The sequence below is a fragment of the Sceloporus occidentalis genome, unplaced genomic scaffold (assembly GCF_023333645.1).
Source record: "Sceloporus occidentalis isolate IW3139 unplaced genomic scaffold, rSceOcc1.0.p SCAF_26, whole genome shotgun sequence".
Taxonomy (NCBI): domain Eukaryota; kingdom Metazoa; phylum Chordata; class Lepidosauria; order Squamata; family Phrynosomatidae; genus Sceloporus; species Sceloporus occidentalis.
The window spans coordinates 6,585,383-6,729,561 of NW_028317006.1; the positions used below are offsets into that span (position 1 = coordinate 6,585,383).

The following is a 144,179-nucleotide window of genomic DNA, read 5'->3' on the forward strand; positions in this document are numbered from 1 at the left end:
TATACCCTAATGTGCTGTATCGCAGCTGTTCCTCGCACTGCACTGTTAGTACCCAACATGGCATCTAAAATGTCCAGCCAATCCTCGGTGCCGCAAGATGCCTGTAGGCCAAAGAACTGCCAAAGTTTACCTTTCAAAATACTAATACTAAGTGGGAGATTCCCAGGTTTGTCTTTTATCCGATTAAATATGATTAGATTTCTCCTTTTAAAAACATCTGCAATTCTGTATAGGCCTTTTTTTGTTCAGTTTAATACAGATTTTACTTTTTTCTCTAGATTTTTTTTAAGAATCTATAAAACAAACTTCACTGTGTGATATTTTAGTGAAATCAAAGCAGAGACAACTGCTGCTTATTCAATAAACCGCCGGAGACCAGGATATTGAGAGTTCACACATTGTGTTCAGTATGGAACCCAACTGCGACCTGTCCGTTCCATTGGGATACTAGCCTGCCTTTCAAGACCAACAACCTCCAAGATGCAGGGATACATTTGGAAATGTAATAACTTTTAAGGGACACTCCAGCCATCGTATGCCCCTTAATGCATACTATAGTTCTGTGTCACCTTTAAATGTTTGTGATTTTCCTTTTGCAAATTCATTGCTGAATTTTGTAGAATCCCCTCATATGGAATGGCTCCTTACCCCAGCCACCCATCTATTCTGCATTCAGAACATTTTGATACATTCTTACCTAGAAATAGTCTGAGCTCATAGAAAAGAGGGTCATCATGGGAGGAAAGAGGGACAGAGGGCTTTGGTTGTGCTCCTTTTTTGTAGATGATATTTTGATTAGTTTCATTTTGCAATTTGTATAAATATTTTCTTCCAAATGTCTTTATGGTGACGTTATTCGACTGCTCAGCTGCTGGATCCTCAGGCATAAGTTGTTGATTACTTTTGGTTACTTATTTGTATAAATTGATCTATCAGCGTTGCTCTTCTCTCAAGAAAAACCCAAAGGCTAAATTAAAATAACACTCCAGCCATCATATGTATTTTAAATTGTTTATTTCACCCCCTCGTAAAAGCAAGAAGGGTTTATGTGGAATGACCCCCTTTAAATGTAGTTCCCCATTTCCTATGCTGGCATATGAAGCATTCGACCAAGCGTTTTACCTGCTTGCCAGTGCGTGCCCCCAGTCTACTCACCAGCCAATATCTGCAAGCAGCCAAAAGTGGTGCAAAAAGGACCATGGAAGGGATGTTACACTGCAGAAACATCGGTTTCTACGTATTAAATTATGGCTTGCTGTGGTTGATCCCTGTATAGTTATAGTGATATATATTTAGATATAGTAGTAGAAGTATTATCAAACACTCATCTACAGACACCGGACAAGCCAGAAGGCTTGTTTTTCCCTCAGAAATCTCATGGTGCTTTCACAACCACAAAGGATTCTGGGTAGGCACATGCAAATAAGGTTAACAATGATCACCTTTGCCTCTATACCCACTTTATACATGGATCCCTTGAAAGTAATTGCCCGCTGTACAAGACAGCCTTTAGACAAAACTCGGGAAGAGGTGCACTAGCCAGATCACCACTCATGGACAGCTGTTTCGTCCTTCATGGGACTCGTCAGCATAAGGTTGTGATACTGGCTTAATAGTTGAGGCTTGGGGTAGCTAAGAAATACCATTACATAAGTTATGGTGGGTAAAAGGTGATGGAAACCCTTCCACTTAAATTTAAGGGGTAGTAGAAGTATTATTAAACACTCATCTACAGACACCGGACAAGCCAGAAGGCTTGTTTTTCCCTCAGAAATCTCATGGTGCTTTCACAACCACAAGGGATTCTGGGTAGGCACATGCAAAGGTTAAGATTAACAATTATCACCTTTTATAATGATATGTAATAATATTTAGATATATAAATACATATAAATAAATACATACATATATATCTATATATATCCAGCAGAGGGCAACCTATTAGTTTGTTATGCCTTAGCTGTAACTCATGTTTTTAACAAAATTCTAGATATTTCTAATCCCTTGTAGCCTTTTAAGATTTTAAGATTTTTTAGACAAACTTCTCATTTTATCAATAGTGGTCTAAGACATTGTCCAAGTGGAATTGTTTTTTGTCGTTTATTGTAGAAGGGGTTCAAACGGGGTTAACGCAATACACACTACGCAGAAGCTTTGGGGCCAGGATTTTAAAGGTCCGTATGAGCAACTCTATTGGTCGCTGGCAGGGGCCTCCTCTGTGAGCCCCCCTGCTGGTGACCAATAGAGTCGCTCGTACAGACTTTTAAAATCCTGTGCCGAAAGTCGCCCTGGGGAGACCAGCCTGCTCCAGAAGTTAAAGGTCCGTATGAGAGACCCCTTCGTGTTCCTTTTCATGTTTGCCCGAATACGAATGCACAAGTCTAGTAGCAACCATGTCACGGATGCCATAAGAATGAAGGGTTTGCAGTAAAATGGGGTGGTCAGCAGTCTCAAAGGCTAAAGAGAGGTCCATGTAGGATCTGTAGAAAGGTGTCTTTTAGATTAGAGATATTAAAGCATGTTTGAAGGATGATGGGAGAATGCCAGTGGTAAGATAGAGAGAGGTTAAAAGATGGGTAAGGGTAAGTGTAAGGACACTGGATGCAAGGAATAGGTCCAAGTTGGCAGAGAATGAGGTGGGAGGAAAAAAGAACACCAGAAAGTAATTGAAGGTGACATGATTGAAACATCATGAGACATGTTTTTGTGAGAGAGGGAAAAAGATTAGTGAGACAAAGTATGTTTGTTTGACTTGGCATAGAGTACAGGTCTAACAATCGGGCATGAATTTACTGTGCAAAGTTCTTTTGCTGACACCTCTTTTAACAACGGGGTTAAATAAAATTACTAAACGCTGATCTTGCTCAATCAGTACAGTGCATGCTGCTGTCCAGACTCAGATTTAAAATAGAAAAACATATGGCCACAGAGGTCTCTGTCACTATATAAATATGATGTCATGACACTGTCATGCACTTTTGGTGTATGATAAGAACCTAAGCAGACACACAACTTAATCCAATAACCTTACCACATGATAAATCATAGTGTTTAAAGCTATTAAGATGTTTCCAACTCTGTCTCTCCCAGGTGAAGAACAGGTCTGTCTATTGCCTGTGTAAACCTAGACCCTAAACTATGCTGCACTCTGTGCTGTACCTTCCTTTCCCACCACTAACTTAATGGCAGGAAGATGTTTAATACAGTATGTACTTATATATAAAAATGGAATAGTGTCACTTCTTTTGGATGTGTTAATCAATTATATACACTGAGAGGTGGTATATTTTGACAGAAGAAATTGGAGGTTCATTGCATTCCCAAAGTGACACCCAATGGCGTTCTTGTGTGGAAGTTGTGCGACTAACTGATCAAATGCTTCTATGTGAGGCTCATTTTGAACCAGGACAACTTAAAGATTATTGGACTTCAAAGCAATCATCCTTGCAACATTCTGGTTAAAGATTTTGAAAAGAGGAACAATATTCTCTAGTCAAAGTCAATTTCAGTGGAAATAAGACCTTACACCAGCCTTATTAAGTGAACTTCAACATCTGTATTTGCAAGAAGTATGGGTCTTTGGACTTGCTGAGTTCCATAAATAAGCTGCAGCTTAAAGGAATATTTGGAGAAGTCTATATTGGTCTGATAATTTTCACTACCCTTCCACTTTATGTGGCTAAATGTGAAAAAAGCTTCCAGCAATCTATTTAAAAGCATTATTATTATTTCTTGTAGCAACATAAAATACATAAGTGGGATCAAAAAATATTTATGGATGTAGTCACTTTTTAGAATTTTTTGGCCAAACAATTTGAGTAAAGGACTCTTGTTTATTTAAAGTTGGATATTTTATATATATATGTATGTTACAAATCTCTGGTGTACGCTCAGGGCCGGACTGGCCTAACGAGATAGTGGGAAAACTCCCAGTAGGATGTCTCACCTGGAGCCAATCTTGACGCCAGCATTGCGAATATATATATGCATCCGCAAAAGAGTTCTGTGCCGATTGGTGCACGTATGTCTCATACACTGTATATGACTTCTTATATGGGAGGGTGTAATGATGGTCAAGGGCAATTCTACACTTACACATACATAGATACATACATACACAGTCACGCACACACACTAACACTTTATACACGCGGAGTGTAACACCATATACTTGCACATACGTACATACAGTGGAGCAAAAAAGTATTTAGTCAGCCACCAATTGTGCAAGTTCTCCCACTTACAAAGATGAGAGAGGCCTGTAATTTTCACCATAGGTACACTTCAACTATGAGAGACAGAATGGGGGGAAAGAATACAGGAAATCTCATTGTAGGATTTCTAATGAATTCATTGGTAAATTCCTCGGTAAAATAAGTATTTGGTCCCCTACAAACAGGCCCGGACTGGGACAAAAAATAGGCCCGGCCATTTAAGCCCGAGCAGCCCATATTTATTTATTTATTTATTGTTAAAGCCCACCCTTCATGTACCATCTTTGCATTTACTCATTCACACAAATCATTAACACATTCATTAATGCAGTCTCACAAATCATTCAAGCAATTCATCCACACATGAATTCATTAATTGTCATACGCATTCACACAATTCATCCACACATTTATTCATTCATTCCCATACGCATTCAAATACATGGTGGCTGACTAAATACTTTTTTGCCCCACTGTACATACATACAGCCACTCCAACACCATACACTTACACATGCATACATAAAAAAACACTTACATGCCCTCTCCAAATTCTATACACTTTCTTCAATTAAAATTGTAGATCTTGTTAAGGTATTAAAAAAATGTTATGGGCATTTCTTGAGGGCTCTGTGTCTCCGTAACACGTGTGGTTCTCATGTAATCAGCTGCTGCTGTCCTGCTACTATGGGATGCAGTGCACCTGCCTTGACATTCCCCTGCCAGTGGCACACACCACTAAGTGCTGCTTGGTCCAACGGACCCACCTGGACTGATGGTAGGGTCAGCTCTACTTCTGGTCTATATTTTTTTGTGCTTCCCCACCAGACCCCTAGCCCTCCCCTGCTCTCGCTTACATGCGTACGCATATATGCATATTTTACACCTCTGATGTCATCTGGAGCATTGTCTTCAAGCTGGATAACATGAGCAGAGCAGAATCCAACTGGGATGTCAGTGTGGCAATGCCAAGCACCCAGTCAATCACTTTTATCAATCAGGTGCTTTTATTAAATAAACCAAGTATTTAAAAGTTGTACTGGCTCTTGCTTAAGCAAATGGCCCCTTCCTTGCCTCTATTACGGACCTTATCCCATATCCCAGCCAGGGCTCTTGCTGAGGAATGAAAGCAGATTTATGTCTAGGAGGCTATCAGCATGCAAGCTCAGTGCAGTAATAAACCTTTTAAAACGTAAATACATCTTGAACAGACTTACAAATTCCCTTTCCCAACCACATTTGGAGGCTTTAATGCTAATGTCAATAGAGAAAGAAGCCATGATGGAACCAAACCATGACACGATTATTAATCTAATGCCTTCCAAGAGCAGCTTGCTGCAAGGGATGTTACAGGCTTAAAACTACCATATGGCAGTACAACACAATACTTGTTCATCTCCAAAACTATTATGCTGTTTGTTTACGAGGCATTCCTACTTTATGACATGCCAAAGATATTTCCATATTTTAACCTATAAATGTTTTGGACTGTTGCAATACAGCTTAGAAAAAAAAAATATTTTAAGAGTTATTAGGGATGTTATAAAATGAATTATTGGGTAACAAATGTTTTGCACATGTTTTTATTTTTTAGTAATACATATTATTTATCATTCAGACTATACTGGCGCTCAACCAGATGGTCCTAACCCATTACATTATGTCATGGGCCACAGTGGTAAGTAACTACTGTGTGTTTTTTTTATGCATCAAAACTTCTTTACAAATGCATGGTTTGTCCCAGGACCCCATACATGTGCCGTGTGCACAATAATGGCACCATGAAATATAGGGCTGATATTCAGTTATTTCCAGAGCTGTTTATTTTGTATTCTCAGTCTGACCCTGCATACACTTCACATGACACACTAGGCCAAAATGTAAGGTAGAAGCTAGTCAAAGTATCTCAATGCCTTGCACTTGCAACTTTTGTAAGAACACTTCATTTAAAAAAAATATAAAAACATGGGAAGAGCATGGAGTGGGATGGTGGAGGAAGCATGGGGTTGAGTGGTGGGAGAAGGATGGGGTAGGACAGAGCCTGCAGTCCTGTGTTAAGGCTTGTATTGGGCCCCAAGATTTCCTATGCTGACCCTGAAAAGGGGCATCAAAAGAGGATAGAGAAACTCAAGGGTTTTGGTCCCAATAGGACCATCTGCCCTTTGTAAAATCTCCCAAGGGCTGCCACTACTTCAGTACTGTCTCCCAGGAAGAATTCGCTGCTGCCAGGTGTCCCCTGTTTCAGGTTTCTGGGCAACTGTCTGGGATGCCAGGTGATGAAGCTGGCTCTGCAAATATACTTAATTTTAAACAATATGTAGGTAATCTGGTATTGCCCTGTGCTTCTATGCATTGTCACCTCTACAGGGTCACGTGTTATTCCATTTCCTTTTCTTTCTGGAAAGTCCATTTCAGTGGCGCCATGTTGCTGAGTGGAAAAGCTCCCTACATTCTATTAAACTGTCTCATGTCAGCATTGTTTAATAGTCGAGAACCAGATAATCTTATTTAGCTGCATTTACTTAGACAAACAACTCATGATCGGTTTCTTCATGACCCAGAAAGATATTACATTTATCACAACACTGCAAATCCATGGGTTTCCCAGCCCTCTGGCAGTTACTGTATGAAAGTCAGGATCAATAAGACAGTATAATGCTATTTACCCTACATTGTAGTGTTAATGTGAATATTATGGCATTGTCTTTCACAGGATAGCGGTTTTCATAAAATGCTTTTTTTTAGTGCCCTTCTCTTGGAATTCATGCTTTCAGAAGCCTGACTATATATAAGTGACTTATAATTTCGGGTACCCATTGTCTGTTACTTACCGTGAAGGCTCAGGGTACTGCTATATTGTGGCACAATATTGGCATACAATATTAATGCTTCTTAGGTTCTAGGAGTAACTCTGATTCCCACAAACAGGTGTCTATTATTTATATGTGAAGGAAAGGGAAGAGTTGTACAAGTAAGGTACTGAACTGAGATAGGGTACAGCACTCTCCATAAAGCTTTCCATTTTGTTCTTTGGAGGGTATTTTTGAACTCTTCGTTGAAGCTCTGTAGAGTAACATGTTACTCTCCCCATTCTCTTCTGGCTTAGCTGCCACTATCTCTCCAGCTTCACCTTGACTACAGCTATCATCATTCATGGCCAGACTCCATCTGGCTAATACGGTTCCCTAAGAGCAGTGGAAGGGAAGCTAGTTTAAGTCTCAACAGGTCTACTGTCCACAAACCGAGCCAAGAATACTATATTGGCTCTAACTAAGGCACACAATACATTTTTGGTACTATAAGAACATCCACAGCAGCTGTTAATAGATTACAGTAGAAACAAGAAATTTCAAACTATTCAAACTTTATTTTTTTAAGTTTTACATTTCCGTGCTGTATCACATGAAATTAAAGTGCAAAACAAAAAAATAATATTCCATGGTTTTACTTTACGTTTGTCTTATATGTTTTAGGCATTCAGCTATAACGAAAAGATTCTTACATAATAAGAAAAAGAAATCTCTTTCTCAGCCTGACCCACCAAGAAGAATATCCACTTCCAGAAGAATATTGCATAAAAAGGAAAATAAGGAATGGGAAATAAATAAAATGCTATTTACATTTTCAAGTACAATAGTGAAATAGTCTGGAACTTTTGTGTATTCATTTCCCTTAGGGAGAGGTTAGTTAGCCAGAGGAAGCTCTCAAACATGTGTGCACAACTAAATGGATGGACAGAACACATTTCAGATGGATTATTTATTGAAACCATGTCTTTTTGTCGGGTTTCTGGCAGATAGCCATCAGCATGTTTCCTATATCTGACAGACGAGAAAAAACATTTATCTTCTCTACTGTAAATCAAATCTGAACTTTGCACACCAGATTCTATGAACCCCGCATAATGGAAATTGTTTTGCTAATGTATCATAGAGAACATGGGGTAATTTACTTTCCTTTCAAAAATAAGGACATTTTTAAGTGAATTCTTAAACTGATGGAAAACAAGGAATTTCTAAGTGAACCCAAACCTTTGAACAGTAGTGTATATTTTTTTAATTGTTTTTTTTGTATCAGAAACCACCACTCTTGTGTTTCTATGGCATGTTGTGTTAGCTAATCCAGGTTTAAAAGGCTAATTGCTCATCAGAAAACCATTTTGCATTGATGTTACACAGCTAGAAATGTCCTTATTTCCATGAAAGCTAAGCAACCCCAAACATTTGAACGGTAGTCTATGTAATGCACTTAGTTAGGACAACCTCTAATTTTGTATTCATATGATCTGGTGTATATCAACTGGTGTATATCACAAAATAGTAAAAGATTCTAGTGTTCACTGATGTGAGGTATGCTACATGCCACTAAATGTAAAGCACTATAAAGTGCATTTTCTACACATTAACGCACTCTGTTGTTCTTTGGTAATATTATGCTACTGACTTATTTTGAGTAAAAAAACCCAAGTGAAATGAACTCTCTCCCCCGGAACGAACATTGTTGTTAAAATAAAAAGTACAGAGTGCTGAGAAATAGATGATAAAGTAAAAAAACATATTTGAATATTGCGAAGTAATATGAAATAAAATCTGCTGAAGTACACACACAGAGGAAATAGTTAATTCAAGCACGTAACTTGATTGCTTGATACTAAACAAAATATGTGTAAATGAATTAAAGGGTTAATGTGCAGAACAGTTTATTATTATATGTGCTACATGTATATACAGTACAATCTGGTTGTTGAGGAATGCCTAATCCTTTTTAGTTGCTGTACTTCTTTTTAAAAAACATACGGTAGGAGTTTTAAGATATAGTAATTATCCAATGTACTGACACTTTTATTTGTGTTTTTGAGAAGGTATGTGTTAACCTTGTCTTTGTGTTGGCAAAGAAGTTATTCTGCTTGCCTGCCTGGACCTACTACTTGCTCTACTTGCTCTTTGCTGCCGCCCGATTCTGCCACCCTCTCTGGCGACACTTGAAGCAGCCAGACCGTTCCCACGAAATACACTCTGCTGTCCTAGATCCTTCTCCAGACAACTAAAAGTAAGAGCTACACCCACTGTACTCTTCATTACTCTTGAGGAACCATCAGAAGTTCCATCAAAACATCTACCAAGAGCTATCTCCTTGGCTGTTCTAGGGTCTTGGTCCGTGACAGTGTAGATGCCATAGTTATGGCCAAGTGGATCAAGAGGAGCCAGCATTGTGTACTCATTGGTATCATTATTGACTGCCATTGGTAGGTGATTGACAAGGTATTCATGCAGCATGCTGTTTATGGATTCTCTTCGGCAGCTTCCTTGTGGAACAATCTTCACTAGAGTGCGATCCACTCTATCCTGGTCATACAGCATGCCACTACATTTGAACTCAACACATGCTGTGGAGACATTGGGTTCTTCCATGTCTCTTATACTTCGTACATCTCTAATGCCATATAGCTGACCCACTGTTTGCGGGTGAGTACCACCCATATTTCGAGACCTTACAATTATCTCTTGAGGACCAACAATTTTAACTTTCATGTAACAAGCTCGATATTCCATAGGTTTGGGCCACCATGCTAAGTAGTCAGCAGTCCAACTCATAGGGTCATCCTCATCGAAGGACACGGTGTTGTAATCATATCTATCTCCTTCCACTCTGTAAAACCTAAAATGTGCAGCATTGTATGGTGCTTCCTCACACTCCCGTAGTTTGTCATAAGCATAGACAGGACCATTGCTTTCCTCAGCAGCATTTGGATTTGGCTTAGCTACGTTAATGCTAAAAGCTGTCTTTTTGACTTTGGGGTCATCATGATCTGTTCTTCTATAATTTAGTTTGTTTAAGTAGGGCTGCGGAACACCAATTATATTTGGGTTAAATTTAGGAGAAGATTCTACTGCTTCTAGTTCTTCTCCTCCTAAGGTGGCTGTTACAAATGCTGAGTATGCATCTGGGTTTCTATCATCACAAAACGCTGGCAAACATGCACCATTAGGACCTGTTATGGCGCTGTCAAAACGGCCCCAAGCTCTGGGGTTGGATGCAAATCCTGACATGGGTTCCATATTGATCAGGTTCACCACCACACCTTCAGCTTGTTCACTTGGCAGAAACCTTTCACTCCTGTATGCACGTACCTTGACATAGCATCTCCTGGATTCAGGGACATCTAGATTAAACAGCCGTCTTTCTCTGATTTCCATGTTTCCAACAAGGAAGGTTCTCTCCTCTCTTTTTCCACGTCTAACTCCTTTTTTCAAGAAGTCACCTTCTTCCTCCCATAATCCAGTTAATGGGTTCAGGGACCACAGTTTCATTTGTTCAAGGTGTCCAGGCACTTTTACTTGTGTAGAATCAAGAAACACTTTAACTGCACCTGCATTTAGACTTTCTTTGGCATCTTCGTCTGTAAAGTCCACAGAAAACATCCCATAGGAGTGCAGTGGCATGGTGTCTCCTTCATCATTGACAAAGTTCAGGTCACTTTGTGCAGCAGTGGCTGTTGATATGTTCCGTGGGTCCAAAAATGTGACACTTGCCTTCACTTTTCCATTGTAGGCTTCTCCGTTTTGTCTGTAGAAGGAATTTGGTGGAATTTCCAGCTCAGCTATAGGGTCGGTGTTTTCTACTTCACCTAAAGATATCTGATTTGTCTTTGTAGAATCTAGTGTCACTGGTTTTTTCTTCCTGAGAACATGCACATCGTGAAACACAGCACCCCCTTTTTTGTTGAATGGAAGCACTTTGGTTGTGTTTACAAACTTCTGAAGTCGATCAACAAAAGTAAGAACCAGCCTTTCTGTTTCTGCAGGCACTTGGATTGAGAAAGTGCCTTTATAACCAGTCATACTAACTCTTGAATTTCCCATGTAAATGTGACCGAAACGCAATGGCTCGCCGGTATCAGCTGCAATTGCTCTCCCTCTAACAATTATTTTGGTTTCGGTGCACTTTTGGCAACCACATTCCACAGCCACCTTAACAGGAAGTGTATAACCCTGACATGCAATCTCTTTGACTTCTGTTTTTGCAATTCCACAGCAGTAGGGCACTGTGTCTTTGCACCTGAGTCCATTGTCCAGATCCCCAGGGCAAGCACTGGAGGGACACTTGCCCACATTGTAGTAGAAAGAATTAGTAGAAGTTTGGAAACAGTCATGGGGAAGCCGGATTACATGATATTCGGGGTTTGGATTGCAAGGAAGATCTCGATTAGCTGTAAAAGTTGTATAATATGTTAATATTTCAGTATTCACATTATTTTTTCCTCAACCACTTGTAGCTAGACATCCCCCCCAGTCAGTTCCCATATGGAGAGCAAAAGGTATACCTCAATGGCTAAAACTAGGAAGTTCCCAGATCAGAATATAAGGAAACATGATTGAAAAATCTGTTAACAGGGGCAGTTGGTTAGAAAAAATGTTTGGAAACATGAAATGATTTAGTGGGTCAAGATAAAGTTATTTCATCTAAACACTATAACACACATCCACAGGAAATAGACACCTTAAGAATTTAATCATTAAAATCTACAGGGATACTGACAGCATTCTCTTCCTAGTGACAATTGTAAGTGGCAATTAAAAAGATTGCAAAAATATTATTTAAGCCGTCAATGATCAATTAATAAAGCTTCATACAGAGTGTCCAAGTCAGAGACTGCTTACTAGGGTCTGGTTCACGTATATTGTCAGATATCTAAATAATCCACTTCTTTGCTATAGATGTTTTTTTACACAGTATTTAAAAGGAAATGTGTATTTTAAAACGACCTACTGGGATGAAAACTGAAAGAATAATAGGTTTTTAAACATTTGTGCCATACCAAACTTAAAATCCCTCTGTTTATTCAAATTAGAGGATGCCTCTTTGTATAAGAATGCGGTCACTGTTAGGTTAGTTTTTCCACTTACCAATAAGTGTAAGTCTGGCCGGCTGGGATTTCACAAATCCTGCCTCATTCTTAGCTTTGCAGTAGTATTCACCAGCTTGGTTCATCTGCAGCTTCCGTAGGATCAGCTGGTTGCTTTGTTTGAATGTGTTCTGGTTCAGCAAGGTTCCATTATGGTACCTTCAGAACACAAAATGAAATGAACCACTAATCCTCACTACACATTTTGGAATTATTCTAATCTTTAGAGATTATAACACAATAACATGTCAATGTGAAACATGGATTGTTGATATCACTGCAGTTTAGCATTTTACCTATTTTGTTTGATATTCTAAAAGTTTAGGGCTATTTTTCTAGAATTTCTTACAGGCTTAAAATGTGCACATCGGCATATATGGTTAAAAAAAAGGCTGCAAGAGGAAGCAGACAGTAAATTGTCAGCTGTGAAGACTTTACATTTACAATTAGACCATAATAGATGCCTGTGTTATCATTTTTATAAATATTTTTTTATAAATATAATTTTATGTTTAGGATATTTAAGCACAAATAAACGCATGAATATAAATCACAACTCCTGATTTCTTTTCCAGAAAAAATAAGGTTGCAACCCAAGTGTTCTATAGCCCTAAACACCAATAGTGAACCTATAATCAGTCGATAATGTGTCTAAAAAAGGGCTAAACATAATACATTCATCAATCTGTTTCAAAAATATTAATAGTCGCTGAAAAAGTCTTAGTACAGACTTGCCCTTAGCCACACCTATAACAAGGGGGGGTCCACTTTGTATGACTAAAGAAAATAAAGGATAATAATAATGAAAAATAAAATGATAATAATAATAATTTGATACATGGCTTAAATACATTGTGATATAAAATAACAGCAAAAAATACAGAATTTTATATCTTAAGCAAACTGACTACATTGAGAATTTAACAGCAGATGCTTATTGATTAATTGAATATTAAAAAGGCCATAAAACTGCAAAATGTACGTTTGACAATTATAAAGAAAAATCATCTGGTTTTGATTCTCACATAAAAGAAACAAATTAATTAGTGAACTTTGGTGGTGGAATATGAGAGGAAGGGGTTGGTGGTAGAAATGTTTTCACATATTAAAGACATAATGTAATGTTAGATGGGGGACATTTGAGCAAACAGTGAGAAATATATTTTTCATAATGAGGGCATACACATAGCAAGAGCTAATAGCACATAGGTCGGTGAATGGTAAAATGCACATGGAGCCCTGTATAAGAAATACAGTAAAGTCAACGATGGACTTTTGCTCTTTTTAAATGGGACCAGGAAGCACAACCAAAAAATATCTAACCACATAGGTCTATCTTGTTCAGCCAATAATATACTAAGAAATAACCTGCTCATTTTCCAAACAGAAGTATCACTTTTTCTTCACTTAACCTAGACTATACCATCACAGTATGTTAAGGAGGTCATTAGCGCAAACTGACCATCACTGCCACTCACCAGAGGTACTGCTCCGCAGGTGACTCTCCTTCAGCTGTGCAGCAGAATGTCACACTCTGCCCTATTCTTCTCACTTTACTTTCTGGATTCTCCACCATATAAGGTTTTTCTGTAATAGACAAAAATTTTTTTGAATAACCCACTTTCTTGCAATATATAGAAAACCTTAAGTCTTATCAGTGATGGAGATGTATTTTGCTGAATGCAATGAGCGATCTCAACGTTTATTGTGGAAAATAGTAGTTAAAATACATTTGTGTTTGTGATTGAAATATATCTAAAAAATGTTTGTGATCATGCAATCTAGACTGTTGATGTTACAAAAAGCTACATTGAAAATCAATAGAAAACCACTTCACCCAGCCAACTCAATGGGCTTTGCAGAATAAGGTTAACACACGTTAACTGTGTGAGCACCACATTACATTAATTTGTGTTTGAGTATTGTGAGTATTAACACAACTTAAATGGATATATTGTACACATAGATTCTAGACCATAAAAAAAACATAATAACTGTCTAGAAATCTGTAGAAAAAAATTATTTTAGTGCCCAGTAGAAAGCTGGAAAAAACATACAGCACACGTGCATTGAAGTTTATAGACAGATTTAATCTTTTGAATGATATAAGTGCCATATTATTCGTTTAAAACGTATTCTGTTATTGTGGTATTATTTGCAAGAGTATTTTTGTCCATGTTATCGTAAAACATCAGACTTGAAACAGTTCTGGACATTCTGCCAAAGCTTAAAGCAGTCAGTCACTGGCAGGAAGGCTCTCCCTTTGACATTAATGGTAGCACTTTCTGTCTATGCTTGCAAGGAGTCACATTGTTTCAAGGTATTTTACCTTTTCTCTTGAATGATACTTTGATGGATGAAGATGTTCCATTGCTGAGAGGCACTTTTACATTGATCACAGCATACTTTTCCAGTTTCAGTTGCAAGGTGCTGTTCGGACACACTCTCTCTACTTGGAACCTCCCCTGCAGATCAGATACTGCTTCCAGTTTGGGTTTCTTCCCTATGACATAGACTTTGACTTCTGCTGCAGGTGCGCCATCTTGAAGTGTAGCTATGCCGTACAACATGTGATTCTTACACACACAAATACTGCAGTCCGCACTTACTTGACCTATGGGACAGCTGATATCACAGGCTGAAACGCAGAGACAAGAAAATGTAATTTAAGATTAACAATAATAGTCACTATTCGGCAAGAAAAATACACAAAACCCTCGGTGGAACATCTGTAGTGTTTTTTAACACCCATTCTAATGCACATGTTTAGCTTGTTTTAATCTACAAACTCTAGATAATTTTATTTAGTGTAGAAATCTATAAAATGTCAAATGGAAAAATTATTTTAACATGGATCTGCATATTCAGGGTGGTTGAAGATGCAAATTTATTTTTCCCTCTGCCAAACTTAAAAGAAAAGTGTAGCCACTTAAATTAGAACCCCATTTACTTAGTTTTCCCCTCAATGGATTTTTAAAGACTGAAGTAAGAATACTGTAGCTACCACTCTATCATTAATTTCTGTCTAGTCAGAGAGGGGAGCCTAGAATATATTCAGAAGCTACCTCCATTCATAAAGTCAGAGTGCTACTGTTCTATAGATTGACTCTAAAGTCAGCTATAACTTCCAAAATATTAGTAATTATCTGACTGCTTACAAGAAGAGAGCTCTATCTAACTAAATGAAGAATTGCAGACGAGAACAAAATGCCAATTTAAGTATGAGCATCACCCTGTCTGCCTGAAATATCATTAACCTAATAGCTTCCTGTCCTCCAAACTAAGCATATGTCTATCCATATTTAAAATCCAGGCACTCTAAGGCATTTTTACCTTTTTTACACTTATGGATCTCCTTTCTCATCTGTTCCTTAGCAGGTCTTATACAACCTCAGATGAACAACAACACATGACATATTACACTGTGCCATGAATTATTCAACAAAAATAAAGCCAAAATGGAAAAGATGTGTGAAAAACGTAATACTCCCTTACTGCTACCAGAGGTATTAAGTTGTAGACAGGTTCTGCTAATCAAATGCCCTTGACTAATTGATCATCAGCAAGTGTGACTACCTCTATAAAAGCCAAAGATTTAGCAGTTTGGTGGTGTGGAGCATTCCGGTGTGTTAAGGAGGAAAGACATCAGTAATGATCTTAGAGACGTAATGGTTGCTGCCCATAAATCTGTGCATGTAGACGAGCCCTTTTTTCTGCAGAATTGACACCACAGAAATTTAGGGACCTCTCAATTTTTAAGTCAAGTAATGGTATCTCCTTTAAAACACTATGTCCTTTGAAATCTAATCACATTTGTAAGTCACATTAGCATTACCTGCACAGGAGCTCCCAGTACACCTGCGTCCCTCCTCTGTTGGACCATTACAGTGCTCCTGCCAGTTGTCTTCTGCTAGACAGGACCTCCTCCGTGTCTGCATCCCACTCTCTCCACATTTGGCCGAACATTCACTCCACTTTGACCATTCCGACCAAGACTCTTTTATTACGGAGGGTGCTATAACTGATATGGCATATATATAGCATTATAACACATTCATTCATTTATCTTTTTTATATTTATATCCTACTTTATTAAGAGATGATCTAAGGAATGCTCAGCCAAAAAAGGTAGATGGTGATGACATGTTAAAGAAATTCAATATTGAAGAGTAAGGAAATAGAAATATTGTGTTGTTTTCACTACCCACTACATTACATCAATTGTTATAGTAGGCGCTGGTAAAATGTTTGGCCCTTCATATGGTTGTTCTTTCATTGTATGACCCCTTAAATAAAGTTAAATAATTAAAGAGTGATGGGGAATTCAGCTTACCCACAGGGCACAGAAAGCGAACTGAATAGTTGGAGCAGTTCCTGCCCTCCACTTGTTCTTTATTGATGCACCAGAATCCTTTTGTCAGGCTGTAGTGCACCACTTCTCCGGTCTTCCCTGCTGGTACCCATTCTGTAGTGCGCGCTTCCATGCGGAGAGGTTTCTGGCATACTCGATTAGGGTAGTAGAATCTAATAGCATCCAAACGCTCGTAGTCCCCATTGCCTCCTGGGTGATCAATGTTAAACCAGGTGGTCCATTCCTGAAGCTCTAAGTATGAAAAATAATATCATTGGAACTACTGGACAAAATCCTTGCTGATTGATGCAAAAAGGATAAAGACCCTGGGATACTGAAACTCCTCTCTGACCAAAAAAGATATCCCTGCCCACAGATTTAAAATGCTTAATTTTTTATTTTATTTGTTTTATTTTGAAAATAAATAATTTTCTCCTATGAAGCCAGTGGGTCTGTGGCTTATTGTTACATAGGAATAAACAGTTTATATTTATTTGAAGGTGCAGCATTTAAAAGGGATATATCCACACCTAAAAAACATAGAATATCTCATAGACTTCATACATCTACTTTAGTTTTACCCAAGAGTGGTGTAGAGTAGGTTGCAGTATTATACAAAAAGAACTTTTACCCATTTTTGTCATTCTTTTATTTATCTTTGATTTGTTTCAGCCACTAAAATTTATGCCGAAGCTATCATCTGTTACTTCCAGGTAAACCATTTTATACAATAATTTACCACCAATATAAAATAAAAATAAGCGCAGGGGATATTATTTTATAAGTGTGTTAATAACAGGCCATGTTTTATAGATACTCTAGTTAAAGCACTTGAATATTGCAGGGCTTATGGACACTACATAAAAGGTATTAAATAACCTTGTAAAATAAGGGGGGGGGTGCTGCCAGTTCTGGTGTATTTACAGTTTCTGAAAAAGTAGGAAAGAATTGTCTTGATTTTGCAGTTGAGTTTGGTACTATTTAAATGTGATGCTTAGTGGGACATTTTTTTTTATAATTCTGCAGTTGTATTTAGGTGACAAACCTATAAACAGCTTACACTTAGGTTACAAATTAAGCTGGTTTAAGGCAAGCAATGTACCACACGATCTAATGGTAAAAGAACCTTATTAACACTAATTCATTTTTTTTGCTTAGGATTTTATAAGTAGTACTTTTTCTAAAAAAAAAATGTATTCTTAAGAAGCTTAAATACAGTATTGTTTTGTAGACTAAAAGCCTGAGAACCCAATATATTTTATAAGGTTTACAATTAATTCACACAATTACAATGTAACACATTATTAATTATACCATCTGCTTTGATTATTGCCAAAGAGCCAACAGTCTTCTTCCCCACTCTTATTCTTCTTTTAGACTGACTTAACACAGCATCTTGTTTCTGGAAACCTGGAATTCACAACAGGGTAGAGTTGTTAGTTACTCTCAAATTATCTTTTTCTGCACATAACAGATTAAAAAGATTTTGCACAAAACATAATTAATGTGAAAAGCGGATAGGTACATTAGGTTTAATGATGATTTTTTTTTAATGTTCAATAATTGAATAAAATGAAATACGCTGTGCAATGACTTCATGATTGGGCATCCTCTACTTTCTAGCTATATTCTAGAACATTCAGGGTTTTTTAACTATGTATATGTTAATATGTGCTGTAATCTTTTTTAATGTAAAACCAAGATCTTGCATATGTAAATCTGCTGAGATTATTAGGGAAATCTATATTTAGAAGGCAAACGAATCTGTTTGGTTTTTTGATGAAGTGCCAGTTTTCATCAATACCAGATGTATGTTCTTTTTGAACCCTAAAGGTTTGGCTTTAAGCCACAGTGCAGCAAATACTCCTGTCCTACTTACAGTGATATATATGCCTGGCACAAAGACTGCAATGAAACACAGATGAAAAAGAAAGACTGTTACTGTGATGTCACTATAAATATGAGCATGCTTATTGCTGGGTTTTTATCTAAGCTAAGGGAATTCAAGAATTCAAGGAAATTTAATGTATCGATGTACATAGACCCATACTAAATAAATGAAAAGTTATTCAAAATGGCAGAATAAACTGGCCAAATATAAGTATCTTGGCAATATACCTAAAGATTTATAGTCAAGCAGCCATTATCCGCTTTTATATATAATTCTGTGGGTGTATATAACATATTGTGTTTTCATCTACGTGTTTTACAGAGGTTTATTCAATGTAGAGTTGGGCGTTTGGTTTATGCATGTTCAGTTATTTTGAGTTTCCAAGAGCCTTTTCCAAAGCTTGCCTCAGATTCCTTGTGCCCAAAGAAGACAATTCTTCATCTATTATTTGACAGCAAATGAATTTTCAGGCTCCCAAAATACAGCTTAGGAACCTGATCCTAAGCACAAGGGGATCTATAGTTAGTCAGTCTTAAAAAAGCTCTAAGGATACTAAGAATTCAATAGTGAATTCCTTGGGTGGTGGAAATTGCAGGAATATGCTCAACAGCACAGAGAGGCCACTTTAGATTTTTGTGTATGAATTTATATAGGGGGGAAAAATATAAGACCACCCTAAATCTGACAAAAATACCATACATTTATAATAGTAAATCAACAAAAAGTAATCTAGGATCTTCCAAACCGATCACATGATTAGAAATAAGTGCTAATAATAAGCATGTGTGATGCCCTCTAAAGGTTTTGTCATCAAGAATTCTGTTGAACTTAAGGTCTTAATTCCATATCATACCAGTGAGCCCTAAACCTGAGCTCTTTTAACAATGCTTACCATTAACAGTAAAGTGCTAACATCTAAATTGCCACAAGACTTGCACTTGTTTTCATTTTGCTTTTCAGGACTTAAAAGTATTTTGAAAAATTACATTTGAGAATCTGAAAAACGAACCTGTAATTAGGTTTTGGATTTAAAGAGATTTAAGTACAATGTTTACAAAAAATCTTATCACCATAGCAACCATCCATATATAGCCACTATAAGATGTCTGATTTTGCAAAATTATCGCTTTTATCTACATAATACACATTGTATCAGTGAATTTTATTTTTAATTTTATTACTATTTCTGATCCCCTACAGAAAAGATCTTAGACCCAATTTGATACCAACAATTGTGGGGTTCTATGTATACATTATACAGCATCTAAGAGTGTTCATACAAGTATGTACGTTCAATCAGCATCTGTGCATTGAATCAACATCTGTAAATCCATGACAAATTAGAACCTTTTGACAGGCAGCTGAGGAAATATAATGGTGCTTTATTATGTGTCTCCTGCGACACTCACTAAGCCTTAGATTTATCTTCTGTAGTCTTGATTTAGACTGGGCAAATGTGACTCATGTAAATAGTTGAGATTGTAAAAGGATACAAATTTATCCCTGTTTACTTCACGGTATTTGTACTAACCTTGTCCAGATATGCAGACCACCTCCAAGAACAGTAGACAGGCAAGAAGACCAGATTTCATCTTAATCCTGGTGTGTCCTATCTTCAACCACACTCAGTGTGCAGCAGTTAGTACTCGATCTGATCACCTATACAAACATTTTTAGTGTATTGTTAAACACATCTGAAAACTGTAAAGTATTTCCTGTAATCTACAAATGTATAAAATACATAAATGGTACATAGAAATACTGTCCATCAAAATTAAGTTATTTCAGCACTTTACAGATGACACTATGTTACACTGCTATAGTTCAATACTAAAATAAGCTCATGTTGGTTCTACAAGGCAGTGGTCAATGTTACGGAATAAAGTTCTGAGAAATTTCCAAAGGTAGAGAGCATGTTGCACGCTACTTATTTTTTATGATTATCATAAATTCATTAATTTCTAAGACATTTTAAATAGTGGCTTGTACTATTATGTTATGAGAATGTAGAATTTGATGTTAGCTCTGAACCTTTTGTCCCATCTAGTCTGCATATTGTTCCTGGAGTAAAGACTCAAACTGTAATCAGTCCTTGGTCTTAGATTCAGGATAGCCATACAGTATGTTTATATAGTACTATGCACTGTGTTACCCTCTACCATTTCTGCAATTTCTTTCACTGAAGTAATATATACTTGAAGGCAAGCATTTTAACAAAATTCACTGACTTGAAACCATTCATCTAAATCTTATGCAATAAATTGTTTCAATTGAATGGGCTCAAATTAGATTTCAAGAATCCCCTACAAAATCAGGATTTAAGAAAGATATCTCTTATTTTATCATTAGTGTGCACACAGAGGCTTTATTTCTGATTATGAAGACTAACATCATCAATTCAGTGTAGGATACAGAACAGCCAGTATTGGACTGCATGACCCTGAGAATCTACTGAGATTAGGAAAGATCTTGACTAACCTCAAATAAAAGACAAAGAATACATCGGTACCAGTGAAAATAACCACCAAATTAAAGTGTATATATGAGATCACGTCAAAGGTAATTGTGGCACATATTTCTTTGGTTTTTTTCCTTTGCATAAGCAAAAATAAGATAATGTAGTGCATTTTTGCTCACAATAAACAGTCTAAAATGACAAAGCATCTATTGAGAGTTTATTGAGCACAAATGTTTCATTTGAACCATTAGGCTGTATGCGCAGTACATGCCAGACGTAGTGCCAATAGTTTGAAGCCGCCATCTAATTCTGCGGTAGCTTCAAACTACTGGGACTAACATCTATCCTGTACTTGCCAGAATTATGATTGATAATTTATTTCACAGAGGTTGAGGTTTTCTCTGTTCTGCCATAGATCTGAAACTAAAACACTTTCAGGGTCTCGTACGGATCAAGCTATTTGGCAGATGGTTTAAGGTAGCAGTTTCTCAGCAGCCAGACTTCCCCTTCAGCATTCTCTGGACAGATGTACTTGTGGTTATGGGATATACATTTCCACCCCCACATTGCAAATTTAGTCCCCAATGCCAACTATGTTTTACTATGTGTAAGAAAGAAAAGACAAGCTTTAGTAAAAAAAAATAAAAAAAATAAAAATAAATATGCTCATGTAAATGTGAAATGTTTCAGAATTTTATTTATGTTTGGGTTAGCAAGACTTGTGAGATTCACCATGTTATGGGCTAATATTGACCTATATGAATTGGTGGCAACCAAACTGCTGAGAGGCTTTGGTTTGGGAATAGACATTACGTCAGTGGTTAACTGTTTTCAAGTCTACAGAATGAGCCTCTGCAATTTCGCTCTGTTTACATCCATGTCTCACATATTTGGAAAGTCCATAAACTCCTTTTTGTGCCTACGCCTACACAAATATCCAATGGAAGATACATTCAGGACACAATTTGTCCGGAAGATGGAAATCCAAGGGTTTAGAAAATCATTTAGTGCTGGCTCAGGTCTCTCAATTTTAAAGGCCAAGAATCCAGCATAAGCCTTGCTCAAGTGGAAAGTTGATGAAGCAATGTAATATTGCATACAACTAAAGGAGGAAAGCAGCTTCCTAATGAAAATTCTAACTATTTTTGCATATGTATTTCAAAACTATTACTAAATTATATTGTAAGAATGGTTTAGCGTAGGTTATTAACAGATATGAGGTAGGGATTTATCTTAACTAGAAGTAAAACAAACGCATTGAATTAAATCCATCAATTCTCTTCCACTGTTTTACCGACAAAGGACTTAATGCATTTGATGATGTAACACTAAGACAAAGCACAGGTAATATCAAAGGTGACACACAATCATTTCCAAAATATGCATTACATTTTAAATCAGGAAGAGCCGCAATAAGCCACATTTACCCAAAAGACATTTTAAAATGAAAATGACTATTTCTATTCATTCAGAATGACATTTAAAGGTATGTTAATTAAACTCCAAAAAGAGGATTTCTAAAGTGATTCATATAGAAACATGGAATTTGACAGCAGTGCCTAATTCCATTGATGTACAGCCTTCTTTGTTGTCTGCAGGGGCTCAGACCTTGGTAGCATCTCAAACCTGTCAAAATCAGATGAAAACTTTGGACCATTGATGGAGGGTTTACACAATGGATTCAACTCAATGACCCATCTAAAATGTAGCAAAAAAAAGAAAATATTTCAATTCCTTGGTCACTAATTGGAAAAACAAAGATTGCATATGCCAGTAAATGCCAATTCTACCTCTGAATCATTGTGCATGATCAAGGAAAAACTCCTGACTGATGTTATCGCATCTTGCTACCACAGCAGAAGCTCATTACTCACACAGTATTATTTTAGAAGGCTGTAGTTACCATAGCGGTAAGTGTTGTGGCTTCTTTTTATGTAACAACCATCCAAAAAAATGTAATTTCACATTTTTTTTCTGTAAGTTGTATACAGTTTTTGACAAACATTGTTTCCACTTCTTTTCACTAGGGAAACAGAACACTTGTTAAAATATATCTTTTTAAGTCACACTAATAGTCTGGCACCACATTGAATTTCCTTATCAGAAGTTTTTTCTTTTCTATTGATTACAATTAGACTTTTTTTGTTAATGTCACAGTCTAGTAGTCTTTATATCTATATTAGCATTAGTCCGAGATTTAAATTATAAACCATATTTACCAAACCAAATTTTTAAGCACTGTCACTCAGTTAAGTATAAGACAGGTGATTCAATCCAGCAATTATCTGCTAATCTTGTAATAAATAACATTAAGCATATAGTTTTGGATTTCTTGTTTATATTCCTAGAGTTTAATCGGCTGGTTGCTTTGCAAATAGGAAATCTGATTAAGAGTTTTGATACAGACTCAAGCTGGGAAGGAAATATTTAAGTGTGTCTGACAAAATGTCTTGAAATGTGAATCCTCCAGGTTTGCGTCTCCAGCTTAAGTACAATACATTGAGAGAGGCATATGAAGTTAATGTGCTGCCTTTTAACTAGGCTTCTAATCATCAGCCATCCTAACCAGCTTACTGCACGAACATGTGTGACATCATCGTGTAATAAGCTTTGCAATTGTCTAAAGATGTCTTTAGAACATATGCTATTGTTCTACATTTAGTAAGATACTTTTTTGCGGTCTCACATTTAGTTGAGGGTTTTTGCATCTGTTGGAAAAACTCTGTCTTGTAAATCAGATCCAACACAGGAGTCCAGACTAATTATGCAGCTCACCAGCTGATATATATATATATATATATATATATATATATATATATATATATATATATATATATATATATATATATATTTGTTTAACTGAGCAGTTAAACTATTTTTATCTGCAGATTCATTCTGACATTTCTAGTTTAACCCTTTCTGTAGTTGAACATAGTGTATTACTCAGATATGTAACACAACATAGATTGAGGCTATAGTCTAGATGAGCGTATTTTAGATGTAAATGATAACGTGTTCTATGGATTTTTGGTGCTGAATGCCCAATGTGACTTAACATAGCTCCTGGAAATTAAAGGCTACCGACTAAATGACAAATGCCTCTTTTTAGTGACATCATCTTACACATGTGGTTATGGTGAACCACAATAAAGATTATTATTGTTTTCCAAAATAAAAATAAAAAGATTTTAGTAATGTTTACACATGGATATTGCTTTTCCTCATATTTTAAGTTTTAGTGATGTCAGCTATGCGGCTATTCCTATGTCTCCTGGCATATATGTACAATGACACCAGTATGAAACCCTGCTACAGAACCAAGAGAGTCTATGGAGAAGGGGTAGTTAAGCATAATTGTCTACAAAAAGCTGCATAGGATGGCACTGTTTAAAATGTAACGTATATAGAAACTGACCATTTTTATTAAATTAAATAACTTTTGGATACTTTGGATTTGTAAAATAGTGGCATATTTTTTACTGTATGCAATATTTATTTATTTGGAGACTCAGGGAAGGTACAGGACCACTTGATGTTGTTAAGTAGGAAACTTGATGTTGTTAAGCAGCCATGTTTTCCAGGACACATATAATTTGTGACCAGTTCATATAAACTAATGGAAAGGAATTATTTAGTTATACATCTCACATACTACAAGTGAGTTACCTGCACTGGTCTGCACTATATTTCTCGGAATTCATGGCAGATGTGGTCATCCTAAGAAAACCACAAAAATAAATACGGGAGCAAATGACCTGAAACAAGCTTGCGGCTTAAATTCAGGAAGCAAAAATGTGTGTTTTTGACATTGGCTTTGTTCGCTTAGGAAAATGTATTAGGACCACCATGCTTAGACTAAATGCACTGAGATTATTGGTTTAATCTCACCACAATTTTCACATCAGTGAATTCATCCTGAAGAGGAAAGGTGGGAAGGTGGAATGGAATTGCAGGTAGCGATTAATCTACCAGTTAACAGTAAAATACTGATCTGAGTCAGAACATTAATATACTTGTTTATACAGCTATAAATGTCAGGAACTTGACATGCATGTCACATTTACACCCCAACACCTTGTCACAGTTGTTTTTAACTATGAAGAGATGGTCTTGAAACTCTAAACTCTGTGTTCAGAATTTTAGTATTTTTGTAACCATCAAAATTTTCCTAATGGAACAATGTATTTTGTCATTTTTGTTTTTGCCACTTATTATCACATAGCATTAGATGCTTAGCAATTAAAAAAATCAAACCTACTAATACTAAGTTTATGATATTTTATTCTAAATTACTATAACTTCACGTGGGGAGTTTTACAGCCTTAATAATTAAATATGTAAGATGACATCACAAATTCAACAATCTATTAAACAATAAAATATTACCTTGTCATAGGAAATTTAGGGGACTCGGAACCTACCAATATATATATATATAAATTGTTGATTTGATGATTGCTGAATTATATTTATATATATATATATATATATATATATATGTATATGTATATGTATATGTATATATGTATATATATATAGTAGCACTTAAGTAATATTGATGTTGGGTGTCAGTGGGATACAGGTGCTGGAGATGTAAGCTAATTCTGATCTTATTAAACAACCATACGAATATTCAATCAGTCACAGTAACTTCCCAGACCTCATTAGATATGCCATCAATTTACTTAATTCTTACGCTTACAAGTCATAAAATGTTAATATATAATCAGGTGATTCGTTAAGACTAATGGACTCAGGTGCTCATTACATCATAATAATTCCACGATTTATACCCAGCATATTTCATAAGAGATGTTTATCATGATTTGTTATTACATAATTATTTTAGTGTAAAGTTTGAGAACTGATCTTAACATAAGAGAAACAGATTGTGTTCCTGCTGATTGGGCTTTTACATTGGTCCAGTGGTGATGAAATCAGTATTCAAACTTTGCATCATTATCAGATTTTACACTTATAACACAAGACACTCCATGACGATTATTAAATGAATCTGTGTTTATTTATGCTATATGGTGTAGATATGGTGTCATTTACCGGAAGTAAAAATGTGCTTAATAACTACCATAAGGTACCCCCGGACATTGTATAAATGTTTGTATGTATGCATATATCTGTCGATATGAGTGTGTGTTTGTGATCACATCTGGGAAATAGACTCTATTAATTTTATTACATTTTACAAGGACTCTAAGCAGTAACTTACTAATTTTAGTACCTTTGTTATGTAATTTTTTTTGACATTTCTTAACTGGTGCACCTGTATTCAAGCAGGGATTTCAGCTCTGGCATACTAGTAAAAACATGAGCAACAAAGCATGGCCAACCATTATCAGGTCACTGTAAAGTATAAATGGGTCGGACAGTGTAACACTGAGAATGAACTTGTTCAGTCAGAGATTGGAGGAAAACCTTGAAATGTATTATATCTGTCTATCTAGATAAACAGATAATACAGTCAACTCATCTAGTTTGTCCATTCCTGAAATGTATATCTTGATCTTAATTTATGATTTTAGCTCGCACATCTGTATATTGTAGGTATTCTAAATCGCTATTCATGTTTTTACCCCATATCCCAAATTGACAGCAGGGGCCTTCTTTCTGTGCAAATATGCTGTCCTTCTTTATCATATTATAATCTTTCCTACAACATTTGTAAATGATCATTGTATTGTGTATAACGTTCATTGCAGATCAACGTGTTCGCAACCCATTATTTTGTAACATGTTTATATGTATGTATGTATGTTCATATATAAAACAACCTTACAAATTGTTGTTGCTGATATTAAATCATTATTAAAAATGTATACATATTATATATATATTAACTATGTATAATAAACTGTGTAAATGTATAAGCAAGTAGATACTAAAGATGTAGAGCACTGCAGAAAATGCTTGCATCTTACAAATAAGACATTTCTTCATAAATAAATACATAATGGGAAAAATGGCGAAAAATAAGTACAAACAGATTGTATGGCAAATTATGTTATGTATATAAATATATGTGTGTTAAGATATATATTTATATATTTATATATATAAATACATACAGTTTACTTACAATAGTTTACTGCTATGTTAAAGTGACCAGAATATATTTTGCATGACTACTTTTAAATATTTAAAATAACAAATTAAATGTATCTCATGCTTACAAAACACTGATTTATACATATTAAATACCTCACTTTAAATTAAATGAAACTCATTAAGCAAAGCATATATAATGACATACATATTTATAGGTAAACTAATAACTAGTAAAATAAATCTATAAGTCTGCTTTTATAATTTTGGCAGTGATCGGTATTGTAAAGAAGCACACTAGTTACTGTCAGTATACGATGCCAGCAATCTGTTGTTACCCCAGTCATATGCCCAGTCTTACCAATGTAGCGTATGTGTTTCCAACAGTCCCACAGAGCTGTGTTCTCACTGCTGAACTGTGCGGGGGTCTTTTATAGACGCACAGCCTGTAATCCGGGAGTGGCAAGCAGCCACAGGACAGAGGAAACCAGATCTAGGAAAGTAAAACTGCAGTCTGAGAAGGGCTCGCTCGGGACACAGAGCATCTCCACAAGCACTGTCACAATAAAGGGACAGGTGTAGGGGCACTCTGTGTCATGCTTAGTGCGATGTGTTGTTTTTGGAAAGATAAGGGACTTCCCTTATGAGATTTCCCTGTATTTAATCAGTGACACATCGTGATCCATTGTTTCACTGACTCGTATTCTCTATAAATTTAGGTCATTCTTGCTTTTTAGTCTAAGTGGATCTATCACATGTAAGATCTCAATGTCAATCGTTAGATTGTAAAAACTATGTGTGAACAAAAATATGTTCTGCAGTTTTCATTAATGTTCTAACAAGTAAAAGATTTTTGGAGCACATTTAAACACTGTAAAGCTTGTGATGAAAGGCACAGTTGACTAAAGGGGTTTGTATGAGATTCATGACTTTGCAATGCATTATCAAAAACTATCCATGCTGTCTTGGACCTCATGGACCTGCTGTAGGCCTAAACCGAGTCAGCCGATGCTCGAATATGCTACTGTATTCCAATTTTTCTTACAAAAGCCAATTTTCCTGAAGTTTTATGGATGTACTACACATTATATGGGGCCAAACAAAGTCTATTTGTACATACTTTCCAACATTTTAAATGGCCAAAAAGTGACTTTGTGATTGTAACCAAATACGTCATTTGGAAGAATAATAATGTATTTTATTTACACAATTTATTTTTCAATGCATTATTGTATCTTCTAGGGATGTAGAAGGCTGAGATACAATCCAAATATTTTAAGCAGAAAAGAGGGACATCAGGAGAAGAAACAGGGATGGGGGATTTGGGGCCAAAACATGGTTTGTTCCTCCAAAAGAGGGACACTTAAGTATTAGGGGCGCTGTTTAGCACTATTCATATTATCTGATCAATGATTAGTGACATTTTAGCTGACTGATTGTTGATTGGATTCACTGATCAGACTGAAAGCGTCTGCATAACCTCATGTTAAAAGAGAGCTATGCGTGTATATATTACAGAGTGTGTGCATGTTAGCATAAGTTTGTGTAACTATGAGAGGGACTGTGAGTTAGCATAAGTATGCATGTGTAAATGTGTGTTAGCATGATTGTGTGTGTATTAGCATGAGTGTGTATGTGTGAGAGAGATTGTGTGTTAGCATGAGTATGCACTGTTTGTGTAAGTAAAAGAATGAGTATGTGTGTTAGTATGAGTGTGTATGTTAGTATGAGTGTGTGTATTAGCATGGGTGTATATGTCAGTGCTAGCATTACTGCGTATGTGTAAGTATGAGAAGTGTGTGTTGGCATCAGTGTTTATTAGAGTGTGTGTTAGAGTGAATATCTGTAAGTGTGTGTTAGCATGTGCGTACATGTATGTGTTAGTGTGCGCTTGTAGGTGTGACAGTGTGTAGAGTGTAGAGGGGGAGCAAGGTGCCTCTTGGATTTGCCTGCCTCCCAGGCCAAAAGGTGCCAATCATCTGCTGTTAAGCAGAGTGTGACTGCACCAGCATGCAATGGGGTTCTTTTGTGTAGAAGAGGTTGGTGAAGGAGCATAGCAGGTTTTTCGTATGAGGTTCCGTGTAGATGTTTAGTGCAGATCGAGGCCATGCTATAGTCCTTGCAAATATTGAGCATGCAGATTGTCAGAAGGTGTTAGCATATCGGGGAGTTTGAAATTTACATTTTGTGGAGCCACTCGTTTTGGCAGATAGCAAAATAAAGTGCAGTGGTATTGGCTGGCTACCAATGTGTGGTAAAGTCACAAGGAATAAGGATCTATGATGAAGGGCACCAATGTTGCTTTGTATAAGACTATACTGCCTGCCTCTGAAGGAGCAGGCCTGTTGGAGTGATCATAAATCTTCTTCTAGCCGCCTAAAAACAAGGGAGTGAATGGTCTGTTCATACAGATCTGTATCCTGTTCACTTGCGATGCATGCTGGCTACTGATGCTGAGTGCCAGGATATGATGTCCACCACACTGTAAAGGAGCTACAGGAAACATTGTAATAGTGTGAGAATGTGTTAGTGTCAGGGAACCAAGAAAACCAGACAGAAACAGGAGATGCTAATAAAAAACACCTTTTATTAAATAAGAGAAAATTTGCAAAAATAAATGTAAGCACAATCATAGACAAAAGTACAAGTCAGGGGTCAAAGCCAAAACAGGTTGTCAGGCAAGCTGGATCAGGTACACAAAAAGCAGCAGAGTCAGGAACAGAAGCCAGGATCAGAAACCAGGAGAATCAGTAAGCCAGGCCAGGGTCATACACAGGAATCAACAGAATTAAAAGCAGCAACAACAGGAATGCACAACAAGATCTGAAACTACACAAGGGCAGTGAGGTTCTGAATTTAGCAGCTTAAATAGCCGGAACATAGCAAAAAAAGAGGCTGGCTAATTAACAAGTAGAGGTGTGTACCTGTTTACTAAGCAGAAAGCAAGTAGGAGCGGGGGGAAGGGTCAGAACCCTGACAATTAGTACGTGTGTGGGAGAGTGTGAGTGAGTGTGTAATGGGAGTAATGCTGTACCGCCATCAGTGCCTGCCATGGAATAAAGTGATGGGAGTTAAGGTATATCACAATCAGTGCATGGCTCAGCATAAAGTGATGAGGGTTATAGTGTTTCACCATCAGTGCCTGGCTAAATTTATAGTGAGGGGGTTATGCTGTACTATTGTAAATGTCTGTCATACTATATAGTGATGAGATTTATGCTGTACCACCATCAATGTCTAGATTAGTATATAGTGGCTCAAGTTAAGTTATACCACTAGCAGTGCCTGAATATATCCATTTATCTTTTTGCAGAATAGATTGAGTAGTTATTTTGGGCCTTTTTTTTGTTGTTTTTGTTATTATAGAAATATAATGGCTTTTTATTTAATGGCTAATATAATGGGTTTATGTTGCTTTATAACTTCTTTATCAATATTCTTACAGTTATATTTTTTATGCATTAAAATTGTAATGCAACTAAAAGGATTATGAGCATTATATTAAATATTTTAATCTTAAATGCGTTATCTGTTTAAAAAAATGATGATACTTAAAAGTAAGGGAAATTAATGTTAAAAAATAAAAATTGTCATCTCCATTACTACTGTATTGTCCCGATTATAGGCCCCACCTATTTAATTTTTAAAGGGAAAAAAAACATTGGTAGAAGGGTAAAACAGTATTTTCTCACACTTTCTCTCTCTTTCACAGTCTTCTACATTCTCTGTCAATGTCTCCATACCTTCTCTGCTGACTGCTTCCGTGTCCTTGTCTCCTTTTCTGCAGCTTTGCCTCTTCTCTAACCTCGTCTTCTTCCTTCTTGTTCTTCTGCTGTCTTTCTTCATCCGCTTCTCCAGAGTATCAGCTCTTTTGACCAGGCCCCCAGGAGTGCTTCTTCAAAAGGCAGCACCTCTGCACACATCCTTTTCCTTAATTGGAGGAACAGAGGAGAGCCTGTCCCTGTGGTACGTGCCGTGGCCCTCCCTTATGTGGAAGTAACCTCTAAAACATAGAAGTGGTAAAAATGCACTGCTCGCCATTCTGAATATCTAAACACCTATCATAGGCCACACTCCCAATTTAAAGTTTTAAATTGGGGGGGGTGCAGCTTATAATGTGAAAGATTGCCCTGAATAAGGGTTGTCTTTGACTTATTTTAAGCCACCTTAAACAACATTTCCTCTGCTTATAAAAGCTTTACTCAAGCAATCACCACCAAAGGCATATTTGGTACAGTGAAGGAGGGAATCACAACTCACACTCCTTTTCAGGTCACTGGCCAGACCAGCACCATTCATTTTCTATGAGCAGTATTGTGCTTCTCCCTTACCCTGTGCATTTGGCCATGAGGACGTCTCACTTGGAGTCACACTAACATTAGTACTGACAAGAATAGTTTAAAAAAGAAGGCAGCTTTCAAATTAACTATTCAAGTCTATGAACACTACTGGATTCTATGGGGCCTATTCAAGTGGAGGTTCTTTACTTTGCGGGCCACTGGTGCACAGGAGTATGCAAACATGTTTCCCCATGGGCAGCAATCAATTTAATAAGTAAATGGCAAAAGCGACAAAAAGCTCTTTCCTTTAGCGTAGGGGAAAAAGATTACAGCTCACAAAAAAAAGATTCAAACCTTCCGATATGTGCATGTGAACAAGTAAATTAAAATATCTTGATTTTTTTCACTTACAGTAATTGTGTGCAATTTACAGTGAGTAAACAATGCGTTTGTTTCATTTTTAGCTATACTTTAGTTTTTTGCAGTAAATTTACATTATTTATTATTTATGTATGTTTTACAAAGAAAGCACTATTTGTGGACAAATATATACAGTTTGGGTAAGGACTTTAAATGAGAATGAGGAAAATTAATGTTAAACATGGTGAAAATGGTCTCAACGGTAAAAAGCTTGAGCTAAACAGCGATGAGTTTCCCTTTAAGCTTTAACAACTACTGCTGTTATCTTATGAGTTGTCTTTTTCATGTATCTGTTCAGCATACTCTCTGCACTGTAACACACTGTTATTTATATTATTAGGAGCTTTCTTAGATATTGATAGTTTAGTTGAGAGCTAATTAAATTATGCATGATGTTTTTCTCTTATAACCTAATTTAAAGATTTCGTATATAATCAAACAATATTATTACGTGCATGTGCATCAAGTAATCAAATATTCTCAGTTATTAGTTATAAAAGTAATAGAATATTGAAGACCACATTGCACCTTTAACCTCATCAAGCTGTTAGGATACACTAACAATCACCTAGAATGGTCCAGTACTGGTCTAGCATGAATGTACACTATTAAAATATATTGATTTTTTTTTTCACTTTAAAGTAGCTGTGTACAATTTACAGTGAGTAAACAGTGAAACAAATGTGTTTGTTTCATTTCTAGCTGTTGTTTAGTTATTTTTACACTAAATATACATTGATATAGACGGCGAGTCTCTTGCATACCAGGATGAAAATCTGGTATCTTCTCTGATAAGCTTAAAGAAATATACCAAAAAACTGAATAATTACGAAGGTAATATTTTTCACGCAACACTACTTAAAGTGACACATTAATCGTAAATTAATTCATCGTAAATGCACTCCAGAGACAATGATATCCACTGTTTTAAAGAGTTTTGAAGAGTTAAGTCAAGTTCGCTGACCACCAAGACTACCCAGTAGGACTGATAAAGATTTGACATTTTTTACCAAATTAGCATATTCACAATATGAAAGGATATGAGTGGAGTGGTGAGAGGTATTTTTGGCATTGCTTGATGTTTTCATTCAAAATAAAATTATGAATTTGGGTGGCTGGAGCAGCATTTGGGGGAAAACACCCTGACATTTCAACCAATATGCTGTTCCTCCCAATATGTGGTGTTGCTTGAGCATAGCAGAAGATTAAAGGTAATTTTGTGTTCTACATGATCTAGAATTGTTTATATTTTTGGAATAATATTCCTTTCTGCCTTGTACATACAGATGCACATGTTACTGATGTCTAAAAAGATATTGAAGTTTGTGCTTTTGGATGTAAACTCTAGAAATTATGCAAGCACTTGTAGTGACATAGGCATGTTTCCAGCTAGACACTGTGGATACAATCCACAATCTTGTATTTAATGTAGAAAATGTCGTGGAAATCTAACCTATTTATAGTAGATATATCACAGATTCCTGCCTGCCAGCCATGAGGAAAATGAGAATTCCATATTAATGACAAAAAGATATTTTTTTTTGAAACTCAGTAATCAGACTAAGGAATTTGCTCACAGGGGAAGTTGTGACTACGAATTCAAAAAAGGAACTGCTAATGAAATTGGATAGGTTACATGAGGAAAGACAAATTTGTAGTTAGTGAAATCTGTATGTTATGTTTAAGATTTCCAGCCATAACTTCACATTTTTGTTGGTTGAAGCAATTTAAACTGTTCCAGCAGGTTGAGCTGTGTTCGTAAGATTAAAAATGTAGTTAATTTAACTTGTTAGGATATTTTTAATTAGGGAAAATTCATCATAAATTGACATTAAAGAAACTTATTGTTTTAAGGCATATGTGTCACGCACAGCGTAGAATAGAACCTGTAATCAGGTAGAACAGCGTGTGCAAGTCCAATAGACAGATCACAGAAAGTCCGGCACAGAATAGCCAATGAGCAAGCCGAGGTCAGGAAGCCAGAAGTCAGGATCGTTGCAGGATAAGCCGAGGTCAGGAAGCCAGAAGTCAGGGTAGTCGTGAGGGTAGCCAGAGTCAAACGCCAGGAATCGGTAACAGGAACAAGCAGGGTCGGTAACGGGGAATCAACAGGAACGCGTACTGAGCAGACACTATACAAGATAGGTACAACCATCAGAAGGCAAGGTTGGGATGTTTCTGAGGCTCTTATATAGGCCGAGGAAGTCCAGGCATCAATTACCGAATTCCCGCCAAAATTTCAAAGTGCCGTTATGTCACTTCCGGTTCGCGGCCATCTTGGGATTGGCGGATCGTAAAATCCTAAAAGGAGTCGTAGGACCGCGTGCACGCAGCAGGACCGGACCTGGCTCCAGCAGAGGACGACCGACGCGTGGAACTGCGAGGTCTTCCCCTTCCTCGCGGCGGCGGAGGCTGTCTCGGAGAAGCGGGAGGTCTCCCTCTCCTCCGCGGCGGTTGCGGCTCCCGCGGCAAGGCGTGAGGTCTCCCCCTTCTCCGCGGCGGTTGCGGTTGCTGCGGCACGGTGAGAGGTCTCCCTCTTCTCCGTGGCGGCTGCGGTTGCCGCGGCACGGTGGGAGGTCTCCCCCTTCTCCTCGGTGGCTGCCGGTCCGAGGACCCAGAAGCACCGGCAGCCAGGTATGTGACAATATGTATTAACCCTTTGGTATCATTATACATTATAAGGGCAACCTCCAGTGAGATTCTTCTGCAGGAGAAGCATACTGGGGTTGACCCTTGATAATGCAGCATGAACTAGAAGTTGAAGTGTTCAATTCTTCCTCATACCCTGTCTTTACAGAATAGATCTCTGGAGCCTAGTCCTTATTGAAATCAATCTTTAGGGATTTCACTCAGATTTGCTACATAACTAATGCAGAATATGTCATCTCATGGGTGGCCTAAGAAAGTTATGTGTTTAGGTTATATGCTGCCCTAGAAATGACCCTGCAGAAAACAACTGTGCCAGCAGCAGATGAAAGTAATAACAAAAATCAGTTTTCTCTGCTGGCAGCTGAATGTGCAGCCTTAGTCCTTGTCCAGAAAACACTGCAGCATGAGTTGCCCCAAATTTATCCTACAAGAAAGTAGATGTTTTTTATTTATTTCCAAGGCCCAAGGTTCAATGCTCCTAATCATCACTGAAGAAAAGGTGCCAGTGCAAAGGCCCCAGTGGATCCCTTTGGGAATATGCGGCCCCTTCATTCCCTCCATGGCGGAAACCAGTAGGAAAGCAGATCTTCTTTGTCACCCACCAAAGAGAAGAACCACTGAAGTCTTCAAAAAGGGTTCAAAAAGCCAGAGTTCTTTCTCCACCAAAAACTGAGTTTTCCAGTGTAAAAAAACCTCAAGCTCAAACACATTTAAGGTGCACAAAAGCAAAAGTGGAATTTCGGAGCTAAATCAAAAAATATTACATAGTATAATAAGATGTGTATTTGCATTATAACTATTCTACTTTCACTAGCCAGGGCAGGTGAGTGGTGCCAAGTTCTTCTCAACGCATCCAGTGTCTGGAGTAGACATGCAGTGTTCCAAAACCATGGAACTTGCCCAGGTTGGGCCCCTTGACCTTAAGGTCAGAAGATCAAGTTTTCCTTCTTTCAGAGGTACTCATGCGATCTTAGCCAAAAGACAGGGAAAAAGAAATAGATCCTTTTTTGCCTACACCGACTTACAGATGGTAAAGATATTTATTTTTAAGTAAAAATCCTCTTATTGACTTTCTTCCTCTAAGCTATAAAACTTAAGTTATTTAAGTGTCCTGTGCATTTTCTTCTTGCAAAACATATTTTACTTTAGAAACATATGACTTACCTCCAGATCATCATAAAAGCATTTTTTTTACAAGTGGTCTAAGTAGTGATTTATTATATACCAATACATCTTACATTTTCAACTGCTTGTCAAAATTTTGCAATAAACTGTAAGTATTAAGAAATGATTCTCAAGAAGATGTTATCGAAATACTTAACGCTAAAGCAAAAGAATGCATGTAGCTATTTGCGTATGGGAAAAGACCTAGAATCCATGAAAAATATGCATAAAAATGGGGACTAGACTTCTCTTAAATTCTGTAAATTACAGGTTCTGCACTGTTTGTATTGCAGTATAAAAATGCCTGGTGGGCTGCTGGCCAACAGTGCCCAATACCCACCAAAGATTGGGTGCTGCACTGTGCAGCCACAGGCTGGATATGTCCTGTCATGCGCTACATGAGCATAAAAACATAACACGCAGCTTTGTATGTACAGCCAGCGGCAGCACTTATATCATTAGTGGCCATCAGCCCTAAAGGGCCAGCACTGTCTCATCAGCTCCAATCTGGCCCTGAGGTATGTGCATCACATTCAATCACTGATAACATCTTGCTACTGGCTGAAGCAATACAAAATATAAATTAAATATTGAAGTGCTCTCCAATTTTTGCTATAACACGAATGCATTCAATCTTCAGATGATCTGATTTTTTTCTTAAAGATAAGCTATGTTAGTGTGTCAGTGTAACATTACAGGACCAATGCTCGCTCATGGACGTATAAGCAGTAAAGGCACAGTAGCATTGAAAGTCACAGACTAAAATGAGCTACCAGTCACTGCTACTAATAGGTTTCTCCTGTTAGATGAAGTTTACATGTTTCCTGAAGCCTACAGTGAGTGTACATTGCCAAGAAAAACATGTACTGAATTCAGTAGTAAGGCATTATGTTTATATGCATTTTATGATGACCTGGACATTCTTATGGGTATCAAGTAGTGAGCATGATAACTACGAGACGCCTGTCAGCACCATATAGAGGAACAGGGATATGCAGGGCTCTTAGTACTGACTTCCAGGTACATGGTTCTTGCCATTAGCTATCAGTGTGCTAATCATTTTTAGCCATTGCTTTATTCTAGCCTTTAGAATGCTCATCTACCTTATGTACTATTCTTAAGTATCACATAGACAATTCTAGGGATCTATAAATAGTTGCTCTAGTTCCTAAATCTAGACTTTTAATAGAAAACAAGACTTTATACTTGTTTTCTTTCTTCTGCATTTATAATACCGGTAATTACAGAATTCATACTCATACTTGGCATATTTCAACTCAACCTTTACTTTGTGTCTTACAAAAAAATACATCACAGTCTTTCTTTCTAAACAAATAGTCCTCTTTTTTTTTGGTCACTTTGAGGTTGGCTTCTATATTATAGGCCCCTTTGCAGTAGGGGGATGTGTCTATGTATTGGCCTCACATTTTAGGTTCACTGGCTGATTTATTCTCTGTATATAATATTGGATTGGGTTACCACCTTACTAAGGATAGCAGCAAGTGCAGAAACCCCACAATCCCTTAGTTAGATATTTATGATATATTTATGCATATGATGTCATTTTTAGAGCTCTGCTTCACTGGGTGATGCAGAGACCATGAGGTGTGAGGGCATGGGTAGATCTAGGAGGGGGCAATTGCACCTACGAGAAAGACAGCAGCATACTCCAGTCATACTGATAAAGAGGTAAATCGCTTTCTTCCCTTAATTTCAAGGGGGAGGCAGGATTGAGTGGGGTCACAGTAGTAGTGTGGCAGTTTGCACTATGACAGGCTTAGGCTTCATTGTGGTTAGTGAGCTGTGTGTGATTATGTGTTTAGGTATGTTAGTTTGTGTGTATGCTAATGTGTGTGTCTGTGTTTGGTACCTTAGCGTTATGTATTTATGAATTAATCATATGAATACACCAAGTTGCTAATGCCTTGTGAAGGACCAAGCATGTCTCCTCCAGTAAGAGGGAGTGAGCTGGCCCAACATAACTTCTTTTTTATTTTTCTCATATCATAAGTGTATATCTCATCATGGTTATATTTAATCCCATCCCAGTTCACCAATCCATATTAAGGTTACAGTACCCAACTTTTTCCCTGCTCACCCTCGCCACATTAACTTATCACACCACAGATAACACACATCACAAATGAAAATTGAAAAAGGGACTTACCTATTTTCAGGTTAATTGCAAGAAGTTACTATATATATAGAAATATTTTTTGGCGTTCCATTAAAAATGGTCCCCGGATGACTTTGGTTACACATTATCCTCTGTACTGGGGATCTCTGACATCTTTTTTGTATTGTACATTATTACTGAGAATGTGACTAGCTTCATATCCACGAATTTCAGTGGCTTTTACTGCTTTCGTGTGCTTGCTGTAAGAATGTTTGCAGTATTGTTATTCACAAAATTAGTCTGAAAAAAGCATAATAGTGACAAACTGCCACTACCATTGAAAGGAACATGTGGCTTTTTATGGAGTAGATTAGAATAATCATGATACACATTGAAATTAAACTTTTCCTAAATGGATCATTTGGTATTGATTACACAGTCACAGCATGTTAGAATAAAAGAAATAGGACGTAATGTAATCTTTGGTAACATAAAAACTCCTAGTATTTGTTTATCGCTGTATAATACAAACAACTTCATTCAGCTCATTACATCCAAGACAGAGACAGCGATGAAAACCATGTGGATATAGTTGGACCATTTCCCTAGCCGACAAACATCTCCAGTGACTGTTTTAAATTGCTGGTGATGCAAGACATTGTTGGTTTCACCTGTGCCTTTCGCTAATGTTTCAGGCTTCACACCCTGACTCACTAGAAGAATGCAGTTGGCATGTCTTAAGTTACATACTTACAGTGGCTGTGTTCCAAACAGGATATCTTTATGAAAAATCAAGACTGTAAACAAACTTTGGGAATCTTTTTTGACTCATAAAATGCCCAGAACTTAGAATGTAATCAGCACAACAGCAAAAGCTCTTGAGCACCACGTGGAAATGCGCCATTATTTATCTAATTACTGGCACTTTATGAATACAATGTAATAATAATAATAAATATAATAACTTACAGCTTCCATGAATTGCTTCAAGTTTAGTCTCCTTTGATTTAACAAGAAATGTGCCATGTCTGAGTTGCTTAGCTTGCAAAACCTTTTATTTTTCTTTCTCACCATTGGTGAGAAAAGAAGTCCCCTGCGAGTAGGATTAAATTAACCCCCTAGTCTATAGATCTGTAGGTCATATTATGTCCATGGTACTTTTGCCGTAAACATTGGAGTCACCAGAATCAACTACAGCTTTGCTCTCAAGGTCTTGAACCGACAGCTGCCAAGTTGCCAAGTGTTCATGCATCACGTGTCCACAATAGGTCACTTTTGCTTTCAACACCCATTGCTCTACGGAGACCTTTGAGTGGATAGAGTTGGACATTGAGATGGAGGTGAAGTGTTGCTTAGATGAGGCTAGAAGAAGAAGTGGACTGTCAAGGAGACAAATAAAGAGAAGAGGTGCTGATGAGGAGTAGGGGGTAATTGGAGGAAAGGTTACTGACACAAAAAAGGTTCTGATATGAGAACGTGTGGGGTGGGGCAGCCTATTGGCAGACTCCTTCCCCATTTTCCATAGAAAGATGATATTTTCAGGTATTTATATCCAGGTATAATACTTTCAACACAATATTTTCCTTTAACATGGTTTCCACTCCAGTACTCTCAACACAACTGAAAGACCTGTAGTTGGCTGTCATTCCTGCTTCTTTTTTGTGAAGTGGGAGTGCAATTGCCAGCCTCCATTGTTCTGGAACTACTCCTGTAAGTAGTGACTGATTAAATAATTCTGGTAACTGTTTTACCAGAACACATCACAGCTCTTTTAATAGCTTTGGGTGTATCCCATTGATTTATCTGTTTTTACTGTTTGTCCTTTTGCATTTCTCAGTAAAAACTGAACAGAAGAATGTACCGTATTTGCTCGATTATAAGATGAGGTTTTTTTCAGAGCAAATGCTAATCGGGGTCGTCTTCTAATCAGACCTCAAACAGAGGTCCTCCTGGATCCTCCTGTCTCCCCCCCCTCCCATTTAACACCCCCCCACACACACTTACCGGTGCTTCCTGCTGTATTACCGGTGCTTCCTGCTGTATTGCCGGGACAGCGGGTTGACGTCTACGCGATGCGCGTAGACAATGTCAGCTGCAGCCGGAAGGAGGTGTGGCTAGCAGCCGGGGTTGTCTGCGTCCGTCGCGCATACCTTCCCCGACTGTCAGAGATCAGAGTTCCCCGCAACGGTCTTATAGCGATCTTTCTGAAATCATACGGCATCACAGAGAGGAGAGGCTATTTACTAAAGCAACCTTAACTCCTTATTATATTTTATTTATAAGAAGCTAACATATACTACGTATACACAATAAATATAGAGGGATGTTCTTTTATGAAGGTACAATTATAACAATCCATATTTAAAAATACTGCCCAAAAGTGTTATTGTTAATACCATATTTGCTCGATTATAAGACGACCCTGATTATAAGACGACCCCCCAAAATCTGAATATTAATTTATGAAAAAAAGAAAAAGCCTGAATATAAGAAGACCCTATAGGAAAAAAGTTTTACCAGTAAATGTTAAATCATGTAAACTATGTGAAGAATTGTTTGTTAATAAAAGCTACGATTGAGAAAAATATTTTGTTTTTGTTTTTATTTCCTTTTTTTCAACCTGCCCCCCCAGTTATGCACATCTGCCCCCAGGCTTGCCACTCTGCCCCAGAAATGCCTTATACCCTCTAAATGCCACTGTGCCCCATGATACGCCTTTTAACCCTCTATATGCCACTGTGCCCCATGATATGCCTTTTGACCCCCTATGTGCCACTCTGCCTCCAGAAATGCCTTATATCCCTATATGCCACTCTGGCATTAAGGGGGTTAAAAGGCATATTTTGGGGCAGAGTGGCATATAGGGAGGTATAAGGCATTTCAGGAGGCAGAGTGGCGCATAGAGGGTTAAAAGGCATTTCTGGAGGCAGAGTGGCATTAAGGGAGTTAAAAGGCATTTCACAGAGCACTCTGCCTCCAGAAATGCCTTATGCCCCCCCCCCCATTTAACACTCCCTCCCCCACCCTCCTCCAAACTTACCAGTGCTTCTGAGTCCCGGTGCTTAGTCCAGGCAGCGTGTAGAGCTCTACGCGCTTGAGCGGAAGTTGTCTACGTGAATCGCGTAGAGCTCTACACGCTGCCCGGACTAAGCACCGGGGACTCAGAAGCACCGGTAAATTGGGGGGGCATAACACAGGAGGAAGATCCAGGTCCCCTGCATCGATGCGGGGGATCTGGATCTTAGTCTCATAGTCAGACCTATTTGAGCTCTGATTATAAGACGACCCGATTATAAGACGAGGGGTATTTTTCAGAGCATTTGCTCTGGAAAAAATCTCGTCTTATAATTGAGTAAATACGGTACATATTTTTAGTATTTTCAGCAGGACTCCTTAAAGAACATACATTTAAAAGGCATGGCACAACTAAAACTGAGAAGCTAAGAACAATTGCATTAGACAAGGAGGGACCTGCTCACAAGCTTATGTGAATGCAATATTTGTTATATCATTTAATATATAATTTAAAAAATGTATAAATGCCTGTAATAGATGTTGGATACTATTTGACTGTTAGAATTTAGGACAGTGCTAAAAGGATAATGAAAAGATAATGTCTCCTTCTTCGGGCCAAGTGACCATATGGTGTCTCATTTATTGATTCACTGTGCCTCTTTCTGTCTGTGTTATTTTTTAATCATACCATCACCTCTGTTTGGGAAAAAGACTGCCTCCAGCATTCCAATGGTTCACTAACCGGATGGGTAAACCAGATTTGTACAAACCTGGTCCTTATGGGTCAAAGAGAAAGGAACCCACTAGAAGTAGAATGCAACTTGGGAAAAGAGTGATATATGGTTTTCTTGGCAGCTTACATTAACATCAGGTCTAAGCTTCAACATTACTTATCAAAGTTCACCAAATTCCCATCCACATACAATGCCAGTAACCCAACAAACCATGCATAAAAAAGAGTGATAATGTGCGCTCATTGTAACTCAATGTATATTATGTGGGACAGAATATAAATGAAATGGTTACAACACCTGTATATATACCGTATTTGCTCGATTATAAGACCCCCCAAAATCAGAATATTAATTTAGGAAAAAAAGAAAAAAGTTTTACCAGTAAATGTTAATTCATGTAAACTATGTAAACTATTTTTTTAATTAAAGCTATGATTGAGAAAAATATTTTGTTTTTATTTCCTTTTATTTTCCAACCTGCCCCCCCCAGTTGTGCACATCTGCCCCCCAGGCTTGCCACTCTGCCCCAGAAATGCCTTATACCCCCTATATGCCACTCTGCCCCATGATATGCCTTTTAACCCTCTAAATGCCACTGTGCCCCATAATATGCCTCGGTAAGCCCCTGTTCTAAAGATTGGTATTTAAACGAAGGTTCCCAAACAAGCTCCCTCTCTGTAACCGCCACCAAGTGTGGCTCACCACAAGCTTAATGTAACCTCAAAAGAGCGATGTGGTGAGACAAATGACGCCCGTAGTGATGCAGTTCCAAATGTCGGCAGGCATTAATGTGGTTCCTAGCCGCCGTACAGTTCCATGAATCCGCGGCTAGGTCTCTGTCCCTCGCCAAGCAGGGAGAAGGTGGAATCCAACCAGCATTAGGGGTATACAGGGCCCATGAGCCCTTAATCCTTGGGGAAAATGCAGGGATGGGGTATAACACATGAAAACAGGTATGGGGCCAAAATAATATAGAGAATAAACAGATGGGCTGTCACAGCTCTCCAGAAGAATGGAAGCTGCTCTATCTGCAAGGGAGGAGGGGGCTAATTTTACAATGGGATGTCCAAGAAGCTCATATCTCTAGATGTATCTCTAGATGCCTGATACATTTAAATTAATGTTTTCTTTGTAAATAACTCCAGGTGTATGCCAATTATGATTCCAGGAAGTAATCTGTGTTTTACTCTACTTTCCAAAGGTTACCTTAAACATCCTTTGGTTTTAAATGACCTTTGTAAAAATACACATTTACCTTACTGCCCATGAACTCATTCCTGCTTTGTAAGCCAAACAAAATCACTGTTTATCCATAATTACATGTTGGATGGCCCTATGCCATAGAAGGATTCATATGGTGAAGACAGAACTTCTATTGATGCCACACTGAGCATAACTATATCCTTTTACATTGCAGTTTACAATATTACCATTCACCCCATCCAAGATGACCAATGTCTGGGTGTCATACAGGTGTTTTTCCTGTCTTTTCACTTTATATACTGACTTTATATATGAAAGCCATATTTAAGACATATTCCTTGCTTGCTTCAGTTTAATAGTTCAATATTTATAATACAATCCTCTTGGGGCAAGACTATTACAGCCTGATACTCAGTTACAGGGGCTGTTTCGAAATGTGGAATGCCTGCTTTTACTGATCATTGTCTGATCCAGATTAAGAAGATCAACATCTACATTAATTAACAATTGCTTATAGTTACCTGTTGACCACCTGTAGGAGCATCAGGGAGTTGCACAAGATCTTACTTTACTAATCAGCAAGTTTCTCTTGAACCAGTACGCACCAGACAGACATAACATTTCGAAAGTAATTTAGCCTGGTGAAGGTCAGTAAATAATTACTTTGCATGCTTCTTTAAAAAAATAACTATTGTGGGCCATGTAAAATATTACAAAGGGAATGTCCAAGTTCAAGTCCATCCACTACAAATTAACACCAAAGTCACCAGAAGCACACAAAAAACAGTGGGCTTTTCTACAGCAATTCAGATCTGAGTCAGTTATGACAAAGTTACGTTGTGTTTTATCACCCATTTACTTGCAACTGGAGTGAAATATTACAACCGTTTCCCATTTACAGCAGTTCATTTTTCTCAAACAGTGCTCTTTTTCATTTCCATTCACTTACTAATGTTCTCGTGATGATTGAAAAACCAAACACTTTAGAAGGAGAGATTAACAAACATTGTAATACAGATGAAATGGAAACACTATATTATATAATGAAAATAATTTAGGCTTTGGCAGAAGTATAATAAAATGTAATAACATAATGCACTGATTAGGTGCCAACACTAATAAAGTGAACAGGGTAAAATGTTTGTAATTATCCTGGAACATGGGGAGCACATAAAATGAACACATACTTTACATTTAGGCAAACAAACTATTAATTTAAGTGCACATTACATCACCTCATCAAAATAAATGAAAGGTTAAGTTATTCACTGAATTTGTAAATCTTCAGTCTTCAGCTCGCGGTTTGCTCGAGGGAAATTCATAGTGTATTTTGCATGATCTAATCGTGAATTAAACATAATATAAAGGTTAAACTACCTCAATCTCTTCAAAGACTGCTTGAGAAACTCAAATGTTGTCCATGTTCAGATTTCTGATGCATTATAGTTTAATTGGAGGCCTTTTTCTTTTAATTATTACAAGACAGGTATATACTCCTTATGGTTAAACTCTTCATTTACTTCCTCCAAAGTGAGCTGGGGCTAAGAATCTGCTAACCTGAGGACTTCGCAGCATCTCTTACCTTGAGCTCTCCCTCTTCTGGTGAGTGGCTCTAGGAAGGGACAGGGATAGCCATATGTGGTTGAGAAGCGAACAGGTATGCCCAAATGTCCTTATTCTGCCCAAATAAATAAGAAACTGACCCATAGGCCAGGAGAAGCAGAGCTGCCACCAGAGACTCTGGGTTCCCAGGTAGAAGAACTATTCAGAACATTTCCACCGTTTATTGCCTTCCCAGGCTTTATGACATAAATGGGCAAGTTGTACATCAAACATTTGGGCATTATTCCAGCATCCCATAAGGTTATGTCCGGTATCCAATGACCAAACTATGCTTGGATTTGATAACCTTCCATGTCTAGGTGTGAGCTCTCACAAATCTACCATGATCTCTGTTTTGGCCTGTTCATTGAAAAGAAGGGGTGGAATATTTGTATAGCATATCCTGCATGCTGTAAAATGTAAGATGCTTTGGATACTTATCCCTAGGTGTGGATGTATGTTAGATTATAAGATAATATCAGATCAGCATAAGTATTCAATATTGATTACGTATCCTCACAGAGACTAAAATTACCGTATTTGCTCGATTATAAGACAAGGTTTTTTTCAGAGCAAATGCTCTGAAAAATACCCCTCGTCTTATAATCGGGGTCGTCTTATAATCAGCCATCAAATAGGTCTGACTATGAGATGACGAAGATCCAGATCCCCCGCAGCTGCAGGGGACCTGGATCCTCCTGTCTCCCCCCCCCCGCCCCACTTACCGGTGCTTCTGAGTCCCCGGTGTGCAGCCGGGGCAGCGTGTAGATGTCTACGCGATTCGCGTAGACAACTTACGCTGCAGCCAGAAGGAGGTGTGGCTAGTAGCGGGGGTTGTCTGCGTCCATCGCGCAGACCTTCCCCTGCTGTCAGAGATCAGAGTTCCGGTTCCGGTTCTGGTTCCGGTGCGGTGAATTCTCTCTGACAGTTGGGGAAGGTCTGTGCGATGGACGCAGACAACCCCCGCTGCTAGCCACACCTCCTTCCGGCTGCAGCGTACGTTGTCTACGCGAATCGCGTAGACATCTACACGCTGCCCCGGCTGCATGACAGGGGAGTCAGAAGCACCGGTAAGTTGAGACCGGTAAGTTGGGGGGGTGTTAAATGGGGGGCATCAGGCATTTCTGGAGGCAGAGTGTTATATGAAATGCCTTTTAACCCCTTAATGCCACTCTGCCTCCAGAAATGCCTTAAACCTCCCAGAGTGGCATATAGGGGTATAAGGCATTTCTGGAGGCAGAGTGGCACATAGGGGGTCAAAAGGCATATCATGGGGCACAGTGGCATATAGGGTGAAAAGGCATATCATGGGGCACAGTGCCATTTAGAGGGTTAAAAGGCATATCATGGGGTACAGTGGCATATAGGGGTATAAGGCATTTCTGGGGCAGATGTGCATAACTGGGGGCAGGTTGGAAAATAGAAGGAAATAAAACCAAAATATTTTTCTCAATCATAGCTTTTATTTAAAAAAATAGTTTATATCAATTAACATTTACTGGTAAAACTTTTTTCCTATAGGGTCGTCTTATATTAAGGCTTTTTCTTTTTTTCCTAAATTAATATTCAGATTTGGGGGGTCGTCTTATAATCAGGGTCGTCTTATAATCGAGCAAATACGGTACACTTTTGAAATTATAATGGACACAGCTTAGCCCCTTCACGACAAAGCTCGTACATGTACGGATTCACAATGCATTGCCTTTAATGGGTTTAAGGACAACCTGTTGTAAGGGGTTATTTTATGTCATGCAGTTATTTTTTGTTACAAATGATTGAATATAACTTAATAATGAACTTTAATGAAACTATTTCTAATTGCCTTTATGCAAAGATATGCGATTATTGATTGGGGACAGCAATAGATTTACCATGCAACCTTATAATATCATACCATAGAGTACAGAGCCCATGAGATAGAGATGCATAGAACGCAGTTGCCTTCTTATCACTCCAAGCGAACAGATACATTCCAAGGGAACTCAAACAATTGTGTCCTTAGTGAATTGTCTAGATGACAATTTTTGCCACCAGTTGCTGCTGAGTTATATCATACAATTTTTCATAGACGAACCCTTCTGTTACACTGCAGATCTGATGATAGGCTGAAATAGACTTTGGGGATTTATCTAATTAACCAATCAAGTCAGCCTAGTGTTTAATTGTGTGTTGCAATTAATTCTTGGTCTGCTACTGGTCCCAGGAGTAGTATGTTTTTCACTCCTGTCTGACATTCTGATTGTTTCATTTAGCTGCCTGGATATTGATTAAGAAACCCCTCAGACTTGGTGCCTATATTTCATAATAGCTGAGAATATGTACATGCTGTAATTGCTGTTTCATTGACCGTTGAAACAAGAATGCACGTCTTTTAGATGTTAGCAACTAATCATAAAATGACACATGAGATAAATACCAAATGCTTGTTAATATATTAATTATAACTAGTAATTAGCTTGGCAGGGTTGTTGATTTGAAAATTTGGGATGCATGATCTCTATACAGTGCTATGTCTGATAAAATTCAGCTGTTAAAATTAGTGATGTTATGTTAAAAACATTCAGTTCAATGTGGCTCTGAGCCATGTTAAAAAATTCTACTTTCTGCTACATCAAAACACATTTAATTAAGCAATGTATGCACATACTGTGAATATGCAATATGACAGGACTGTCTTAAGTGATTCATTTAGCATTAGGGAGAACATTCTTTGTTCAAACAAATGGGCCCAGGTCCGGACTAGGGATGATCAAGCATCTTTGGCACTTTAAGGCCAGCGACCGTCTGATTACACAAGTGAAGCCGCCGGCTGAATGTGTGTGGCTACATGCTATATTTTTATGTTGTAATTTGCTAACAGCTGAAAACCTTTTACTTCACTGTAGATACATGGAACAGCAGAACATTGAGGGAGTTTAAACATGCATGGAATAGGCATAAGGTTCTCCTGAACATAAGACAGGGCCGTGCCTTTGGAGGTCTTGATACTGGAAAAACAATTTCTGCTGCCAAATTCTTTGCTTCCACTTTTGACCTACTAAGAATCGGGAAGTATTGAAGTTTGATATGACTACATTGAGGTTTATAAGACTGTAAAGTTATAGTAACTCACTGAGTACCGACAAAGGTATGTTTTTAAAGTGTAATGGCGCTTGTGTTATTGCGCCCTGTAATCAATCGGCCTCCTGTTTCTAGAGAACTTGTTTAAATTTGTGAGCATTCCACTTAGAATAAGACCCCCTAAATATCTGCAACTCCCTTGCCATTTCTGAAGTTTGAAGCATGTGATTTGTGCAATGAGGTATGTCTAAATGACCTCATTGCAATCCTGGCACACGCTTCTCTGTCTCAAAGTATCGGCTTCCTGGACAATCACAGAATAAACTCAATAGACATTTCTGCATAGAGTCACCAGTATCAATGTCAGCCATGAAACATGAAGTATGTTAAACTACTTAGCACAGTCTTAGTTGGTAGACAGGCATTACATTTTTTTACAGTATCCATTCTGCAAACACAGACAAATGAACATTCCTCCCAATGGGTCAGTTCCTCCAGCATTCGTCAGTTTACAGCCCTAACAGATACACTTTTAAAGGTTTCCTTTGGTCTTTGCCTTTTTCCTTTGCCATTCCACCCTGGCCACTGCTTAATTTATAGCACTTCACACACCTCTGTGAACTTTAGGCCATTATTATGTTATTAATCTGATTTCCTGATCATCCACCCCTTATGGATAACAATGTTTATACCTCAATAAATATAATAACCTCCAAAATAATTTACGTTTTGGTTGACAGATGGGAAGACAACTTGTTTTTCCCCAAATCACATTTATTATAATCTCAATTATTTTAGTTTTTGACAACTGGTTCCAATAATTAGATTCATGAACTAAACTGAACAGATCTGCTGTCTCCCACTAATTTCCTGGCTCAGCTAAGGGACTACTGTGTTCTCCTCTCAAAGATTTCTAAAGCCGTGATATTTATTTCTTCTCCATCCAAGTTATTCATGCAGAGAAGGTGAGTACATTATACTTAATATCTGTTTATGAATCTCTAATACTAGGGTACCATGAGCCTATTTTTGCCATTTTTACCATCTGTTTGTTAAATCATGATTTCCCATTTCCATGCTTGGCGTACTCACATGAATTATACCTTGTTTTTTCAGGGCAAGTAGGGCCTTCTTTGGAAAACATTACAATACAGGTAACATGATATGAGTGATTGTTGGCAATTCTGTTACTATTTATAAGTAGACAGCTATTGTCTCTCAGACGATAGTAGCCTACAACCTCTAAAGTATAATCTTTTTTCGCTCAAAATCACCATGGCACCCCCCTACATCGTATGTAGCTGGCAAACTAGGTTCAGAATTTTAACCACATACACTGTATGTGGTGGCATTACTATTTTACACATTGTGCACCTACATGGACTTTGTGCAAACTTCATGAATGTAGATAAAGTCACCTAAACAATAGCAAAACTACACAAAACTGGACTGTCCTAAAGCAAGGAAAAATCTGTCCTGTCCTAGGCACTCAAAGGATTACATTAAGCTGCCATCATTTTATATTTTCAGTGAATATATATACATATATATATATATACAAAAACAAACAAGTGTGTAACCGAATATATTATCAAATGCCAGGAATTTCTACACTGCCTAAGTAACTCATGGGTCTGATTAAGTTCAAAGAGCTCCCAAACAATGTTAACTAGTAATTTTAATATTTAATTTACACAATTTCTCTTTCATTCTCAAGAATCTTACATCAATTTTGCAATTAGAATTTAAAACAAAATTACAAAACATCACAAAATAACTTGAAATCAAAACATGCTGGATATATATCATAGACATTTTACAGGGCACTAAATATCCTATAAAACTATTTCAAAATCAAAGGGATGCTTGAGAGGTATTTAAATGGTGACTATTCTAATAAAAAAAAAGAATCACTTAAAAGATGACAAACCCCAATAAAATATATAAAAAACAATTGTAAAGGGACAGAAATTAACAACCCATGCTTATAAATTATTCCACATGTGCAGCAAATTTCACGCCTGTGACAGGCAAATCTAAAAGCAGACGGGTTTTAACAAATGGTATACCTGCAGGGGTTAAGACTGATTGTTCCATGTATATGAACAAGTTAGACATGGTGATCTAGTTCCTTTCCTTTCACAGGAACTCTAAGTGCTTTCATGCATCACAAACACACAGGTCGTTGACAGCTTTGTGGTATTAAGTAGACATTTGCATGCAGTAGAATTGTTATTCGTTTAAAGAGCTTCTGTTTAACATCTGGAGAAGCCATCAGAAAAGCAGCAGTCCCTCATTGTCTGTCTGATGGAAACATGTATTTATTTAGGAAAGCTCTTTGGAATCGAGTATGAGAGTGTCCCCTATCCACCAGATACACACTACAGCTTAAGTGTTATTAGCAGTGTATACACAAGAGACAAAAAATGTAGAGACAGGTAGACAAAATAAAAAATAATTATGACTTTTCAAGTCTCCTTTCCTGCAACATAATCCCAAAACTTCTCACGCAACAAATTTCAGTAAATTACAATTAATTAGGACGCCTAGTCTTAGTTTCTCTTATACTTTCATAAATGCATTGCCACAGACATGGTGGACCCCCATCATTTTATATTGCTTCAGGCACTGAGGATGGTACAATATAACCCCTATCATTATGTAATGATGCAGACACAGATGGTGGTACTGCATGGCTCATATCATTATGCAGTGATACAGACACAGACAGTGGTACAGATTGACTGCTATGATTATATAGTGCTCCAGACAATAGTAAAGCATGACAACTTTCATTATATAGCAAGCCGGACACAGAGTGTCGTACAGCATAACTCCCATCACTATATACTGAGAAAAACACTGATGGTGGTAGAGAGTGACTCATCAATATACACTGAGTCAGACATTGACTGTGATATAGCATAACTCCCATTTCCCATCATCATTTTCATTTCCATTTCATTAGTTTTTCAGTCTCACCTTTATCACACACTCTCTCATGCACTCTCACACTAATACTCTCATTCACTCTTACCCTGTGTCAAACGTTCACACTCTTACACTTTCTTACACTCTCTCACGCTCTCACACTCTTTTTCTTAGTCTCCCTACCTTCTCTGTGGAACTCTTCTGCATCTCTGTCACAGCGCCACTTCTTCTCTTGCCTCTTCTGTCTTCCGCAACTTCCTGGTATCAACTACATTGACCAGGTCTTCCTGAATACATTCAGTGTATTATTTGTCTCTGTCTCTGAAACTCAAACCTCAATTTCTGCACATGAAGTAACCAAAGTTAATAAGGTAAGGTGCATCACAGTAATAATGTTTATTTCCTTCAAGCATGTAAAAATATCAATATTTCTTTATACCTGCTTACAGTTTCAGAGGATTACTCTGCTTAAAACCAAACCAACAGAAAGATCCTTAAAATATTATTAGATTTTAGTACTGTATTCTGGTCATTGCATAAAATGTCCTCTGCCCCACCCTTCTACCTAACTAAGAGGAGAAAAAAGCTAGCATTAAACCCCTTTAGATAGGTAAGTGGGAGCTGGATTTAGTTGGAGAGGAAGGGCCAGCCATGCACAGGGTTGATAACAAATACACAAGGAATTGTCCAGGGTGTGGGCATACCTGGTTGTATGGTGGACAAAACCATATGCTACATCTCCCACCTTGGTGTGAAAGGCTGACCAGAAGGCTATAAATGGGACCTCCAGACCACACACAGACAGTTCACTGATATCTTTAAAAAATAATCTAAAACTAAATGTCAGTACACCTAATTCTGCATACTATTCCAGGGACCGTTGTTTACACTTGTCCACCAGTCTACAAACTTAGGATATTGCAGTATGGTCTTGATAAAAAATGGTTTTAATAGTAATAATTTATCAAATTGGTGTGGAGTAACCAGAGAATGTCTGAACCCAATATGTTCTATGACTCTGCATATATCTTACCTGTAGAATGTGCATGTACCCATCTAGTAGCTGGCAGACTCCAATATTTTAGCTTAGCACCTTACTTTTATCCCTCTCTGGAAAAATGTTGTTTGAGGAAAACGTCTCATGTTAAATAAACACGTGTAGAACGTGTGTGTTGCGGTGCCTGTGAATTTTCCACTGGAAATCCTCCAGACCACTTTGGCTAGATTTTTTGTGGAAGGAGCAGAGGAAAAAGAAAAGGATGCTAAACATGGAGCAAATTAATAAACAAACTGAGGAACAACTTGTAGGAAAGTATCTAGATAATTAGTGCACGTCTTCAAAATCACCATCTGTTATGAAAATATTCAGTACATTTTGTGTTATGTCTCTAGCTTTTCCAATGATTTTACCATCTCAATCATCTCAAGTTACATTATGTTACATTTTGTTTATAGAGCACCAACAGATTCCGCATGTCTATACAGAGATCTTCCCCGCTTCCTTCATTTGGAATCCATACACATCTTTACCTGTTTTGCACACTTGTGGCAAACTATGCCATTGGCACCGTGAACACCATTAGAAAATAGACATGGTATTTACAACTTGCGTACACACAACTGGTCACTTCATGTGACTACAGTGTCAAAGCTTTTAATCCTACATTAGTTAGTCAACTGTTGTATAGTATGTCATTTTCCATTTTTTTTGATCACTTCCGTTATGATTAGAAACCTGCAACTGTAGCAGTAAATGCAGCACATGGATTGCTTGTAAGGAACTTTGAGAATATTTAGCAATCGAGCTTGAACAAAAAATGAATTAACTCAACCTAGCAATGGTATAGTAATATTTGCTGGTGTTTGAGTACTGTACAATCAATGATGCTGTCAGTATTTCCTTGCTTCATCTTACTAAAGCTTTATTCCAGATGTCCATTGTTTCAATGAATAGAGCTCTTTCCAGAACGAGTTGCACGCAATCACTATGGGATGGCAATACTTTAGCTATCAATCATACTTTGTGCTAAAAGACTGTATATAAAAATATATATTTAGAATTACATTTAAAAGTTACAGAAACTGTAATGAAAGATCTAGACATACACGTGAGCCAATATTACTTTAAACGTAAAGTGATTCTGGTTGGACAAGTTCGAATTTTTCCAGATTGCACTAATAAATGATTCATAATCATTATAAAATGATACATTTGTATAATAAATGGGGGCAGCCAATTTATAAGACAGTAGACAGTGGAATAGGGATTGCTATTTGATAGATGTGTGTAATTAGGTAGGCTTAAGATCCTCTTGTTAAATCAGCATCCATCATCATGAAGTTAAGATCCAGGTACACAAGTCTTCATGGAGCAATTCAGCCCAAGCTCATTAGACCTTCTCTAACTTCATTCACTTTTGTGTTTGAATTTATTTAAATGTAATTGCTTCAAAAGTTTGTAGTTTTTAATATTTTTACAAAGCTTTAAACCTGTTTCCTTCTCTGTCTTATATTTTACAGTATAAAAAATCTGTAAGTTTTCTCTTCGTTATGATATTATGCCAGAGGAACAAGTAAAATCTTAAAGTTGTTGCACACAAGCAAATCAATTACATTTTAATATTCACCTTCATCACATATATACGTCATTATCAAGAATAATGATTTTTACTTTTAATTTTTTTTGTACTTTCTAAAGTTGAAAATATTTGTACAGTAGTTTTCTGAGCCGTTTTATTTACACATGAGCAAACCTGTTTATCTGTTTACGCAATATTACTTTTTTCTAATTTTTGTCCTTCAATATATTGTATTTTATTATTACTGGTATATGGCCATTTTAGCCAAAGGCATGTGTATAATCTCTGGCTTCAGAATATCATGTTTTTACTACCATATAAGAATTTATTAGAACTTAATATTAGAACATACTAACGTCCCAAGCTTAGACCCCAGCCAGTTTATTAGAATGAAATCTAAGTGTCAGGGAAGGGATTCCATGACCGTAGCAGGAAATGATGTCACAAACACAGGAAGGTGTTATATTTTGATGGGTCACAGCTGGGCAAACTAGCCCTGTCCACGTTGTCCCATCCAAACACAGTCGGTGACAAACTCATTCCTTTTCATTAAACTTCTAAGAAACAAGACAGTCTTTTTCCTCTGGAGTAGTAAATTATAAAATGCAGACACCAGAGACCAGGAAAACAGCTTATTAGTTCAAGTGACATAACTTACGTCTGACAAAACTGTGAATGTTTTTTCTGATGGGCATCTTGATATAGATCCAGAGTTCCACATATATCTCATTGTTATTTAAGCATTTAGTAGCTTCCAGTTTATGTAAAGAGTTGTCCAGTAACATAAGGGCAAAATTCTATACGTCCCACAATATACTCTTTAAAAATCCTTTATTCAAACTTTATACATAGTTAATACACGGTCATGCAATCATTGGGTGCCAGGGTCCAAACCGCAAATTAATATATTATCCACTGTCTGGATGTACTCTTAAATAAGAAGGAGTGATTTGGGTGATCCTCCAGCTCAGTAGAAGTATAAGCTGAGGAATAATTCTGCATTCTTTGTATGAATCAGAACCGGAGTGACACAGCTGTACCAAGTAACTAATCCCTAGATCATCCATATGGCTCCTCAGTTCCATGACACTACTTCTTCCTGGCAAAACAAACTGTGCTCTCTGTGACCTCCCCAGGCTGGCCTTCGTTATGCTGGCTGAGGTTTTACTGCATCAGTGATGTATGCAGCATCACAATAACTAGATCTAAAGGCATTCGAGTCTTTCTCCCATACATTAAGAAATTGCATCACACATACAGAAATATATCTTTATAACTAGATCTTTCAACACTGGTTTTTGTAGTATTATTAATATTACAATCAGGGGGATCCAGAGCCTGATCTCAGGAGGGGCACCTCACACTGACACACACTAGCACAACCATACACTAAGAAACACTAACAGACACTAAAACAACCAGACATATTAACCCACGTGCACAGAGACACTGACATTAACACAACCAGACACTCAACATTAACACACATGCACATACACACACTAACATGCCTATATGCACACATTAACATATCCAGATACACAGACACTTACAGTAGGATACGCACCCAGCCACTCGCACTAACACACCCACCCAAACACACACCAACAAATCCAGGCACACACACATATAAGCAGACATAGACTAACACTACCAGACACATTAACTAACACTAACACAACTTGACATACACACAACACACAAACAACCACATACATTAACATACTCCCACACACACACTAATATACCCAGACACACACATATAAGCAGACACATACTAAAATATGGAGACAAACCCAGACACATACCCTAACAAGCACACAAACTAACAAACCCAGACACACATTAACATACCCAGGCAAACACAGGACACACACACTAACATACCAAGGCAAACACAAGAACACACATTAACATATCCAAATACACAGTCACCACACTAATATAGCTAGACACACACACACACATACTAACATACCAAATCACCCACACTGTCACAATTCCGGATCCTGCAGAACTCTAACCTCTTGGAAAAGCCGGCATGCAATTTCCACTGAACGGCGGGACAGAACATTGGCCCACCCTGCTCTCAAATTGCTCCGCCCCAGGGACCCATATGTATGATCTGCATAGCACCTGTACCCAAATGCCAAACTGATCCTCTCCTTGGGTTTTACAGTGTCATAAAATTATATATATTACATCCATCTAATAGTAGATGTCAACAAATATTATATTAGAAATGACTAAAATAAAAGAAGAAGAAAGAAATATTTCCTATGGCCAATATAGAGTAACCTAGCTGCTTGTAAATTTATTTGCATGCTTATTTGCACCTTATATTAAAAAGGTGAAACCTGTATTATAAGCGGGAGTTACCAGACAGTGTCCCTATCTCTGCAGTATTCTGTGCCGCTAGAATGAGCCGTAAAATGTCCCACCTACAAATTAGTGACCTTTTTGTTCTAAAAGACCCTCACTCTACACCATACACTAACAATTACTTCAGCTATACATACTCTCTCTAATATCCACACAGTTAACATAATGCCATACACTTACATACACACAGATTCCCACATCTCCTTTCCCTCCTCTCCCTCTCTCCTCTTCTTTCCCAGTAACCCTACACTCACCACTGTCACTAAACACCATATGTTGTCACACACATACTTATGCTAACACTAACAACCACACACAGACTAAAACTAACACCATATACTAACGTGCAAACACTCTAATACTATATGCATATGCTGATATGCACACACACTAATAGCATACACTAACACACACTAATACCATACACTCACACACTGATTTTAACACCACACACTGTCTAGCACTATACACATGCATATTCTCTCACATGCCACGCTTCTACTGCATGGGTACTTAACACACATGATCCTGCTGAGCGCCTCTGTTACCAGTGCACCAGGGAGAAGGACAGGTGGGAGCCCAGGGCCCAGGATGACCAGAGGACCGTAGTTATGGGCGGAACTTGGCCTTACCTGCCTCCCTTGATAAATCCTCTATCCAGTGTCACCTCAAATGTTCTTGCTGTTCTGGGTTAAGTATGATTTAGGTGCAATGTGTTTATACTGAAAAGGCAATCACTTGTATTACTCAGAGCTAAATTTGATTCAGTTATTTATTCACCAAGTTTCATTGTGGTGCCCTTTGCAGTTTTCTAGGTTGTCAATATTGTCAGGCTATAACTGCCTATATCACATTAGTATATTGATTTAGCAGGGTGGCAGAGAAGCTAGAGATCTCTACCCGCTAAAGTGAATGCACTAAAACATTTATCACATTACTGCATTCCTAATAGGAGCTTGATGTCTAACAAATAGCACTTGCCTTGCAGCTTTAGTATTACTTGCCAGTACATTGAAGGCAGATTGGAGGGCTGAGGGATCAAAAAGGAGTTAAGGAACAAAAATATTTAAGGAACTGGTTACAATATGTTTGCTTTACTGTCCTGATTCATCTGCAGCATCTTAATTTGTATTAGATTCAGCCTGGTGGCTGCTTTCTGCTATCTCAGGTTCCATTAAAGTGTATCTGTCACATAACAACAAATTACACTGATAAACTAAAGGCACAAGCTACGTGCAGTTTTAATAAATTGATTTTGTTATACTAACAGCTATAAAGTTCCCTTTTAATTCTGTTCACTCAGGATAGCACTGTGTTTGCTACTGCAAATGCACTGGCACCAGGAGTTTACTTTAAACACTCCCAGGACCTTTTTTTTTGTAATTGGGATCAGATCCAAACAGCACCCTGTCCATGTCACATTAGCCAGTCTGGAAGAAGCTAAAGTATACTGTCAATGTCAAAAGAGAGTTACAGTGTTCCTCATGGAAAAAAATATGTAGTGGTAATGCAGTAGTAAGGGGTCTTATTTTTAATCAAATACAGAAAATATCCGTGAATGTTCCATTTACCTTATCCATTAGTCATCATGAACCAGACGTTTGGTCTCTACTATTTAGGACAGATGAAATTAGCCAACATAAGTGATGAACTGATGATTGCAAATAACATTTGAATATTCTCACATTAACTCGTTGTCAGTCTAGTGCCGTAATTTGTATGCACTTCTGTGTGCTAAGGTCAGCAGCCATGTTTATAATTTATTGTGTAGACACCCCAGGCAGATGTAAAATACCTCTTAAGACATACATATTTGACACATAACTTAATTATATGATATTACATGAATGCTCACCTCCTAACAGAGAAAAAACATACCCGTTCCTGCTATGACAGATTTCTTGTATTTATAATACCATATTGATACAATGCTGGCCTTGTTCCAAGTAAAAATGAAGCCAACACAATTACTTCTCCAAATTCACAGGAATAAGGCAATTCTCAGAAGACGATTTTTCTACTAACATGAATCTTGTGTTATTATCTTGAGCAGTCACTTCACCTGTTAGCAAACTCTTCATTACGTAATACCACAAACCAGACACAAGACATGTTGGGTCATTATCACCTCATCAGAAAATCATTATGATTTTATTTTAATTTTAGGTGGAACACCACCAAAAAAAATGGATAAACAGAAACTGGTGTCAATTTGCCCTATTCAGATACCGATAAATATAGTTTACCATTTATTATTCACAGAGAGTGTTTTGTGTTCATTCAATTACACATCAGGAGAGGACACAGCAGAACTTGAACCAAGCTCTACAGATTGATTCTCAATGCAGGGTCAAGGGTGATCGCCAGTTTCAATAAGTCACATGAAAAGCTGTCCGATATGGGGTGTGTTTTAAGTATGCTAGTACTAATTTACTATGTTTGTTATGTATAAAACTTAGCAGAAGTTTGTATCAAAGTATGTAGAGTATTATATAGGACAAGCACCCTTGAAATGTCAGTAGTCTTGGCAACTTTTTCCCACTGGGGAGCCGGAACTTTTTCAGTAATTTATGCATAATCTAGTTTAGTTGTGATTCCTGAGACAAGCGTTCAGTTTACACATGGAGAACTTATTTTCTTAGAAATCCCCCTTTCCATTGATTGATGACTTGAGGTGCCAATACACAGCCCTAAAAAGAGGAACCGCTGTATAAAAATTATTGGCGTACAAGTGGTACTTGCTCTTTAACAGAGGAGTAATCAGATCCTGCAAAAACTTCCCCGTCTGTTGACTGTTGGTGGGCATCTGATTGGGTACAGTAATTTATTATTATCCCAAATAAGTTTGAAAATTTTCTCTGTACCCAGTATGTCTCATACAGCTTATATATTTGTATACCATACCTAGCACACTGCACAAAATGAAACTTGGTCTAGTCTATAGTGTGATTTTGACTAGGGGTATATGTATACTTAACTGAGATTTATTGACAAGGCATGAATCAGGGGCCTTATGGGTAGGGGTGCAGAACTAAACTAAATAGCATTCAATAGTTGCGTTTTATGCTACCCATTACTGATGTGAGAACCCATCATTTTTTTAATCACGCACAGATCCATGTAGACCCAAGATGTTTCTCTCACTCCAGTTATTTTTGTAAAATGAGGGATTTATGGACAAGGCCTCGAACAGCAGTAGAGGTGATTGCCTCACGAGCACATGACACAAATTTTGCAGCTTCCGAATTAGACTTCCGCATGTCAGACACATTACCACCAGAAATTCTATTTGGATTTGTGGGGAAGGTTTTTAACAATTTGGGAGTCACTTGACTCATTCTTTAGATATTGTCATTCTTCATCTTCCTCATTTAAGCACTCCTCTGATGAAGCCAGGAAGCTTTAGTATGTAAACTTTTTTCCACATACTCAGTAGCACTCCCATTAAAGTCACTGAAAGGGCAGCTAATCACGTGTAAGCTAGGAAAACACCAGTGTTCAGGTAGCATACATGTGATTGACTGCTGCTACTCCCAGTGCCTTTTAATCATGAATCATCTGCAGTATCACTTTTTACTACTTGTGTATTACACAGGCGCCACAAATGCCATTATGTATTATCTGGCACTAGTGTATTATTGGATAATATACTAGTATAGGTGGCACCCAGATAATACACAAGTACCTCTTCTTTAAAAAGGAAAAATAATCTTCATGGACATGAACAGTGCCTGTTTCAGAGGTGGGATGACTTCTGAACTTTGATAATAATATTCTAATTTACATTATAACCATGAGTTGTTGGAAACAGCTGTGGACAAGAATAACTTCAAGTTCTTTTTAGGGTCCTGGTAGAACCTAAGTCCATCTGGGGAAGGTTTTGGACCTTTAGCATTTATTATACCCCCTGATAACTAAAGAAGAATGGGGAGGCTAACATGGTTCCTTCTATGACACAGATAAATTGTGTTTTTAAAACTTATTTAATGCTTTCTATAACCTATGTAAGAGTTAAAGGAGGAAATCCTAAAGTAGGATCCCTATATTTTAAAGGGGAATACACGACCCTGTTACACTTAAACGTGTTATTTCTAATTACTCTACAGTCGTAGGAAATATATACATGGCATTTAAGTAACTAACAATAGTAACTGTGAGTAACCATTGGATGCACAATGGTTTTCAAGGTGCACAATCACCTTTGAAAGTGAACTTATGTTAATTACCCTATTTAATGATCAAGAAAGGAAGGACCACAAGCACCTGTCTGATCTCTTACGGATGGTAAACATAAATTAAAGTGAGCTACTGCAGGAACAAGTGTTTTTCTGCAATAATGACTCAATCATCCAAACATGCTGCACACGTGATTATTAGGAATTTCTGTTGCAGTTCAGAACTAAACCAACCAATTCTAAATGTCTGTCAATTACTAAGGAAAACTTGCTTTATGTCCCTGGGGAGAGCTAAATTGAACAGAAGGAAGCAGTGATTCCAAAAGATGTTAAGGAATGTACTTCCATGTACTACCGGGAGCACAAGAAAGACTATTTGTTTTTTCAAGGTGATGATGTTCAAAAAGATGAGGTCACCTTCTTCCACTGTTTTCAAATGACATTTCCAGGGAAAATGGTTGCTTGTGAAAGTAATGTTATTTCCATCTGTCTGGCAGGAATAGAGAAATGGTGGAGGGGGAATTGAATTCTGCAGAAGCACATTCCACTCTGTTGTCCATCATTATATTCATTATTATGAATATTATATACATTATCTTCCCTCCTTCTATATAATCTGTATGTGTCCTTGATATGCTAGATCTTAGTGAAGCCTGTTAAAAACTGTAATGGAAACCAAGGGGTCTAGGAGGACATCCCTCGCATTTTCTATTGAAAGCTGGCTATGAGATGTGTAGCCCTTCCAGTTCTCTGAGAAAAGTCGTTCTCCCAAAAAAACTGTACCACAAGACACAACACACCAGTCAGGAAGCAAGAGAACACAAATTTTGATCTCTCAAGAATATCTCTAATACAATTTGTACATATGCAATCTGCTGTACTGTAGGAATGCACACAGAGCTTAAGATATATGCTAAAAAGTAACTAGATTTGTGCATTCGTATTCGAGCAAACATGAAAACAAACACGGTTTGTTGATGCCAGAGGAGGACCCTGCAGGCGACCAATAGGCTCACTCACACAGCCTTTTTAACTCCTGACGGCGAACCTACGGGAGCGGAAATCCGTAGGTTCGCCGTCAGGGGTTAACTTGTCAGGCAAAGACCACTGGTCTCCCTGCTCCAACAGTTAAAAGTCCGTACGAATGACCAATAAAGTTGCTTGTACAGACCTTTAACTGTTGGAGCAGTGGCCTCTGTTGGCCAGGTTGCTGGACCAGGATTTTAAAAGTCTGTACGTGTGACTCTATTGGTCGCCAGCAGGGGGCTCGTCTGCCATCAACCAATGAAGTACAGGGGTACTTCATTGGTTGATGCCAGAGGAGGCCCCTGCAGGCGACCAATAGAATTGCTCGTACAGACTTTTTAAAATCCTGGTGCCAAAGCTGCTGCCTAGTTTGTACCCCTTCTACAAAAACGGCAAAAAAAGAAGAAAAAACAAACACGAAGAATGCACACGAATATTCGCCCGAATCGAACACAGGAACGAGAGTTGGTTGGCGCCCAAGTCTACTAAAAACTATTTTTGCTTACAGTTAGGTTTGCAGAGGGATAGTGGGGAAACTGAGGTTAAATTTGCTTGACATACCTTGTAATCCTTTTGTTGGAAACAGTTTTCCTCATCCCAACCCTTCATGAGACTTACTCCAACTTGATTGACATAATGTAAAGAATGCCTGATGCGATTCCATATACAACCACTACCACAACATATCAGGGGTTATAAAGCATATCTGGGGGATAGGGTGGCCTATCAGGGGGGCAGAGTGGAATATCTGGGGGGCAGAGTGGAATATCTATAAGTAAGGTGCATTATGAATTAAGGGGGGACCTTAAAATGGCTATTTGTTTTCCAAATTTCTGTTTATTATTATTATTTATTGCTTTATCTAGTACCATCAAATTCCATAGCGCTGTACAATCGGTAGACAGGACATAACAAGTAATATGTAACATAACAAATTGACTTACAGAGGTGAGGAAGACCCTGCTTAGACGAGCTTACAGTCTAGGGTATATACAACATATGCTGACTAACTGCATAATAGATACCAAAAATATTAAAATACATGCATTCCTGTGTATTAGGTAAAATACTGTTTTACCATTCCACTAATGTGTATTTTTATTTTAAAAATAAATTTTTCTCTAAATTAACACCAAACTTTTAGGGTGCGGCCTATGCGTCCAACAAAAATTGCCAGGCAAGAGCTATTATATAAGTTACAATATAATTTAATTCATTTTATATTGATGTGGTGATGCACATTTTACTGAATAAGTATTAATCAATTTAACCAAAAAACGAAATTAATTTCTTGCACTCATGCAATAAGTGGAAATAGATTAGAACCAATATAATTTACACTAATATTCTTTCATAATGAACCAAACAGAAGTAATTGTACTAACTACTTCAGGCTAGGTTTCCACTTGGGCTTTTGTCCTGCGTTATTTTCTTGATGAAAAACGCCAGGAAAAACGCCAAGAAAACTGCCACTGCATTTACCTGCGTTTTGGAGTTTTTTCTGGAGTTTTTTCTGGCGTTTTAGCCTTTCTGTGGAAATTGCTTTTTTGACCTTAGGCAGTTTTTCCAGCCTTTACACGTTAGAATTGTCACCCAGCTAAAAGGGATTAGGATAAATGGCAAGTATCTGCCCCCTCCTGATGTCATTTCCTTGGTAGAGTTCTACTTAAACTCGCCCCGGCGGACCCTTTTGTCTCTTTTCTGTGGTTTGTAAGGCATGCTTTATTCCGAATGTCTGCTCCTCTAGGAAGATTGGCCCCAAATGATGGTGCAAATTGTTTGCTGTTGCTTTTGGCACGCAGGATCCAGTTGGGTATGTTTGTTTGTAATGGCATGTTTGTTCCAAATGGTGTAAAATTTAATCTGAACTTTGTTTTGTGTGAAACTGTTTGTTTCCAGCCTATTTCTCGTAGGACACACAGATACTGGGTCCATCCTCTGCATTGTAACTGTGGAAAAAAAACGCCATAAAAAACGCCAAGGCAAAACCTACATGGCTTTTTCAGGCTAGGTTTCCACTTGGGTTTTTTTAGCTAAAAACGCCCATAAAAACGCCAATAGCGCCACCTGGCGTTTTTTTAGTGAAAAAACGCAGCAGCCAGATGTTAGCTGTTCTTCAATAGGAAATCGCAGAATGCCATATCCACTTGGCGTTTTTTTGTTTGGCGTTTTTTCAGTCCTCTTTGGCGTTTTTCTGCTTTTTTGGGCTCTGTGGCAGTTTTTCAAAATCGCAGCATGCATGAGAAAAAACGCCATGAAAAAGCCATGCGGGTTTATTGCCTTGGCGTTTTTTATGGCGTTTTTTCCACAGTTACAATGCAGAGGATGGACCCAGTATCTGTGTGTCCTACGAGAAATAGGCTGTAAACAAACAGTTTCACACAAAACAAAGTTCATATTGAATTCTACACCATTTGGAACAAACATGCCATTGCAAACAAACAAACCCAACTGGATCCTGCGTTCCAAAAGCAACAGCAAACAATTTGCACCATCATTTGGGGCCAATCTTCCTAGAGGAGCAGACATTCGGAATAAAGCAGGCCTTACAAACCACAGAAAAGTGACAAAAGGGTCCGCCGGGGCGTTTAAGTAGAACTCTACCAAGTAAATGACATCAGGGGGCAGATACTTGCCATTTAGCCTAATCCCTTTTAGCTGGGTGAAACTTCTAACTTGTAAAGGCTGGAAAAACTGCCTAAGGTCAAAATAAGCAATTTCCACAGAAAGGCTAAAACACCAGAAAAAACTCCAGAAAAAAACGCAAAAACGCAGGAAAATGCAGTGGCAGTTTTCTTGGCGTTTTTCATCAAGAAAAAAAACGCAGGACAAAAAACCAAGTGGAAACCTAGCCTCATGGCGTTTTTTTCTCTCCCATAGACTTCTATTGGAGAAAAACGCCAAGATTTCCTTGCAAAAAAACGCCAGAGTGTCAACATGCTGCGATTTTGAAAAACTGCCACAGAGCCCAAAAAAGCAGAAAAACGCCAAAAGAGGACTGAAAAAACGCCAAACAGAAAAACGCCAAGTGGATATGGCATTGTGCGATTTCCTATTGAAGAACAGCTAACATCTGGCCACAGATGGCTGAATTGGCGTTATAAGGCTAGGTTTCCACTTGGTTTTTTGTCCTGCGTTTTTTTTCTTGATGAAAAACGCCAAGAAAACTGCCACTGCATTTTTCTGCGTTTTGGCGTTTTTTTCTGGAGTTTTTTCTGGCGTTTTAGCCTTTCTGTGGAAATTGCTTTTTTTGACCTTAGGCAGTTTTTCCAGCCTTTACAAGTTAGAAGTTTCACCCAGCTAAAAGGGATTAGGATAAATGGCAAGTATCTGCCCCCTGATGTCATTTACTTGGTAGAGTTCTACTTAAACGCCTCGGCGGACCCTTTTGTCACTTTTCTGTGGTTTGTAAGGCATGCTTTATTCCGAATGTCTGCTCCTCTAGGAAGATTGGCCCCAAATGATGGTGCAAATTGTTTGCTGTTGCTTTTGGCACGCAGGATCCAGTTGATGCGTCGCGTATGTTTGTTTGTAATGGCATGTTTGTTCCAAATGGTGTAGAATTCAATATGAACTTTGTTTTGTGTGAAACTGTTTGTTTCCAGCCTATTTCTCGTAGGACACACAGATACTGGGTCCATCCTCTGCATTGTAACTGTGGAAAAAACGCCATAAAAAACGCCAAGGCAATAAACCCACATGGCTTTTTCATGGCGTTTTTTCTCTCCCATAGACTTCTATTGGAGAAAAACGCCAAGATTTCCTTGCAAAAAACGCCAGAGTGTCAACATGCTGCGATTTTGAAAAACTGCCACAGAGCCCAAAAAAGCAGAAAAACGCCAAAGAGGACTGAAAAAACGCCAAACAAAAAAACGCCAAGTGGATATGGCATTCTGCGATTTCCTATTGAAGAACAGCTAACATCTGGCTGCAACGTTTTTTCACTAAAAAAACGCCAGGTGGCGCTATTGGCGTTTTTATGGGCGTTTTTAGCTAAAAAAAACCAAGTGGAAACCTAGCCTTATGGGCGTTTTTAGCTAAAGTGGAAACCTAGCCTCAGATGGTATTGAACCAACCTAAGACCCATGACCCTGTATATGTGGGAAAATAGGACTCCTGTCTCATGGAACCAGTAGAGCCACTAGGTGGCAATGAAACTGCAGTTCTAATAGCGTTTGTACTGATGCTATTATAGTCAGATGTACAAGTCTGACGTCAACTGCTTTAACTAATAGGAGAACACTTGCTTCTCTAGTTTCAGAACATTACTTAAGATTCCTTGTATTTCCATTGTCCATAGATGCGGCAGTTTAAGCTGAGCATTTCTTCTGTAAGATGAATAATTGTATTTTTTTTTTAATTATTGTACTTAAAGAGCACATATGTATTCCTGACAGTACATTAGCAACATTTTGCCCTGTAGATTTTTTAGCTGGTAATCCTATCCATCTGAAGAAAAAAGAAAAAGATTAAATAACGTTTATAAAAAATAATTATCATTAATGTGTATATATACACATACATCATATATTTAGTGGTATTTATTTATTTAGGTTATTTTAAGTTATCACTTGTGTCCTAAGTACAGAAGCACCCAAGGGCAATTTAATATGCACACACAAAAACCGTAAAATTCTTTATTCCTGCACTGTTTCTGAGTAATTGGCATGGGAGGGCTGGTATTTTATAACTGGGGGGGGGTAAAGCTAAGGTAGCTCCCCAACCTCTTGACCTTCCTCCCCTGTAACCAGGGGCAGATCTAGAGCCTGACTTTGGGAGGGGCACTCACACTAAAATGCTGGCTTCTGGCGATGCTGGCTTCTGCTGTCAGGGGGTAGTCCAGGCTGATCCTGCAAGAAGGGCAGGACGTACCGGTACGTCCATAGGGTACTTTTTTTTGGACGTACAGGGGACTGAAGGGGTTAACAAACCTATCCTTTAACATAGTTTCCATTTCCCCACTACAGATGCAAGACTTACTGGCCTGTAGTTGCCAGACTTCTCCCTATTGCCTTCTTTGTGAATGGGCACAACATTGGCTAATTTCCAATCCTCTGGGACGACTCCTGTTACCAATGATTCTTTAAATAAATCCTTTAATGGTTTTGCTCCTTTAATAACTTGTGGTGTATCCCATCAAGCCCCATTGACTTATATGTGTTTACCTTAGACAACTGAAGCAGAACCTCTGCCTCGATAAACTCACATGTACCACGTCCGGTTCTGCTGACATCTAGGAGAGGGTGTCACCGAAAGCGCTGCCATATTGCACTGAGTTCAAGTTAGGGCAAAATGACAGCACTTTTGGTGATGTCCTCTACCCTGATTAGAGGTCCCACTGGGTTATGTCCGCAGAGATGCAGATGAAGATAGAAGATTGAAGATAGCAGATTGAAGTGAAAAGGGAAGGGAGAAGATAAAAGATGGGAGATGAAGAAGTGGTTTGCAGAGAAAGCAGGGAAACATTTGGAGAGAGTGAGGGTGAATGTAGGCCGATGAATGTTTTGCGTTCAGAGATGGTATTCTGCATACCTTGGTTGTAACGAGTGGTTATTTGAGTTACTGTTGTCTTCCTGTCATCTCGAACGAGTCTGCTCATTCTCCTCTGACCTCTGACATCAACAAGCCATTTTTGTCCACACAACTACCGCTCGCTAGATATTTTCGCTTTTTCGGACCATCCTCTGTAAACCTTAGAGATGGGTGCCCGTGAAAATCCCAGTAGATCGGCAGTTTCTGAAATACTCAGACCAGCCCGTCTGGCACATCAACCATGCCATGTTTAAAGTCACTTAAATCCCCTTTCTTCCCCATTCTGATGCTTGGTTTAAACTTCCGCAAGTTGCCTTCACCACATCTACATGCCTAAATGCATTGAGTTGCTGCCATGTGATTGGCTGATTTGCTATTTGTGTTAAGCAATTGAACATGTGCACCTAATAAAGTTGCCAGTGATTGTATATCCACTTTAGAGGTATATTTCATAATTGCAAATCAACTTTTACTTTTAATGGCCTAATTTATCATTATCTTATTATATTATCATATATTATTGTAATTATCAAATATTATATTATATATATTATATGATATTAGTAGCGAAATCATTACAATATTATCTTATATAATTATCTTTATAATCTTATAAAGGAAGAAGCAGAGAATATGAGAAATCAGCTATTTAGGATGTTTGTTGCTTAGTGTCCAAAAAATAGACAATAGCATATGACCAAAATCCGTTCTGAAGAGTTATAGATAAATATCGGATGCACAAGAGATACACTGATTAAACAGACGATGTGTACAAAAATAAATTAATAATGTTACGTTATCATTAAGGCTGCCAAAATAATGTCATTTCTACCTAGAAAAACATGAAATTTTTGTATTATTACATGTATAACCATTGCACATATTAAGACTGGGATTCCTCAAACATATACAGTATAGATTGGGGGGTTATATATAAGAATTAGTACTATTTCTAGCCCCCTTTGAGCCTCTTCTCCTGTATGATTTATAATGCTGTTTATATAATAAAGAGGCATATTGCATTTTTTTCAAAGTGTAACATTTTATCCTAACAATGATTTTCCCATGGTACCGATAGCCCTACGGGCAGTGGTGGAGATTTCTACTGCAATAAAGTGATCTTAACATTGGTGCAGGTGTGCTTAAAATATAGTGAGATCACTTTTCTATTTTGACACAGCTCATGCAAAACTTCTTTAACAACTGTTGGTTTATAAATAAGAGCAAACAGCAATAATAACAATGTCATCAATGCCAAGATAATTTTGTGTATAGGCTCCATTATTTTCTGTTGGTCTGTAGCTCCCAGATAGAAAGGCGGGCAGCTTTTTTTCTGAATTGCACAGAAGTATTGCAGATTGCCCAGTAATATTACAGATTATAATACATTTGTCAGAAAATTTTACTAATATACACTATCCAGTCCTGTCCAAAAAGGATCAAGCAATGGTGTAAATGTTGCCTGAATCCTTTCTTACTTTACACACTCCAATATATGTATGGAATGGCAAATAAAAAAGTAGTGAAAAATCTTTGAATCATGCCAGCGCAGGGAACAGTTGCCCCATTCCCCCCTTCTTGCCAGTCCAGAGGGATCAGCTCGGCCCATCAGAAAAGAAAAAACAAAACACATGAAGTAAGCATAAAAATGTATCCTATTTGGCTTTTTTTTTATTAACTCTCTTACAATAAAGAGTGTACCAACTAATTTCACTGTAAAGTTTACTTTATTGTTTTCTTGAGAGCAGAAGATAGTGTCACATCTTTGCAGTCACAGAACCGATGATCAATTAATACACTAAAAGCTTAATAAATATCAAATTCAATATAGAAGTAAGTGTTCCCATAAATTGAAGGCTTGATGTTTTCAGATCTACTGTAGGCTATGCCTTATTTTAAAAAGGACTGCATGGAGAATGTAAGAGTGATTGCATTTATTTTCCTTAAGGGTATTTGTTCTTATAGGAATGGTTTTTTTTATAGCAAATTCTTCAGCAGTTTATGTTGTTTATCTTCTTCATTGAAAGACATTTTTCTTGTAATTGATTTGTTTTGCTTTCTGATGTGATAAAGAATCCCTCTTGTCTTGGCTGGAAGACATTTCACCGGTTTGTTCAATTCCTACTCTGTTAGAACAGAGGTCTAATTCCTGCTAAGTCCCTGACATGGTTCCAGAATGCAGTAAAGGCCAGGGACTCTTTCAGAGCAGCACTGCAAAAACATCCTCTACCATTCACGTCATTCACCCCTGTGGCATCTGAGGCTTTACGGAAATAAGATGCACATTCCCTTTTAATTCCATAGGAAAATCTGTCTCATCCAAAATGGTTTGTGAAGACAGAAACATTATTTCACAAATGGCAATTTTCTGCTTGCGTCTGACTGTGACATATGAAGCTTATTAATTGATGTTTTTGTGCAAGATTCAGATTATTAGACAGAAAAAACAAAATAACAGACAGATGTAGGTTGCAACTAAAGCAGGAGTAAGCCTGGTTTCCTAGCTGTTCCAAAACCACAAAACCTGGTCTGTTTTATGTTTAGGATAACATTATGCCTATCCAATGCCTACATAAATTCCCTTATTAACATCTACCATTTCTACTGGAAGGCTGTCACACATATCCACCACCCTTTAAGTAAAAAAAATTATTTCTAACTTCACATTCAAGCGTATCACTATTGCTTCTTGTGTCAGTATCTCTAAAGATGAACTGCCCACTGAAAAGTACATTATATATTTTTTATAGCACCTGCAAATTCCGTAGCCCTGTTGCAATAGAGTCAGTAAAATAATTTAAGATCAAACACAATAACAAACTGGTACACAAGGAAAAGAAGCACTACTCTTAGGATCTTACAATCTAATCCTGACTGACCTTCGCTATGTCACTTAAAACAAAATAGAGAAAGGAACTTTGGGGTTTATATCTTGTTCTATGAATGTTCAGGACAAATGAAAAGGTAATGTTATCTACATAATCAATAATCTCCGATACAGTTATACATTGTGTAATGCTTCACATTGCAATACATCTCAGAACTGTCCGCTGGGAAGCTGACTGTAGGTCCTAACCCAGTGTCAAGGGGTTAAAATGCATGGCAACAAGATTTCTATTTTTACCTGCCCTTTGGCTAGTAACCATTTTTTGCAGACTGTGTCATTATCTGTCAGTGTTTACAGCCCACTCACTCTTTCTGCGGTACAGTAAATTGTAACATAGCTAATAATCCTCATGCATTGCACTCATGTTTGTGCTGAAAACATAGTAATAATCTGCAAGTATCATATCGGTCAATGCTATTGTCCCTTCTGGTCTTTCAAAAAACCCAGATGATAAAGTATGAAGTCAGAGGTATCAAAACATAAACATACTGGTAATTTAATGTATGTATTTGTATATTACTGTATTTTTATAAATTAGCATGACGTGTTTACAATGGGTATTTTATGTCACAACCTACTTCTAGTTACGTTACAGTGTTGGAATACAGGTCAGCATTCCTAGGAAATTCCTAGGGTAGACTACACTTTTACCGTATTTGCTCAATTATAAGACGACCCTGATTATAAGACAACCCCCGAAAATCTGAATATTAATTTAGGGGAAAAAAAAAAGAAAAAGCCTGAATATAAGACGACCCTATAGGAAAAAGTTTTACTAGTAAATGTTAATTCATGTAAACTATGTGAACTATGTTTTTTTTAATAAAAGCTATGATTGAGAAAAATATATTTTTTTGTTTTTATTTCCTTTTATTTTCCAACCTGCCCCCTAGTTATGCACATCTGCCCCCAGGCTTGCCACTCTGTCCCAGAAATGCATTATACCCCCTATATGCCACTGTGCCCCATGATATGCCTTTTAACCCTCAAAATGCCACTGTGCCCCATGATATGCCTTTTGACCCCCTATGTGCCACTCTGCCTCCAGAAATGCCTTATACCGCTATATGCCACTCTGGCATTTAGGGGGTTAAAAGGCATATTATGGGGCAGGGTGGCATATAGGGAGGTATTAGGCATTTCAGGAGGCAGAGTGGCGTATAGAGGGTTAAAAGGTATTTCTGGAGGCAGAGTGGCATTAAAGGGGGTTAAAAGGCATTTCATAGAGCACTCTGCCTACAGAAATGCCTTATGTCCCCCATTTAACACCCCCCCCCAAACTTACCAGTGCTTCTGACTCCCTAGCGTGTAGTCGGGGCAGCAGGTAGATGTCTACACGATTCACGTAGGCAACTTCCGCTGCAGCCGGAAGGAGGTGCGGTTAGCAGCGGGGATTGTCTGCGTCCATCGCGCAGACCTAGCTATAACAACTATAACTGTTGCGTGGTGGACTGATCTATTGTGGATTGAAGATGGTGTAATGGGTTTGGTACACATGGGGACAAGTAAAGAGGAAAGTTTTACTCTAGTAACACTTCAGGCATTGCCAGAGCATCTATGGGATTTGTGGTTGACCAAGTTGACCATAGGAAGCCAAAATTTAATCGAAGAAAAAACACTTCCAGTAACTCTATTGTCAGCTACAACAGAGAAGCCACACTGCAGAAAGTGAGCATCACTTTGCTTTTTATTAAACCTCTTTAGAGGCCAGAACAAATTAAATAGAAAAACAAATTACTTTTAAATCTCAAATAACTTCAGAATTTTTCCTAATTTGTAGTAAGTTAAAAGTTAGTATGCATTGTGCAATAAACTGTACTTTTTTGAGTGGTTAAAAAGAGTCCTACAATAAACCATCAGAAGTCTGGAGGGATACCACTTCATATACAGATAGAATGGGGGTTTAAAAAAAATTCACCAATATAGTGTCCTATATGGTTTATGTACACTGATCAGCCATAACATTATGACCATTGACACGTGAAGTGAATAACACTGATAATCTTGTTATCATGGCATCTGTCAGTGAGTGGGATATATAAGGCAGCAAGTGAACACTTCTTCCTCAAAGCTGCAGTGGAGTCTCCAGCTTTGATATTTAGGGGGGCACATTGGGGGACAAAGACCAAAGAAGGGGGGGGCAATTATAAAACGCTAGATATACACTATATATACCGTATTTGCTCGATTATAAGACGACCCCCCAAAATCTGAATATTAATTTATGAAAAAAAGAAAAAGCCTGAATATAAGACGACTCTATAGGAAAAAAGTTTTACCAGTAAATGTTAATTCATGTAAACTATGTGAACAATTGTTTGTTAATAAAAGCTATGATTGAGAAAAATATTTTGTTTTTCTTTTCTTTTTTTTCCAACCTGCCCCCCCAGTTATGCACATCTGCCCCCTGGCTTGCCACTCTGCCCCAGAAATGCCTTATACCCCTTATATGCCACTGTGCCCCATGATATGCCTTTTAACCCTCTAAATGCCACTGTGCCCCATGATATGCCTTTTGACCCCCTATGTGCCACTCTGCCTCCAGAATATACCCCTATATGCCACTCTTGTTGTGGTAGTATTTCTCCTTTTAAATAAACTCTCTTCCTTTATCTTGTTGATTCCCTTTAAGTATTTAAATATTTCTATCATATCCCCCCCCTGTCACGTCTTTCTTCCAGGCTACATAGGTTAAGATCCTTTAACCTGTCCTGGTAAGGTTTATTCTGTAATCCATAAACAATTTTAGTAGCCCTCTGAACTTTCTCCAACATATCTATATCCTTCTGGAGATACGGTCTCCAGTACTGTACACAATACTCCAAGTGAGGGCTCACCAGTGATCTGTACAACGGCATGAGCTCTTCCCTCTTTCTACTGCTAATACCTCTCGCTATACAACCAAGCATTCTGCTAGCATTACCTGCTGCTCTACTGCATTGTCTGCCTACCTTTAAATCCTCAGAAATAATTACCCCTAAATCCCTTTCCTCGCATGTTGAGGTTAGGACAGTATCAAATATTCTATACTCTGTCCTTGGGTTTTTATGCCCCAGGTGCATTATTTTGCATTTATCTACATTAAATGCCAGTTGCCACAGCTCTGACCATTTTTCCAGTTTACCTAAATAATTTGCCATCTGGCTTCTTCCTCCAGGAACATCAACCCTGTTGCAAATTTTTGTGTCGTCAACAAATAGACATACCTTTCCATCAAGACCATCTGCGATATCACTAATAAAAATATTAAAGATAATGGGTCCAAGTACAGATCCCTGAGGTATCCCACTGGTAACAAGACCTTGTTCTGAATATACTCTTAATTTAGGGGCAGTTATAGTTAGTGGGGTGTTTAGGGTTAATTTAGGGGCAGTTGTGGTTAATGGGGGTCTTCTCTTCAGGGTTACTTTAATGCTGAGGACTGAGGGTTAATTTAATTTAATAAGGTTAACTTAAGTTGCAGTTAGAGGTAAAGGGGGGCAAACTGAATCTAAATCCTGGGGGCAGTGAAGATTATTAATGTATTTATTTATAAAAGTATTGTGTCTGTGAACAAGTCTTCAAATCTATGAGTGCACTATGGCATATCAGGAGGTACGGCATACCTTGGGAGGACGGAGTGACATATATGGGGGTATAAGGCATATAGGGTATATAAGGCATATGTGGCAAGGGTGGAGTGGCATGTCTGGGAGGCAGTATGGCATGTCTTGGGGTATGTGGCATATCTGGGGGTATGTGGCAAATCCGGGAGGCAGTGTGGCAAGCCTGGGCTCAAATGTGCATAACCGGGGGGCAGGTTGGGAAATAAAAACAAGAAATGCATGTAATCTAACATCCTACGTTACTTTATTAAATTATTTTAAATAAATTAAAATTTTAAATTTTTTTATCCGGATAATTGAAAAATTAATCGGCCAACTAATCGAAAATAATCGTTAGTTGCAGCCCTACCAGCATACAACATATTTTTCCCCAAACAGCCCACCCTGTGCCATCTTTGTCACCAAGGCTTAAACACCTTGCCTTTCCACAAATCAATTGTACATCCGTGATACACACAAACACTTTTACAGTCAATTACTAATTGTAGTTTTCAGGCAGGCTAGAAGCGGATCCTCACTGCAGAAACTGGATAAGGCGCCCCTTCAGCAACTGAAGAGGCCAAATAAAGAATGCGGGTACACAGCGGGCAACAGGATCACTTGGTAGCAGGCAGCAGAACCGGGGCCAATAGCAGTCAGGAGCCAAGCCAAAATCAGGAGTCAGGCAAAAGAGTAGTCGTAAGGCAAACTGCAAACAGTGGCAGTCAAGAACAAGCAACATTCAAAGCCAAAAGGTACAGAGATAATCAAAATGCTAGTGAAGTGCAGAGGCACTATCACAGGCAATATAGACTACAGACTGAGGGTTTAAATATCCCTCCAAGCTTCTAAAACCTCCTACCCATCTAATTAGGGGAGGGAAAAATAGATAAAGGTCCCTTTAAGACCTGGAATGAATATGCATGAGACAGCGGTCCGGCTCTCAAGTCGTCATGACGCGCATCCCGCTTTGATCTATCGATTCGTGCAGGGGCACACGTGTACGAACTTAGAAGACCGGCGGCTCCTGCTATCCGGACGAGCAGGGCGCTGAACTCCTGCCCGAGTGAGCACCGGAACACCGGAGGTAACAGTACCTGTCCTTTTTACGAGAGCCATCCTGGCAATCAGGAGCTGTTTTTTTTCGCTGGTGCATGGACATCGGAAGCAAGAACCCAAGAACTCTCCTCAGGACTATATCCTTTTCATCAAATAGAATAATGCAGTTTTTCTTGTCTTTTCCTAGAATCTAAGATAGTCTGCACTTCATATTCTTCTTCACCTCTGATTATTACAGGATCAGTAGTTTGTATAGTTGAGGAATATTGGGCAGGTAAGTGTGTGGGTGCAAGTGTAGGCTGTGTCTGTGCCCTTACACACATACTTTACAGAGTATGTGTGTAAAGTATGTGTGTAAGGGCAGATGTGTGTTTATGGGCAGGCATTTGTAAGAGTAGTGTACATGTGTGTATTGTGAAAGTCTATCCATTACTGTTCCTGTTTTGGGCCTAAAGAATATTCAATAAATAAAGACTGTATGTGAACCAGACTGAGAGGAGACCTAACTTAAAGGAGACCTGAGGCTGTGATGAGACCACTCTGGGTGTAATGTAGGTGCTGGGTAAGTCCTTTTTGATGCTTACTGGGGTAATTCCTTATGCTTGCAATCTGGGTACTTGAGCAATCCCCTATATGTGCACTATGGTTGTTGGACAAGTCCTATTTTTCATGTTGCTAACCAGCACAGGTGACATGCTGCCCTGCAGTATGTTGGGTGTATAGATTCATGCAAGGAAACCAACTAGTCAGTTATACATCCTCCATACTGCAGAGCAGCGCTTTTATATGGGCTGGTTAGCAATATGAAAACATTATGCATGTCCTGGAAAACATGGCTGATATGGTCACCCTAAAGGCAAATCCTATGAGTGCAATCTGGGTACCAGGATGGCCTCTGGGGTGTGCAACCTTTGATCTATGGCTGCAGTTTAGGGTTTCCATACATTATTTATTTGATCAATACCTTATTGTAGTTTTTCAGTTAATCTATAACAGTAATTGTTTGACTTCATATTTTGTTTATTTGATCTATACCTGAACTACATGTAAGGGGAAGAAAGGTCTAGCACAATGAGGGAGAGGACATCTAGCACACTGGTCAAATACCTGGTGGACTGCATCAGTGCCCTTTACTCATCAGATCTGTCGCTTCAGCGGACATACTAAACCGCACGCTATATGAGCATAAAAACACTGCAGCACTTACATCATCGGGAGGCCCTCCTTCATTTCTTTTACAAATCTACAAATACAACTTAGTGTTACCAATGCTTTCATTCACAACCACCTTACCTGTTTAATCTGAATGTACCAGCAACTACTAAATTTGAGGCGTTCAAGTATTTATAGTATAGGAATAAGGATATCCTGAACATAAAACAAGGCCAATTATGGTCTGAGATCTTACAGGAAAAAATAAGACTAGATGGGCAAACTTTGGCTTAGATTTTTTCACATTTTATGCTTCTAATTTTAATATTCCCATATCTAGTATTTGGCTGCTTTAGACTAAGTGAGAAACATACATATTGCAATAATAACATTCAAAACAACTCCTCATCCACTTCAGTTTCTGTATTGTGTAAATTGAAAAGAATGTACAAGAAAATGTAACGGTTCAACTGCTAGTGGGTCAGTCTTGTGTCTATATGAGATTATGTGCAACTTGATTACCATACCCAGGAACATCTGGGCTCCAGCTACCACGGCCAGGACTGCACACTGACGGTACAGGGCGGTCCCGTGGCATCGGTGGGCGGTCCCACTGCTGTCGGTTCCACTGATGTCAGTGGGCATTCCCGCTGTCGCCGGGGGTGTTCCCCCTGACATCAGGGGTGTTCCTGCTGACGGCAGAGGGAACACCCCCATTTAAAGGAAAAATGGGCGGGGAGCGGGGCGTGTCAAGACCCCGTTCCCACGACCCGGAGGATTCGGGTCTTGAACCGGAGCAGCAGTGCTTCACTCGGCAATCTCCAGGTCAAAATCGGAGAGTTCCCAGGTATGTTGATTACCAGGGCCGGCCTTAGGGGTGTGCGACCTGTGCGGCCGCACAGGGCGCCATGGTTGCAGGGGCGCCTGACCGGGACTTAGATTAAAGCATCGTTTTTTTTTTTTTTAAACTTTATTTAACATCATTCATGTTAAATAAAGTTTTAAAGAAAAAAACGATGCTTTAATCCAAGTCCTGGTCAGGGGCGCCGAGCGGTTGCTCGTGAAGTTCTCAGCAACCGCTCGGCGCCCCTTACTCTCCGTGACTCCGTCGCTGTGCCGGCATCTCATGTTGAGCGCCCGGCTATTCCGGCTCTCAACATGAAATGCCGGCAGAGCGAGAAGACGGATGCCTCCCGTTCTCACCGCAGGACTGCGGCAACAAGGTAAGTGTGTGTGGGGGGGGTAGTTTGAAGGGGGAAAGGGGGGGGAAGTAGTTTGAAGGGGGGGTGTAGTTTGAAGGGACAGAGGGGGGGTGTAGTTTGAAGGGACACAGGGGGGGTGTAGTTTGAAGGGGTAGAGAGGGAGGGGTAGTTTGAAGGGGCAGGGGGGGGGCGCCAGAGGAGTAGTCCGCACAGGGCGCCACAACGCCTAAGGCCGGCTCTGTTGATTACCATAATTTTTGCAACTAACAAGACTCATACCCTTCATTCTTTACATGTCTAGCTTCTTATTATTTTCAAAATAGAATGGTGCCTTAATAGATAAAGACTATGGAGTCTTCTGGGTCTGGCTTACCAATTCTGTTGTGCAGAGGTTGCCAAGGCTTGCTATTTGATATATTGTGTATTACTGTCATGTTTGACCTACACTAGATCCCTGTGCTATTCTCATGTGCCGTTTGAATTTTATTGTATTACAGTTATACATATTTTTTATTACAATATGTGTTTCCTGTTCATATTATTTCAATGTGATAAATATAATGCTTAGAAATAATGAGTCAGGAGAGGACGTTACTGCAAGCGCTACCATATTGCCCCCAGTTGGTGCTTTCGGTGACATCCTCTTCCCTGATCACCACAGCGTGGTTATGTCTGTGGAGATGGGGACAAAGAAAGAAGATACCAGATTAGGAGTTGAGGATTGAAGATAGAATTTAGAAGGAAGAAGAGAAGGGACATGAAAGAAGATGAAAAAGAAGATGCAGAAGAAGGTGCGCAAGACGATGCAGAAGCAGTCGGCATAGAAGGTAAACATTTAGAGAATTTTTGGCCAAACTAAATGGACAGGCAACAAAATTTGTTGCCAGATACCGAATGGGCCAAAAAACTAACCGAAAAATGTGTCTGTATACAGATGACAGCAGTATTGACGATAAAATATTAGCAGGGTATACAATATATATTAGCAAGATATACAATATATTGTAAAGTGAGCATTTCCTGGGGTTTTTGTTTTTGTTTTTTATAGGAATTGAATGCCTGGGAGATCCCAATAATGGCTAGAGAAGACAACCATCCTCCAAAATCAACATAACAACAATAATCTAAATAAATAAAAAAAGCAAACATTAACCCCTCCTCCCTCTCCATGAACCCTACAGAGTATTACATGATCATACTGGCAGAAAACAATTGGTATAAGATCTCCCAGGCATTCACTTCCTATAAAGAGACAGGATCCAAACCTCCCCAAAAGCCCTCAACTCCCTCTTCCCTACCAGTCATAGTAAATCTTCTGGAACTCATGGTGTTATATATGTCACTTCATCTGTTGTCCAGTTATTCTAATTGTGTGCTAAACCAAGATCTCCGCCATGAATAGCTGCTGCTGGGTCAATGTGATAGGTGCCAACATGCAGCTTCCCTAAAAAGGTTTGTATATTATTCCAAAAGTCTTTAATTAATAGGTAAGCCCAAAATTTATGGTACAGATCAGTGCCTTCATGACCACATTTCGGGCAAGCATCCTCCGGTATTATACCCATTAAGAACTGCCTATGCGGGGATAGGTAAGAATTTTGGTGAGCTGTGGCCATATGTAATAATCTATATAGGAGTTTTGTGGATGTATGATTTGAGGATGTTAGTCTAATCTGTAAATCAATTGGGTTAGTCCAGTCTGGGAGATCTGTGTTCTGGCCAAGCTTTGTACATGTAAATATGCGAACCAGGGGATAGTAATGGTCCCAATTTTATCTCTACAGGACACAAAGGGAATAAATGTTTTGGAGGAGTACTCTATAAAGGGGACAATATTAATTGATTCTTTGCAGTGGCCATGATCGAAAAATTTCAGATGCATTTCCTTCTTGAACAATTGTGTTTTTGTTGAAAGGCTGAAACAAAGAGCTTCGCCATTGTAAGTCTAGGCATATTCAAACCAGCTTCCAAGCTCAGATTGTGGAGCAGAGAAGAGGTTTATCTCTAATATGTGATGGAATTTGTGTACACGTTATATGCAGAAGAGCCTGTATCACAACAGAGGGGCTAAAATGTTGATCAAGTATATAATTTGTGTAAATGTTTGAGTATGAGATCCAGTCCATTGCATATGGGTATATGCCACATTATAATCCCTAATAATTAGAGGTTAAGTCCTAATTTTGTTTTATCTTGTTGGAAGATGAAGGTTGCTATTTTAGGTTTCTTATTATTCCAGATAAATTGTCTGAATAGTTTAGTAAATTGTCTCTCATAATTTTCTTTAATAAACAGTAAGGACTGAATGAGACACAACAATTTTGGAAACGTTACCACTTTAATGAGAGCTATTGTCCCTGAGAATGAGAGTGACAACTTTTTCCAACTTTGCAATTCTCTTATAATTTTTCTGATCATTAGTTCATAGTTTAGGCTATAGAGGATATTTTGGTTCTTGGGTACTTTTACATCCAGATATGGGGGTGATTTTGCTCCCCCACTGTATTCACAAATGGGGCTTGTGCAGCAGGCATCTTGAGGGGTGTGAACACAAAGCCCATGATTTTGCTTTGTTAATAACAAATCCCGTGATTTCCCCATATGTATCCAACTGTTCGATAATTTGTGGGATGGTAAGTTGCGGGTGGGTAACATAGAAAGGGACATCGTCCATAAAAGCATAAACCCTTAGATGGTGGGTGCCCATACAAATGCCCGGAGCGTCCTGAGATGAAAGAAGTAATCGTAATATTGGATCCAGTGCCAAATTAAATAGCAATGGCGAAAGTGGGCATCCCTGTCGTACTCCCATCTCCATAGTAATCGGAGGGGAGTCCAATCCATTAGTCGTAATGACTATGCTATGGTTAAAATATAATTTTCGAATCAACCTTAGAAAAGTCTGGCCAAAGTTGGAATTTTATATCTCAAAACAAGTGTGACCAGGATACCTGATCAAATGCTTTTTCAGCATCTAAGCTCAAGATGATGGGATATGTGTTGGGGGAAGTGTAGAAGAGGTTAAGGTCGCTGCTATTCCTGTACAGATGCCCTTTACCGAATGTTGTATGTTGAGGGCATATTATATCAGGCAATATGTTTTGTAGGCGGTTAGTATATATTTTTGCCAGTATCTTTATGTCCTGGTTTATTAAAGTAATCGGCTTAGAAGAGGTATGTCAGGATTGGGCTGGGAGCGTAAGAGCAGAGTATAGTCCAAAGCGGTATCAGTAAACAAGCAATAGGTCAAGGGCAGGCGGCGATCAGAATAAACTGTAGTCCAGGCAAGGGTCGGGTAACAGGCAAACGGAGTAGTCCAATAGGGAAGTCAAAGTCAAAGCAGAGGAGAGGAGAGGAGAGGAGAGGAGAGGAGAGGAGAGGAGAGGAGAGGAGAGGAGAAAGCTGAAGTCCACATACATACAGGAACCAAAGTTCTGGAACACTGGAGTAAAGTGTTCACAATTGGAGGGGTTTTTATAGTGCTGCAGGTATCTACTCCTCCCCCGTGCTGAACAAGCTCCTTACTGGATTGGTTACCAGGCAGGGGTAAATCCATAGCACCTGGTTCATTAGTGTTGTATGTGGCCTTCATTGGTGGATGCTTAACCCCTTCAATCCCAGGGGTTTTTGGTACCTCAAGTCCCAGAGCAATTTTGCGGTATGTCGATTTAGCAATTATTCTCCTTTCCTGTGAATAGTGTACCCATGTAAACTATATATAGAGCTTTCTTTTGATACCATAGTTGGATGATTACCTGGAAATTTAGAATGAGAAATTTAGTAAAAACTAGCGACAATTAGAAAAAAAAATTAGGTGATGGAAAATCTCCTCCAAGTTTATCAATTCAGGTGTCCTGATTTTAGAAATACCTAATTTATAGATTTTCCATACTTTCCCAGCATCAGGGAGCATACTATAAAGTGTACATTTTTTGTATAATTTTTATGCCTATGGCTTAACGGGTTTGGGGGTTATACTGGCTAGATGTTATTGTTGCAGGGCAATGGGATGTAAGGTTTTTAAATTTTTTATGATTATTATCTTTTTTATATATTTTTTTTATTATTTTTGTTGTATTTTTTATATATTTTTTTTACACAAAAATGGTTGGAGGTCCTCTTAGGGACCTCCTGAACATGCCAGTGATGTCACAATGACATCACTTAGCTCACATTATTATTTTTTTTATTATTTATATTACTATTTTAATGATTTTTTTTATTATTATTTTTTAAATGACTAACCGTTTTTTTTTTCTGCTTCTCTGTTTCAGGACGGGAGGGGGGGTGAGAGACATGGTTTCTCACTCCCCTCCCTGCGATCCCCCTGCACCGATCACACTGTGATCTCTATGCAGGTCCTCACAGACGTGCATAGAGATCACAGCGTCTGTGCCTCATCGGAGGACAGGATATCCCCTGCAGGGGATATCCTGTCCTCCGATGAACTTCCGGGTTACGTCAGCAGTGACGCAACCCAGAAGGGAATGCCCGATCGCGCGATTGGGCAGTTTGAAATGTAACAGCTTTCCGTCTTTCATGCCGGAAGCTGTTACATCAGATCGGACAGTAGAAAGCCGGCGATGCTGGCTTCTGCTGTCAGTGGGGAGTCCAGACAGCCTGATCTCCCGTGCAGCAGCAGGGATGTGTCCCTGACGCTGCAAGAAGGGCTGGACGTACCGGTACGTCCATAGGGGATTGAAGGGGTTAATGGGGATTACAGGTGTTACCACCCTGCTACAGGTGTACTGCATTGTATTGATACCTGGGGTTTGCTGAAACTTTAGGCCACGGTTTCGGCCTACAGCGATCGCGGGAAGATGGCGCTACTACAGACCGCGGCTTTAGCCTACTCCGCGATCGCAGAGCTTTTGGATGGCATGCAGTAACGGAGGACAGCAGGGGAGAGCAGGTAAGGGTGAGAGGGCTTCTGGCCTTTGTTAAATTGGCAATAAAAGGGTTTTCCTGACTAATAGAGTTTTATAATGATGCTAGTGCATCTGAGACGTGTGTCTTTAGAATCTTATAAAACCTGGCTGGGTAACCATCAGGTGCCGGAGCTTTTTTATTGTGTAGAGATGATATGGTGGACTGGACCTCAGCCTCTAAAATGGGTGCATCCAATATGTCCCTTTGTTCTGAGGTTAATTTGGGCTATTGTGGAGTGTTTGGTACATACCAGTGTTTTGTGCAGCAAAATAGCTACTGCTCTAGATTTTGACTTATAAGGAGCTGAGATGCATTCTTCTATCCAGGAGCCTTTTAGGGTGGTACCCTCAGTGTCTTTCCAGTGCATTTTCTGTAGGAAGACTATGTGGGCTTGTAGCCATTTCAAGTGATTGGTAACTAATTTATGTTTTACTGAGGTATTTAAACCATCAACATTCCACAAAACAAAATTTTAATATAGGTTGCCGTATAGAAGTGCCTGGACTATCAATGATATTGTTCGTTGGGTTAGCCTATACCCTGTCTAGGAGAGATGTATGAATATCAGACATTTGGGGTCCTCTCCTGTCCCAGCGCCCGATGGGGTGCCCGATAACAGACCTGAAGTCTGATATGGTTATTGTAATTTAGGGCTGCAACTAACGATTCTTTTTTATAATCGATTAGTTGGCCGATTATTTTTTCGATTAATCGATTAATTGGATTAAAAAAATGAATGTAAATTTTTCATTTATTTAAAATAATTTAATAAACAAATGATGTTAAATACAAACAGCAGAATAAAAAAAACTTTGATAAAATGCATTTCTTGTCTTTATTTCCCAACCAGCCCCCCCCAATTTATGCACATTTGAGCTTGCCACGCTGCCTCCCAGACATGCCACGCTGCCTCCCAGACATGCCACTCCACTCTACCCCCACATATGCCACTCCACTTTACCCCCAGATATGCCACTGTGGCCCCTAATATGCCTTATACCCCCTGATACACCACTCCATCCTCCCCAGACATGCCACACTGCCTCCCAGACATGCCATGCTGCCCTCCCCACATATGCCACTCCACTCTACCCCCAGATATGCCTTATACACCCTGATACACCACTCCGTCCTCCCCAGACATGCCACACTGCCCTCCCCCACATATGCCTTATATACCCTATATGCCTTAAACCCCCCAGATATCTCATAGTCCCCTCATAGAGTCACAGACCCGTTCACAGCACACAGACACCATACTTTTAAAAATAATCTTCACTGCCCCCAGGATTTAGATTCCCCTTAGTTTGCCCCCCTTTACCTCTAACTGCACCTTAAGTTAACCTTATTAAATTAATTAAATTAACCCTAAACACCCCATTAACCATAACTACACCTAAATTAACCCTAAACACCCCATTAACCACAGCTGCCCCTAAATTAACCCTAAACACCCCATTAACCACAGCTGCCCCTAAATACCCCATTAACCATAACTGCCCCTAAATTAACCCTAAACACCCCATTAACCATAACTGCCCCTAAATTAACCCCCACCTCCCCTAACTTTCAGCAGCCAAAATATTAATTTCATACTTACAGTTGGGGGAGTGTCACAGCCATGTGGTTCTGGGAGAAGGAAGGGGTGGAGCCAGTTGTCACAGTGACTACAGCAGTGGCGTCGCTACAGGGGGGTAAGGGGGGGCAATTGCCCCCCCTAGGTTATTCCTTGCCCCCCCGCCGAATTTGTAACCACCCAGGACAGTCCTTGACTGCTAACGACGGCATGGTGCCGTCTCTAGCAGTCCCAGTCAGGTGCTAATGACGGCACCATGCCGTCACTAGCACTATCTTACCTTGATGCAGGTCTGTGGACCACCTACCCCGGCGATCTGCCTCTCACACTGAAGGGCATCACCGGGGCCACCCGATTTGCCCGGTGACGTCTCGCGCAATGACGCGATGACGTCACCGCGCAACTTTATTAACAACTGACAATTGTCAGTTAAAGAGGTATGGGGCATGCTGCTTTGATGCCTGTATCTCAGGCATCTAAGCAGCTACATACCCCCAACATATACCATTGGAAAGAATAAAAAATATTAAGTTTAAAAAAATAAAAATGTAAAAAAAATGATTTGGGGGTCTCTAAAGGCAGATAAAAAAAAGATCAAAATTGCCTAGAGACCCCCAAATTAAATTATTTAAGCATAAAGTAGTTTAACTTTAAAAAAAGTATTCTAGCTAAATGATCACTGTGGTAGCCAATGTTACCACAGCGATCATATAGCTATAAAAAGTCACATTCCCTTTTTAAAAATGGCTGATACTAATTTTTAATCCTATGATCCCTTTGATCATGGGGTTAAATTTAGCCAACGGTAGAGGGAGGCAATTTTTGAAATCCTGATGAACTGCAAATATTATTAAAATCAGCCATTTAGCCTGTGCGGTACGTGAGTAACCATATCATCCCTGGAGCGCCTTGCATTTTTACTGCAAAACGTATTTTTGCTGTAAAATTATTTTTTTTTCTCCCTTTAAGAGAAAATGATTTCTTTGGGATTGTAAGGAGAAAGAATGGTGTGTGCTACTGTGAGTAAATGTATGGAAAGAATGGCATGTGCTTCTGTGAGTGAATGGAGATATGAAAGGCGTGGGAATGATCAGTAATTAGGGTTGAAGCCTTGACGTGGCATTACTGCTCACGTAGGAAGTTAAATTATGGCACAAAAAGTACACATTTGCAAAAACGACATCCCTTGGCGCATCAAATGAGGGGCTGTATGTGTTTCTAGTACAAACCTGGAGTGCGCAAGACACAAATGAACATGTCGCTATGGTTAGAAAAAACATATTTTCAAGCCAAAGCGACATATTCCATCATTATTTGTGCACTCAACTTTTGTCCTAGAAATACATGTAGCCCCTCATTTGAAGCTTCAAGGGGTGTAGTTTCTTAAAATGGATGAATTGTCTGAATGAGGGAGAGCATGAGTTAATATGTGGATGATTTGTCTGAATGAGGGAGAGCATGAGTTAATATGTGGATGATTTGTCTGAATGAGGGAGAGCATGAGTTAATGTGATTGTGTGTATCATAGGTGTATAATTGTGGAAGGGCAAAGATGGCACTAGCAGGATGTTTGAGCCTTGGGGAACAAGATGGCACAGGCAGGGTGTATATGGGACAAAGATGGCAAATCTTATGTGTGTTATCTGGGTGCTGGCCAGGTTCTATGTGGGCAGCGTGGTTGGGGTGTGCAACCTGTGATCTATCCCTGTAATTTTTGAGAATTCCAATTGATCTGTACCTGCAAAGCTTGGTTTGTGTGTTCTGTAGATCCATATCTGCTATGCTATGTTTCCATACATTATTTATGTATACCTGCAAATACAGGGTTTGTATGTCTTGTTCAGTTGATTAATACCTGCAATGCTGTTTCCATGTATTGATTTGATCTATACCTGCAATGCTACATTTCATATATTATTATTGTATACCTGCAAATACAGGATTTGTATGTCTGATTCTGTTTATTTGATATATACCTTCAGTGCTGAGATCACAAGTGAATTTCAGTTGATCTATACATGCAAAGCTGGGTTTGTGTGTTAATGTGTTGATCTATACCTGCTATCGGCAGCAGGGTCTAATATTTATATATATATATTTATATACCGTGTTTCCCCGATAGTAAGACACCCCCGATTGTAAGACGTATCGGGAGTTTCAGAGGGGTCAGCTAATATAAGCCGTACCCCGAAAGTAAGACATATGTCTTACTTTCGGGGAAACACGGGGGATTTGCCTACGGCCTACGGCCGCATTAACGCACCGGGTCCGCCACTCTAAGGGGCCGGGAAGTCCCCACCAAGGCCGGCCTTACGTGTCTGCGGCCGCACAGGATTTAAATTAAAACATCGGGGTTTTTTTTCAACTTTATTTAACATCCTCCATGTTAAATAAAGTTAAAAAAAACTTTATTTAACATGGAGGATGTTAAATAAAGTTTTTTTAACTTTATTTAACATGGAGGATGTTAAATAAAGTTGAAAAAAAACCCCGATGTTTTTATTTAAACCCTGTGCGGCCGCAGACCCCTAAGGCCGGCCCCTTAGAGCAGGGCCGACCTTTGGGGTGTGCGACCGCACAGGGCGCCACACCACAGGGGGTGCCAACCTGCGGCACCCGGCACCCCTCCAGAGACGGACAGTAATGTCCGCCGCTGGAGGAGCAGGCTCGCAAGGGAGCGGTATCGGAGGTCTGTTAATGACCTCCGATACCGCTCCCTTGTGATCTGCGCGGCAACAGCTGTTGTGCGCCGGGGTTTCTTGTCAGATCCCGGCGCACAACACTGAAGCCGCACCCACCGCTGTCCGTGCCCTCTGACCCGGAAGGAGACAAGAACTGAAGAAGAGGAGCGAAGAGGAGGAAAAGAAGCTGAAAGAAGAAAGGAAAGGTAGGAAAGCATTAAATTCGACAATTTTTTCCCAATATAAGACATACCCCGAAAGTAAGACATAGTGGGGCTTTTAGGGATAAAAAGAAAGTAAGACGCTGTCTTACTTTCGGGGAAACACGGTATATATATATCGGCAGCAGGGACTAATATTAGGCCCTGAAATCATATAGTGGAAAAGTTAAGGTATTTTGTTGTTTAAAGGATTTCAAGGATTAGTCGTACTAAATTGTGGCTTCAGGTTTCCCATATTGAATGATCAGGTATTGTATTGTCCAATACAAAAAAAACCAAAGGGATCGATCCAGCATTTGAAAAAAAAAACCTTCCAGCTTTATTTTACTTAATGATTAAAAAGCATAGTTCACACCTGTGCATCCAGTACACAGGAAACCCCAAATCTGAATTGTCCAATAACAAAAGTATCATTCCATAGCACATTACTTTTGGCAATATATATATATATATACATATGTGTGTGTGTGTTTTTTCAGTGGTTTAATGATTTTATGGTGGAAATTATTAATGCCCCCCCAGTTTGACTGTGGTATCTTGTGTGCCCCCCCCATATATTGTTTCTAGAGTCGCCACTGGACTACAGGCAGTGGCGTCTCCAGCTTTCATATTTAGGGGGGGCACATGGGGGGCCAGGAACCAAAGTATGGGGGCCAATTATAAAACGGTACATATACACTATATATATATATATATATATATATATATATATATATATATATATATATATATATATATATATATATATATATACACACACATATACACACATATACACACACACGTTAGGCAGTTATTTCTCATTCTTTAATATTAGCCCCTGCTGATGACAATATATAGAAATATTACACCCTGCTTCTGATATATATTAATATTAACCCCTGCTGCGGATATATATTGATATTAGCCCCTGCTGCGGATATATACTTATATTATACCCTGCTACCGATATACATAAAAATTATACCCTGCTGCCGATATATATTAATATTTGACCCTGCTACCAGTATATATTAATATTAGCCCCTACTGCCAATATATATTATTAGTCCCTGCAGCCAATATATATATAAACTTAGCCCCTGCAGCCAATATATATTAATATTAGCCCCTGCTGCCGATATATATATAAATACTAGACCCTGCTGCCAATATGAATATAAATACTAGACCCTGCTGCCAATTAATATTAATACTAGCCCCTGCTGCCAATATATGTTAATATCTCCCTCTCCCTCCCAAACTATCCTAACTACCCCCTCTCCCTCCCAATCTATCCTAACTACCCCCTCTCCCTCCCAATCTATCCTAACTACCCCCTCTCCCTCCCAATCTATCCTAACTACCCCCTCTCCCTCCCAATCTATCCTAACTACCCCCTCTCCCTCCCAATCTATCCTAACTACCCCCTCTCCCTCCCAATCTATCCTATCTACCCCCTCTCTCCCTCCCAATGTATCCCTATCTACCTCTTTTCACTTCCTATCTACCTCTTTTCACTCTCTAACCCCCTCCTAACTTTCTACCCTCCTCCCCCCCCTTTGAAGTTCACTTACCTTGGGCTTGTAGAAGTCCAGCGGCGGGATCGCGAGGTCTCTGTCTTCCTGGTTCTGCCGCAGTGTGCGCGGCTTCATTGCTGAGCGCCGGATATGACATCATATACCGGCGCTCGGCTTGAAATGCCGGCACTGCGACCAAGGCAGAGGCCTCGCGGTCGCGGAAAAGAGTGAGAGGCGCCGAACGGTCGCTGAGAACTTATTCCTCAGCGACCGCTCGGCGCCTCTCTCTCTCTCCTCCGGATCTATTAAAAAAAAAAAAGACGGCGTTTCAATTGGGGGGGCACACCGGGGGGCACAGCATGATTTAGGGGGGGGCCATGGCCCCCCCCTGCCGACGCCACTGACTACAGGGAGGGACTGGTAAGTATGAACTGCTGCTGTGAGTCACTGAAACGGATTATATAATGAGGGGTATTTTTCAGAGCGTTTGCTCTGAAAAAACCCTCATTTTATAATCGATAAAAATCGATTCAACTAATCAATAATGAAATTGGTTGGCAACGATTTTCATTATCGATTATTATCGATTTTATCGATTAGTTGTTGCAGCCCTATTGTAATTAGATAAAAGATAGCCATGACACGAATAGCGTTAACAAGAAAACAACAGTAACAGTAATAAAAACACAAATGGAAAGATTCAGAACTATGAACCTGGTGTGCCTCTAAGAGACATGAAATATGTCGCCCATGAAAGGAGGATCCTGCCAAGCACAATAGTATGAGCAGTCTTTATGATATGAAAGCTGTGGTATAGGATACACAAGGTTAGGGCTCCTTTGAAAGATTCATATTATACATAAATGAGGTAGCCTCAGGAGGCATTGTGAAAATGTATGGTTGTCCATCATTGTGGGTTACATAAGGGTGAATTTGACCTTGGGTTTAAACAATTGTCTGCACAATGGGGTGAATTCTTTACGTTTTGCGGTTACCAATGTGGAGTAATTTTGAAATATAAAAACTCTATGCAACTCCAAGAGAAAATCTGGGAGCCTCCTGTAGTCTTGCAGAATCCTTTTCTTATCCAGGAAGTGTAGCAGGCAGATTATCGCTGGTCTAGACTTTGAATTGGGATAGCTCCTTTCTAGGCCTACTCTGTGAGCCCTTTCAATAATTAGTGGTTTATCTGTGGAATAGGGGAGGCCGAGGGAGTCTGTCAGCCACTCCTGCAAGGTCCTCATCGGCTGATCAGGTTTAACCATTTCTAGTTTATTCATGAAACATAAATTATTTTGACGGCTCCTATTCTCCAAGTCCTCAATTTTCTCCTGCAAGGCCTGGATAATTGTGAAGGTGTGCTCAGAGACCCTAGTAATCGGTAATTTTGGCTGAGTTGGCCAAGATCTGAGCTAAAGTAACGTTTAAGTTAGTAGTCAATTCCTGTAATGAAATCTTTGGTGTGTGTATATGGTCAGACAAAGAAACCATAAGGTTTTAGTTGGTTGTGATACTTCTTATTGTCAGGCGAAGAACTGAGCTGTATAGACCAGCATAACAATAAAGAAAAGAACAAAAATAAAAAAAACGATTAACTCGGACATAGTTTATATAATAACACCTTTTATACCTTTTCCTTCATTCGTATGGATCTCTGAAAACAATGACGATCCCTGAAGAAACTGCTGAAAACAAATCGCAAAGTGTTGAAATGTCGCTATGATTCATCCATTTGTCCCCATGTGTAGCAACCGCCATTACAAGCTGCTTTGGTACTCTTTGATGAAGTAAAGTGGGAGGGGCTGTGTGTAGGAGAGTACATATCAATGGATGATAGACATAAAAATAGCCAAAAAACAAGAGGTGGTTTCACTCATGGTTATGGCTGTGATAGATGGGTCCAACAACCTGTGGGAGTTTTTGCGTACTTTTCTCAATCTGGCAAATCAGCGTTTACAAGAGTAAGGGAGAAGCATTAGATATATGTGTCCCGACTCCATTTTAAAATGTCAGTAGCAGCAGTTACAGACTGATGAGAGTTGAAGTGTGTGATAGCTTAGAAGAGGCTGACATAATAATAATAAAGTAATATTAGTTTATTTAGTGCAGAAAATGTACTGTTGTAGGGTGGACTGGAGAATCTATTGTGACTACTGTAGTGTATTACAGGGACTACAGCAGGCATTTTTAGCAATTACCGTATTTGCTCGATTATAAGACGAGGTTTTTTTCAGAGCAAATGCTCTGAAAAATACCCCTCGTCTTCTAATCGGGGTCGTCTTCTAATCAGACCTCAAATAGAGTCTGATTAGGAGACTAAGATCCAGATCCCCCGCACCGCTGCAGGGGACCTGGATCCTCCTGTCTCACCCCCCCCCCCATCATACACACTTACCGGTGCTTCCTGCTGTATTGCCGGGGCAGCGGGTTGACGTCTACGCGATCCGCGTAGACAACGTCCGCTGCAGCCGGAAGGAGGTGTGGCTAGCAGCGGGGGTTGTCTGCGTCCGTCGCGTAGACCTTCCCCGACTGTCAGAGATCTCTGATCTCTGACAGCCGGGGAAAGTATACGCGACGGACGCATACAAACCCCCGCTGCCAACTCCACCTCCTTCCGGCTGCAGCAGAAGGCGACGTCAACCCGCTGCCCCGGCTGGAAGCACCGGTAAGAGAGGGCTGAGAGGGGAGAGAGGAGAGAGGAGAGAGGAGAGGGGAGGGGAGGGGGGGGAGAGAGTGTGTGTGTGTGTGTTAGTTAAATGGGGGCATAGGGCATTTCTGGAGTGGCGTTAAGGGGGCATTTAATAGAGCACTCTGCCTCCTGAAATGCCTTATACCTCCCTATATGCCACTCTGCCCCATAATATGCCTTTTAACCCCCTAAATGCCAGAGTGGCATATAGGGGTATAAGGCATTTCTGGAGGCAGAGTGCTCTATACAATGCCTTTTAACTCCCTTAATGCCACTCTGCCTCCTGAAATGCCTTATACCTCCCTATATGCCACTCTGCCCCATAATATGCATTTTAACCCCCTAAATGCCAGAATGGGATATAGGGGTATAAGGCATTTCTGGAGGCAGAGTGGCATATAGGGGGTCAAAAGGCATACCATGGGGCACAGTGGCATATAGAGGGTTAAAAGGCATATCATGGGCCACAGTGCCATATTGGTGTGGCAAGCCTGGGGGCAGATGTGCGTAACTGGGGGACAGGCTGGAAAATACAAGAAATAAAAACAAAAAAAATATTTTTCTCAATCATAGCTTTTATTAAAAAAAATAGTTTACATGAATTAACATTTACTGGTAAAACTTTTTTCCTTTAGGGTCGTCTTATATTCAGGCTTTTTCTTTTTTCCTAAGTTAATATTCAGATTTTGGGGGGTCGTCTTATAATCAGGGTCGTCTTATAATCGAGCAAATACGGTAATTTTAGGGAAAATACAAAATATTTTCTATTATCTTTCTATCTTATCATATATTATTCTTTATGTTCATTGATACATATTGGTGACAAAACTAGGCATGCTACTGTTTTTTTAGACGTGTAGTTTGAGATAGATGCCCGTTTGCGCTACCAGCCAAACCTCTAATTTGTGGACAAGTTAATGTTTTATCATCTTTCTATCATATCATATATTATATGAAATATAATTCAGTCCTGTTCCAAAGGGCTATACCATATCATATATTATATGAAATATAATTCAGTCCTGTTCCAAAGGGCTACATGTGCCTGTCATCTGCTAGTGTGTGCCTGCCCAGGCCCAGTGCCCTACTTCTGGTGCTGTTACTCTTTCACCATCCTTACTCTGGTGAGAGATCAATTATTTTAATTTGTTCTGCATGTACCTATTATCTGCCAATGGCTGTTTGCCCAAGTCCAGTGCCCTACTTATGTTGCTGCTCATCTATCACCTTCCTTACTCTGGAATATCAATTATTTTTTCTAACATGGGGGGGTCAGTCTTGTGGCTGGATGCATCTGTCTGTCAGTGCCTGACCTGTGCTCTGACCTGTTCCCTTTCGTATCCAGGTGGATCAATTCTTGTTCTTGTTTCTAATATGCTCTGCCCCTGCAGCTCAATTTCCTTTCTTCCTCTGGGGGATAAACATTTTCTAATTTGGGGGGAAATTCAGTGTACTGCTACTGTTGCTGTCATACCACTTTCCTTACTTTGAGGGATGAATCAAACTAGTTACATTTTTGGAGAACCTCCCATAACATGCTCTTCCTTCTCTTCCTTGGGATGGTGCTGCTGTAGGTGAAAGGTGACACCAGAAGGTGTCAGCGATCTCCTCCTCTTGGAACATCCCCCGAATATAATATCTGAATCAAAAAATGCCCCCAAGTTTCATTCAAGCCAAATGGCTAGGAAACGAAATTTCGAAATTTCATCCGAATCGATATTATTTGCGCTACACAAGTGTAATATACTGTATATTATGTAAGGAACACTATACATCATATATAAGTAAGGAAAAAAACAACTTAATACCTGAAACATGCAGGGATCAGTAACTGTGGTGTCACGGGTGCCCCCCCCACACTGTAAACACCCCTTTCTTCTTGATGGGTGGCCCATCACCCTCAGCCAGAATGATGATGAGGGTGATAAGAGTTGTAGCTCTCAAAAGCTGGAGATCTGGGAGGAATAAATATGGAAATACGTATTTTCTATCTATATTTTTTAGTTTTTATTTATTTTGGAACTTAACCACCTTCTTATGCACGCGTAACCTGTGTTATATTATGTACTGTCACCTATATTTAATGCCTGCACAATCTTCATGCATCTATGAGCACATCTATTGCATAAGAGTTAGCACGCATGCTAGTTCTAAAACCCCACACACCTCTTCTGGCAAGGTTTACAACAAGATATTGGAGTGTGTCTGTGGGAATTTGTGCCCACTCACTGATGTTGGATGCAAAGGTCTGGCTTGCAATCAGCATTCCAATTTATCCCAAAGGTGTTCATTGGGTTTATGGTCAAGGCTCTGTGCTAGTTTCTCCCCTGCCATATTTGCAACAAACAGCTTGCCTTACCATCTTTGCCTCTAAACTACTTGTTAGTGCAATGTTAGTGCCCAAACAAATTGTCAGTGCCCCAAACAGCTAGTCTGTGTCACCTGTGCCTCGAGATTGAATGTGCCATAATTGTCACCAAACAGCCTGCACCCCAGGAGAAGTTTAAAAGAATAACTCAAACGCAAACAAAACTAAGAGACTAAACAAACTTTATTATTAAATCAGCATCTGCAGACAGAAGCAACAGATACATATTTACCTCAAAGGTTTTAAAACACATTGCCACCTCTGGACTCACAAAGAGTCATTCTTCAGCACACAGGAGAGGAAAAACCCATTCTTGGGGGAAACCTCTGGGGAACCATGGCGGAAGAATAGCCCTTCCCTCTGGGCACTAAGAGGTTGATTGATTACATGTGAAATGTTTTAGAATGCAGTTGTACTTTTAAATTTTCACATGATTATTTCATTATTTCTGTTTGCTGCAAACTTCTACTGCTGGTGATGTTGGGTTTCATTCACTTTAACTAGGACTTCAGAGTAAGAGATGTTGGCAGTAAGAGGCTGTCCCTCACTGTTGATTTCCTGCAGATGAGAGAAAACTTGGAAAAAGACAAAGTGAAAATTTCGAGAAACACCCCCATCAAGTCACCTTCTACCAGTTGTGTACCGTCGTCTTTGGCCAGTCTCATATACACCCCTACCACGGTCTCCTTAGGCCAGATGCGCAACCAGACACCACTGCCGCCTTCGGCAAGTCTCACATTAACCCAAACAACGGTTGGTTCAGGCTGGATGTGCCAACAGACACCACCGTCGCCTTCGGCCAAACTCACATACACCCATATCACAGTAGCCTTAACCCCTTAAGGACAATGGGCGGTCCCAAAACCCATTGAAAACAATGCATTTTGAGCCCGTACATGTCATTAAGAGGTTAAACTGGTTGTGCCAACAGATACCACCATCGCCTTCGGCCAATCTCACATAAACTCAAACCACGTTCAATTCAGGCAGGTTGTGCCAAAAAACCCCACTGTCTCCTTTGGCCATTCTAACATACACCCATATCACAACCATATCGCCTTAGGCTGAATGTGCCAACAGACACCACCGTCGCCTTCAGCGAGTCTCACATACACTCAAACTGCGTTTGGTTCAGGCCGGTTGTGCCAACAGACACCACCATCGCTTTCAGCCAGTTTCACATACACCCATATAACGTTCGATTCAAGCCGGTTGTGCCAACCATATCACGTCGCCTTAGGCCGAATGTACCAACACACACCACCGTCGCCTTCGGCAAGTCACACATACAGGGAAACCATGTTCGGTTCCGGCAGGATGCTCCAACAGACACCACCATCGCCTTCGGCCAATCTCACATACACTGAAACCATGTTTGGTTCAGGCCGGTTGTGACAAAAGACACCACCGTTGCCTTCGGCCAGTTTCACATACACCCACATAACGGTCACTATGGGCCAGATGTGCCAACAGACACCACTGTCGCCTTCGGCCAGTCTCACATCCATCACTGTCATGATCGCCTCAGGCCGGTTGTGCCAACAGACACCACAGTTGCATAAAGCAAGTCTCACAAACATCCAAACCACATTCGGGTCAGGACGGTTGTGCCAACAGACACCACCTTCGTTTTCGGCCCGTCTTACAAACACCCAAACCACGTTCGGTTCAGGCTGGTTGTGCTAAAAGACACCACAATCGTCTTAAGCCAATCTCACATACACTCATATCACGGTTGCCTTAGGCCAGCACCTTCAGCAAGTCTCACATAAACCCAAACCACATTAATTTCAGGCAGGTTGTGCCAAAAAACACCACTGTCGCCTTTGGCCAGTCTAACATACACCCATATCACAACCATATGGCCTTAGGCTGAATGCGCCAACAGACACCACCGTCGCCTTTAGCAAGTCTCACATACACCCAAACCACGTTCGGTTCAGGCCGGTTGTGCCAACAGACACCACCTTCACTGTCGGCAAGTCTCACATACACCTAAACCACATTTGATTTAGGCCGGTTGTATCAAAGGACAAGAACGTAACATTCGACCAGTCTAACATCCACCACTACCATGATCGCCTCAGGCCAGTTACGTCAATATGCACCACCATCGTGTTCTGCCAATCTCACTTACACCCATATCACGGGGGCCTTAGGCCGGATGTGCCAACATACACCACTGTCGCCTTCATCAAGTCTCACATACACCCAAACCACATTCGGTACAGGCTGGATGTGCCAAAAGACACCACCGTCGCTCTCAGCCAGTCACCCACACTTCCATATCACGGTCGCCTTAGGCCGGATGTGCCAACAGACACCACCGTCGCCTTCGGCAAGTCACACATACACCCAAACCACCTTCGTTTTCGGCCAGTCTCACATACACCCATATCATGATTGTCTTAGGCCGGATGTGCCAACAGATATCACCGTCGCCTTCAGCAAGTCTCACATACACCAAAACCACGTTTGATTTCAGGTTGGTTGTGCCAAAAGACAACACCTTCGTTTTCAGCCAGTCTCACATACACCCAAACCACCTTCTGCACAGGACGGTTGTGCCAACAGACACCACCTTCGCTCTCAGCCAGTCACCCACACTTCCATATCATGGTCGCCTTAGGCCGGATGTGCCAACAGACACCACCGTTGCCTTCGGCAAGTCACACATACACCCAAACCACCTTCGTTTTCGGCGAGTCTCACATACACCCATATCATGATTGTCTTAGGCCGGATGTGCCAACAGATAACACCGTCGCCTTCAGCAAGTCTCACATACACCCAAACCACCTTCTGTAGAGGACGGTTATGCCAACAGAAACCACCTTCGCTCTCAGCCAGTCACCCACACTTCCATATCACGGTCGCCTTAGGCCGGATGTGCCAACAGACACCACCGTCGCCTTCGGCCAATGTCACATACATCCAAACCACGTTCGGTCAGCCCGGTTGTCCCATCAGATATCACAGACGCATACTGCAATTCTTACATACAGCCAAACCACATCTGGTGCCAAGTGACACCACTGTCGCCTTCGGCAAGTCTCATGTACACCCAAACCACGTTTGATTTAGGACGGTTGTGCCAAAAGACAAGAACTTCACATTTGACCAGTCTGACATCCACCAATACAAAGACCACCTAAGGCCATTTGCGTCAATAGACACCACGGTCCCATTCTGCCAATCTCACTTACATCCATATCACGGTCGCCTTAGGCCGGATGTGCCAAAAGACACCACCGTCGCCTTCGGCAAGTCTCACATACACCAAAACCACGTTTGATTTAGGGCGATAGGGCCAAAAGACAAGAACGTCACATTCGACCACTCTGACATCCACCACTACGGTGATCGCCTCAGGCCAGTTACGTCAATACGCACCACCATCTCGTTCTGACAATCTCACTTACACCCATATCACGGTCGCCCTAGGCCGGATGTGCCAACATCCATCGCCTTAGGCCGGATGTGCCAACAGACACCACCGTCGCCTTCAGCAAGTCTCACATACACCCAAACCACATTCGATTCAGGCCGGTTGTGCCAAAAGACACCACCTTCGTTTTCGGCAAGTCTCACATACACCCAAACCACCTTCTGTAGAGGAGGGTTGTGCCAACAGACACCACCTTCGCTCTCAGCCAGTCACCCACACTTCCATATCACGGTCGCCTTAGGCCGGATGTGCCAACAGACACCACCGTCGCCTTCGGCCAATGTCACATACATCCAAACCACGTTCGGTCAGCCCGGTTGTGCCATCAGACATCACAGACGCATACTGCAAGTCTTACATACAGCCAAACCACATCTGGTTCAGGCCAGTTGTGCCAAGAGACACCACTGTCACCATCGGCAAGTCTCACATACACCCAAACCACGTTTGATTTAGGACGGTTGTGCCAAAAGACAAGAACTTCACATTTGACCAGTCTGACATACACCAATAGAAAGACCACCTCAGGCCATTTGCGTCAATAGACACCACCGTCGCTTTCGGACAGTCTCACATACACCCATATCACGGTCGCCATAGGCCGGATGTGCCAACAGACACCACCGTCGCCTTCAGCAAGTCTCACATACACCCAAACCACATTCGGTTCAGGCCGGTTGTGCCAAAAGAAAATACCTTTGTTTTCGGCGAGTCTCACATACACCCATATCACGATTGTCTTAGGCCGGATGTGCCAAAAGACACCACCGTCGCCTTTGGCAAGTCTCACATACACCAAAACCACGTTTGATTTAGGGCGATAGGGCCAAAAGACAAGAACGTCACATTCGACCAGTCTGACATCCACCACTACCATGATTGCCTCAGGCCAGTTACATCAACAGACACCAACGTCGCATTCTGCCAATCTCACTTACACCCACATCACGGTCGCCTTAGGCCGGATGTGCCAACAGACACCACCGTCGCCTTCAGCAAGTCTCACATACACCCATACCACATTCGATTCAGGCCGGTTGTGCCAAAAGACACCACCTTCGTTTTCGTTTTTTTTTTAACTCTTTCGATGCTGATGTTCCATTGGAGCACAGCATTGACTGATATTTAGTCCCCACAAGCTTGTGGGGAAAAATGTTAACCCCTGCAATGCCACGAATGTGTCATACACAAGTGTGGCATTGAAGGGGTTAACACTTCACTGTCGCTCTCATGGAGCGATCAGGCAGCAGGGGGGTGTTGGGGCTGGTGTCCACACTCATGTGGAGACCAAAGAACCTTCTCCCCTGTCCCTGAAGCTGCCTCTGGCAGCTGGGACTCAATTGCTGGTCTATAGACCAGCCATTGCAGGGAGGGGAGTCTTTGATGACTGCTGTAGGCTTCCATGACTGCTGTAGGCTTACATGCCTACAGGAATCATCAAAGGGCTTGTGGGGGCTCGTTTTTGCTGTTGCTGGTCTGACTGGGCTTCCAGGCAGACCACCAGCAGCAGAGCCCCGTACAAAACGGGAATTAACCCCTAAAAGCAGCGATCGCGGCATTGAAGGGTTTAACGCTGCACTGTCGCTCTCATGGAGCGATCAGGCAGCAGGGGGGTGTTGGGTCAGGTCCCCACACTTGTGTGGGGAACCAATCAACACACAACCCCCTTCCCTGAAGCTGCCTGTGGCAGCTGATAACACGATTGCTGGTTTTGCAGCAACCGCGGTTTCAGCCTACAGGATCACTCGGTGGGAGTGATCTCAGGCTCGGGGGCGGGCTCTGAGTGGCTGTGCTGTCTGCCCAGACTCCTGGGCAGACAGCAGCAGCAGCGCCCCCGTGTGGTTACTCAGCCTCTTACATCCACATTTTTTTTATGGATGTAAGAGGCTGACAAAACCTAGGCGCCAGGACAAAATTCTCTGTCGCCATGGCGACCTGGCGCCTGGGATTTGTCGAGCCCTGGCATACTGCAAGTCTTACATACAGCCAAACCAAATCTGGTTCAGGCCAGTTGTGCCAAGAGACACCACTGTCGCCTTCGGCAAGTCTCACATACACCCAAACAACGTTTGATTTAGGACGGTTGTGCCAAAAGACAAGAACTTCACATTTGACCAGTCTGACATCCACCAATACAAAGACTACCTCAGGCCATTTGCATCAATAGACACCACCGTCGCTTTCGAACAGTCTCACATACACCCATATCACAGTCGCCATAGGCCGGATGTGCCAACAGACACCACCGTCGCCTTCATCAAGTCTCACATACACCCAAACCACATTCGGTTCAGGCCGGTTGTGCCAAAAGACAACACCTTCGTTTTCAGCCTGTCTCACATACACCAAAACCACGTTTGATTTAGGTCGATAGGGCCAAAAGACAAGAACGTCATATTCGACCAGTCTGACATCCACCACTACCATGATTGCCTCAGGCCAGCTGCATCAACAAACACCAATGTCGCATTCTGCCAATCTCACTTACACCCATATCACGGTCGCCATAGGCCGGATGTGCCAACAGACACCACCGTCGCCTTCATCAAGTCTTACATACACCCAAACCACATTCGGTTCAGGTCGGATGTGCCAACAGACACCACCGTCGCCTTCAGCTAGTCTCACATATAGCCAAACCACGTTCGGTTCAGGCCGGTTGTGCCAAAAGACAACACCTTCGTTTTCAGCCAGTCTCACATACACCCATATCACGTTTGTCCTAGGCCGGTTGTGCCAAAAGACACCACCTTCGTTTTTGGCGAGTCTCACATACACCAAAACCACGTTTGATTTAGGTCGATAGTGCCAAAAGACAAGAACGTCACATTCGACCAGTCTTAGGCCGGATGTGCCAACGGACACCACCGTCGCCTTCAGCAAGTCTCACATACACCCAAACCACCTTCTGTACATGACGGTTGTGCCAACAGACACCACATTCGCTCTCAGCCAGTCACCCACACTTCCATATCACAGTCACCTTAGGCCGAATGTGCCAACAGACACCCCCGTCACCTTCGGCCAATGTCACATACATCCAAACCACGTTCGGTCAGCCAAGTTGTGCCATCAGACATCACAGACGCATACTGCAAGTCTTACATACAGCCAAATCACATCTGGTTCAGGCCAGTTGTGCCAAGAGACACCACTGTCGCCTTCGGCAAGTCTCACATACACCCAAACCACGTTTGATTTAGGACGGTTGTGCCAAAAGACAAGAACTTCACACTTGACCAGTCTGACATCCACCAATACAAAGACCACCTCAGGACATTGGCATCAATAGACACCACCGTCGCTTTCGAACAGTCTCACATACACCCATATTACGGTCGCCATAGGCCGGATGTGCCAACAGACACCACCGTCGCCTTCATCAAGTCTCACATACACCCAAACCACATTCGGTTCAGGCCGGTTGTGCCAAAAGACACCACATTCGCTCTCAGCCAGTCACCCACACTTCCATATCAAGGTCGCCTTAGGCCGGATGTGCCCACAGACACCACCGTCACCTTCGGCAAGTCACACATACACCCAAACCACATTTGATTCAGGCCGGTTGTGCCAAAAGACACCACTGTCGCCTTCGGCAAGTCTCATATACACCAAAACCACGTTTGATTTAGGACGGTTGTGCCAAAAGACAAGAACGTCACATCTGACCAGTCTGACATCCACCACTACCATGACTGCCTCAGGCCAGTTGCATCAACAGACACCAATGTCGCATTCTGCCAATCTCACTTACACCCACATCACGGTCGCCTTAGGCCAGATGTGCCAACAGATACCACCGTTGCCTTCATCAAGTCTCACATACACCCAAACCACATTTGATTCAGGCCGGTTGTGCCAAAAGACACCACCTTCGTTTTCGGAGAGTCTCACGTACACCCATATAACGATTGTCTTAGGCCGGATGTGCCAACAGACACCACCATCGCCTTCAGCAAGTCTCACATACACCAAAACCAAATTTGATTTAGGTCGATAGTGCCAAAAGACAAGAACGTCACATTCGACCAGTCTGACATTCACCACTACGGTGATAGCCTCAGGCCAGTTACGTCAATACGCACCACCATCTCGTTCCGCCAATCTCACTTACACCCATATCACGGTCGCCTTAGGCCGGATGTGCCAACAGACACCACCGTCGCCTTCGGCCAATGTCACATACATCCAAACCACGTTCGATCAGCCCGGTTGTGTCATCAGACATCACAGACGCATACTGCAAGTCTTACATACAGCCAAACCCCATCTGGTTCAGGCCAGTTGTGCCAAGAGACACCACTGTCGCCTTCATCAAGCCTCACATACGCCCAAACCACGTTTGATTTAGGACGGTTGTGCCAAAAGACAAGAACTTCACATCTGACCAGTCTGACGTCCACCAATACAAAGACCACCTCAGGCCATTTGTGCCAACAGACACCACCGTCACCTTCAGCAAGTCTCACATACACCAAAACCAAATCTGAATTAGGTCGATAGTGCCAAAAGAAAAGAATGTCACATTCGACCAGTCTGACATCCACCACTACGGTGATCGCGCCTCTGGCCAGTTACGTCAAAATGCACCACCAGCTCGTTCTGCCAATCTCACTTACACGCATATCACGGTCGCCATAGGCCAGATGTGCCAACAGATACCACCGTTGCCTTCATCAAGTCTCACATACACCCAAACCACATTTGATTCAGGCCGGTTGTTCCAAAAGACACCACCTTCGTTTTCGGAGAGTCTCACGTACACCCATATAACGATTGTCTTAGGCCGGATGTGCCAACAGACACCACCATCGCCTTCAGCAAGTCTCACATACACCAAAACCAAATTTGATTTAGGTCGATAGTGCCAAAAGACAAGAACGTCACATTCGACCAGTCTGACATTCACCACTACGGTGATAGCCTCAGGCCAGTTACGTCAATACGCACCACCATCTCGTTCCGCCAATTTCACTTACACCCATATCACGGTCGCCTTAGGCCGGATGTGCCAACAGACACCACCGTCGCCTTCGGCCAATGTCACATACATCCAAACCACGTTCGATCAGCCCGGTTGTGTCATCAGACATCACAGACGCATACTGCAAGTCTTACATACAGCCAAACCCCATCTGGTTCAGGCCAGTTGTGCCAAGAGACACCACTGTCGCCTTCATCAAGCCTCACATACGCCCAAACCACGTTTGATTTAGGACGGTTGTGCCAAAAGACAAGAACTTCACATCTGACCAGTCTGACGTCCACCAATACAAAGACCACCTCAGGCCATTTGTGCCAACAGACACCACCGTCACCTTCAGCAAGTCTCACATACACCAAAACCAAATCTGAATTAGGTCGATAGTGCCAAAAGAAAAGAATGTCACATTCGACCAGTCTGACATCCACCACTACGGTGATCGCGCCTCTGGCCAGTTACGTCAAAATGCACCACCAGCTCGTTCTGCCAATCTCACTTACACGCATATCACGGTCGCCATAGGCCGGTTCTGCCAACAGACACCACCTTCGCTGTCGGCAAGTCTCACATACACCCAAACCAAATTTGATTTAGGCCAGATGTACCAAAGGACAAGAACGTAACATTCGACCAGTCTGACATCCACCACTACCAGGATAACCTCAGGCCAGTGGCGTCAAGAGACGCCACCGCTGCATTCTGCCAGTCTCAAATACACCCATATCACGGTCGCCTTAGGCCGGATGTGCCAACGGACACCACCGTCGCCTTCAGCGAGTCTCACATACACCCAAACCACCTTCTGTACAGGCCGGATGTGCCAACAGACACCACCGTCGCCTTCGGACAATGTCACATACATCCAAACCACATTCGGTTCAGGCCGGTTGTGCCAAAAGACACCACCTTCGTTTTCGGCGAGTCTCACATACACCAAAACCACGTTTGATTTAGGTCGATAGGGCCAAAAGACAAGAACATCATATTCGACCAGTCTGACATCCACCATTACCATGATTGCCTCAGGCCAGCTGCATCAACAAACACCAATGTCGCATTCTACCAATCTCACTTACACCCATATCACAGTCGCCATAGGCCGGATGTGCCAACAGACACCACCGTCGCCTTCATCAAGTCTTACATACACCCAAACCACATTCGGTTCAGGTCGGGTTTGTGCCAACAGACACCACCGTCGCCTTCAGCTAGTCTCACATATACCCAAACCACGTTCGGTTCAGGCCGGTTGTGCCAAAAGACAACTCCTTCGTTTTCGGCCACTCTCACATACACCCATATCACGGTTGTCTTAGGCCGGATGTGCCAACAGTCACCACCGTCGCCTTCAGCATGTATCACATACACCAAAACCACGTTTGATTTAGGTCGATAGTGCCAAAAGACAAGAACGTCACATTCGACCAGTCTGACATCCACCACTACCATGATTGCCTCAGTCCAGTTGCATCAACAGACATCACCGTCGCATTCTGCCAATCTCACTTACACCCATATTACGGTCGCCATAGGCCGGATGTGCCAACAGACACCACCGTCGCCTTCATCAAGTCTCACATACACCCAAACCACATTCGGTTCAGGCCGGTTGTGCCAAAAGACACCACATTCGCTCTCAGCCAGTCACCCACACTTCCATATCACGGTCGCCTTAGGCCGGTTGTGCCATCAGACATCAGAGACGCATACTGCAAGTCTTACATACAGCCAAACCAAATCTGGTTCAGGCCAGTTGTGCCAAGAGACACCACCGTCGCTTTCAAACAGTCTCACATACACCCATATCACAGTCGCCATAGGCCGGATGTGCCAACAGACACCACCGTCACCTTCGGCAAGTCACACATACACCAGAACCACGTTCTTTTCAGGCCGGTTGTGCCAAAAGACAACACCTTCGTTTTCGGCCAGTCTCACATACACCCATATCACGGTCGCCTTAGGCCGGACGTGCCAACAGACACCACCGTCGCATTCAGCAAGTCTCACATACACCCAAACCACATTCGTCCAGGCCGGTTGTGCCAAAAGACACCACCTTCGTTTTCGGCGCGTCTCACATACACCTATATCACGATTGTCTTAGGCCGGATGTGCCAACAGACACCACCGTCGCCTTCAGCAAGTCTCACATACACCAAAACCACGTTTGATTTAGTGCGATAGGGCCAAAAGACAAGAACATCATATTCGACCAGTCTGACATCCACCATTACCATGATTGCCTCAGGCCAGCGGCATCAACAAACACCAATGTCGCATTCTGCCAATCTCACTTACACCCATATCACGGTCGCCATAGGCCGGATGTGCCAACAGACACCACCGTCGCCTTCAGCTAGTCTCACATATACCCAAACCACGTTCGGTTCAGGCCGGTTGTGCCAAAAGACAACTCCTTCGTTTTCGGGCACTCTCACATACACCCATATAAGACACCACATTCGCTCTCAGCCAGTCACCCACACTTCCATATCACGGTCGCCTTAGGCCGGTTGTGCCATCAGACATCAGAGACGCATACTGCAAGTCTTACATACAGCCAAACCAAATCTGGTTCAGGCCAGTTGTGCCAAGAGACACCACCGTCGCTTTCGAACAGTCTCACATACACCCATATCACGGTCGCCATAGGCCGGATGTGCCAACAGACACCACCTTCGCTCTCAGCCAGTCACCCACACTTCCATATCAAGGTCGCCTTAGGCCGGATGTGCCCACAGACACCACCGTCACCTTCGGCAAGTCACACATACACCCAAACCACGTTCTTTTCAGGCCGGTTGTGCCAAAAGACAACACCTTCGTTTTCGGCCAGTCTCACATACACCCATATCACGGTCGCCTTAGGCCGGACGTGCCAACAGACACCACTGTCGCATTCAGCAAGTCTCACATACACCCAAACCACATTTGATTCAGGCCGGTTGTGCCAAAATACACCACCTTCGTTTTTGGCGAGTCTCACTTACACCTATATCACGATTGTCTTAGGCCGGATGTGCCAACAGACACCACCGTCGCCTTCAGCAAGTCTCACATACACCAAAACCAAATTTGATTTAGGTCGATAGTGCCAAAAGACAAGAACGTCACATTCGACCAGTCTGACATTCACCACCACGGTGATAGCCTCAGGCCAGTTACGTCACTACGCACCACCATCTCGTTCTGCCAATCTCACTTACACCCATATCACGGTCGCCTTAGGCCGGATGTGCCAACAGACACCACCCTCGCCTTCGGCCAATGTCATATACATCCAAACCACGTTCGGTCAGCCCGGTTGTGCCATCAGACATCACAGACGCATAGTGCAAGTCTTACATACAGCCAAACCACATCTGGATCAGGCCAGCTGTGCCAACAGACACCACTGTCGCCTTCATTAAGCCACACATACACCCAAACCACATTCGGTTCAGGCCGGTTGTGCCAAAAGACACCACCGCCGCCTTCGGCAAGTCTCACATACACCAAAACCACGTTTGATTTAGGGCGATAGGACCAAAAGACTCATCAAGTACACGCAAACCACGTTCGGTTCAGGTCGGTTGTGCCAAAAGACAACACCTTCGTTTTCAGCCAGTCTCACATACACCCATATCACGGTTGTCTTAGGCCGGATGTGCCAACAGACACCACCGTCGCCTTCGGCAAGTCTCATATACACCAAAACCACGTTTGATTTAGGCCGGTTGTGCTAAAAGATAAGAACGTCACATTCGACCAGTCTGACATCCACCACTACCATGATCGCCTCATGCTAGTGGCGTCAAGAGACACCACCGCTGCATTCTGCCAGTCTCACATACACCCATATCACGGTCGCCTTAGGCCGCATGTGCCAACGGACACCACCGTCGCCTTCATCAAGTCTTACATACACCCAAACCACCTTCTGCACAGGACGGTTGTGCCAACAGACACCACCTTCGCTCTCAGCCAGTCACCCACACTTCCATATCAAGGTCGCCTTAGGCCGGATGTGCCAACAGACACCACCGTCACCTTCGGCAAGTCACACATACACCCAAACCACGGTTGTCTTAGGCCGGATGTGCCAACAGACATGGCCGTCGCCAAGTCTCACATACACCAAAACCACGTTTGATTTAGGTCGGTTGTGCTAAAAGACAAGAACGTCACATTCGAACCAGTCTGACATCCACCACTACCATGATTGCCTCAGGCCAGTTGCATCAACAGACACCACCGTTACATTCTGCCAATCTCACTTACACCCACAACATGGTCGCCTTACACCGGATGTTCCTACAGACACCACCGTCGCCTTCAGCAAGTCTCACATACACCCAAACCACGTTCGGTTCAGGCCGGTTGTGCCAAAAGACAACACCTTCGTTTTCAGCCAGTCTCACATACACCCATATCACGGTTGTCTTAGGCCAGATCTGCCAATAGACACGACCGTCGCCAAGTCTCACATACACGAAAACCACGTTTGATTTAGGCCGGTTCTGCTAAAAGACAAGAACGTCACATTCGACCAGTCTGACATCCACCACTACCGTGATCGCCTCAGGCCAGTTACGTCAAAACGCACCACCATCGCGTTCTGCCAATCTCACTTACACCCATATCACGGTCGCCTTAGGCCGGATGTGCCAACAGACACCACCGTCGCCTTCAGCAAATCTCACTTACAGCAAACCACGTTCAGTTCATGCCGGTTGTGTCAACAGACACCACCTTCGCTGTCAGCCAGTCACACACACTACCATATCACGGTCGCCTTAGGCCAGTTGTGCCAACAGACACCACCTTCGCTGTCAGCAAGTCTCGCATACACCCAAACCACATCTGATTTAGGCCGGATGTACCAAAGGACAAGAACGTAACATTCGACCAGTCTGACATCCACCACTACCATGATCGCCTCAGGCCAGTGGTGTCAAGAGACACCACCGTTGCATTCTGCCAGTCTCACATACACCCATATCACGGTCGCCTTAGGCCGGATGTGCCAACGGACACCACCATCGCCTTCAGCAAGTCTCACATTCACCCAAACCACCCTCTGTATAGGCCGGATGTGCCAACCGTCGCCTTCGGCCAATGTCACATACATCCAAGCCACATTCAGTCCAGGCCTGTTGTGCCAAAAGACACCAACGTTGCTTTTTGCTAGTCTCACATACACTCATATCACGGTTGCCTTAGGCCAGTTGCGCTAAAAGACACCACCATCGAGTTCGCTTAATCTCACATACACTTGAACCACGTTTGGTCAGCCCGGTTGTGCTATCAGACATCACAGACGCCTTCATCAAGTCTCACATACACCCAAACCACATTCAGTTCAAGCCAGTTGTGCCAACAGACATCACAGACGTCTTCTGCAAGTCTCACATAGACCCAAACCACGTTCGGTTCTTCAAGCTGGTTCTGGAAACAGACACTACAGTCGCTCTTGGCCAGTCTCACATACACCTATATCAAGGTCGCCTTAGACCGGATGTGCCAACAGACACCACCGTCGCCTTTGGCAAGTCTCACATACACCCAAACCATGTTCAATTCGGGCTGGTTGTGCCAAAAGACACCACCGTCGCCTTTGGCCAGTCTCGCATACACCTAGATCACGGTCGCCTTAAGCCAGTTGCGCCAACAGACACCACCGTCACCTTCAGCCAGTGTCACATATTCCTCTACCATAATCGCCTCAGGCCAGTTGCTCCAACAGACAGCATTGTCACCTTCAGCCAATCTCACATACACCCAAACCAAGTTCGCCTAAGGCTGGTTGTGCCAACAGACACCACCGTCACCTTCGGCCAATTTCATATCCATCACTTTCATGATCGCCCCAGGCCGGTTGCGCTAAACACAGTCGCTTACGGCAAGTCTCACATACACCCAAACCACATTCGGTTCAGGCTAGCTGTGCCAAAAGACACCACCGTCGCCTTCAGCCAGTCTCACATACACCACTATCATGATCGCCTTAGGCTGGTTGTGCCAATAGACACCACCGTAGCCTTCGGCAAGTCTCACATGCACCCACCTCAACGTCGCCTTAGGATGGTTGCGACACAACCGTCGCCTTTGGCTATTCTCACATACACCAATATCATGGTCATCTTAGGCCGGATGTGCCAAAAGACACAACCATCGCCATCGGCCAGTCTCGCATTCACACTTATCATGATCGCCTAAAGCCATTGCTTCAACAGACACCACCGCTGCCTTTCGGCCAATCTCACATATACCCACGTTCGCTTTAGGCCGGTTGTGCAAAAGACACCATCGTAGCCTATGGCCAGTCTCACATACACCCATATCACCGTCTCCTTAGGTCGGTGGTGCCAACAGACACCACTGTTGCTTTCGGGGCAGCTTAACGTACACCCACATCATGGTCATGTTAGGCCGGTTTCACAGAAACACACAGCTGTCACCTTCACCCAGTCTCACATACAACCATATCAAGATCGCCTTAGTCTATGGCTACACAACAACTCTTACAATAAGTGAGCCAAATTTTCACACACTGTCAAATAACAAGTTCCCAATACAAAACAGGATAAATATGTCAAGAAGGACTCCATAAGAGCTTAGGGCTGCAGGATTCTGTGTTACACTTCTGCTCTGGTTACCAAAATATATTAATATGTCCGCACATCTTTGCATCAAGTAAGCTACCTGACTGACTCGTAAATATAAATGTATATATATATATATATATATATATATATATATATATAAAAAAAAATATGCACATTTATAATGAATAATTACAGTGTGTGATAATTGGCACATAGTGTATACAACAGTGTGGAAAATCCCCCCCCCCCCATAAAAACCCTATAAATCACCAATAAAAGATAATAAACTTTAACCATCAAGTGAGAGTGTGCATCAAAAATTATAAATAGACAAGCCACTTATCTTAGTTTCTGCCAATGACCTCAAGAAAAGATAACCATTAACCATTTGCTTCTAAGCTACTTATGGTGCATTGCTCATGTCTATTGGCAAGACGTATGGGCTACAAACAGTATGAACAGCGCTAGTGCTTCACATGAGATTTAATTCTTGCTGATGCTGTCCAACAAACATTAAAGACACACGTAATGTTCGGAAACATTAATTGCAGCTGGATATGGCTATGGCTATGGTCTAAATGGCAAACCATCTTAACCACATTGACGTTGAATTTGTATTTTGTTAAAAGCGTTGACAAACAAAACTGTTGGCAACTTTTGCAACAAAAGCAATCTAATTATTCAATACTGAAATACAAATTAAATGCGAAAGCAGAGTATCCCTCACTAACAGCCCATTAAGACAGCCTGCAATAGACTTGATAAAATCCTTATGGCTTTAGAAAGCAGGTCTAGCAATAAGTATCTTGAACTAACAGCCATATCTAGAAACATGAAATGCTAAAATATTTCTGACTTAAGTTGAAAAAGTATTGTTGTGCAGACACCCCCATCACCTAATCAGATGAGCCCAAAGAGTAAGTCCAAGGTTACAGCAGACAGCCGTCTGCAACTCAACAGAGCAAATCCTGCCCGATCCTGCTCCTACACAGGGAGTCCAACCTGAGCCGGCACCTGCATGGTCTCCATTTCTGTTATCCCTTTAAAACAGAAAGTTCCCATGAAGAAATTAAAATGTCAGACCTGTATTTGTTTGAGACCACCAGTTCTTCATCCTCTAGAAGTGACCTTCACATATACCAACTGGAACCCTGATACGCTGTCAGGTAACTAGCAATATTTATATCTCCATCCATGCGCATCTGAGGGAGCTGAGGTGCAGGGAGAATCTCCAGAATGCAAGTGTCTTGTTGCATCACGCTGTCATCAGCAGTGTCTATGACATCATTCACTGTTCTTAGCATCTGAAAATGATGGATAACACTGGAAATTGAATCAAACTATATTCTTTATGTATTCTGATCAGAGAAAATGTATTGACAGCCAAGGCTTGAAACATATATCTGTAGGATTTTTCTGATTGCCGATAAGTTGTTGAATTATACTGCTTGGTTGCTGCTGAGATGAATAATAGTTTGAATAAAGCATTCACCAATTCATCATCATGTTTATTTTTAGAGGGTGTGTGGCCTTGTCTATAATGGTTTTTTTGGTATGATTGCATTTAGGGGCAAATGAGAAATATAGGACCCTGCACCCAGTGATACAGAGAGATCCTATGCATACAATGTGTAAACATATCACCGAATTATATAAACACATACATTGTTTATTTGGCCCATTATATGAGTGCATATAAGTTAGCAATACTTTTACACACCTTAAAATAACATGTTTCAAGAGGCAGCCATTTAGATTCAAAATCGGATAGTTACATGGAAGGAACAGAGCTCACTGGGGGGCACCAGTATTTTAGGTTACACTGCTGCTCTGCTTACCAGACCATATTAATATGGCGCATATCTGTGCATCAAGCAAGCTACCAGACTCTTGGGAATATATATCTATATATATATATATCATTGGTATGTGGATGCTGTGTTCTCCATATTGTAAGTGGGCGATCAGAGAACTCATCGTAACCATCCCATTACGGGAGCTCTCCTGGGAGCTTCAACATTATGTTTCTAATTCAATGAGCTGAAGCGAATATAAAATTATTAATGTATTAATAAATAATCATCGGCAGGGGCTGGGCTGCTTACCTGCGCGTTGGTGTGCGAGCAACATCTCGGCCAGGAGAAGCAGGAACCCAACGGATTCACGTCAATAAACATCACGTGACTCGGCTCCGTCCCTTCCCCCTGGGGGCGTGGCCAGATAAGTTGTTTGAGAGGAAGCAGCAGGGCCCCTGCAGTAGTCTGCGCGTGAGAGACCTGCAGGTCAGTTAAGGGGGTGGGGGAGGGTGTATGAGCAAGTATGTGGGAATGAATGAGTATCTGTAAATTATGAGTGTATGAGTGTGTGTGGCATGGCATAGGTGCTGTTAGACATTATAAAAAATATATATATATCTATATGTATATATATATATGTGTAATATTGTTATGTTTTTTTGTTTTTTTTGGTGTGTTAACCATTTATATATATATAAAATAAAAATATTGTAATTTTTTATTTTTGGTGTGTTAACCATTTTTGTTAAAAGTAAGTAACACACCAAAATTGGACTAATAAAATGCAATATATATATATATATATATACGATTGTTATAGTGTGATTTCAATAACAATAATTCTTATTCGATTGTTAGCAGCAATCACACTCCTGCAAAGTCCATGCAAAGCCAGTACATGCTGGAATCCAGGCATGATAGCAGTGTGTGATTGCTGTTAATAATCATATATATGTATTAATATTGTCATTGCATTTTTTTGTCACATTTTTGTGTGTTACTTACTTTTAATAAAAGTGTGTTTTTGTTTTTTTTTTAAGGAGGGGGCTCATTTTCGGTTCCATTTCGGCCAAGTGAATCCTGAAGTTTCGGTCCAAAATTTTCATTTCGGTGCATCCCTAAGTCCAGTTGCACACAGGGCCGGCGCTACATACAGGCAAGGTAGGCTCCGGCCTAGAGCGTACTCACCCTGGGGGCTCCTCCGCGGCAGGCTAGCCCGCCCACTGCTGCAGGAGAAGAACCGGTTGGGGAGATCATTGATCTCCCTCTAACGGGTGGGGGCTCCAGAATATGTGTATTTGGGTATGTATGTACGTATGTATTTTATGGGTATGGATAATAGTTGAATGGATAAGCCAATGGTTGAGTGATAGGAGGCAGAAGGTTGTAGTTAATGGTGTATATTCAGAGGAAGGACTTTTCACTAGTGGAGAATCTCAGGGATCAGTGATTGCTGTTAACAACATATATATATATATATATATATATATATATATATATATATATATATATATATATATATTAATATTGTTATTGAATTTTTCTGTCCAATTTTGGGGTGTTACTTACTAATAAGTGTGGTTAACACACCGAAATTGGACAAAACAAATCAATAACAATATTATATATATGAATATATATATAAATATATATATGATTGCTAACAGCAATCACACCCCTATCATGCCCAGGCAGCCAGTTCATGCTAAAACCTGAGCATGATAGGAGTGTGATTACAGGCTCCCTATGCCATGCTATTCCCCCCCACACACACACACTTACACACACACTTACACATCTATGCTATCACACACACTCATTCATTTAATCATTCACAAACATTCATATACTCATTCATTCACAGATACTCATTCATTCCCTTAATCATGCATACTTGCTCATACACCCTCCCCACCCCCTTACCTGAACTGCAGATCTCTCACTCGCAGACTTTTGCAGGGGCCCTGCTGCTTCCCTCTGTGCTAACAACTTCTCTTGCCCCGCCCCCAGGGGAAGAGAGAATGGAGAAACAGGTATGCCAGTACAAGAGACGCTGCTCGCACAAGTAAGCAGCCTGCGGACGATTTTTTTCGCCCGTTTTTTTTTATTTTGGCATCTTGCCGATAATTCCCTTTTCGGATGATATATTTCGGCCACCGATATATCGGTGCCTTCCTAGTTTAATATTAATAAATGTAAAATAATTAACTTGGGAGGTAAAAAGCCCAAGGCAGAATATAGAATGGTGACACTGTTCTGTCGGTAACAACGGAAGAGAGGAACTTAGGAGTAATTATTTCTGATGACTTAAAGGTAAGCAGACAATGCAATGAAGCATCTCAAAAAGCAATCAGGATTCTGGATTGCATTGCGAGAGGAACTTTACCATACCTCCCACCATTTCAAAATGTGAAAGAGGGACACTTTAAAAAAAAAAACAATACAAGCAATTGCACTTTAAAATGTCCCACTTGCATCGCCACTTAAAACATGCTTTATTTTTGTCAGCACAGTCATGCATATTAAAAATAACCAACGCATTGAATTAAATTCCCATAAGGCTCAGCCAGACATACTACTTCCATGATGCTGGCTGAGCGTCATGGGAAGTGCAGCAACAGTAAAGCTGCAGATGCTAGCTGTGAACTAAAATTCCTATGATTCTCAGCCAGCCAGGTGTCCACCATAATGCTGGCTGAGCAACATTGGCTGAGATTGAGATTTTTTTTTAATTAAAAAAGGCTAATGTTAGCCTCCCTCCTTTGATTTTGGAATCAAAACATTTGCTACTGCAAATGTTTGAATGAGTATGCGTGATTGAGGGAATGAATCTGTGAATTAATGAATTTGTGTGTGTGTGTGATAGCATAGATGTGTAAGTGCTGGAACCTAGGCATGATGGGACTGTGATTGCTGTTGACAATCACACTCCTATCATGCCAAGTCAGCCAGTACATGCTGAAACCTGGCTAGCTGCCCCCCTTGTGTATTGATGCTGCCAGCAGTATGGGGTCTGCACTTAAAGCCACCCTGTACCAGCATGTACTGGCTGTCTTGGGATGATAGGAGTGTGATTGTTAACAGCAATCACAGTCCCATCATGTCTAGGTTCCAGCATTTACTGGTTGCCTGGGTATGATAGGAGTGTGATTGCTGTTAGCAATCACACTCCTATCATACCAAGTCATATTGTTGATTTTTTTGTCCAATTGTGGTGTGTTACTTACTTTTATTAAAAGTGTGGTTAACACACCAAAATTGGACAAATAATACAATAACAATATTAATTATTGTTACTAAATTTTTTGTACAATTTTGGTGTGTAACTTACTTTTATTAAAAGTGTGGAATTTTTAAATTATTTTTAAAGGTGGGGGGTCGTTTTTGGTTTCAGCTAAGTGAACCCTGAATTTTCGGTTTTGGTCCAGAATTTTCATTTTGGTGCATCCCTAGAATAAATAGAACTTTCATTTTTACTTATGCAGAATCCTGAATTTGTAGTCACAAAACTTTCTAGGCCCAGAAATCAGTGAGAGGAAAAGTAAAAGTTTTGTGTCATTTACTTTATTTTAATCTGCATATTTTATTAAAGGCCATATATTCTCACAGTGAAAAATGAGTGCGGCCCTCGCACGTATACAATTCTGATGAAGTAGCCCACTGCAGAAAAAACTTGGACACCCCTGTGCTATGCTATGTTTCCATACATTATTATTGTATACCTGCAAATACAGGATTGGTATGTCTGATTCTGTTTATTTGAGCTATACCTTCAGTGCGGAGTTCACAAGTGAATTTCAATTGATCTATACATGCAAAGCTGGGTTTGTGTGTTAATGTGTTGATCTGTAGCTGCTATCGGCATCAGGGCCTAATATATATATATACCGTATTTGCTCGATTATAAGACGAGGTTTTTTTCAGAGCAAATGCTCTGAAAAATACCCCTCGTCTTCTAATCGGGGTCGTCTTATAATCAGACCTCAAATAGAGGTCTGACTATGAGACTAAGATCCAGATCCCCCGCACCGCTGCAGGGGACCTGGATCCTTCTGTCTCCCCCCTATTTAACACCCCCCCACACACTTACCGGTGCTTCCAATTTGCTGTATACCGGGGCAGCGGGTTGATGTCCACGCGATCTGCGTAGACAACTTCCGCTGCAGCCGGATGGGGGTGTGGCTAGCAGCAGGGGTTGTGTGCGTCCATCGCGCAGACCTTCCCCGACTGTCAGAGATCAGAGTTCAGTGCCGGTGCGGGGAACTCTGATCTCTGACAGTCGGGGAAGGTCTGCGCGATGGACGCAGACAACCCCCGCTGCTAGCCACACCTCCATCCGGCTGCAGCGTAAGGAAGACTGCTGCCCCGGTATACAGCAGGAAATTGGAAGCACCGGTAAGTGTGTGTGTGTGTGTGGGGGGTGTTAAATGGGGGCATAGGGCATTTCTGGAGGCAGAGTGCTCTATGAAATGCCTTTTAACCCCCAGAACGCCACTCTGCCTCCTGAAATGCCTTATACCTCACTATATGCCACTCTGCCCCATAATATGCCTTTTAACCCCCTAAATGCCAGAGTGGCATATAGGGGTATAAGGCATTTCTGGAGGCAGAGTGGCACATAGGGGGTTAAAAGGCATATCATGGGGCACAGTGGCATATAGAGGGTTAAAAGGCATATCATGGGCCACAGTGCCATATTGGAGTGGCAAGCCTGGGGGCAGATGTGCTTAACTGGGGGGCAGGTTGGAAAATACAAGGAAATAAAAACAAAAAAATATTTTTCTCAATCATAGCTTTTATTAAAAAATTTAATAGTTTACATGAATTAACATTTACTGGTAAAACTTTTTTCCTATAGGGTCGTCTTATATTCAGGCTTTTTCTTTTTTTCCTAAATTAATATTCAGATTTTGGGGGGTCGTCTTATAATCAGGGTCGTCTTATAATCGAGCAAATACGGTATATATATATATATTATTAATATTAATATATATGGGCAGCAGGGTCTAAAATCAATACTCAATATTTTGAAATCATATTTCAAGAGATAAATATGTATTATGTAATTAAAAATGCATGTCTAATGCGTATGTGTGATTGGGGCCATCACATAAATCAATAATAAAGGGAGAGGCTTGCTGGGGGCATTAATACAAATAGTGCTGGCTGGAGGCAATCATACAAGGGTCTGGGGGCACCAAATTAATCTATACTAAAAAGGTGCTGACTGAAGCATCAATACACAAGGGACAAAAACACTAAGGGGGTTATCAACGACAACGCAGTGTGGAAAATCCATCCTGGTGTGGATGTCTGTGTCGTAGATTGTGTCCTGCTGTTTATGTGTTTTTTGTGTCCTGGTGTGTATGTGTATGGGTGTCAGTGTAGCAGAGCGTTCCCTGGTGTGTGTGTGTGTGTGTGCGTGTTTGTATGGGTGTTGGTGCGACAGAGCCTGTCCTGGTGTGTGTGTATGGGTGTTGGTGTGATAGAGCCTGTCCTGGTGTGTGTCTGGGTGTTGGTGTGGCAGAGCCTTTTCTGGTGCGTGTGTTTGGATGTCGATGTGGCAGAGTAGTAGGAACTATTTCATTTTTACTAATCCAGAGATAAAACGGCCTCCTGAATTTGTAGTGACTTCAGGGGACAAAACATTCAAGGCTCTGAAATCATTTAGTGGAAAAGATAAGGTATTGTGTTATTTACTCTATAATATTTATTTCAAGGATTAGTCGCACTAAATTGTGGCTTCAGGCTTCCCATGTTAAATGACCAAGTATTATGTATGTTTATTTATATATATATATATATATATATATATATATATATATATAATGTTTTTCAGTAATATGATTTAATGGTGGAAATTATTAATGCCCTCCAGTTTTGACTGTGGTATCTTATGTGACCCCCCATTATATTGTTTCTAGAGTAACCACTGTTTGTAATAGATGCACAAACATGAGTATAATACACATGCAGTAATGGACATGTACATATGCATAATACAAACAATTTACACATATATAAAATGTAATACAAGCGTCACAACTTGTATTTCTTGGCTGATTTTTTTTTTTGTGTGTGAAAGATGAGTTTTGGACAGGGCGCAATTTCAGTGCTTGCCATAGGAGCTATTTTCAGTAAATACGCCTCTGCATGCTAGGGAGCGTGGAGCGGGGCCCAAGAAAATGCTTGGGTAGGGTCCAATTTTTTCACTATAAAATATATTGGCAACATGGTCTAATATTTATATATTTTTTTTAGAGGTAACAATACATACCCCAAGGTATACCAGCAATGCCATTTGTCATGTGAGAAGTGCTACACAATTGTGCATCTGACTGGCACATGAGCTCTACAGCAATGCAATTTAGGGTGTGCCTTTTAATCTCCCCTTTTTCATCAGTACTTGTACAATAAAACTTCTAAAAGCCATACATTCTTTAGCTTTCATTATCACAGTCAATGGGTTACATTAGTTTTTCATTAAGCGTAATTTAAAAATGTATAATTATATATATGTTCTGAGGGTTCTATCACTTTTATTCTGTACATTAATTCCACTCTGCAAACAGTAACATATTCCTTTTAGCTAGTTTTATTAAGTATAGTGTATTCTAATTAAAGGGGAGCTTTCATGCATATTATTTATAGTTTCTGTAAGCTGCATGTAAGTTATTAATTTAGTTATTTACAATTAATATGTACAGGGACTCATAAAATAGGTTTGGAAGAGCACTTCATAGTTGTAGCATGTGGTTGCACTCCTACTGCTGAACAACATCAACATTTTTCTTTCATTAGCAGTGGGTTAATTTGAATAATTATTACATTGATTTCAATTAAAATATAAGACGTGAAAGATGGGATGTTCACTTTGTTCACGTAACGCCTATTAATCTTCATTGTTCAGCTAGGTTCTTCGTAGATAGGAACCACAGGGCGCCAAGGATGCTAGGGAGCTAACTAAAAGATATGTTTGCGTTAGGAACAATATGTAAAAATAAAATGTATTATCCCACACGTGATATATGGACTAGAGCCCTGCGCGGGACGGCTTTTTTAATCCCGCTCCCGCTGATTTTTTGCCCGCTTCCGCAATGTGGGTGTTCCGCTCCCAGCCGTTCCCACCACATTTGTCCTGCAAGGTTGCCTTCTCGCTGCTCCCTTACAGGGTGTCTCTTATCTTGCTCCACCCAGGAACAAGGGGGAGTCACGGGAAGTGACGTCACATCACGTGACTCCGTTTTGTTCCTGGGTGGAGCAAGAGAGGAGACACTGTAAGGGAGCAGCGAGAAGGCAGCCTTGCGGGATTTCCGGGACCCGCAGGTACAGTGGCTGACCGCGCGCCCTCCCACAGTACCAGTAAGACCTCCCAATGCAGTCCTCTAATATGGACCCTCCGCGTTCAGATCAGGAGGAACCCCCCACCGTCCCAACTGGACATTAACAGCCAAAAGCATCTACGAGGTGGGTTAAACTCCTTATCACACCAAACACACAGAGAAGATCAGATCTTCAGAATTAGATTACTTATTGATCCATCCCTTGATCAGTGCACCATATATAAAGCTATATGTATGCTTTTTCATATGAGAGCTATACCCTGATTTCTATCAAGATTGAATGAGTATATCTCTATTTCACATGGTGGCTCCATGGACCAGCAGCTGTTTTGGGAATTTTTGCTTAATGATGTCAAAGTCTGGATTTGCATATTTCTGTATATATTGAATAATGTCCTATGGTTGGTCTGAGATATAATTTATATAAAAAAATTGTGCCATTGTCAGGGTCCTACCTCACTCCCCCGTCGGCAGCACAGGTCTCCACCCGATGGTGGAGTCGCGGGACGCCCGGGACTTCGTCCGCGCACCACGCGGCCCCGTTGTATGCGAGCCACGCGGTCGCGGCCTACTGCGGCCTACGGTAGGCCACATCCTCGGACTCCAGTGCGGCGAATGCCGCACGGGAGAAACGCCACACGTGGAGTGATGGCGGGGAGGCGTGGCCGGCGCCTCCAATAATGAATTACTCCTGGTCAGGGGCGGGACGAGTAGTGATGGACAGTCACTACTCCATTGTACATACTGAGGAGGGGAGGGGTCTCTGTTATTGGTGGGGAGGAGCTGATTTCTAGAGGGTTATTTAAACCCACAGCTTCTAGGCCTCATTACTTGATTGTTCAAGTCTCTACCTACCCGTTTTGCTGAAACCCGTGTTGAACCTGTATGCTGTTACCTCTTTATTGGATTTACTGGACTTTTGACCTCGGCTTGTTTATGGACTTTGATATACTTCTCCTACCCTTGATCTCGGCTTGCTTAATGGACTTTGCTACACTTCACCTACCCTTGACCTCAGGATTGCTACACGGTACAGTTTATGCCTTTTTCTATTCTGTGGAATAAACTTGCTGATATTCCTGATATTGCCTGTTTGACTCTATTGCATATCTGGTGTCTAACTGCGCTACCCTGCATACCCTACAGCCATTTACTTGTATAGCTATATAATATACATGCCACTTCACACGCAAGCTAGCCTCACCCCCTTGTGAAATCACAACATTACTTTACTATTTGTTCAATAGATTCAATACTGTTGTGCAGGAAATCTAATATTAATAATATTAAATATACAGAAGAAAAAGGGAAATATAACAACAATAAACAGGTCCCTGGGTTGTAGAGCTCCCAATCTATACTGTATTTGAAAGAGACCTTTACATTGCAAAGTCGAACTTATTACCCCTCAAATCTGTATGCATCGTGATATCAGGCATACTCGCTGTTTTTTAATTACTCTTCATATGCAAAGTATTTGCCGATTCCCCAGGGCTATAAATTGTGGAGAATGATGCATAAAGAAAGCATTTTGGCAGTACAAATTTAAATCTGCTGATGGAAAAAGAGATGAAGATATTGGTTACAGATTAAATTAATCCTTTATATTGCCACAGGGAGATATAACACATTGAGGAGCATAGCGAGCTACTACTCAAAGGATTAAAGGAGGGGATGATGATACAAATGTTTTTAATGCCACATTTGTTCCTGTAACAATATTAACATGCACTTTTTGCTTCCCCTATCCTATACCGGTAAGCACCTTTTGCACCTCGGACCCCTCCATGTACTTTTTTTTGTATGCACTAGCCCCAGCTTTTTGGTTAGGTGTACGGTGCATACAGGAAAAATTTTTACCACACCAGCCGAAGAGCTGGGGCTTCCTCTGGTAGCACTTTTTTGTATGTAGTTTCACACGATTTGCACTGTTTTTTGCACAGAGCACATGTGCTATTTTTTCACTTTGATTTATTCATACAAAACAGCAAGACGGTACAGGACACGACTTTGAAACACTGAAAAGCCATGGTGGAGCCGGGTCTCCTAAAAAGGTCCGGTTTTTCTGGTGAGGAGGAGAGTTAGGTAGCTCTTCTGACCAGCCCCCCTCCTCCAATCGAGTATTCCAGTGGTCCAAACTAGGGCTGCAACAACTAATCGATAAAATCGATTGTCAACGATTTTCATTATCGATTAGTCGAATCGATTTTTATCGATTATCAAAAGAGGTTTTTTTCAGAGCAAATGCTCTGAAAAACTCCTCTCCTTCTATAATCCGACCTCAAACAGAAATTGGAAATATAACACTAGAATCCAGATCCCCTGCAACGCTGCAGGGGACCTGGATTCCCCTCACTGTCAGCCGGTGGGTGTCCGTGCGATCCGCACAGACAACTTCCGCTTCTCCCCTCCACTTCCGCTGGGGCTTCTACAATGTAGCGCCAGCGTCACATGATGTAGAAGCCCCAGCGGAAGTGAAGAGGAGTAACGGAGGCTGTCTGTGCACATCGCGCAGACCCCCACCGGCTCACAGAGAATCAAGGTCTCCTGCAGAGGATCATCCTCTGTCAGCTGGTGAGGGTCTGCGCAATGTGCACAGACAGCTTCCGTTACTCCCCTTCACTTCCGCTGGGGCTTCTATGAAGCTCCAGTGAAAGTGCCTGTCAGCAACAGAGGTTCACAAAACACCAGGGAGTCGGGATAGAGGCAGATTGGTGTATGGGAGGGGGGAGGAGGCAGAGGGGTGTATGGGAGCCACCCTTGTTAATGTTGTTAAGGACTATTCTAGCTGGTAACGGCTGATTTTTAATAATCTTCATAGCTGTACAGAGGCCTTTTATCACTCCCATCACTCCTGTATTACAATAGCGCGTTGTGTTCATTAGTCCAAGTTTAAAAGGTTAATTGATTAGTAGAAAATTCTTTGTAATTACGTTACAGCTAAAACTTTCTTGTTGCCCATGAAAACAGCTAAGAGACCCCAAACTTTTAAACGTGTATATCACTATATGGTAAAAGTATAGCAGGAATAGTCAAGAGGCAGTACTATAGGTGCGATGCTACCATTCACTTGATGCTTAGCCACCACGCTAAAAATGAAAAAAAAAATGGACCTATAGCTGGATGACCAAGGGAAGAGTGGCCGACCAAGAATATTTAAATTAACAAAAGAATATTTGTGGGAATAAACCTTAAATACTTTTGGCTTTCTTTACTTTTTTAAGTACAACTACATTCAGGTTTCTGCCTATAGCTAGATAAGCATCATGGAAGCCTTGGTTCCTCCACAATAGTTGGCAATTCCTTAAAGATTATTTTCGACACTGATGTTCTATCCATGTGCTCAGTAAAAATGGCTGCATGTGCCAATGGCTTTTTCCACAATTCAATGGATTTGTAATATCCATCAGTCAATGGAAGAGGAGGAAAAAATAGGTGGTTTTTAATAACTAAACATGCTTTACTGTAACTAATATGTAGTGAAACAGCACTGCTAACAGCGTCAAGTGAGGTATTATCATTTATGTAATATGACTTCATGAGAAATTTCCCTTAATTTCCAGATAGATTGGAAAACATTCAGGCAAGTCATTCATCAAAATGATGATTCGAAATATATAATTCTATTTACCTATAGTGCAGCCTTAAGTATTGCAATGATAATTTTCATACAGTTTCATACAGATGTCAGTTGGCATAACATTATATTCTGTGATAAATTCTTGCATGTTCTCATTTCATTTTGCTTGTTTTTGATAATGGCTTGATAACTTGTTTTGGGAAAAAATATAAGGCTAGGTTTCCACTTGTTTTTTTTTGGTAAAAACGCCCATGAGGCTAGGTTTCCACTTGGGTTTTTGTCCTGCGTTATTTTCTTGATGAAAAAGGCCAGAAAAAAACGCCAAGAAAACTGCCACTGCATTTACCTGCGTTTTGGCGTTTTTTTCTGGCGTTTTAGCCTTTCTGTGGAAATTGCTTTTTTGACCTTAGGCAGTTTTGCCAGCCTTTACACGTTAGAATTGTCACCCAGCTAAAAGGGATTAGGATAAATGGCAAGTATCTGCCCTCTCCTGATGTAATTTCCTTGATTTAAAAACCCAAGTAGAAACCTAGCCTAATAAGGGTAACTTATAATTAGTATTAAGTTTGATGACCACCGATAATTATGTATGTCATCCAATGACATGGTACATCAGTGGCTTTTTCTAGATCATTAAAAAAAGTATTGTGAGTGGATTTATGATAGACATATTTATGCTATTTGGCTATTTTTAAATCATTCACCTTTTTTATAAGCCAAGACTCTTATTCTTCAGCTTGATATTTTAGCTTAACCTTTTAGGCTGGAGAACGGACAGCCCACTTGGGCTAATTAGATCCTATCCGCTGTCATAATATATGTTTCCGTCTTTTAACAATAAAGTCCATTTTGTTTAATCAGTATGTATGTATATTTTAAGTAGCAGGATTAGGCTACGAAACACACACCATCCTTTCTACTGAGTGCTGGTATATGGCAACATATTCGGTATTCTGCCTCAGAATGACACATGGTGCGGGTTAGACTTGCGCATTCTTCTTCGGGCGAACATGGAAACGAGCACGAAGAGGCCGTTTTTTTGTTCGTGCCGAAGAAGCGCCGAAGAGAATACAGTGCCGGCAAAACATAGGAGAAGACGAAGACTCACAACCACGAAGAATCGAAGGAGTGAGCTGATCCTCGTCTCTCCAATCAGCTCACTCTTGTGACGTCACGCTAAGGGTCTCGTCCAATGCCTGTGCTGCTGTTTTTTGAATTCTGAAGGCGCCTTTATAAGACCAGAGCTTGCCTGAGAGATCCATTCATTTTTCGCTGTGACTGCTTTGGCAACACTGCTGTGCTGCATCCGAGCGTTACAGAGAGATTGTTCTGTTCTGTAGGCCAAGCTCTCGCTTATCATTTGGGGAAGCATTGCTTGAAGGATCATCAAGTAAAGGAAAGACACCAAAAGCAGGCAGTAGTAGTGCGGCTAGGCCCACAAGCTCTATGGTTTTTTACGGAAAGCCTAAAGCACCAGAAGCACGTTCAAAGTTAAAGGGTAGCACAACTAGTACTTCTACTAGCCTTTTGCCCCAAGCAGCATCTTCCCCATCCACGAGCAGCATGCAAGGTACCAAGCAGAGCCAAATTAGCAGCAAGACTCAGAGGGGTCCCAAACCAAAGCGATCTCATTCCTTTGTAGGGAAAACCACCACCCCCACCTCTACCACCACTAGTGCTGCGCCTACTGTTCCCACCGGTACCGTCACGCCATGTCCTCCTAGTACCTCTAGCAAGCCACCAAGTCCTTACAATATTTTTGTAAAGACAGTTAGAGAGAGGGCTACACGTAGTGGAACTCCACCTAGCGAGGTAGCAGAGGAGCCTGAGACTGAGAGGCCAAGTGCAGAGTCTGTTCTTCCTGCTCGCACTACTACTAGTCACGAGTCTCACGACGATATCAGTCTTAGCTCCAGCCTAGCAGGAATTCCATTCGATCTGGCTAATGAAGAACTAGACTATGAGCCAGAGGAAGTAGAGGAGGTGAGTGGTCAGGTTCAGATTCCTCAGGGAGCAGTGTCCAAATGACTAGTGCACAATTTTCCCCTGAGCCTCCACCTTCTCCGCTACGATCATCACCACCACCAGCAGCAGCAAAACCTAGCAAATCTAAAGTTAAAGCAATTAGCAGTCCCACTATGGCCAGTACTGTGTTCATCCACCCCGAGAAGTAGGAGCAGCACCCAAGGCACACTCCAAGGCTATGCACGCCCCAACTTGGGAGTACTTTGAAAATGTTGAAGAAGGGCGCTATGGAAAGTGCAAACATTGTGGGAAGCTAATAAGCAGAGCGAAAGTGTCTGGCCATTTTACCAGTGCTAGCATGAAGCATCACCTCAGCACTCAACACAACGCTGTGCTATTGGGGAAAGATGCAGAAGTAAAACTTAGTGCAGGCAGCATAGCTGGTGGCCGTGGAAAAACTCCAACAGCTGCTTCTGAGCCAATAGCAGCAGCAGCAGCTAGTGCTGGCAGCCAGAGACCAAGGCAGGTTGGAGCACTGCATGTCCAGCCCACCCTGGAACAATTTGTGGCATTCCAATCCAAAAGGTCAATGCCCAAACAGCAGGCCAATAAAGTAACGCGACTTATTGGTCAGTTCACTGTTGGAGGGGCATCCTTCTCTATGATCGAAGGGGAGCCTTTCAAAAAATTGATGGCGGCTGTGGCTCCACAATATACAGTTCCGTCACATTCCACTTTCAGCAGGAACATTGTCCCCTCATTGTATCGGTCCTGTGTTGCAGCAGTGAAGGAGGAGCTTTCCAAGGCTGCTGGTCAGTCTGTTCATTTCACTACAGATTTGTGGAGTGCACCTAGCGGCCAGCATGCCTTTCTTTCTTTGATAGCACACTGGTGGCAGCCCGGTGTGCCCAAGGAAGCTGCTGCAGCAGGCTACCGATCATTCCTTCTCCATACAGAAGTGATGGATGAAAAGCACACTTCCCAAAATATTCTGCATGCGATGAGGAAAATGTTTAGCCTTTGGGTGGGAGCAGAGGCAGGCACCAATGTTGAAGTTGGTTTTGTGGTAACTGATGGAGGTGCCAATATGGTGAAAGCGCAGTGAGATGGTCATATTGTTGGTGTGCGCTGTGCAGCCCACATCATCCATCTTGTAGTGAAGGCAGCAATGTCAGAAGGAACTAATGTGGCAGCAGTAGTTCTGTCCCGCTGCAGAAAGATCGCTGGGCACTTTCACCATAGTGTTAAGGCTAGCCAACTTTTGAGGGAAGAGCAAGAGAGGTCAGGTCTTCCCGTACAATGCCTACGTCAGGATGTCAGTACACGGTGGAACTCCACGTTAGACATGCTGGAGAGGATTTTGGAGCAGCAGAGGGCAATCCATAATCTTGCCACAGAGCACAATATTGGGATTACATCTCCATTGAATAGGGAGGATTGGACAGTGATCGTCCAGCTAGTGGCAGTCCTTAAACCATTCAGGGACGCCACAGAAAACACTGCCAGTCTGGCCCAGGTAATCCCAGTGTTCTCCCATCTAGGCAGCAAGATGGATGTGTTCCTTGAAAACCGTGAGGCTGTTCAAGGTGGCACTCTACATCCTGACGTAGCAGCTGTAGTCAGGAAGCTGAAGGATCTGCTAAAAGTACACCTTCGCAAACGCTTGGAAGAGAGTCCCGAAATGATGCTAGCGTGCCTTTGCGATCCAAGAATTAAGGGAAAGCTAGCTTTGAAATTCAATGTTCTCAGTAGCTACCGGGAGCAATTGGTCAACAAGGTGCGTGACTGGCAGCGTAAAATGGGAATGCTGTCCGAGGAGGGAGAGGTGCAGGAGGAGGAAGAGATTATGTGGTCTGCTACTCCTAGCAGCAGCAGCAGTGCCACAAGCATCACAACAACACAGCTGAGTGGAGCAGCTGCGTTTTGGGAAGAGGCACTTGGGAGTATAGTTGGACCATCTGACAGAGCTAGCAGCAGAAAGGAGAGTAGTGCTGCTGAAATGGTCAAACTTTACCTCTGTGAAGTTCCTTCTGCACCTAATGTTGATCCTCCTAGCTACTGGGATGAAAAGAAGAGTGTGGCCTGCACTCTCATGGGTTGCGCAGCAGCTTCTATCATGTCCGCCAACCACTGTTCAAAGTGAGCGCGTGTTTTCTATGACTGGAAACATACTGAGTCCACAGCACCTGCTACCTCCACCGGTGTAGCCAATTTATGTTAGGGCCTAGTGTCTGAGTTCTGGAAGTCAGCTCCCAAATGCCATGGACTGACAGACTTTCATGCTTTGCCCTGGGGTGGAACAGGTGAGCGGGTCCCCAATTGCCCACTCATTCGCCTTTCCCAATGCTGCTGCTGGTGGTGCCAGCGTCTCTTTAATCCCAGTTCCCTTTCTGGCTAGAGTCATGCCCAAAATGTCCCTAATGGTAAGGGTAGTTTCTCCCCCCTGGCTGCCTCTGTTTGCGGTGTGGCAACGCCTGCTACCTCCGACGGAGTAGCCAGCTTACGCTAGGGCCTAGTGTCTGAGCTCTGGAAGTCCGCTGCCAAACGTCTAGGACTGACAGTGTTTGGATGCTTTGCTCTGGGGTGAAACAGGTGAGCGGGTCGCCAATTGCCCACTCATTCGCCTTTCCCAATGCTGCTGCTGCTGCTGCTGCTGGTGGTGCCAGCGTCTCTTTAATGCCAGTTCCCTTTTCTGGCTAGAGTCCTCCGCCAGTGTAGCCAGCTTACGCTAGGGCTTAGTGTCTGAGCTCTGGAAGTCCGCTGCCAAACATCTAGGACTGACAGTTGTTTGGATGCTTTGCCCTGGGGTGAAACAGGTGAGTGGGTCGCCAATTGCCCACTCATTCGCCTTTTCCATTTTTCAATGGTGGTGGTGCCAGTGTCTCTTCTTTGCCAGTTCGCTTCCTGGCTAGAGTCATGCCCAAAATGTCCCTAATGGTAAGGGTAGTTTCTCCCCCCTGGCTGCGTCTGTTCGCGGTGTGGCAACGCCTGCTACCTCCGCCGGAGTAGCCAGCTTATGCTAGGGCCTAGTGTCTGAGCTCTGGAAGTCCGCTGCCAAACGTCTAGGACTGACAGTTGTTTGGGGTGAAACAGGTGAGTGGGTCGCCAATTGCCCACTCATTCGCCTTTTCCATTTCCATTTCATTTTTTTCCGTCTGATACTCAACCTACCAAACATAACACACACAATAACACATAAAACACAATTCACAAATCACAAGGACCTTTCCTCCTGTTATTTGCCCTGGCCTTCACTTCTACACTCACTAGCATTAACACTATAACTCACACTTCACCCTATAACATTTTTCCATCCACATAGCTGCCAACAGACCCAACTTTTTCAGGGACTCCTGCTTTTTTCCTGTCCCATCAAATTTAGCTAAACTAGGTATGCTAGTGCACATAGGTATAGCTGGGTAGGGTAGCACTACAACATTAAATAAATATAATAAAGTAAATAATAATAAATATAACTTTAAAATAAAATTCAATAAATCCATTAAATTAAATTATTATTTAGACATAATACATCTTTAACCAAAACAGTGCACTGCTAATAATCTTAAAAATAACCGTACATTAACCCTAAGCTATTTTTTAGTTCTTGTCCAACATTTTCTATTCGCATACCTGCCAACACACCCAACATTTTTGTGGACAGTCCTGCTTTTTTCCAGTCCTGTCCAGTAAAAGTTAGGTTGTTGCAAAGTATGCCATTATAAATAGGTAGAAAATGTTAGGCATGTATTACAAGTGGTCCAAAATCAATTTAAAATAATCCCTATTCTTTTATGAAACATCTATGGATGTGTGACTGTGTATGATAAAAAGGAGGCCAAGTTCCTTGGAGCATTTGTCTAGGTCATTTTGTGTACAGTACACCTCGGTACGTGTGTGCAACTCTATTGGTCGTTTCAGCAGGGGCTCGCCTGCCATCAACGAATGAGGTGCATTCTGCAGTTCTGCAAATCATTTGTTGATGCCAGACCAGCCCCCTTCCGGCGACCAATAGAGTCGCACACACGTACCTTCACGGCGGAAACGCATCTGCTGCTGCTGCTGCTCCGATGTGTTCTTAACCCCGTATTAACCCCTGCTACGCAGCCGGGAGAAAACGAAGATGAAACGAGCACGAAGAATGGCCACGAATATTGGCCCGAAAAGAAGACAGGAACGGGCGAATATTCGCGGAATACGAATTTTTTTTTCTCCGAAGACGAGTACGAAGACGAACACGAAGAGCCCCCTGGTGCCCAAGTCTAGTGCGGGGTAAGCTATGAGGGCTATTCCAGATAGAGGTCTCCTTTTTAAAAGGCTCATCAAGGAGCAGTGCACCAGGGAGCTTAATCCATTAAGCGATCCCTCTGTGCTTTTGTGGCGTATTGGCTGGTTCCCCTGGACATGCAGCCCTACACCTAGGCAGACAATTTGTGTGCATTTGTCACCATATCAATTTACACTTAATATACTGTATGTATGCGTAACCTGGATAGACCTAGGTTTATAGCCAGGTTAATCCTATTCATTTCCTCACTTGGAAGGGATTGAATATGTGTGATTTATAGCGACATATAGAAAATTATAGTAAAAGTAATCGATAGTACAGCCACTGGGTGGCTTATCGTTAACATGTAAGGTTGTAGGCGTCCTTAAAGAACTGGGTCTTGAGGACTGAAGACAGGGAAAGACGGCTAGGCTGGGGGAGAGGATTTCGGATGATAGAGGCAGCCCTTGAGAAATCTTGCAAGCAGTACATTTAGAGATGAGATGTCAAAAACAATGCCTCAGTCCTTATATATGACATTCAATTATGTAAGGTCACAAGATAAAACAAGCAATACATTCTGTAAATTGGCAAAAACTTTACCAGATAAAAAAAAAAAAAGATAAATTGACAAAGGAGGTATAAGTGCTTACATATTTGGGTAGTTAAATTGTATAGTCTTGTATACACTAAGATTATTATATCTAACACTAACCCTAAGTCTCTCGTCAAAAAAGGTGTGTGAGTACCAATATGGAGCACTCTTTGTGACTTCATACCATCTAAAGTGGATTGCTAAAGACAAAATCCAATAAAGGACAAATACGTGACAGCTTTGCAAGATAAGATTATGAAAAAGTGTATGGACTCTAAGTGTCCAGGAGATAAATTATTAGGTAGACTTGACATTTGGATGTTGTGAATACGTTTTTTATTTACTTGCTTTGGGTCAACAAAAAATAGGTCATACAACTTTATATTTCTTATTGTAACTATTTACTATGTGTGACTATACTGCTATACAGCTGAAAATTCAGGTGAAATTATGTAATTTTCTGTTTGCCGTTTACAGTATAATTAAGGGGAGATATGATAAGTGCAGTCATACAAGTACAGTGATCATACCAACATTATGAGGATTGCAATAGCATACCTAACAACAGTCCTAGATTTTTCAGGACAATCCCAATTTGTGGGTGCTGACCTGGCTAGCTGCACCATTGCCCCACTTTTGCAGGCATTGGTGATCATGAGCTGGTTGGGAAGATCCTCTAATCTTCCTTAACTGCCCCAGGGAGCTGTGAAATCAATAGTGGTCTGTGCAGTCTAGGGTTTCAGCACAGGTGGCTTAATCTCTGACCTTTTCTCTGATGTGGCCCAATAAAAAGCCACTTTTGTTCTTCCAAGGAAAACCAGAGAGCATACATGTTTGCTGTTGCTGGAAGACCAAGGTAGAAAATCCAATGTAGACAATATCAAATTACACAAACAACCAAGTCAACAAAGAAGAGATGTGGTAGTGTCTGTTGATTTTCCTTGTCAACAAGTTAACAAACGAATAATGCTTGGTTTTTAAACGTAGGCTGTTTTTATGCTGGCAAATATTTCTCTATAACAAACTGCCTGAATCCATTAGCATTTAATGTGCAGACACTCAGATTGGCTCCACATACTCCTTATGTAACCCACTTAAAACATTTTTTTTAAATAAGCCTTTTAGGCCCATTAATTCACAGGCTGTTGGAGTTGAGATGGGGTTGCCGATGCACTGTGTGCTTTTGATGAAAATCGGCAAACTTTTAAAACTTTCATACTAATAGTTATTATTATTATTATTATTATTATCCTTTATTTATATAGCGCCAACAGTTTAGTTATGGGTTTGTTCTTGCTTGACAAGTGCACTGGGTTTGGCAATACATATGTCAGGGAGTCGAAACAGTAACTTTCCTGCAGATTCCCCTTTTTTAGTGAATAAATCCCCTTCCAACAAAAGGGATGTGTGTAAGTAAACTGTCTTTCAGCACAAAGAGCTGTTTGATGGGTTGATGGAGTATGGTAACCTGGGTGCATTTCTGACTCTGCCTTTTTGTCCTTTTTTCTCTTTTCTATGTATGTTGATATGTGGGATGTAGATACACTGAGACATCTCAATTGTTTACTGGTTATTGTTTATTGAATTGTGTTCTCATGTTTGGGAATGATCAACTGCATTTTCATGATGTACAGTTCTAAAAAAAAATAATGTCAATTTGAGGTACCTGCTATATACTCCTGCCTCCCTGCGTGGTGCAACCACCACATCGTGAACAAGGCGGACCAAGGTTTGAATTCGGGGCCACACGCAACCATCATAAGAAGCTGGTTTGGTCAAAAGGGCCTGGGTATTGTGGGGAGGTGTTATGGGCTTATGATACAGCATATTGCAATTTGTTCATCATATTCCGTTTTTTACTTAAGGATATATCACTGATGTACCTACCCGTTGTGTCTAACCTCAATAAAAAATGTCTTCTCAACATAAAAAAACCCCAGAAATAAGAATGCAGAAAGAAAAGCACATGTGAAAAGATCATCTTCTTGACATTGTTTGCTCAAGATCAGTATATTTCCTGCCATTTAAATAATAATGATTCTGATAATAATAATAAAGAATAATCTTTATAGTAATGGTTTGGTAAATGCTAGACATACATAGATTGACAATTACTCTTGGAGCTTCTTGTATCCGACTACTCCAGTCAACATACTGAGCCATGCAGAACGAAATAGTTTGCAGGTACTGTTCCACCAGAATTTAGCAATTAAATAGAACATCAAAACTATAATTCCCAGCACCCCTAAATAACCAAAATTCTTCCCAGAAATAATTATTTATGTAAAGTGTTGCCTTATTTGCAATTTTCCAGGGAATGCTTGTTACGTGACAAAAATCAGACACCAATAGGTTATTGCTATTGAAACTTAAAAAAACACTTCTGAATGCTAAACCTTCAGAGAAAAGAATAAAATGACTTTGCTAAGGTTCATTTGCCTTACATGCCACAATTAATTTTTTGTCTGAGTGCAACAGCACGTTTAAAACGTGTGAGAATATTGATATTGTAAAATAAAAGATGCACCATAAAGAACAAGGAACTCTCCAAACATGTCAGGGACAAAGTAGTGGATAAGTACAGATCAGGGTTGGGTTAAAAAAAAATCAGAAACTTTGAACATCCCACGGAGCACCATTAAATCAATTATTAACAAATAAAATATGGCACTACAACAAACTTGCCAAGAGAGGGCCCCCACCAAAACTCACGGATCAGGCAAGGAGGGCATTACTCAAAGAGACCAAAGATAACTCTGAAGGAGCTGCAAAGCTCCTTATAACCAGTCCATATGACCAGTTTAAATACTTTTGCAAGGCACTGTACATCACCATGGAATTTCCATAGAGAACAATGTGATGGGGACACAATATTTTATTTTTATTTTTTTTATATATAGACTTTTGCAGATATTGGGGGGGGGGGTATAGTAGAGCTTTATAATTATACTTTCTAAAGCTTCATATATGATTTTAAAATGGTCTATTGGCTTGTGAGCTAGCACCTTACAGGTGAAAAACAAGACTCCTATTTATGCACCATAAATCTACCTAATTTATCTTTAGGGTATTTTACAAATCTCATCTGTTTCTGACTTTGTATATCCCAAAGGATCAAATTGTAATATTGTTTCACGTCATTAAAATGTTAACCCTCCTAACCCTTTTTGGCACCCTAGCAGTGGATGGGTTTGCACTTAGTTGTTGGCACTAAAAGCATTTTAATTATAAATCTATAGAGCAGTGAGAATTTTTTTTTTTTTCTATGAAATCAGCATCCAAGGCCATTAGTCTCCTTTCGATTAAATGGAAAATATTAAGTAGAATAATTTAGCTGCAATTTTTCAACTTTTATAGACTCTCGCCCTATCCTGATGGCCTAATTATGTCTCAATGTAAGTAATCAGAAAGTCTTTAAAAGCTCTTTATTGGTCCCCACAAAATGCTGTTCTAGCCACTCTGAAGCGACCTTTTAATCGTCAGAGCGAGACGTGATTTAAGCCTCTTTCCGTTTCAGATTCTGTCACTCTAGATTCTGGTCCTTTAATAGCTCCTCCAGGTACAGCTGTTTGCTATTTATGTCTAATGGTTTATCTTTATTTATTCCTCGTTTTGATTGCAGCCCCCACTAACCACAGCACTTGTTTTTAATCCATTTGTGTCAGCTCCTCTCTGCTCATAAAGCTGCATGTCTGCCTAACACAGCCTGCAGAGCTTTCTAGACAAAAAATACATCCATGCTGTCACAGTGATGTTTGTAACATTACTTCTGCAAAAGTGAATGTGTGGCTGCAAGCAGAAGACTTTCAAACTCCTCTAGCATTATGTGAATTCTGGCATCACTGCTATTAAAGAGCCAGTAATTGCCTAATTGAATATTGAAAGTAAAAGTTCTGCGTTGACACAGCTTGAATCACCTAGACCCACATTCTACATTGTACATTTTGTTAAATAAAATATAACACAAATGCATACATGTCACATATTTAGAGCATTACAAAGTCGGTGGCACTAAAGAACAAATAAGCAAACAACCATATTGAAGGTTACAAAAAAGAAAACTAGTATGAGCAAATCATAGCACAAGTCAATATGTATACTGATACTTTAAGAATGAGACCACAGAATGCTTGAAAGTGCTCTCTCTGTGTATGTGCGTCTATGATTTCTTTATAACCCCTTTGTGCATGTGCTGAAGTTCAGGTGAATTATTGCTTTTTATTAGTCATGACATTTTGTATATGTAAATCATTTATTTACTTGTTCTTCAAGAAGTTCTAGCCCATAGTTAAACACTTGCTACCTGCTGTAAATTTCAACTCTTCACTAAACAGAGGTTCTATTACTCTTGAGCAAATTCCATTAGCTGTCATCACTGTCATCTGTGGGAGCGTCCACACACTCCACACAATTCCTCTGGGATCTAGAATTTTTACCGTAAAGTAGGTATTTCCAGAAAAAAAATAGTGCTCCCAGATTGCAAATAATCGTCCTTTAGGGGAACTACGTAGGCGTTAAACAGAAACATTTAAAAAAAAAACAGCATACAATGTAGACAGAGTGGGCCATAAATGTCAGAAGAAAATATATGATTCTAAAAATATAAAGCCTCCATCGTGGTCTATGGATCACCGATGAACAAGAGAAGAACCCATGAGCATGGTACAGATCACAAAGTAATTATCCAACATGGAGTGATCTACAAATCTGAAACCATGGCAGTGGGGCAAACAGTTATGGCAATATAAATATATGATGTTTCAAAAAATACATGATGCTATTTTTTTTTTAGGTGAAAGCTACAGTTTAAGTGGGTTCATCAAAACAAGTTAAGGTGAAATTGAAATGCCACTACAGTGTTTGAACTTTAAAGTTTAATAGGATTCAGCTCATGCTGTCATTAATATCACTTCAGAAAGTGTTAACAAACTCAGGTCTCCCCAATTTTCATGCTCCTGTTCCAAAATTGTCTTACTGCAAAGCTCTTTTTTTTCAAATATGGCTCCTAGTTAAGCTTCTATTTTTGTATGTATACTTCACAATAAATTAGCTTCCTAGGTGTTTAAATCCCTTCAGACCATCTTCTCCAGCAACATCTAAAATGCAGATTGAAAGGCTTGATTACTGCCTTTATGTGTGGAAAAGAAAGAGTTCATGCAACATGATCTGGTGCGATTGAACAGAGTAAGATTGTTCATTTAATCTAATTATATCAGTTAAGCGGTGCCAGAACATTATACAAGTCAGATTTCTTTCTTGATAAAATAAAAGACAAAGTGCAGATTTCTATTTTAATATTCTGATTGTTCTCTGCCAGTTAATGCTGTCGAAAATCACTGGAGACACAGTTGTGTTAAAAGTTGCGTAGTTTAGTGTTTTTAACACAAATACTAAGTTTGTATGATACAATGTGGTTGTGTATGTATTTTTTCCTTATGTGTATTTTTTGTTTAAAAAAATGTTGGTTAATTCACAGACATGTATTCCCTTGGTTTCAAGCTGTTAGAAATGCATGTGATTTTTTATTCAATCCAAATAAAAATTTTTAGAATTTAACTTTTCGTTAACCAGGCCTCCTAGAGTGTTTCCTCAAAAGTGCAGGAAAGGCTGTCCCGGTAGAGCGCACCACGACTCTGCCCTTTTGCAGAAGTACAACAAAAAAAGCCAGATTTGTGGAGAAAGAGAGAGGTGCAGAAATGCTTGTTTTCGTTATTCTGGCTTCTTGGAGTATTTCAGCAAAAGGGCGCAGCCACAGCACGCCTCACAGACCGCCTTTCTCCCACTCCTCCAATCGGAGAAGAGGATGTACATGGAAATGCCACCCTTTTGAGGAAGTGCTTTGGGAGGCCTGGTTAACAGAGCTAACGTGGAGAAGCAGATGAAAAAGGAGACAAAAGAAAGAAGACGTGGTAAGAGGAGAAGTGGAGCTTCAGAAAAGGAGACAACGGTCACAGAGAAAGTACGGGGGTCTCAGAAGGGCTGAAGAGCCTGGTACAATATTTTGGGGGACACTGACCCTCTCTGGCTCTGTTTCCAGTGACATATTTCAATTACCGCCATCATTTGCTCCAGTGTAACTCCTAATGGGTACAGGGATAAGTGCCAATGAATGTTCTTTTGTAGAGCGCTCAGTCCGAGCCTCTCCTGCTGGGAAATCCTGGTGCTGGTCCATCTCTCTGTGTTCCACAATCAGGGTGGCCTTTTTTTGCTACTGGTTGACCAACCACAAGCCTCCAGAAAATATTTTGGTGTCTCTCATCTTCAATTATGATAGATAAACTCTATGTATCTGTGGTCTAGGTCCGAGTTGGTGGTTTGGATTTCACTCAAATTGTGGGATTCAGCCTACTTCTGCCACCAAAGTTACAGGGTCACAGTACCCAAGGCTGAGTACCCCTGTTTTGTGCTGAGGAGTCTCCAGTCAAACTCCCGTACGGATAGCTCATGCTACCCAAGGATCAGTCAGACCATAATTTGTGTAGTAAAACAAGAACAATTTTTATTAAAAACACATAGGACTTATATAGAGCCTTAATTCTATTGATGCACATTATCAATGTACACAGAACCCAACCCCAAATCCCATTAGCTCAGGGAATACACAGGCAATTGATCAGATTAGGGGATTAAGTGTTACAATAGTTTTTTTCCGCCTGTGTTATCTGCCTGTAGTGATGCTGCTGGCTGGGCAAACAGGGCTGTGCTAACCGATTGAGAGCTCCAGCCTAGTTACAAGATTGTGCCTTTGAAGAGCTGGAGCATTATGCAGCTACTTTCAGTCACTGGGGCAAGTAATAACTTAAAATAACTTCTAAAATATCATAGTATCAAATGCAGGGCACAAAAGTGATCTATAACCCAGCTAAACTGCATACAAATCTTTAATAAAAAGTTCCAAAACATTTTTACATAACAAAATATTTTGCGTAAATTGCCTTCAGCAACCAGGCTTAGAGTTCCACGGAAATGTCTGCGTCTGCCTGGGGACAGGACAGCCTGGCCCTTTGATGCTCAGGACCTCTGTATCAGTGAAACAAACATTGTTACTTTACCGATCTCTGAAGAAAACAGGATATCAATATTTGTATGAAGGTGTTACATCTCCATATTTACCATGCTGTAATGCCAAATTGTATAATACATTCTTCCATAACCTAAATGACTGTGTGTTATCTATTTAAAATGTAACTGGTTTACTAACAGTGACCAAGATAATCTGTGTACACAGCTACCAGGTTGTGCATACACCAGAATACATAAGAGCAAAGAGTTATTTGTTGACACACAAGGTTCATGTGTGCTGAACAGGATGAATCAAAAGTTGTTCGTGTTGTTTGGGTGTCTGTTCAGATACTGTGTTTGGAAGATAGACCTTATCTTGGCATCTTATTTGTTCCCCTGCCTCATGCAATTTGTCCCCATTTTTCTTCCACTGGGGATTAATACATTTAGTAAGCAGATAGAGGGGTTTTGTTTTTAAGTGTGTGTTAGAAGCAGATAGCACGCTAGTAACTGGTGGAAGTGTAACCTTTAAATGTCATTTAGATGTATAACTATTGGTTTGGTGTGAATATTAATATGGTTTTGGTTTAAAATTCAAGGTTCCAAATCCAAGGAAAATGTATATAATCACTTTCTCCTTCATATATGTCTTTCAAAAGCTCCCTGAAAACCTACTATTTTCAAGATGCATACAGCATTTCTTGCTAAGACAGTCAGCCAACATACTAATCAAGTCATCGGAAAGACCAACAACATCTACCCCTATTGTTTCACTTCACCCTTAACCACCAACTAGATTGTAAGCTTGTAAGAGCAGGGCCCTCTTCTACATTTGTAACAGTTGTTTGTGATTCAAATATATTTTATTAAATGTAGAATAACATGTAACACATATATTTTGAGTTACTAAACTTGGCAAGTTTGGAAAAACGTTTTTTCCACCTATTTCTCTGTGGATATTATTGAAGGAATGTTTCATACCTTGTAACTTTCATTTCAGTAAGTTGCACATGCTCAACTTAGCTGACACCCTTCTATGCTCATCCTAGGTCCAAAAATACAAATACAATATGGGTAGATGAGTGTGTGTGTTTCAGGATCTTTTTTTGTTTAGATGGTCAGGAAGCAGGGGTTAGTGGCACCTAGCTGCAGAATGTCTTCTCTGCTCCTCCTTTAAATAATACACACAATCCTGTTCAGAAGTCTCATTTTAGAACTGATTTTATCCTCTAAATTGCTGTCCTACTGGTGTGTCAGTTCTCTTATAGTAAATCATGAAACCATAGACTTTTGTCTTTTTCTTCAGTGATTGCTTGGTTTCCTCTGTATTGTATATATTGTATCGTATATATTGTATTGCACTTATTATAAGATACTAAAATCTAAAAGTAATAATATACTATATTTAACAATGTGTGGCAGAGTAGTTACGGTTAAGAGAAATTATGTCCAAAAAGGTCAATGTAGCTAAAGTAACCCATTCTTATGTGTGTCCACACCGTAGCATGGGTGGGATCACTGTACTCAACATGTTGCTGAACACATATTTGGTTTTTTTTTTGGTAGTGCCATATACCAGGAGCTGTAAATACATACCTGAATTACAATGTGTATGAAAAAAAATACAATGTCCCAAATGTGTTAGCTTTTTTAGATGAGTAAAAGTTTTTTTTCAAATTAAAAGTTAAAAGAAAGTGAGTTTTTTCAACTTTTCACCATATTTTATTATTTTCTATAGTAAATAAAATGATGCCATCACAATAATGATAGATAATTTGAGTGGGTACACTAAATGAGAAACACATGCACCCCAGAGATGTTAAAACAACTTCAGTCACGAAGGGCACAAAAATTCAAGCCCTTAAGGGGTTAATAAATACCATATAATTCAAACACCTCCACAGACCATAAGCAGATGCTTAATGTACTTCTGTTCCACACACAAAGTTTGGTAGGCTGCACTCCTGGTAGGCTGCACTTCTGTGTATAGCAGTCATTCAAAGAATGGCACATCAGTCAAAAGAGGTGAGGCCAAGTGGCTATGCAGAGTGTTTCGCACACTTGAAAATGAATACATTTAAACAGGTGCAGGGCACTAGAGCTGTGCCTCCAAACCACCTACAGCCGATTTACCTTTAGGAGAACCTGCAGCTGACAACCTCTATGTGGTCCCATTTTGCTCCATTGATTGGCTGCTTAAAGCCCTGTATAAGTGCAATCAGCCAACAGAGGGGTCATCAGATGTAGGTCAGACTCCTGCTGGAAGGGAAGAGTCTAGCAGGGTCTAAGTGACGTTACACTTGCATGTATCAGCAGGGAGATCTCCACCATGGTCTTCAAAACTCAGAACATAGTAGTTTATCCTGATGTAATTGTTAACCCCATTTAAAAACAATGCATTGTGAGCCTGTATATGTAGGGGCTTTGTCATGAAGGGTCCAATCTAGCCCTCTTGTATTTATTCATAGTTCCTATTAGACTTGCGCATTCGTCTTCGGGCGAACATGAAAACGAGCACGAAGAGGCCGTTTTTTTGTTCGTTCCGAAGACACGCCGAAGAGAATACAGTGCCGGCAAAACGTAGGAGAAGACGAAGACTCACAACCACGAAGAACAGGAGTGAGCTGATCTCGTCTGTCCAATCAGCTCACTCTTGTGACGTCACGCTAAGGGTCTCGTCCAATGCCTGTGCTGCTGTTTTTTGAATTCTGAAGGCGCCTTTATAAGACCAGAGCTTGCCTGAGAGATCCATTCATTTTTCGCTGTGACTGCTTTGGCAACACTGCTGTGCTGCATCCGAGCGTTACAGAGAGAGATTGTTCTGTTCTGTGTGAGACTGGTAAGCCTTAGCCTGCCATTTCTCACAGTGTACTTCATCCTCACTTCAGTGCTACTTAATATAATTAATAATAATAATTTGATTAATTTAATTTTTTTTATTTAATTTGTCATCAACTGTAGTGTAAGTGCTGTTGAGTTGACAGTGCACCCAGTGCCTCAGTGGCACTGGGGTGCCCTTGCCCTGGGCTGGCACTAGTGCCTATTGCCTGTCCTGCTTAAATAAATTAAATAGAATTTATAAATAATAATTTAATAGAATCTATAATTTAATAGTTCATTATTATATATATATATATTTGTCAGTCATATATATATATATATTCTATAGTATACTAGTGTAGAGTGTACTGTAGACATTCATCTACTAGTGTCTAATTTAAAATCAGTAATATTAATTAATATAATTAATAATTGAATTCATTATAAAATTATATATATATTTGTCAGTTATAGTTAGTAATAGTATACTAGTGTAGAGTGTACTGTAGACATTCAAGACATCTACTAGTGTCTAATCTAAAATCAGTAATATCAATAATTCTATAATTCTTTCTTGTCTTAATAGTTAATTAAATTAGCTATAAATAAAAGTAATAATATTAAATAATTACTACTAGCGTATAGTTCAGCTAATCTTATTAGTACTGGTGCTGCAGCTCTATAGTTTGTGCTTTGTTTTAGCAACAGCAAGAGACCAAGTCAATTTTTCTTAATTAATCTTTCATTTTATTTCATTTGTTTTGCTCACCTCAGTCCATCAGTGAAGTGAACTTGTTGGGCTAGTGAGTGCAGCCGCATAAGTGCTGTGTTTTTTTTTGATCAGCAAGCAGTGACGTTAACTGTTTTGCAAAGATTTTCTCATTTATTTTACATTTTATTTCAATTTTATTAAAAGTACCCTTAGTGTTTTGCTCACCTCAGTCCATCAGTGAAGTGAACTTGTTGGGCTAGTGAGTGCAGCCAGCAGTGAAGCTAACTGTTTTGCTGTGACATTTTATTTTATTTCTAATTCTTTTCAAGAAAAATTGACTGTGACGAGCTGTACTAAGCAAAGCTTCAAGCTACTAGCTGTAGTACTAAAATAATTCTAATCTTCTTTAATCTTAATCTATAATATATTATAAATAATATATAACAATATAAATTCTAATTCATAATCTATAATATAAGTAATTCTAATTCTAAATTCTAATTCATAATCTATATTCTTCTATCTATAATACATAATATATAAGTAAATTATTTCTAATCTATTAATATTATATAACTTAATATTAATTAATAAATCATATACTGAATCTGATTTAACCTCACTTTAGCTTAATGGGTTTGAGAGCGTCTGCCTAGAGGTAGACTTATAGTAAGGAAATATAGCTTTAGGCTAGCATAGTAGTAGGCTAAGCTCTTAGGCCCGTGTAAATTCAAATTAAAAATAAAATACTGCTAGTTATTAAATAGTTAATCTTGAGTTAATAATTTAAATAACTTTAGCACTTTGGCAGATTGCACAGTGCAGTAGTGCATAGTTTTACTTTTTAAGCAGTAGCACTGAAGAGAACTTCCTCTAATTTTTTGTCTTTAATTCGTTTTTCCTTTTTTTTTATTTTATTTTTTTTTTATTTTTTTTATAGTTTTTTAAACACTACACTACACTACACACACAACACAAAATTTGAAATGGATCCTCCTTTTGGGACTAAGGAGGGACAAGCTCCATCTACCACCGCCACCACCAGCACCACCACCAGCACCACCACCAGTTCTAAGATGCAGCCTTTGCGTCAGTCTAGTCGGCCAAGTAGGCCAAGCTCTCGCTTATCATTTGGGGAAGCATTGCTTGAAGGATCATCAAGTAAAGGAAAGGCACCAAAAGCAGGCAGTAGTAGTGCGGCTAGGCCCACAAGCTCTATGGTTTTTTACGGAAAGCCTAAAGCACCAGAAGCACGTTCAAAGTTAAAGGGTAGCACAAGTAGTACCAGCCCAGTGACTAAAAAGAAGTGCCTTTTGCCCCAAGCAGCATCTTCCCCATCCACCAGCAGCATGCAAGGTACCAAGCAGAGCCAAATTAGCAGCAAGACTCAGAGGGGTCCCAAACCAAAGCGATCTCATTCCTTTGTAGGGAAAACCACCACCACCACCACCGCCACCTCTACCGCCTCTACCACCACTAGTGCTGCGCCTACTGTTCCCACTGGTACCGCCACGCCATGTCCTCCTAGTACCTCTAGCAAGCCACCAAGTCCTTACAAAAATTTTGTAAAGACAGTTAGAGAGAGGGCTACACATAGTGGAACTCCACCTAGCGAGGTAGCAGAGGAGCCTGAGACTGAGAGGCCAAGTGCAGAGTCTATTCTTCCTGCTCGCACTACTACTAGTCACGAGTCTCACGACGATATCAGTCTTAGCTCCAGCCTAGCAGGAATTCCATTCGATCTGGCTAATGAAGAGCTAGACTATGAGCCAGAGGAAGTAGAGGAGATGAGTGGTCAGGAATCAGATTCCTCAGGGAGCAGTGTCCAAATGACTAGTGCACAATTTTCCCCTGAGCCTCCACCTTCTCCGCTACGATCATCACCACCACCACCACCACCAGCAGCAGCAGCAAAACCTAGCAAATCTAAAGCAATTAGCAGTCCCACTATGGCCAGTACTGTTACCACCAGTCCCACCACCACTAGTTCTGCCTCTGTTCATCCACCCCGAGCAGTAGGAGCAGCACCCAAGGCACACTCCAAGGCTATGCGCGCCCCAATTTGGGAGAACTTTGAAAATGTTGAAGAAGGGCGCTATGGAAAGTGCAAACATTGTGGGAAGCTAATAAGCAGAGGGAAAGTGTCTGGCCATTTTACCAGTGGTAGCATGAAGCATCACCTCAGCACTCAACACAACGCTGTGCTATTGGGGAAAGATGCAGAGGGAAAACTTAGTGCAGGCAGCATAGCTGGTGGCCGTGGAAAAACCCCAACAGCTTCTTCTTCTGAGCCAATAGCAGCAGCAGCAGCAGCAACTAGTGCTGGCAGCCAGAGACCAAGGCAGGTTGGAGCACTGCATGTCCAGCCCACCCTGGAACAATTTGTGGCATTCCAATCCAAAAGGTCAATGCCCAAACAGCAGGCCAATAAAGTAACGCGACTGATTGGTCAGTTCATTGCTGTTGGAGGGGCATCCTTCTCTATGATCGAAGGGGAGCCTTTCAAACAATTGATGGCGGCTGTGGCTCCACAATATACAGTTCCGTCACGTTCCACTTTCAGCAGGAACATTGTCCCCTCATTGTATCGGTCCTGTGTTGCAGCAGTGAAAGAGGAGCTTTCCAAGGCTGCTGGTCAGTCTGTTCATTTCACTACAGATTTGTGGAGTGCACCTAGCGGCCAGCATGCCTTTCTTTCTTTGACAGCACACTGGTGGCAGCCCGGTGTGTCTAAGGAAGCTGCTGCAGCAGGCTACCGATCTTTCCTTCTCCATGCAGAAGTGATGGATGAAAAGCACACTTCCCAAAACATTCTGCATGCGATGAGGAAAATGTTTAGCCTTTGGGTGGGAGCAGAGGCAGGCACCAATGTTGAAGTTGGTTTTGTGGTAACTGACGGAGGTGCCAATATGGTGAAAGCGCTGCGAGATGGTCATATTGTTGGTGTGCGCTGTGCAGCCCACATCATCCATCTTGTAGTGAAGGCAGCAATGTCAGAAGGAACTAATGTGGCAGCAGTAGTTCTGTCCCGCTGCAGAAAGATCGCTGGGCACTTTCACCATAGTGTTAAGGCTAGCCAACTTTTGAGGGAAGAGCAAGAGAGGTCAGGTCTTCCCGTACACTGCCTACGTCAGGATGTCAGTACACGGTGGAACTCCACGTTAGACATGCTCGAGAGGATTTTGGAGTAGCAGAGGGCAATCCATAATCTTGCCTCAGAGCACAATATTGGGATTACCTCTCCATTGAATAGGGAGGATTGGACAGTGATCGCCCAGCTAGTGGCAGTCCTTAAACCATTCAGGGATGCCACAGAAAATTTAAGCTCAAACACTGCCAGTCTGGCCCAGGTAATCCCAGTGTTCTCCCATCTAGGCAGCAAGATGGATGTGTTCCTTGGAAACCGTGAGGCTGTTCAAGGTGGCACTCTACATCCTGACATAGCAGCCATAGTCAGGAAGCTGAAGGATCTGCTAAAAGTACACCTTCGCAAACGAATGGAAGAGAGTCCCGAAATGATGCTAGCGTGCCTTTGCGATCCAAGAATTAAGGGAAAGCTAGCTTTGAAATTTAATGTTCTCAGTAGCTACCGGGAGCAATTGGTCAACAAGGTGCGTGACTGGCAGCGTAAAATGGGAATGCTGTCCGAGGAGGGAGAGGTGCAGGAGGAGGAAGAGATGATGTGGTCTGCTACTCCTAGCAGCAGCATCAGCAGCAGTGCCACAAGCAGCACAACACAGCTGAGTGGAGCAGCTGCGTTTTGGGAAGAGGCACTTGGGAGTATAGTTGGACCATCTGACAGAGCTAGCAGCAGAAAGGAGAGTAGTGCTGCTGAAATGGTCAAACTTTACCTCTGTGAAGTTCCTTCTGCGCCTAATGTTGATCCTCTTAGCTACTGGGATGAAAAGAAGAGTGTGTGGCCTGCACTCTCATGGGTTGCGCAGCAGCTACTATCATGTCCGCCAACCACTGTTCAAAGTGAGCGCGTGTTTTCTATGACTGGAAACATACTGAGTCCACAGCGCTCACGCATGGCACCTCATCTGATGGAGCAGATTGCCTTCCTTAAATTCAATCTGCCCAAGTTGGGTTACCCAGCTCTTAGCTTGGAAAGTTAAATTTTTTTATCTGTAATGTTTAAGGTAGTTTCTCCCCCTGGTTGCACGTGTTTGCGGTGTGGCAACGTCTGCTACCTCCGCCGGTGTAGCCAATTTACGCTAGGGCCTAGTGTCTGAGTTCTGGAAGTCCGCTCCCAAACGCCATGGACTGACAGACTTTCATGCTTTGCCCTGGGGTGAAACAGGTGAGCGGGTCGTCAATTGCCCACTCATTCACCTTTTTCCTTTTCCAACGGTGCTGCTGGTGGTGGTGCCAGCATCTTTTGCCAGTTCGCTTCCTGGCTGAAATCATGCCTCAAATGTCCCTAATGGAGAGGGTAGTTTCTCCCCCTGGTTGCACTTGCTGCGGTGTGGCAATGCCTGCTACCTCCGCCGGTGTAGCCAATTTACGCTAGGGCCTAGTGTCTGAGTTCTGGAAGTCTGCTCCCAAACGCCAAGGACTGACAGTCTTTGGATGCTTTGCCCTGGGGTGAAACAGGTGAGCGGGTCGTCAATTGCCCACTCATTCGCCTTTTCCAATGCTGCTGCTGCTGGTGGTGCCAGCGTCTCTTCTCTGCCAGTTCGCTTTCTGGCTAGTGTTGTAAGAAATTATGACCCTCTTACAGGGTTATTCTTTTAGGGAATGTGTGACGAATAAAGCACAAATACAAGCGCATAGAAAAATGTATATTGATATTGAACTAGGCTACTGTTACAGGTTATAAAACATATAACATACAGAAAACATTTGATAATAATACAAAACAAAAGGGATACTTAAGCACATTCTTGGGAAACCTCTCTCAGCTCACAGGCTTCTCCCGAACGCCATCTTGCGCAGCTTCGTTCTGAGTCTCCTGACCCAGGACACTTCTGTTTGCTGCGCTCTCCTTTCTCAGACTCTCTTTTCTCCCTCTTCTTTCTCTCTTACTCTTCTTTCTCCGACTCTTCTTTCTCTCAGACTCTCCTTTTCTCAGACTGCTCTTTCTCCTGCAGCCCCTAACTAGTCATCCCAGAATTCCTTGTACCTCCCAGAAAGTGGTTCACCCAACCCCTCTTTTCAGACATTTCCTGTATGACCCAATTATGGAGGAGACAGGTAGTCTATGCAAACATGCACACAGTTATGTTAATATACATCGGCTTCAGTTGTCTGACCCCCTGTGGGGTATCCCACCTCTGTTGGAGCCTTTGTTCCAAACCCTTTGTAATGCATTACTATGCAAATTACCTTACATTGTAAAACCAGATATCTCACCTTATAGAAACCCAAATCGTCCCCAAAACATTATGCAATAAATGTAATGTCCCATTTTAAAGGCACCCTTAATTTCTTACAGTGTCATGCCTTAAATGTCCCTAATGGAAAGGGTAGTTTCTCCCCCCTGGTTGCACTTGCTGCGGTGTGGCAACGCCTGCTACCTCCGCCAATGTAGCCAGCTTACGCTAGGGCGTTGTGTCTGAGTTCTGGAAGTCCGCTCCCAAACGCCAAGGACTGACAGTTTTTGGATGCTTTGCCCTGGGGTGAAACAGGTGAGCGGGTCGTCAATTGCCCACTCATTCGCCTTTTCCAATGCTGCTGCTGCTGCTGCTGCTGGTGGTGGTGCCAGCGTCTCTTCTCTGCCAGTTCGCTTCCTGGCTAGTGTCATGCCTTAAATGTCCCTAATGGAGAGGGTAGTTTCTCCCCCCCTGGTTGCACTTGCTGCGGTGTGGCAACGCCTGCTACCTCCGCCAATGTAGCCAGCTTACGCTAGGGCCTAGTGTCTGAGCTCTGGAAGTCTGCTGCCAAACGTCTAGGACTGACAGTGTTTGGATGCTTTGCTCTGGGGTGGAACAGGTGAGCGGGTCGCCAATTGCCCACTCATTCGCCTTACCCAATTCTGCTGCTGCTGCTGCTGCTGGTGGTGGTGCCAGCGTCTCTTCTCTGCCAGTTCGCTTCCTGGCTAGTGTCATGCCTTAAATGTCCCTAATGGTAAGGGCAGTTTCTCCCCCCTGGCTGCGTCTGTTTGCGGTGTGGCAACGCCTGCTACCTCCGCCGGAGTGGCCAGCTTACGCTAGGGCCTAGTGTCTGAGCTCTGGAAGTCTGCTGCCAAACGTCTAGGACTGACAGTGTTTGGGTGCTTTGCCCTGGGGTGAAACAGGTGAGTGGGTCGCCAATTGCCCACTCATTCGCCTTTCCCAATTCTGCTGCTGCTGCTGCTGGTGGTGGTGCCAGCGTCTCTTCGATGCCAGTTCGCTTCCTGGCTAGTGTCATGCCTCAAATGTCCCTAATGGTAAGGGCAGTTTCTCCCCCCTGGCTGCCTCTGTCTGCGGTGTGGCAACGCCTGCTACCTCCGCCGGAGTGGCCAGCTTACGCTAGGGCCTTGTGTCTGAGCTCTGGAAGTCCGCTGCCAAACGTCTAGGACTGACAGTGTTTGGGTGCTTTGCCCTGGGGTGAAACAGGTGAGTGGGTCGCCAATTGCCCACTCATTCGCCTTTCCCATTTTTCAATGCTGCTGCTGGTGGTGGTGGTGCCAGCATCTCTTCTCTGCCAGTTCGCTTCCTGGCTAGAGTCATGCCCAAAATGTCCCTAGTGGTAAGGGCAGTTTCTCCCCTCTGGCTGCGTCTGTTTGCGGTGTGGCAACGCCTGCTACCTCCGCCGGAGTGGCCAGCTTACGCTAGGGCCTTGTGTCTGAGCTCTGGAAGTCCGCTGCCAAACGTCTAGGACTGACAGTGTTTGGGTGCTTTGCCCTGGGGTGAAACAGGTAAGTGGGTCGCCAATTGCCCACTCATTCGCCTTTCCCAATTCTGCTGCTGCTGCTGGTGGTGGTGCCAGCGTCTCTTCGATGCCAGTTCGCTTCCTGGCTAGTGTCATGCCTCAAATGTCCCTAATGGTAAGGGCAGTTTCTCCCCCCTGGCTGCGTCTGTTTGCGGTGTGGCAACGCCTGCTACCTCCGCCGGAGTGGCCAGCTTACGCTAGGGCCTTGTGTCTGAGCTCTGGAAGTCCGCTGCCAAACGTCTAGGACTGACAGTGTTTGGATGCTTTGCTCTGGGGTGAAACAGGTGAGTGGGTCGCCAATTGCCCACTCATTCGCCTTTCCCATTTCCTTTTCCATTTCCATTTCATTATTTTCCTTCTGATACACAACCAACCAAACATAACACACACAATAACCCAAATAACACAGTGACATAACACATAACACACATAACACATATAACACAGTGACAAGTGACAACACACATAACACACATAACACATACACGTACAAGGCAAAAATCACAAGGACCTTTCCTCTTGTTATTTGTCCTGGCCTTCATTTCTACACTCACTAGCATTAACGCTATAACTCACACTTCATACTATAACATTTTTCCATCCACATACCTGCCAACAGACCCA

At 41.0% G+C, this 144,179-nt stretch overlaps 1 protein-coding gene across 1 annotated transcript; it reads right to left on the reverse strand.

Moving 5' to 3' along the window:
- Positions 1-9,082: 9,082 nt before the first annotated feature.
- On the reverse strand, positions 9,083-75,075 carry LOC149300060 (cartilage intermediate layer protein 1-like). The gene is made up of 8 exons (XM_089485532.1): positions 74,958-75,075; positions 17,786-17,881; positions 16,454-16,723; positions 15,956-16,141; positions 14,450-14,758; positions 13,599-13,707; positions 12,122-12,279; positions 9,083-11,424 (listed from the first exon to the last, which is right to left on the reverse strand). The coding sequence occupies exons 1-8, from the start codon at positions 75,073-75,075 to the stop codon at positions 9,083-9,085; spliced, it is 3,588 nt and encodes a 1,195-aa protein (XP_089341658.1).
- Between the last annotated feature and the right edge of the window lie 69,104 nt (positions 75,076-144,179).

Excerpts from the sequence above, each read along its gene's own strand:
- LOC149300060 (XM_089485532.1), bottom strand. The coding sequence starts at position 75,075 with ATGCCCACTGACATCAGTGGAACCGACAGCAGTGGGACCGCCCACCGA. Across the intron at positions 17,882-74,957 it reads TGGAGCCCAGATGTTCCTGG|GTTTCCAGAAACAAGATGCT; the intron begins GTATGGTAATCA and ends TGTGAATTCCAG. Across the intron at positions 14,759-15,955 it reads TACTGGGAGCTCCTGTGCAG|CCTGTGATATCAGCTGTCCC; the intron begins GTAATGCTAATG and ends TCTGCGTTTCAG.